This window comes from Pteropus medius, unplaced genomic scaffold (genome assembly GCF_902729225.1).
Source record: "Pteropus medius unplaced genomic scaffold, Ma_sr-lr_union100, whole genome shotgun sequence".
Taxonomy (NCBI): Eukaryota; Metazoa; Chordata; class Mammalia; order Chiroptera; family Pteropodidae; genus Pteropus; species Pteropus medius.
In genome coordinates this window covers 1-138,132 of record NW_024352783.1, presented here as the reverse complement: position 1 = coordinate 138,132, position 138,132 = coordinate 1, and the positions used below count along the sequence as shown (strand labels likewise).

Genomic DNA, 138,132 nt, shown 5'->3' with positions numbered 1-138,132 from the left:
TGGCTGGTGGGCGACAGGGAGGGAGGGGCCTGCATCTGGGGGAACCCTGGATTCTCAGGGCCCAGGGTTTAGAGCAAATGTGTGTGAAGATGAGGGGCAAAGCTGAGGGAGAGTTATGAAGGTGCATGTGGGTGGATAGGGAGAGGGATGGCGGCAAAAACGGGGGACAGGATCCGGTGGACATAAACCCTGGGGTGTATGTGTAGCACATAAGGCATGCAACACCATGTGGTGTTACATCCGGTGAGAGGTTACCCCCTCAGCCTGTCCTGCCCCCCACTCTTTACCATCTGTTGCTCCCCCATCTGGCTGTCTAACTTCCAGCTTCAGACACCTCCTTCCACATTCAGGGGCCCTGGGCTGGGCAGAGTTAGGTTCACGCACATGTGCGCGTGTGCGTGTGTGCGTGTGCGCGCGTGTGTGTAATACAGGTTGAGGCTGGGTTCTTGAGGGACTCTTAAGGGTAGCAGAGCAGGCTTGGTTAAGAGGTCGAAGGTAGCCAGCCTGGTGAGACTCTTGGTTACCGACTCCTTCTTGAGCCAAGGCTCAGGAAGCTTTTCATCTCTTTTTTTCCTCTCACAGGCCAATTCTCCCCCTGTGATTGTCAACACAGACACCCTAGAAGCCCCGGGATATGTGAGTTGTTTATATTTTGGAGGCATTGCAGAAAGAGGGAGAGAGGGAGAACCTGAGTCCCAGCAGTAGGGGAGGGGTAGGTTCTCAGGTGGGAATGTCTATCTCACTGTTTCTGTTTCTGGTCTGTGCTGGAGTTGCAGGTGAATGGGACCGAGGGGGAAATGGAATACGAGGAGATCACATTGGAAAGGGTGAGCAAGCTCCTCCAACTGAGGTCCCCTTTGTTCCCTGTCTGTGCTTTTCTCTTTGCCCCTGTTTTCCAGGTGGCCATCCTATTAATCCTATCCCTTTCTTCTCTGGTCACAGATCCCCAATTCATTCTCCTCCCTACTCACCTTGCCAAGAGTGGGCAGTGAGAAGAGCTGACCCTTTTCCCCTCCTTCTTCCCAGGGTAACTCGGGTCTGGGCTTCAGCATCGCAGGTGGCACCGATAACCCGCACATTGGTGACGACCCGTCCATTTTCATCACCAAGATCATTCCCGGAGGGGCTGCGGCCCAGGATGGCCGCCTCAGGTGGGAAGAGGAGACAGGGGTTAGGATGCCAGTTCCCTTGAATGGAAGGGCCAGGGCGGCAGGAAGCTCCTGGCTCAGGCCTGCCTTGCTGCCCTCAGGGTCAACGATAGCATCTTGTTTGTAAATGAAGTGGATGTTCGGGAGGTGACCCACTCAGCTGCGGTGGAGGCTCTCAAGGAGGCAGGCTCAATAGTCCGCCTCTATGTCATGCGCCGGAAACCCCCGGCTGAGAAACTCATGGAGATCAAGCTCATCAAGGGGCCTAAAGGTAGTGATGCATTATGTTGCCACCCTCATGTTAACTGTCCCCTGCCCAAGGCCTGTTTCTCAGGCACCTGGGCACCCACCTCTGCCCTTTGCTCTATCCAGGTCTTGGCTTCAGCATCGCAGGGGGTGTAGGGAACCAGCACATCCCTGGAGATAATAGCATCTATGTAACCAAGATTATTGAAGGGGGTGCCGCCCATAAGGATGGGAGGTTGCAGATTGGAGACAAGATTCTGGCGGTGAGGACCCTTATCACTTTTCTAGCCTACACTTGGGTCTCACTTACTGGCCCTGAGCAGACCCAGGCTTCCTTATCAGCTCACCCCCAGTGCCTCTGTCTTGAGGCTGTTTCTGGCTCCGTCTGAGCTCTGCTTCCCTTGACCCCAGGTCAACAGTGTGGGGCTGGAGGACGTCATGCATGAGGATGCTGTGGCAGCCCTGAAGAACACGTATGATGTTGTCTACCTAAAGGTGGCCAAGCCCAGCAATGCCTACCTGAGTGACAGCTATGCTCCCCCAGACATCACAACCTGTGAGAGCCCTCCAAATCCCAAAGCTCCCCATGATCCATCCCAGTTACCTCCAAGACATCCCCAGTGACTGTTCCTCTTTAGATGCTCCTTGTGAAATAGCTACAACTTCTGCCACTTCCTGTGGTTGAAGAGTAGATGGATAATTGATTACTATAGAAAAACTAGAAATTATTATCCTCAGTCTCTCCCCCAGAAGGCACAAAGCTTGGTAGGTTTTATGGCTAATTTTATCAAATCCTGAAGGAATGGATTATTCTTATGCTCTCTCTGAGTATAGGAAAATATAAAAAGTTTTACATTTCATTTTATAAGGACAGTTCAAATGGTCACAAAGATAACATAAAAAAAAAGTATAGGCCAGTTTTGCTTCTGAATAGAAATGTAAATGCTCATAATAACATAGCAAATCAGACACAACAGCATATTAGGGGAGTAACATTTCACAAAGTAGGTTTTGTTTCAGAAAACTATAGGTAGTTCCATATTAGAAAACCTCTTCATTTGATTCATTGTAGGAGAAGGTTGAGGAAGAAAAACTGTAAGTTCATTTCAAATAGATGTGGGAAAGACATTTGATGAAATTCAACATCTATTTTCAGATATAAAAACTTCATAAACTAGGAACAGAGGCATTTTCCTTAATGTGATGAAGAGTAGTTATCAGAAACCAACAACGGACATTTTCTTTTCTTTTTTTTTTTTTTTCGGACATTTTCTAATGATAAAATCCTAGCAATGTGTCCATTCGGTTAGGAACTAGGCAAGGATGCCCCTCATTACTGCTGTTATTCTACATTGCTTTAGAGCAGGTTTTCTCAATGTTGATATTGTTGACATATTTGGACTCTATAGTTCTTTGTTGTGGGGGGTTGTTATGTGCTTTGTAGGATGTTTAATAGCATCTCTGGCCTCTATCTGACGACAGTGGTACTCCTCTCTACCAGTCAGAACAACCAGAAATGTAAATGTCTATAAATATTGCCAAATGTACTCTCAGAGGGGAAATTTCCCTGCTTAAGAATCACTGCTTTAGAGATTTCAGGTAGTTGTAGTGAGGCAGGGAGAATAAATAGATGTTACATTTGAAAAGGCAGAAACAAGCTTGTCTTTACTTATAAATACTATTGTCTATCATTTAGATTAAAATCTAAATGAATTAACTGAAAAACTTAGAAATAAATGGAAGGTTAACAATGTGGCCATATGTAAGAAAAATAATATTAGTAACTTCCCAGCAATAAAAAAATATAATAGGTAAAAAGATTCCTTTCACCATAGAAAAAAACTCTATAACATTCTTAGAAATATGAACTTGACAAGAAGTCCATAAGATTTATGTGAAGAAAATGAGGAAACCGAAGGACACAAAAAACTGGAAGAAATGGAGAATCACGCCATCTTTCCGGATGGAAAAACTTAGTATGCTAAAGATCTCAATCCTGTCCAAATGAATTTGTACATTTTATTCAATTCTAATCAGAGTTTAATGCTCCCACCCGCTAAGGTTTCCCTGGAAACTTAGCAGGTTGGTTCTAAAGTTCAATTGGAAAAATACATTTGGGAGAATATCTAAGAAATTTTTGGGAAAGGATAATGAAGCATGACTACCCCTATGAAATAGGAAATTGTACTATGAAGCTATATTAAAGTCACTTGATAGTATTTCTAAGTACTGTGACCTACCAGAAGGAACCTTAGCTCCTTGGAGAAAGGGCCGATTCCAAATTTTGGGCAAGAAATGTATAAGATGAGCTCATAACATCTTTTGTACTAGAAAGGAAGGAATATATCTAAGGCTGCTAGGGTCATGTCAAAGACACAGGAGCCAAATAAAAGGGGCTTCTCATGGCCATTCAACCAAAACTCATTAAATGTGTTCAAATCTATGAGATCATAATGGTACTTCAAAATAATAGGTACCTTTGGAGGATGCTAGGAAACTTGTTCATTGTGAAAACTGGCAAATAAAGGGAACGAGTCAAGCATTTATTCTCTTTTTCCTATACAAACTGCACTTTGAGTAACCAAATAATTGATGTGGGAAAGTTCTTTTTTATAGAATTCCTACTAATAAATATTCCTTTCTCTAAATAAATAAATAAACAAACAAACAAACAAACAAACAAATAAATAAGTAGAACATCACTATTTTGCTCCCCGCCCAGTGAAGTATCAGAACCAGGCAGTAATCACCAATAGCTGCTAAAACTTAGGTGAAAGAGTGACAATACCTGAGCCAACCAATTAGTCTTACTAACAGAAAGACAGCTACACATTGTTGTACCCTGTTGTGATGCAGTAGAAAGTACATAGCACCATCAATGTAGTATTCTTGCCAAAAAATCGAACTCGAATCTGACTAAGTCTCTAGTATGGATTATCAGTTCACAGGAGATACAGAGCAGGGGCCCATGTTAACACCACAGAGATGCAAGCAGTGATTTCCCTATTAGAATTTCTCTAATAGAAATGTGGAAAATTCTGTTAGACAAATGACCTCAGTTTTTCAAATGGATGGACAAAATAAAAAAAAAGATGAAGTGGAAATTTATAGATTGAGATTTGAGAGATGCTGCAACCAAATGAAAATGCTAAAAACCTGGTATTAATATTCCCCTTGACTTCATCATCTAGCATATCTAGGACATGAAATCTCATTCATTTTCCCCTAGGATCACCAACCCCTGATGTCACCTGGAACCCTGCCCCTCAAGATTGCTGTGAGATCTGAGGCCCCCCCTTTACCACCCACCCTAGTATCTCTGGCAAAATAATTTCCCTTCACCCAAGTTTGGCTTTTCTGGTTCCCTAGGGAGAAAGTGGGATAGTGAGTTCTAGTACCTTCCATGCATTTCCATGTCATACTTTCTCTCATATCTTCCCTCAGCGTATTCCCAGCACCTGGACAACGAGATCAGTCACAGCAGCTACCTGGGCACTGACTACCCCACAGCCATGACCCCCACTTCCCCTCGGCGCTACTCCCCAGTAGCCAAGGACCTGCTGGGGGAGGAAGACATTCCCCGAGAACCAAGGAGGATTGTCATCCATCGAGGATCCACGGGCCTGGGCTTCAACATCGTAGGGGGCGAGGATGGTGAAGGCATCTTCATCTCCTTTATCCTGGCTGGGGGCCCTGCAGACCTCAGTGGGGAGCTGCGGAAGGGGGACCAGATCCTCTCGGTGAGAGAAGGCCAGCCTGTGCCCACACCACCCCCACCCCTCTGGGCAAGGCCCAGGGCTCTTGGGCAGGAACTTGGGTAGGCTGGAGCCTGGTCCTTTTCTCCCAGCGACTCAGCCTTTCATCTTTCTTGTAGGTCAATGGTGTTGACCTCCGCAATGCCAGCCATGAGCAGGCTGCCATTGCCCTGAAGAATGCAGGTCAGACAGTCACGATTATCGCTCAGTATAAACCAGAAGGTACCAGGCCTGAAGCTCCCCCTCTCATGGGCTAAGATATCCTCAGAACTCTGTATCCTCAGTTCTGAGTTCAGTGGGGACAGAGGGAGGGTGGTAGTAAGATGGATCCAGAGCTCAGGAACTTTGTCCTTCCTCAGAATATAGCCGATTCGAGGCCAAGATCCATGACCTTCGGGAACAGCTCATGAACAGCAGCCTGGGCTCAGGGACTGCCTCCCTGCGGAGCAACCCCAAAAGGGGTTTTTACATCAGGTCAGATGCTTCCTGTGTTGGGGACCTCTTCGTTCTGTGACTTCCACCCTCAGCCCCCAGCCACCACTTCCCCCTAAACCCTGCCTGGCTCCCACTCCCCATCCAGGCCTGACACTCAGCTGGTATTCAGAGGCTCAGCTGCACAGGTTAGCATTTTGAAATACTCCATATCAGTTGGAAAATAGCCTTAGCCTCAAGTATCCTTACTACCTTCCAGCCCCTGGTCACCCTGATACTTCCTCTAGGACCTCCCAGCTGCCCCACAATTTGTTAATTCAAAAGTTAATGCCTGGCAGAGCAGGGGGCCCCTAAGTTATTCAGAATATTGCCCCAGCCTGCACATTCCTCTGGGATGGTGTAGCCCAAGAAAGGTAGACCACAGCTCTCTCACGTCATCCTTTTTTCCTCTAGTGGCATTTTGATTCCTTCTCAGGGCTCCTCCCATTGGCTTCTCTTTCTCGTACTTCCCAGGTGTAGGCACTGTGTCTTATACTTCTCTTCCTCTGGGCTCCTGTCCTCTCAAATGGCCCAGTCTGCCGCTCCACTCTGCACCTGTCTCTCAGAGCTGTCAGCTCTGGCCTGGCCTCTTCCCAGAGGTCGATACATGCAGTTCTGGCCATCTGCTTTCTGGACATGTCCACTGAGATGTCCCACAGGCACCTCACATTCAACACATCCCAAACTGAGCTCATCTTTCTCCTGTGTGCTTGTGCTCTCTGTCTTGCTGAATCAGTGTTTTCTCTCTTGCTGAATGGCATTACTATCCATCTGCCCAGACACCTGGCTCAAAGCCCTTTCCTCTCTGCTGGGGTCTACTTGGCTCCCAGGGTTGGTCAGTTCTGACTCCCAGATGATGCTAGATGACCCTGACATTTCTTCCTGTCTCACTCCTCTGCTCTTCATCTTTGCTGCCAGTGGTCATTCCTCCCCTTGTCCTGACCCCAGGGGTAAGGGCTTATTGACAGGGATTTGATACTGATAAGGGTAACCAGAGGTAACCAGAGTCCGCAAAAAGTGATCTCTTTTTTTATGAATTTGAGCAGATTCCAGGTTACCCCTGTGACCGTGATGAGCATGCATGTTGCAGACTGCTTTCTTGGGAAGATGGTGTTCTAGATCTTATCTTAGAAATTGTACTGAATCAATAGCTGGTCTGATCACTTACACAGCGTAGACTGGATGACAATTAATAGTGGTGGCAATTATGTGTAATAGTAGAGCTTTTGGTTCCCAGACAGTTCTTGGGTTCCTCGGAATCCATGGCACCTGTGGGAGTGCCATCAGCAGCTGTGCTTTGCTATAGACCCCTGGCCCCGAACCTCTGGGCTGGGTCTCAGGGTGGCTGGAGTCCTCAGCCAGGCTCTGACTTATGGTCACCTGCCTTCCAGGGCCTTGTTTGACTACGACAAGACCAAGGACTGTGGCTTCCTGAGCCAGGCCCTGAGCTTCCGCTTTGGGGATGTGCTGCATGTAATCGATGCCAGTGATGAGGAGTGGTGGCAGGCGCGGCGGGTCCACTCTGACAGTGAGACCGATGACATTGGCTTTATTCCCAGCAAACGGCGGTGAGGCTCCCAGGGCTTTCAGCCTTCTTGTCACAGGCACTAAAGCCCCCCAGATCCTCATGCGGGGCAGCCAATAGGGGGTGGGTCTGCCCTCTGACTTCTTGGGAGTCTGTCTGCTGGTCATCCTGAGCACTATGATTCCCATGAGCCTTTGGGGCAGACATGTCATTTAAGAGCACAGGGGCCCAGGGATTGCTGGGAGGTGGGGGTATCAGTTGGTCTAGCAGGTAGGGGCTGTGAGACCCCTCCCTAGGCATTTCTCTATGCCCTCCCCCTCTATATTTCTTACAGGGTTGAGCGAAGGGAGTGGTCAAGGTTAAAGGCCAAGGTAAGTAGAAGAGGGGATGAGCTTGGGCAAAAGGGTGGAGGACTCACTTAACCAATCACATGGCCCACACTTTTTTCCTAGGATTGGGGCTCCAGCTCTGGATCACAGGGTAAGTAGGGTCAGTTTGGGAAGACCTGAGGTGAGAGGAGCCCTGAGCTTCTCTTGATATCTTCAGGAAGGCTACGTGGGGCCTTAAGTCCCCTGTCTCAGAGCCCCTTGCAGACGCACTACCTCTTACTAGGTCGGGAAGACTCGGTTCTGAGTTATGAGACGGTGACTCAGATGGAAGGTGAGCCCTGCCCCCTGCCTTGGCTCAGCCCTTCCTGCTCCTTAGCTCTCTTCTCTGCTTGAGCTGGCTCTCTTTCCTCAGTGCACTATGCTCGCCCCATCATCATCCTCGGGCCCACCAAGGACCGTGCCAATGATGATCTTCTCTCTGAGTTCCCCGACAAGTTTGGATCCTGTGTTCCCCGTGAGTGCTAGGGCCTAGGATGGAGAAGGGAGGTGGGGACAGGGCCCATGGGGGCCATAAGCAGAGCCACTTTTGGGCATTGGGGTGCAGGAGGACATTGGGATTCTTGGAAAAGGGGTGCTTCTCAGCTGTTCTCATGTTCCATAGTTGTCATTCGAGGCCAGAGACTTGGAGGACCTAGAGGGTGCTGGGAGGGTGGTTCTGTCCCTCTCAGTCTTGGTCTCCCCAGCAGTCCCTTCCGCTGTAGAACCAGCTGAGCACTCTGGGGAGGGGGCTGACATAGGCAGCTTTTGTGCTAGAGGGATGGTGGTTAGATCTTTAGGGGGTGGGGTGACTTCCTGGCAGATACAACACGGCCCAAGAGAGAGTATGAGATAGATGGCCGGGATTACCACTTTGTGTCGTCCCGGGAGAAAATGGAGAAGGACATTCAGGCGCACAAGTTCATTGAGGCTGGCCAGTACAACAGCCACCTATATGGAACCAGCGTCCAGTCTGTGCGAGAGGTGGCAGAGCAGGTAGGACCCAGCGGGCACCCTGTCCTCTTCCTCCTCCCCTCTCCCCACCCCATGGCCTTCCTCCAGCTCTCTCTAACTCTCTTTCTCTCTGTCTCTTTCCCCACTGGGTCTCGACTCCGTTCCTCCACCTACTTCTCCTCTTGGGTAACTCTGTCTGACTGCCTGCTCTCTTGTGCCCTGCTCCCCCTGCCTGCCTCCCTCCCTTGCTTCCTGACCCCAAACTCCGCATGGCCATCTGGCCCTTCTCTACTCTCCTTCCCCCCTCCTTACCCCATTTCTCCTCTCTTCCTGTGGCCTTGCCCTTGGTGGCTTGGCCTCCACCACCGCGGGCTCTCTCGTCTGCCTGACTCCCCTCACTTGTTCCTGGGGTCTCTACTCCCCTCTCCCACTCCTCTACTACCTCCTTTTCCATGCTGTCCCCTCCACCCTGCCCTCTTTCCCTCCATGGCTCCTTTCTCCATCTGCCTCTCTTCCCTCCCATCTGTCTCTCCTTGTTCCTTCCATCTGTCTGTCCTCTGTCCGTCCTCCCCTCCCTCCTCCCTCTATCCTACTTCCTTTCTCCTTTCCTTTGCTTTTTTACCCCGTCTGTCTGGACCCTCCTTCTATACCCCCACCCTCCTTTGCCCTTCTTGCCTTGCTCTGCCCCTTCTTTTGCGCCCCTCCTTGCCTGTTCCTCACCCCGCTCCATCCCTCCAACCCTCTACTCCTGTGCTGGCACCTTCCTTTGCTGTGTGCCCATTCCCTTTTTCTCTCTGTCTTTCACTCTGTGTGTCCCTCCCCCCTTTCCACTTTGACTCTCTCTACCCATGTGTCTTTTGACATCCATGTCACTTCCCTTTTGGCCAACCTCCTGTACCCTGCCTTTCCTTGTACTGTGTCCTGCCCTGGCACCTCTGTCTGTCCTTTCCTGCCACCTGCTTGTCCCCCTCCGCCCACCCTGCCTACCCTCAGGGGAAGCACTGCATCCTCGATGTCTCAGCCAATGCCGTGCGGCGGCTGCAGGCGGCCCACCTGCACCCTATCGCCATCTTCATCCGCCCACGCTCCCTGGAGAATGTGCTGTGAGTATGGTCTCAGGAAACCTCCCCTCCATTCCCCCACACCTCTGGCCCTGGGCCGCAGAAGCCTTCTGTATTGAGCTCTCCCCTCAGAACCCTGGACAGTGGCTCCAGCAGCACTTGAGGGGGATCTGCACAGAGAGCTGGAACCCAGAGGATGCAGGGAATCTAAGGCTTCTCCCCTCTTCTTCTTCCTTGGGCTAGGCAGGACTACAACTCCCAGCAGCCCCTGGGGGTACACACTTGCTGGGATGAGCCAGGGTCTCCAGGGCTGTTGGGAGTTAGAGTCTGAATCCTTTCACTGGGGCTTGACGTCTGGGAGGATGAAGTTCTGGAGAGGTTCCTGGAGTGGCCATACCTGGCTGGGGTGGGTTGCATGTGGCGGGGGTCATCTGTGGCCCCAGATGATATTGGGAATTGTATTTTTTGCTTCGTGCTACAAATGAGAAAATACTGGTTGTAATGTAACATCCCTGGATGGAGTTGGTAAAAGGCAGGATGTAGCTCCTCACCCTCAGGTCTGTATCTCTCTCATTCTCTACAGAGAAATTAACAAGCGGATCACAGAAGAGCAAGCCCGCAAAGCCTTTGACAGAGCCACCAAACTGGAGCAGGAATTCACAGAATGCTTCTCAGGTGAGGCTACAGAACATGATGCACCTTTGCTCAGATTTAAAAAAGGAAAAGGATGGTAGCAGAGGAATGGGAGAGGGGAGTGGAGACTGCTGGGTTGATGGTTTAGAAAGAGATGCCCCTTTTGGGTGAGTGCAGCCCATGGCTTATGGCTTGGAAAATTAGAAAAAGGTGCTCCTTTCTCTGGGCTGGTGCCAGCCTCCTGGCTGGGCATCTGGCCTCACTCCCTACTCCACCCACTCCCAGCCATCGTGGAGGGTGACAGCTTTGAGGAGATCTACCACAAGGTGAAGCGTGTCATCGAGGACCTCTCAGGCCCCTACATCTGGGTCCCAGCCCGAGAGAGACTCTGATTCCTGCCCTGGCTTGGCCTGGACTCGCCCTGCCTCCATCACCCGGGCCCTTGGTCTGGACTGAATTGCCCAAGCCCTTCACACCCTCAGCCTCCCTCCTACCCCTTATTTATTTCCTTTCTAACTGGATCCAGCCCATTGGAGGGGGGACACTCCTCTGCATGTATCCCCATACCCCAGAACTGGGCTCCTGAACCCCAGGAACCTGGGGTCTGGGGGGAGCCGGGCTCCTGGTCCCTGGCCCTTGCTCCATAGGACCCCTTGCCCCTGCCCGCCCCCAACGCACACACGAACCCACTGGGGGCCAACCCTTCACCCATCTCCCACACACATTCCCAGAAGTCAGGGCCCACCTCAAGGAGCACCCTACTGCAGGGATGCAGGGCCACAGGCCTCCTCTTTCCTGAGGCAGGGTCTGGGGTCACCCCTGCCCACATCATAATTCCCCATGTCCCTTGATTTCTCATTTATTTATTTTTAATTTTTTTTCTTCTCAAAGGTGGTTTTTGGGGGGATAAGTAGGGGACTCCACTGTGAGCCCCCTGCCTTCCACATGCCCCCTACCTTTTTTCTTTGCTGGTTTGCATGAGTGGAAGGTCTAACTGTGGCTTTTTTTTTTCCTGGGATTTTTTTTGGGGGACAGGGGAGGGATGGGTGTAAGTGAAGGAATGGAGGGAGGTGGAGTGGGCGAGGTTGGAGTTGGAGTGTCAGGGAAGACTAAATGCCTTGCAATTTATTTATTTTTTTCTTTTGAGAGAGTGAAAGGAAGAGACAGATACTTGAAACCTGGTGTGTGGCCTGGTTATTTGGGACCCGGGTGAGGAGGGAGACAGGGTGGGAGCATGGGGATGGGTCTGGCAAAGTCAGATCCTTCTTCACCACTCCCCCCAAAAGATAGAGGGGCCTGAAGGGGCCTTGGAGGGAACTTGCAAACCAAGGATGCAAGGTCAGTAGTGAGGAATGGGCTTGGAGAGGCTGGAGCTCTGTCTAAGGTCACAGACAGACCCAGAAAGAGGGCAGAGTTGGCATAGGTCTCTGCAAACTTAGCTCAGCCCTGATCACTCCCCTGAGCTGTCTCGCTCCTGTTGGGCAGCATGATGGTCTCCAAAGGAAAATACAGAGGAAACTTTCTTTGTTCATGGAGTTGTGGACAGAGCTGGACTCTGGCAATGACCTTTACAGAAGTTTGCTGATAAGAAATGCTGTGTAAATATTTATTCATTGGATTTCTTTATGCCCCATCTCTATAGGAAAGATTTGAAGCAGTTTTGCAAATAATAAGTATAGGAAAGTAGAACTCAATACCGAAGATGAAAATAGGAGAAACAGTTGCTATAGCTATGAGAGTAAATATCTCTGAGTTTCCTCGTAGATAAGGCAAAAAAGGAAATGGTTCATTACATACATGTATGTGTATACACACACATATATATTTATATGTTGTTGTTATACATAAAAAATTCTAGTCTTATTAAAGAGCCAGATTTTCCTGGCCCTAAGTCCTGACTGAATCCATAGCAGGATTCTTCAGATCCTGCTACGTAGAGTATTGGTTCTCAGCTTTCTTTCTCCTGCTGTTCGTGTGTTTGACAGGCTCCCACCTTGAAGGCCTCAGCTTAGCACAGATGAACTTTTGCTGGTACCAGCTGTGATACCATCCTTTCTTCCTCTGATTTAGGGAAAAGCTGCTGGTGGAGGTTACTGAGTTGTGAGTTATGGTTAAGTCCCAAACAGTGCAAAAGGGAAGTTTTTACAGCCACCCATGACAGAAGTTGAGAGTTGGATGCAAAAGACCACCCCCCTAGGGGCAGCAGTTCTGGGGAAGGCATGGCTGCTTCAGCCTAAACTGATCCAATGATAGAGGCAGAGATCCCTGGAGGTGTGCACCTAAACCAGTGGTCCCCTATGGGCTCCCCTGAATGGTTTTCTGTGCAGTACTCTATCCAACAGAACCCAATCCAGGGGGTGGCACACAGGGGTCTGCATTTCAGGAAACCTACCAGGTGATTCTGATGTCTTGCTGGGTGGAGAAGCACTGCTTCCCAGGATGTTTTTCAAATAATCTTCTTAGCTTGGTTTTGTGTAGGAGCAGGTGGTTTGAGGATGTGCGGATGTTTTCTACCATCAGCTGAAGGGAGAAATCTGAGCTGAGGAAAATTTGTTCAGGTAACGTGTCTGGCCCTAAGGGGTTAAGGAGAGTTCACTGAGAAGAGGTAAAATCACCTAGTTCTGCATGCATTATTTTTTAGATTACAAAAGTAATACATGTACAAAAATTCAAATAAATGTAGAAACATATATGGCTAAAACAGAAATTCCCTCCCCATTTCATTCCACGTAGACCTCAGAGTGAAGCACATTAGCTGTTTGGGATGTGTTCTTCCAAATCTATAAAGCTCGTCCCTGGCCATTTTAAGAGACTGTGCTTGAGTGGATAGGTAGACTGGGGTTCAAATCCTGACTCCTCCTTCCCTCTCTGTTTCAACAAATACTTATTTGGATCTTCCTTGGTGTCAGGTAGTGTTTGAAATGCAGGGAATGCAACATTCCTGCCCTCAGGGAACTTGGAGTCAGTCCAGTGGGGACAACAGACTGTAGGAAGCAAAGGCATGCTGATAATTGAAGATAATGATGGTGCTATAAAACGAAAGTGACCGCTGGTTATGTGTCTCTACTAGTTTAGAAGGGGTGATCAGGGAGGCCTCTTCTTGGAACAACATTTGAGACTTGAACAATGAAGAAACATAGGTGGGGGCGTGTGCCAGGTAGAGAGAGGAATAGCAAGGTAGGAAGAAGTTTGGAATGTCAGAGGACGGAAGAAGGACATGGGTGCAGCAGGGTTGGGGCAGGGAGATAAATAGGAGCTGGGTCAGAGAAGTAAGCAAGGCCTGAGGACTTCATGTGGATTTTTCAAAAAAGTACCACAAAAAGCCCTGTTCGAGGCTGTAAGAAGGGAACGACTGGGTTCCTCCCCACCCCCTGTTGTGCTGGTGGAGAAGGTACTGCAGGGAGGTGCTTTTGAGGCTAGGATGAGAGATGTGACATCGCTGTAACTGGGCAAAGAACTTAACTCCTCTGACCCTCAGTTTCCCTAGCTATAAAATGAGAATGATAATTGCTCACTTTGCTGGATTCCTGTGAGGAATAAAGGGGATAATCCATATAAAGGCTTTGGCACCCTGCCTGGCACACTTAGAAAATGGTAATGATTCGTGCCACTGGCCTCGTGGTCTCGTCTCGGTTACTGGGTAAACTTGAAAATTAAATAAAACTTGGAAACGTTTGGAGTTTTGAATTTTTCTAAAAATTTTACTCTCTAAATAAAAGTAGGAAAGAGGAGCAGAGAGGGTCCTGGGTCATAGAATCCTGGTTGTCTCAAAACTGAAAAGTAGGGGTGTGCCTGGGGTGACAGTGGAGTTGGGGAGGAGAGAGCCAGGAAGAAGGGCCCTACCAGAGACAGGGCGCTCAGACCCTGCCGGCTGCAGGGAGCAGATATTGAAGCTTTCGGGTGAGTTTGGGTTCCCATTTGGAACCTGTGTGCAGCAGTCATCCCCTCCTGCCAGCCGTGGGGAGCCCCCCTTCCCTTGCCACCACCGGCGCTGAGCCCTCCAGCCCTAGCGCACCTCCTTTAGCCTCCCCTGCTTCATTGCCACCCAAGCCCTGCTCATCCTCTCCTAGGTTAGGGCAGTTACAGGTCACCCTCAGCGCTGAGCCTTCTCTTTTCCCTTCTGCCCTTTTGTTTGGTCACCTCTTCCTGAGGTCTGCTGGGTGCCCTGGAGGAACGAGGTATAGACCCAATCTCGGGATCTGGGGCAAGAGTGAGGCAGGCCCATTCCAAACATAGTTGAAAGTGCTCTGAGAGGGTAGCCAAGGGCTGAGGGAGCTCAGAACTTAGGTCGTTATCTCTATAACTCAGACAATAGCCCAAGGCCCCAGTTCTGTCCCAGAGAGGTTGCTAACCACCCTCTGGGATGTGGGGAGAGACATCCACTGCTCTCCTGACCCCAACCTTCCACTTTCCCCCCACTCTACGTTCAGTGGCTCTCGAAGTCTAACTCAACTCTTGGTCATGCTGCCAGTGATGATAAGAATGAAAATAGGTAGCATGTGCTGAGCGTTTAGTATGTGCCAGGCACTACACTAACTGCTTTTCACTTGTTTTCTCACTTAACCTTGACAATAATTTGAGACAATGCTTGAGACAAGCATTAAGTCCACTTTCCAGATATGGGCAAGGTGAACTCAGATCTGTTTGATAGCAGCCTTCAGGCTCTTTCTGCTGTACTAGTTTTCGCTTTTTAACATCCTTCCTGGGGACCTCCAGCATCCTTCTCAGCATTCACACACACATACTCTCTTCACCAGCCTCCTCAATGTTCACCAAATGCTCAGGCTTCTCCCTGCCTGAAAAGCACTTTCTTCTTCCTGACTCATCCTTGTAGGAGGCCTATCCCCCTCTCCTTGGCAGTCTTTAACCTGGTACTTGGGTCCCCAGAACCGACCCTGAAGGTCACCCCCACTTCTCAGCTTGTGTGATTGGTAGTACTGGGGCTTTTTCTTCTGCTTCTCCCAGTGGCAGGGGCTCTTCCTGGGCTGCTTTCTTCCCACTGCGCCCTCTCACTGGGTGGAGCTCATCATGGGCACTTTGCCACACCGGGGCCACACCCAAGACTGTACTTTCAGTGTCTCCAGCCCAGAAATCTCTGTGGACTCTAGACCACTCTCCAGCAGCCTTCTGGACTCTGAGCAGGTGCACTGCTGTCTCCCTCCTGCCCGGTCCCCTTCCCCCTCACTTCACATTCAGCAGCCACCAGGTCTACTTCATTCCTCTGCCAAGTTCTGTCCATATGACCTTCCCTCTTGGCCTCAAGTCTCACAGTTTCTCACTGACACCAACCCAGTAGCCTCCTGACCTAGCTCCCTGCCTCCCCGCAACCCACCTTTGACCCATTACCTACCCCAAGGCCAGACCATCGATCAGCTTACAGATCCGACCTCACTACTACCCTGCCTGCAACTCTTCCTGAGCCCTGTAGTCTGTAAGTGAGTCTTTAACTTTGCTGTTCAAGGGCTCATCAGTGAAACGTTTTTGGGAGTGTATTCCCCAGAATATATTCACTTACCTAATAATTTTATACGTGTCGTAGCCAGCATAATGACCCCTGACTACTCTCACCCCCTGTTATTCATACCCTCGTGTAGTTCCCTTCCATGCTGAGTAGCCCGACTGTGTAACCACTAGGCTATTGTGGAGATGGAGCATTACTTCTGAGGGTAGGTTGTAAAAGAAATTGCAGCTTCCATCTTGTGCTCTCAAATCACTTGCTCTGGGGGAAGCCAGCTGTCATGATGTGAGAACACTCAAGCAGCCCTGTAGAGAGGCCCATGGGATGAGAAGCTGAGGTTTCTTGCCGATAATGGCCAGCACTAACTTGCCAGCCATGTGAGTGTTGCCTTGGAAGCTGATCCTCCAGCATTGGTCAAGTCTTCAAATGAAGTAGCACTGACTGATAGCCTGACTACAAGCTGATAGACTCTGAGCCAGAACCAACTGATTAAGCTGTACTCAGATTCCTGACCCTTAGAAACTGAGTGAGATGATAAATAGTCGTTTTAAGATGCTAAGTTTTGGAGTGATCATTTTCCAGCAATAGATCACTAATACACATGGACCACTGTACACATCTATTATGTACCTTATAAAATATATTCCCAAGAAAAGGGATAAAAATAATGTATATAAATGAAGATCTAATGTTTTCTTGCCACATTAATGGATGATCTTGTGACCCCCTGGGGTGCATGTCCCCCACTTTGGAGACCTCTGCGCTTTTGAATGCCATTCAAAACACCTCACCTGGAGATTCAAGGCCCGTCTCAGGGTGGCCCAAGCTACCTCTCTGGCCGTTTCTCTTCTGCTACTGTTTCCTCTCCCTAAGGTCATTCGCTTATTCCCACTGATAAAATCCTACCTGTTCTCCCAGGCCAACATTACAGACCTCTTCTAGGAAGCCTTTCTCGATTGCCGTGGAGGTGGGGTTACCAGGTTTGGAGCCCAGCCTCTTGGTGTGCATTGCTCTCCACACTCAGAGTGCACTCAGAGGGGATGAGTTTGCTGTGTATGAAATGTGGCAGGCAGAGTTCTCAAAGTGGCCCCCAAGATTCCAGTGTCATCTCTGGAACAGGTGAATATGATGAGATATCACTCTCACAATTATATTATATATAGTTAATCATATATGATTATATATACAGCAGGTCCTTGAATAATGTTTCATTCAATGTCATTTTGTTATAATGTTGATGAGATGCTACAAGAACTTAACTCTTGTTTATATCAATTAGCTTACGGTAAAATTGGTTTCTTTACACATTGTTTAAAGTTGCAGAACCTATTGACATTAAATGGGAACTTAATGTGCATATATATATATATATATATATATATATATGACACACAGACAGAGACACATACATATACAGTTGACTTTAAGACAGAAAGATTATCCTGGTGGGTCTAATTTAATCACAGGAGCCCCTTTAAAGGTACAGAGGAAGTCAAATTTGAAGCATGAGAAACATTCCAGTCACTGTTGCTGACTTTGCAGATGGAGGTGCCATGTGATGAAGAGTGCAGACACCTCTAGGGGCTCTGGGTGGCCCCTGGTTAACATTCAGCAAGGCCATAAAGACCTTAATCCCACAGCTGCAAGGACCTGGATTTTATTAACAACCTGAATGGGCTTGGAAGCAGATTCTTCTCTTTTGCCTCCAGAAATGAATCCAGCTCTGTCAGCACCTTGACCTCAGTTTTGCCGCTTTGCGAGGCCATGAGCAGAAAATCTAGTTGGATTTCTGCCCTATAGAACTGTGAGGTAATAAATAAGTATTGTTCTGAGCCACTGAGTTTTTGTGGTACCTTGTAACTCAGCCATAGAAAGTGCATATGTTAGGCTTTGTCCCTGAAGACCTTGCATAATTCAAGGTCTATATTCTTAAAGAGATAAATGTAAAGGGTGGACAAATTCTCAGAGTGCATAGATCTAACACCATTGTGGTACCGTTTTATTTTTAGCTACTTTTTAGTTTCTGAGGATTATCTCTAGTATTTTAAAGAGGGCTTCCCCGTAAATTAGTGACCCGATGTTCCATGTTGTTTATCTGGCTTTCTTTACAGAATTTTATCACCTCTGACTCCCATTCTAAAGTTATTGGCTTTGGGGGCTGTTTTACAGCACTGATCCAAGCACTGTTCGCTAATCGATGGGTTTGGGGAACGTGGTTATACACACTGCTTTCTGTGTATGTGTCCAGCTTTCTGCAGTTTTACAAAGTGAACACACCTGTACAACCAGTGTCCAGATCAAGAAGTTGAACATTTCCATTACCCCAGAAGCTCCCCTGTGCTCTTGCAGGGATAACCACTGTTCTGACCGAAACAGTGTAGGTTTATTTCCCTGAATAAACCAGATTGTAAGGGATAATACCAGAGAATGCTAAAATAACAGCCCAATAGTCACCAAAATTACTGGCCACAGTCCCAGTGCGTGCAAACAACATGGGCTTTTCAAGACACGGACAAGTGACGGTACAGCCAGGGCTTTCACACTTCATGCAAGAGACATGTGTTCCTGAATGTCTCACATAACGTAAAACTCTCATAAGTCAAGTTTTCTCACAAAATAACTAACATAGAATTTGCATGACTTCACATTTTGGGCCTAAAGTGAGACTTAGGAACATCTTTAATATTGCCCAATTTTTAATTTAGTATACTTTCAATTCACACACTCCTCACTCCTGTCTGAACACAACCCTCTCCGAATCCCCCATGGAGTTGTGAGGTACCACATTTTAGCATCTCTGTGCTCCCAGGGCCCAGCCATGATGACAGCATAAGGTCCTGGACTCAGGCTGCTCCAATTCTAGTCCTCCCTCTGCTGTTTCCTTGCTGCGTGACCTTGGGTAAACACTTGCCTCCTGGGCCTCAGTTTCCTCATCTGCAGATGTGCTCTGGGGATAATAAGAGGAGCTAATGAATGAAAAGACTCAGGCACAGAGCACAAGTCAATGGAGAAGGTTCGTTGGCACTAATCCCACCCGAAGTGGGGAAAGCCTGCTCTAATGCCTCTCCCCTCATTTCCCAATCCCCCATCCTTCCCCTCTTGCTGCTGGGAACTTTACTCTCCAGGAGAGCAAAGCTAGTCAGCCTGAGTTGGGGAGTCTGGTGGCTGAGCCCCAAGAAAGCTGGAGCTTAGGGTAAGATGTCAGGGTCACAGGCCTGGGTTGGGCAAGAGTGAAGAACGGTTCCCTCTGATCTTGGTCAGGGGTATTTGGAGACACCAACAATTCTGGGAATTCAGAGACAGTAAGTGATGGGGGGAAGGGACAGAGAGTAAACAGCTAACTTCACCCCAGCCCTTGTGGCCTGGCTCCCCTCTCATACCATGCAATGAGTGAGGTGACCAGCATGTGGGGGTATAGGGGGCAGACCAGGAGAATCCCCCTCTTTGGGGAAGAAAGCAGAAGCAACCCATCCCCCGCTCCCGCCCCCACACATCCCTGTGTTCCAAATTCATTTCCACTTCTGTTTACGTCCAAAGTCCCTGGCACTTTAGATGCCAGGTTTGGTGCTCTAGGACACACAGACACACAGACGCGCAGATGCACAGGGCTCAGGGCCCTCATGTGGACCCTGTCCCTTGCTCTTCTACTGTCTAAGGCTGTCTGCGCACCCCAATTCTCCAGGCTTCAACCCCCTTCTTAGCCTGGAAACTGCAGAGCATTGCGGGACTCAGGAATCACCCTCAGAGACCTTCAGCAAGTAAAAGGGGAAGAAAGAGAGGGGGACTGACCAGGGCGGGGTGGGGGAGGGGTAGTGGGGACCTGCTGTCAGGAGGGCAGGGGCTGGGCGGGAAAACTTCAGAGGATAGATTTTGGGTGTCAGGCCTGGGAGGAAATGGGGGAAAGAAGAAAGGTCTCCATGTAGCCACCGATTACTTAGAAAGGGACTAGACCCCACATTGCAACTCTGTTCAGTTCCAATCTCAACCCTGACCCCAGAGACCTAGTCCCAGGTCCAGCCAGCCCTACCATGACAAAGGAGTATCAAGATCTCCAGCATCTGGACAACGAGGAGAATGACCATCAGTTCAGACAAGGTGAGAGGACACCTCCCCCCATTTCTGAAAGGCGAGCATTAGGTGGCTCAGGCTCCCTTCCCTTGGCTCCTGCTTTTTTCTGTGACCCCTGACTCTATCTCTGGGTCTTCCTCCTTCACAAGAACACAGTGTCTGAACCACCCCTCTTAGGAGAGGTGCAGGGTGTGGGGGCTTCTGCATGCCTCCTGACCCTTGCCATGTTACCAACTTCTCGGGACCCTGGGGGAGGGGGTGAGCCCAGGGGGGTGTGGGTGTAACTGGAAGAAGTTAGGTCTCTTCCTCCTTCTCCTCTTCCAACATCAGATAAACCTTGGCTGTGTGTGTGTGTGTGTATGTGTGTGTGTGTGTGTGAGAGAGAGAGAGAGAGAGAGAGAGAGAGAGAGAGAGAGAGAGAGAGAGAGAAAGGGTTGTCTGGGATCAGTCCGGTCAAGGGGTAAGATTTCTGTGCGATTTTTGATCTGAGAGAGGATGAGACCCTCTTACCTCAAAAAACAGCTCCTTCCCCCCACCCCTTTCAGATCAGAGAGGGATTTTGTTTGAGCTGAATGAGAATGCAGTTCTTGGGGATGAGAGTTGGCACTGCCTTTTGATGGGAGAAAGGGCTGCAGAGGAGGAGAGAATGAAGGGAAGGCCCTACATTCTAGCTCACAGAAACAGGGCTCCCTGGGTGGAAGCAACTTGAGGGACCTGAAGTGTGGCTACTTTGCCTTCTCTTCCTGCACCCAGCCAAAGAGCAGTGGGATTCGTGGGAGAGAAAGAAACCCCCTTCTCTTGCCCCACCTTCAGAGGGGAGCGGTGATTCCCCAGGTGGCCACGCACTCCACTAGTCTCCTCCAGCTCGCAAACTCCATTCTCAAGGCTCTGGTGAGGTTCATCAGCTGCACGGACACAGTTAGGCCACTAGGTGTCAGCAAAGGCCTAGAGCCTGGGTAGGGCTAGGGAGGTCAAAGCTTTGCATCCATCTGGAACCCTCTTCCCTTCCCCACCTCCAGTTGTCTCTGGCTCCTCCAAGTCACCTACTGCCCATATTTCTTAATCTATATATTTCCTCCTACACTGCTAGAGGAGCCTTAGCTTGCTCTCCTCCTAGGACCAAACAGCTACCACAGGCTCCTCTTTGTCCCTGAGACCTTGATGCCCTCTCCTCTTGCAGGATTGCCTCCTCCCCAGCCACTCTTTCAGCGTCTCTGCTCCGGACCCCGCCTCCTCCTGCTCTCCCTTGGCCTCAGCATCCTGCTGCTGGTGGTTGTCTGTGTGATCGGATCCCAGAGTGGGTGTCCCCAGGGGTGGGCTGGGAAGGGAGCCATGTTGAGGGGTTGGTGGAAGCAGTGGTGAGGGGAGTGCTGGTTGTTGTGATGGTGGATGCAGCCCTCTCACTTTGTCCCATCCACACCCTCTCCTCTCCAGACTCCAAGCTGCAAGAGGAGCTGCAGGCCTTGAAAGAGACATTCCGCAACTTCACAATGAACACGGAGGCAGAGGTCAAGGACCTTCGCGCCCAGGGTGAGGGGGGCCTGGGCTGAGGCTGGGGGGCTGTGGAACACTAGGGATGTTTGGACACTAAGCAAGTCTCTTCTTCAGGAGGAGGTGTGGGCAGAAAGATGAAGTCCCTGGAGTCGCAGCTGGAAAAACAGCAGCAGGACCTGAGTGAAGGTCAGAGAGGGAGCATGTGTGTGAGCATATGTGCGTAGGATACAGGGGCCCTCTCAGGCCAAACCAAAGGGTCTTGTGGCAGGGGCATCTGTGATTGACCTTTGGTCGTGCATACAGATGCAGAACCTTCCCAACCCCCTTTCCTCCTTTCCCTCCCTACTCTTATCCTTCTGTCCCTCTCTGTCCTCTGTCTCCCCAGATCACTCCAGCCTGCTGCTCCACGTGAAGACCTATGTGTCTGACATGCGAAGCCTGAGCTGTCAGCTGGCCATCCTCCAGGGCAATGGTGAGGAGGCAGGGATACTCAACTCTTCTTTCCTGTCCACTTCCCCTCCTGGCAGCACCTCAGCCCCTCCACCCTCTCTCTGCTCCACTCCCCATCCCCACTTCAGGCTCTGAAAAGACTTGCTGCCCTGTTAACTGGGTGGAGCATGAAGGCAGCTGCTACTGGTTCTCTCACACTGGGAAGCCCTGGCCCGAGGCTGAGAAGTACTGCCAGCTAGAGAACGGGCACCTGGTGGTGGTCGGCTCTTGGGAGGAACAGGTGAGGGCTCTAGATGGCTTGTCTGGGAAGCTGGCTGGTCTACGGAGAGGTCACTACCCTCCTCTCTCCTCAGAAATTTGTCCAGCACCATATAGGCCCTGTGAACACGTGGATGGGCCTCACTGACCAAAATGGGCCCTGGAAATGGGTGGACGGAACAGACTATGAGACGGGCTTCAAGTGAGTATGTGCACTCTGCACTCTGTCCCTCTGGCCTGGGTCCTGCTGTTCCAGTTGGGTGGGTCCCAGGGCAAGAGGGGCTGCTTGGTTTGGCTTGAGGATTTGGCCTCTTAGAGCCCATATCTGTGTGGTCTCCTTAGGAACTGGAGACCAGAGCAGCCAGATGACTGGTATGGGCACGGGCTCGGGGGAGGCGAGGACTGTGCCCACTTCACAGATGATGGCCGCTGGAATGATGACGTCTGCCGAAGGCCCTACCGCTGGGTCTGTGAGACAGAACTAGACAGAGCCAGCTAGGAGGCTCTCTCACCTAATTTATTTCCTCAATGCCTTCACCTGACAAAGGGGCCTGGTTTGGGGATCTTCCTATCTGGGAGCCTCCTGCACCTTCTCAGGGATTTTCATCTGGAATTTTAAGGAAAGGTGAAGGATGATGTCTGAGGAATGTAGAATGATGTTCAGAGGGGTGGGGATATTGAAACCCATGCTACTTTCTGCAGTTTGCAGGTTATTATTGTCAACTTTTTTTTTTTTTAGAGTAAAAAGAAGAGAAATATACTAAACATTCTGAGTTGTTTGGTTATTGGGGATCAAGAATGGAGAGTGGGCTTGTTGGCACTAGGAAGCTTGGGCAGGCTGTGGGGCATTGGGGGAACTGTATCAGCCAGATGGTGAGATTCGTTATTTACAGGCATGGGATTTAGGGCAAGTTACTCTGCTCTTTGAGTCTCAGCTGGAAAATAGTGTTATTACTGGGACCATCCTACTTCCATCAACCTCTCCAGGAACAGAACCACCCCAATGTCTCGAGTGCTTTGAAAGCTTTGAATGAAACTCCTTGATGTCTGTTGTGTACATTACAGTGAACAGAAGCAAAATCCACAGGTAACAAATGCAATGAATAAAAGCTGAGCCTCAACCAAGAGTGACCAAACACAGGAGGAAAACCAGTTCCATGGAAGGGAAGACCCCAGGTAAATAGAATCCACCACTCAGGATGGGAGTTAACAGGACAAACAGATCAAGACTTTATAGACATTTATGGGATTATTAACAAAAACCGACAAAGTATTAGCCACAAAGAAGACCCTAACTAATTCTAAAAAGGAGCAATGCTCTGAACAAAATGAATAAAACACAGTTAGACATGAAAATGGAAGTAGAACCAAAAAAAATCTAATATATATATATATATATATATATATATATATATATATATATATATATATATATATATATATGTTTCTCACCATCTTTCCAGATAACTTTAAGAGAAAATCAAAGTCAAGTGAATTAGAAATGAACAAAGAAAGTATACACACTGAGGTTGTGGATGGTCTAAAGTGGTTCCCAGGAGGAAATGTATAAGACTTTAGCAAATTCATTAAAAGACAGGATTGAAATAAGCTAAGTTTTAACTCAAGAAACTTGAAAAACAATAACAAAATAAACCCCCTAAAATGAGTAAAGGAATTTATTTTTTAAAAATCAAAAATAAATAAACTGGAATATAAAAATGTAGGTACAACCAATAAAAGAAAATTCTGATTCTTGTAAATGGTGAATAAAATAAACAAATATGAAAGAGAAGAAAGAAACACAGATATATGACTTTAAAGAAGTACAGATATAGAGGATATAATTATGTAATACTTCCATATTTGTAACAGTAAAGACAGTGTTTCCCCCAACATTGTTGTAATTTTTGGGTTAATCCCTTAGAAACAGAGCTTGTAATTTCCAAACTTATTAAGGGGAAAAATGAAGAAAAAAAGTTAATCTAAAGGAAGATGGGAAAAGAGAGAGGAAAAAAAAAACCAGAACAGGTAGATAAGAAAAAGCACAAAATAAAGGGTTAGTTATGAATCCAAATATGTTGCTGGTTATATTAAATGCAAAAGACTAAATTATCTTGTTAAAAGACAAGAACTTCCAGACAGAATAAAAAATAAAGTCCTACCATATGCCTAAGAGATACATCTAAAACAGAGAGGTCGAAAGCCAAAGCATGAAAAAGATATATTAGGCAAATTTTAACCAAAATAATTATCATAAAATTACAATTTATAATAAAAAGCATTATCAGAGATAAAGAGGGTCGCTCCTAATGATAAAAAGTTTAATTCGACCGGATACACCAGTATTAAATATATATGCACCAAATAACATAGCCATGAAATATATGAAAATGAAAAATTTGGAAGAACAAGAAAAAATAGACAAATCTATATTCATAGTAGGAGATTGTAATACATCTCTCTCAGTGATAGATCAAGCAGACCAAAAAAGACTAAGGAAACTGATGTTTTGAACCCCAGGTTGTACTATTGTGATCCAACAGACATATTTAGTACACTTCACTCATTAACTACAGAATACTCATTGTTTCCAAGTACATTGAGACATTTTCAAAAAATTAAACAAATACTTGGCCATAAAAGCAAATTTTAACTCAAACATAATTTTCACTACAATGACTAGAAATGTAAAATTCCTATAGAAAATATTAGCCAATCAAATGGTATATTAAAAGAGGTGTGTTCAAGTAGCATATATGCTAGGAATTCAAAGATGGTTTAACATCACAAAACATCTATTAATTAAATAGACTTAGAGAGTACAGAAGACTAAATTAATGGTGTATAAGAGAAAAAAATCACCCAATGAAGAAAAACACTTGGCAAAAGTTCAACTCCTATTTATGATAAAATCTTTTTGGACTTCGGCTGCTTCTATTTTGTTGCCCTACTATTTTCAATGTTTGCATTCTATCATATGTTCCAAGATGTCTGCCCATCCATGACACATTTCAGGCAAGAGAAAGAAGAGAAAAAAAAAGAGGAGAATGGCACATTTCCCCCGTCTCCCTTCTCTCGATATTTCTGGAAGTTGTATGCACTTTGCTTACATCTCTGATCAGAACTAGTCCCAGGGCCACATTTAGCTGTAAATGTGGCTGAATAGTGTACTCTTTACTGTAGATGGCCAATTTCAGCTAACTACCAGGGTATTCTACTAATGTAGAGCAGGAGTCAGCAAACTATAGCGCTCACTTTTTTTGTAAATAAAGTTTTATTGGAAGAGAGCCATACTCATTTGTTTACATATTACTTTGTGACCGCTTTCATGATATAAACAGCATTCAGTAGTTGCAACAAAGCTGGCAAATATTTGCTATCTGAGCCTTTACAGAAAGTGTCCGTGAATCCTGGTGTAGAGAAGAGGGGAGAATGGATATTGAGGTCAATTAGAGGTGTATGCCACACTGTTTTTATTGCTGCTGTTTAATATTATCCTGGGCAACCTGGTGAAACTGCACCAGACAGGAAAAGGCCTCAGAGTTGTAAGGCTTGGAAAGGAAGGGATAAAGCGATATAGTCATCTACACAGAAAATCAACACCATCAACAATTAGACTTAATAAGAGGCTTCTGCAGGTATGTCAGGCAGCTATCAACACTTTAATGTATAAAGAATACGTAAGAAAAAAGTTAAAATTCTTTCCAAATTAATACATAAAGTCAATGCAATAAAATACAAATTTCAGTTGAATTTTTAAAAGTAACTTCATCTTTTTAAAAAATGTAAATAGAAAAATAAAAGTCAATTTGCAAAAAAAGCAAAAATCGAGAGAAAAGGAAAAAAGACATTAACACATATTGCAAAGCCATATTCATAAAAATGGTATGGGGTTATACAATAACAGAAAAATGGACCAATGGTATGAAATAGGGAGATCAGAGACAGAACTATGCATACACGAGAACTTCATATCTAATAAAGGGGCACCTCAAATTGGTAGAGGACAGGCATTATTGGGAAAACTGGCTCTTCATATGAAAAAAATCCATGCCTAACATGACATACAAAGGTGGATACTAGATAGAGTGAAGACCTAAATATCAAGGTAAAATTACAAAAGTAATAGGAAAAAAAAGAAGGAAAGAGAATATTTTCACTTACATGCAAGGTATCCAAAGCACATTACAACAACAACAACAAAACTGGTAAAATCAACTGCATGAAAATGAAAATTTCAGCTCAATAACAATGTATCAGTTAAGCTCCCAGCAAGAAACAGATGGCATACATGAAATGGGTAATTGGAAGATGTTTTAATAAAGGGATGATTTACAAAGGTGTGAGTAGGATTAGGGAAGCCACAAGAAATAGGGCAGGGACCCAGGTAGTCCCATAGCAGAGAGCCATTAGCACCTCCAGGAACCCAGGAAGAGAGAAAGCTCTGTGGAGAGGGCCTCCTGACAGGAGCTGTGACTTTATCAGTCTGTTGTGATTGATAGGAAGCGAGTTGCCCACAACTAGCTACTCTACAGGGTGGGAGTTGGGGGAGTCAGTGTTCTCCCTTTGCTCTTTCTCCCTCTTATTTCCTGCTAGCTCCGGAAGCCAGATGGCAAAGGCAGCAACTGATGCAATCAAACACCTCTGCCTCCAAAACCACCGGATGTGAAAGGGACAAATGGAAGACATCCAGCGAAGGAGGCTCCTAGAGACAAAGAAACACATGGAAAACCTATTCGATAGATAGCAAAGGATATAAACAGGCAGTTCACAAAAGAATCCCTGGGGTCTAATGTGCATATGAAGACATGTTTATAATCGCTAGTAATGAAAGAAACCCAATTTAAAACATCTCTTTACACCCATCTGATTGAAAAAAATTAGAGTGTAAGTCAAGTGCTGGCAAGGATGTGGGGAAAATGAGAACCATATGCACTGCTGAGGGGAGTATAAGTGGAATAGCCATTTTGCAAGGTACTTAGTGGACTTAATAATGCATATATGCCAGGGTCCCTGAAATCCTACTTCTGAGTATACATACCAGAGAAATTCTCTCACTGGTCCTTTACAGGACACTGTGAAGATATTCATGGCAGTGCTGTTTGGGAAGCAGGAACAAGGCTACTACCTAGGTGCCTGCTGATAGCAGAATATGATGTCTGATAACACATTTAGAACTACTGACGGCGGCACAGCCACTATGGAAAATAGCATGGAGGGTCTTCAAAAATAAAAACTAGACCTACCATATGACCCAGCAATCCCACTTTTGAATATATATCCAAAGAAAATGAAATCAGTATCTTGAAGATATTGGTATCCCATGTTCATTGTAGCATTATTCACAATAGCCAAGATACTGAAACAACTTAAATGACTGTCAATGGAAAAATGGATAAAGAAAATGTGAATATATACATACACACACAATAAAACATCATTCAGCCATAAAAAGAAGGAAATCCTACCATCTGCAACAACATGGACTAACCTGGAGGGCATTATGCTGAGTGAAATAAGTCAGACAGAGAAAGAAAAATACAAAATCATTTATATGTGGAATCTAAAAGAGTCAGACTCTTAGAACCAGAGAGTAGAATGGTAGTTGCCAGAGGCTTGGGGGTGGGGGAAATGGGGAGTAATTGATCAAAGGGTACAAATTTTCAGTTATACAAGATGGGTAAGTTCTGGGTATCTAATGTACAGAATGGTGATTATAGTTAATAATACTGTATTGTATACCTGAAATTTGCTAAGAGAGTAGATCTTAAGTGTTCTCACCACACATAAAAAATGATAACTATGTGAGCTGATAGATGTGTTAATGAACTTGTTTGTGGTGATCATTTCATAATGTATATGTATAGTAAATCATCACAGTTGTACCCCTTAAAAAATCACATTGGACAACCTAAATATATACAATTTTTATTTTTCAATCATACCTCAATAAAGCTGGGGAAAAAAAAAACAATTAAAGCATATTGCACAGAAAAAACCCCAGTGACTACATATACACAAAGCAATATAGAGAGACCTAAAATCAACACTGAATGAAAAATGTAAAAAAACAGAATGCAGTTCAGGTTCAGAACACAATCACATTGATAAAAATCATTAGCCTATACACACATAGCATCACATAATTTTCAAGGACATGTCAAATCCATTCAAATGGTTGTTTAAAGAAGGGAGGAGAATATGAGGTACAACCAGCATGAAGGGTAAACATCAAAATGAGAAAAGAGACTGAAGCTGAGAGTGGTGTCTTGAACTGAGGAGTGGGAGAAAGTCAAACTTCGCCTCTGGTACAGGAGGGAAAATGCCTGTGTGCCTCGCAGCCTCCACATTGCCAGGATCCTTAATAGGGAGCACTGAGAAACAGTCCACCAGGGGGACAGGCCCAGATAGGGAGGTGAATCATCACCTTGACTACTTCCGGAGGTCGACCTAGAGTGAGAAATAAGAATGAAAATATTAGAAAGGAGAAGGGCAATTAAAAAAGATTTGCAGAGATTGGATATCTCCATCATGATGCAGTGGTGGCTACAGTGTCATCTGTGAAAGGTTTTTGTCAGAGAACCTTAAACCTGAATCCGATTAAATTTCTAGCACCAATTACCAGTTTATAGGAAATTCAGTGGGGAGGACGGCGCACACACAGGCGTGCATTCCTTCAAATCCAGAAGATGGAAGATGTTACAGAGCCAATTTCTGGTTTATTCAACAACAACAACAAAAAAATGACAAGAAAAAAAAGGGAGGGGAAATTTTTCTAGATAAAAGAGGCTTAAGAGACATACATACCCCGTACATACAACATGGAGACTTTGCATGCTGATTTGAACAAACCACTTGTAAAAAGACCTTATGAAAAAATTAGGTAAATTTGAATACTAATTGGATAAGGCATTATGGTATATTATTTTTGATATGGTAATAGCATTGTGGTTAAGTTAAAAACAAAAGATTCTCCACTTTAGAGATACATGCTGAAATGTTTACAGGTGAAATTGGTATGTCTGGGATTTGCTCTGGAATAATTCAGCAGGGTGGGGTGGGGGAGGTGGGATGGGTGTAGAAGAAACAAACATGTTAGTGACTGTTGAAGAGAGTGATGGGTATGTGGGTGTTCATACTATTCTTTCATATTTTTGTACATATTTTTTCATTAGAGCTGAATCACAAACTGCAGGGCTTAAAGATGTGACTTAACTGAAATATGGGATGTGCGTGGCTCATGCTTGAGGTGGGATGCTGTCAGCAGGAGTTTGCATAGAACTGTCCACTTCTGTTGTGGCTGAAATCAGGTAGGTCAAGGGATATAATGTGGTCACCAGAGGTGTCTACTCCAAGCTCCATACCCAGACTCCTGAAAGAAGGATGAGGACACACAAAAGCAACCAGTACATAAAACACCTAAGATGAACTTAGGAGATATACAAGATGTGTATGGAAACAACTGTAAAACTCTAATGAAGGTCCTAAAAAGATCTAAATAGTGCCAAGTTATTCTTAGCTAGGGAGCCCCAGTAGTGTAATAATGTCAACTTCCCCTAGATTAATGTATAAATTCAAGGTTATCCAAACCAAAATTCCTATGCGATGATTTTTTGGAATTTAACGACATGATTCTAAATTAATCTGGAAGAATAACTGTGTGAGAATGACCAGCAGAAAAATTTAGAAGAACAATAATCAGGGGACTTGTCCTATCAGATATTAAAATATATTATAAAGTAAGTAATTAAAATATACTTGGTCCTGGCACAGGAATGGGCAGATAAAACATTGATATGGAATAGACTCCAGAAGTGGATCCAGTGAATTAATTGGGGCTGTTTTGTTTGTAAGTGACAGAAATCCAATGGGAACCAGCTGAAGCAATGAGGGGAGATTATCAGGATTGGGAGAATCTTGTAGAATCTCTGGGCAGGGATGTAGGTGGGCCTCTGAATCAAAATGGGGACTGGTGCTCTGTTGGGGACTTTTTCTCTGTGTATCAGCTCTACTTCTTTCAGAGCATCTGCCTCGTTATTTTATCTCATTGCATACTGGCTTCTCTGCTCTTTGGTTCAGATTCTTACAACACTATTGAGTTTCATAGCTGACATATTCTGTCTGCCTGTCTGTCTATCTCTCCGAACTCCCATGGAAGATGCTGATTGGCTCTCTTTGGGTCAGCTGACTAACACTGTGCCAATAAACTGGAGCCAAGGTCAGGGTCCTGGCATGGTGGCTGCTGCAGTGACCACATGGAAAGGAGGGCAAGAGTTCATGGAAGTATGGTGACTTGGGAGTTGGAGGTGGGAGTGGGCAAACCAAACAATAGGTCTCTATTACATCTAAGTACCTACAGAAATCCAGTAAATGGTTCTGACATAATAAGAAATATTTATCTTGTCTCTGTCCCCAGTTCCTGACATTGATCTCCTAACTCTCTTGGAATTTCCTGGGTGATAGGAGCTTCTGTTTTTCTAATGAGGTGACTGTTGGTGGGCTCCTGAATAGGGGCTGGTCACCAGAAAGACCAAGCCATGATTAGAAGCTTGGAACTTTCAGCCCAGCACCCCATTCTCCGTGGAGGGCCTGGAGATTGAGTAAATAATCATATCTACATGATGAAGCCTCTATAAAAATCCTTAAACTACAGATTTTGGAGCTTCTGGGTTGGTAAACACATCCATATGCCAGGAGAGTAGCACCCTCTAAACTCTTGAGCTCGGAACTCTTCTGGATTTTGCCTTATGTATCTCTTCATCTGGTTGTTCATCTATATCCTTAATCATACCCTTTATAATAAATCAGTATATGTAAGTAAATGTGTTCACAAGTTTTGTGAGCCCTTGTAGCAAATTATTGAACCTGAAGAGGGGATTGTGGGAACACCGGATTTATAGCTGGTTGGTCAGAAGTCCCAGGTGACAACCTGGGACTGTGATTGGCATGTGAAATGGGGGAGCAGTCTTGTTGGACTGAGCCCCTAACCTGTGGGGTCTGTACTAACTCTAGGTAGTTAGTATCAGAATTGAATTGTAGGACACTTAGTTGGTATCTGCATTGTTGAAGAATTGGTTGATGTGGGAATTCCCAACCCCATATTTGGTATCAGAAGTGCTGTGAATAGAGGAAACAAGAGTTTTTCTTTAATAATCAAGGAGTCATTTTAAATCAGAGGAGAAAAGATGCAGTGAATGGTGGCAGGGAAGTTGTTATCCAATTCATTGACCTCATCATTTTTAAAGAAATATTTGTGATGGAAATGAATTATCTCTTATGTGCCATATTTCTCAATTCTGAATGCCTGGAATGCTACTTCTCAAAAACTGAGGTTCAAATGTTATTTTCATACTAATGGATTAAGAAATAGTAGAATTGGTACAGAGGAGCTATGGCTACTCCTAATGTTTTATGAGGTGAAAAATACTTTAAATTTCAAAGCTTAAAATGTTTTCTGTGAAAAGAAAACTGAGAGCTTCCTCTCTCCCCTGAAGTTACATGTTTTACTATAAATAAACTCTTTTGAAATAGCCAGAAAGTGCATTCCACCTGTGTAGGGGAAAACATCTCGTGGATTATATCCAAATGCCCCTAAAAGATTCACAGAGTCTGACTGTCCAATGGCGTGTTGCTATCAGTTGGTTTCCCTCAAGACCTTCTACCAAATACGATACCTTCAGCCCAGCATTTACCTGTAGCATAAGTTCATTCTATATTCAAATTTTCAATTATAGTGCTTAGGTTGCCATTTTTGTTTGGATTATAATAACAGGTACAAATAGCTCTCTTTCTGTAATCTAAAACCAACTAAAGAGGAAAGTAGACTCCAAGATACCAAAATATTTCAAAAAGGCAAATGCATTCAATTCCTTTCCATGCAGCACATAACAAAATGGTATCTATGCATTTGCTATTTCTTGTCCAGATCAACAGTTTGGGATGACTTTTGAGGATCCACTCAACCCATGGTGAGACATCTTGCAAAAGTTCTGAAAGTAACCTCATGTAGGGAGAGAAGAAATGTTCTTGCTGCTCTAAAGATTAGCCAGGTGAGGAGTGTGCTGAGAGAAGAACTGAATATCTATGGTCTCTTTCATCATTATCGAGCTCATGCTAGGACTGTATTAGTTAACCTCTACCAACAGATGCTTATAGAGAGTCGTTCAGATTTGCCATCAGAGAGAAGAGGAGGAGGAGACACTCAATATCTCACAACAGAAGGTAGAGGCTGCTGGTTGGAAAAACAACTGACACGTTCTAATGAAAGATGGAAGGAAAAAACCTACCCAAGAACAATAGAAGTGAAATTGTCCTTCTAAGGATGCCGCACCAAGCAGAAAGCCTCTGAGAACTCCCCCAGCCACTGGAACATTCTTCCTCACAGATGATGCCACCTTCTCAGTTTTGCATTTGACTTCATTAGGTAACTGGTTGCTCTTGGAGATTTTTAGTGGTTTCTTGGCTTTCTTCATATTCTTCTCTACTCACTGCTAATAACCTTTGAAGTACTCAGTACAGCTTGCAAACTGAAGGAGAAAAAGTCTACCTCCCACAGCTGTTGCAACCAACTTTCTAACATCCTAGAAAATGAAAGCCACATGCCAGCCAGGGGCACCTCTCATCAATGGTGAGGTCACCATGCTAAACTCTTCTGCAGAAGGCCCAGGTGCCTGCTTGGGTATGACTGCTTTTTAGCAAATTTGGCGAGGTCTAGTAGCTCAAAATTTTTCTCAAAATTTCCTTGACTAGATGTGGCCATTTGGTGAGCATCTCTTTCAAGAACATTGCAGGGGTTCTGCATGGCCCTTTTGCATTGTCCTTCCCTTGTCATGTCACTGCCCTTCCCAGCAGGTTTGAAGTAATCGTAATTATAATTATCATTCTTTCATACCCTGAATTCCCCTGCTCCTCTTTCCCTCTCTCACCAGGCAAAATCCCAATCCTAGTTAAATTCTTCTTTCCTCTCACTCTGTTCCTGCGCCTGAGCTGCTGGATATGTTATGAATACAACCCCAATAACAACAAACACACCACCACATGACAGCCTCTCTAACTTTAAAACTGTGGTCAATTTCAAGCGAATCTTCAGCACTGTCCCATGTTCCCGCAGATTCTATTAATCAATCTACTCTCTGTCTCTCCAAAATCATTGTTTCCTACTTTCTTTTCTCTTAATTAGCTGATAACCTTGCTTCTTATTTCGCTGAGAAAATGGCAGCAATCCAATGGGAGCTCCCTCTTAGGCTCTGTGTAGAAGACTGCTTGGATATTCACTAATCCCATCTCTGGAGATGTGGGAGGGATTTCAGCTCCCACTCTCCCTGCAGGTAGGTTGGGGCAGTGTGACTGGGTCCTGGCCTGTAATACTACTTCTGAAGTAGTATGCAACCAGGCCTGGCCATGACATATCATAGCTGGTCCTTGTCATTCTTTCTCTTTGCTCCTCAGCTGACCAGATGGAAGGGATCCCAAGAAAGCCTCTAGGGAGGCTCTAATGAACGGCAGAGCCTGGATTCCCGAGTCACTCCAGTGAGGAAGCTTGACCTGCACTGGACTGTGATGTGAGTGAGAAACACACTTTGCGGTGTTACACCACCGAGATTTGGTGCTACAACAGCAACTAAGTAGACTCATTCACTTTCCCACCTTCAAGTATACCGCACTACCAGGCTTGCATCTATACCCACACATCTCACCTTCCCATCTGCTAAGGGGTCTCTGCTTCTATTAAAGGCTGTGGAGCCACACCTACTCGCTTATGCTGGAGCTTAACTTTTCTGTATATCCACAAGTTTTCTCTCCTTCCTGAGTCATTCCCACAAGCTACAAACGAGCTCTCCTCCCTCCCATCTTAGACACCTGCTCTGATGAACATGAACCACTTCAGTGATTTCCCAGCTTCTTGGCTTCCCTTCAGAGCAAAATTCTTTAAAGAGCTACCTTTTTTGTTGTCTTCACTTCCTCACCTCCTATTCTTGTTCTTTGCAGCCACGCATTTTTTAATTTTCTCAATAGTTTTTCTTTTTCCAAAATATCATATAGTGGGAATTGTATGCTATGTAGCCTTTTTAAACTGGCTTCTTTCACTTAGCAATATGTATTTAAGTTTCTGCCATATCTTTTTGTGGCTTGATAGCTCATTTCTTTTTATTACCGAATAATATTTCATTACATGGAAGTACCACAGTTTGCTTATTCATTCACCTATTGAAGGACATTATGTTATGGTTGCTTCTAATTTTTGGCAACTGTGAATAAAGCTGCTATAGACATTCATGTGCAGATTTTTGTGTGGACATAAATATTCACTCATTTGGGTAAATACCATGGAGGATGATTGCTGGATTGTATGAGCCTATGTTTAGCTTTGTAAAAACTGACAAATTGTCTTCCAAAGTGGGTGTACCATTTTGCATTCTCATCCGCAGTGAACGAGAATTCCTATTGCTTCACATTCTTGCCAGCATTTGTTGTCAGTGTTTTGGATTTTTGCTATCTAATAATTGTGTAGTGACATCCTATTGTTTTAATTTTAAATTCCCTAATGACATATGATATTGAGTATCTTTTCATATACTTATTTGCTATCTGTATGTCTTGTGAAGTGTCTGCTCAGATATTTTGCCCATTTTTTAACTGGGTTGTTTGTTTTTATTATTGAGTTTTAAGAGTTCTTTGTAAATTTTAGATACAAGTCCTTTATCAGATATGTGTTTTACAAATATTTTTTCCTAGTCTGTGGCTTGTCTTTTCCTTCTCTAAATATAGACAATTCTGAATATGCATAATCTGAAGAAATATTGTTATCATGAGCTCTTCTTGAGGAAATTACTAGAGGATGAACTTGATTTCAAACAAGGGATAACAATAAATTTTAGCATAAGAAAGGTAGTGGATGTTGAATACATTTAACATAGAACTAAGACCAAAACAAAAGTTTGGTGATAGAATTAAGAGAAGGAAGGAGGGAAGATGAAGATATAAGCTAATTTATTCATCATTCATAAAAAAAATAAATTTGAAAAGTTGGATCATTTTCTAGGAAAATATTATTTACCAAAAAGATCAAAAAAGGGAAAATACAAACATATTTAGATACTGTTCCAGGGCACGGAAAAAGAGGAGAAAAAGTTTAAATTATTTTAATGAAACCAGTACATCATTAATTCCAAAGCTTAATAAAAATTACACAACTATTACTTACCTATTTTAGTTATAAATATTGATATAGAAGTCTTAAATAATATATAAGTAAATGTAATCCAGGAATTCATTAAAAGATTTAGGACTATTATGACCAAAGAGACTACATTTAATTTCTATACAATAATAACAAAATCACACTTCTACTCAACGTGGTACAAATATTTTTATTCCATGAAGATGCCCCAAAATGAGAGACAGAAAGTCCTATTATTCCTCTTATCCATTGCTGGGAGATGTTAATTTCTCTTCTAGCTCAGTCACAACTGCTGGATATTATGTGACCTGAAAAATAAAATTTAAAGTTAACCACCACAAACACTCTTTATATGAAAAGGAGAAAGGGGAAAAAAGAAATAATTGATTAATGTACAAATCTGTAACAAGCAAGGAAGAAGATATGCATATCTACTACAGTCCTTATTTCTGTCATGGCTACAGAGCTGTAGTTGATCTTTAAAACTCCTTTTTTCCTCTACCCATTCCATATTCCTTCTGCCCTCAGTTGGCACCTTAGCAGGCAGGGGCCCTTTTTCTGGTAAGAAACACAAACCTTTGTTCCTGAAGGGTCTGAGTCCTTGGCTTTTTGCTTTTATTAGGTTGTCGTAGTTTTTTATTAAATTTTATTATAAGGCATGCTCGCACCCACGGGTGCCCATGAATCCCCTGAGTAATAGATATACTCCTCCTACCCTCATTGTGTCACAGCAATCTTATTTCACCTTGATAACCACCATCAAGCATTCCAGATTCTCTTGACTGTGGTTTAGTGGCAGAAGGGACCCAAAATAGCCATAGGGAAGTCACAATTTCCAGTTTAGTGGAACTAATTATGTTTCTTCATGGGAATTAAGACCTTTAAAGTTGGTAGAACAGAAGCCAAATACAAGTTGAGTCATTAAATGTAATAGGGAGAGGAACCCTTTGATTTCTGGACCTGTGAATTCTGGCTATGGCGGGGAACAATTCGAAGTCTATAGAGCATCCTGTAGGATAGCACCCCAGTCTTACATGGTGTTGTCTCTCAGCTAGCACAGTTATGGAGTGTTGAATAAGTCATTCCACCATTATATCAGGCAAGCTGCTTATGGGCGGTGAGGTACATGGAAAAATCACTGAACTCCTTGGGCTTGAGCCCAATTCAATGCTGTACTTCCTTTGCTGTACAATGACTTGCTTTCTCTGGACTATGATGTATATACCATGACAGTGAATAAGGCTCTTTGGATATCCACACATAGATGGTGGTGCTGGCAGAAGCATTGCAGGCAGTGAAGGCAAATTTATATGCTGAATGACTAGATATATAAGCTGCCCCCTCCTTGATGTCGAGTGCCATTAGCCTGATAAACTGCTACTTTATAAGTGCGTGACTTGCTGGCCTTTTCCTACACCTACCTTCCCAGATCCAGCCTTTGTAGTCTTTCCTCTAATTATACTAGGGAAGTTTTGGAATTATCTCAATCTCAACAAGTACAGACCACCATTGAGTCCAGATTCTAACCAACCAACTAAGCAAATTTAGAGCTGCTCTTAGCTACTTTGATTAACTCAGTGAATCCAGAATCTCTAGGAAGTACACCTAAATCATTAAAATAACTGGGTGGCACGTAGTCCTATCTCTCTAACCCAGTGGCTCAAAATGGGCAATGATTAAAGTATCATGTGCCTTGTCAAGGACAGCCTAGCCAGATCATGAGCACGGAATCTTGACTTTGATCAAACCAAGGGCAGCATCATAGTTACAGCTGCTTTGGCCGTGGGTCATCCCAGAGTGCCCAGGGAAGAGAGAAGCCACAGGCTGACCTCCAGAGTGAGAAGAGAGGCATAATGCCAAAGAGAGGCCTGAGAAGGTAGAGGGTAGCCAGGTATATATCTTCAGGGAGAGTAGGGAGGACTGTTGTAAATTGCAGAGTTCTCCTGTCTCATTCTGGACACTTATGACCAGGACATTGGGACTGGCCACCACGGACCCAAGAAACCAAATGTCAATATTACAACAATCAGTAAGAGTGCAATGACTTTTTTTTTGGAGGGAGGGGAAGGTGGTTCTTAAGGTGTAAAAGTATAGAAAGGACAATTTATTCATAGAGGCCATCCTATATTTGTATACAAATATAGAAGCAGACCCCTAATAATAGGCTTTGCAAGTCCAAAAAGCAAATCTTTATGTTGGCCATTACAGCCTATGCTCATAAACTTTGTAGAATACTCTTGTTAAGGGCTGAATTGTGTGCCCCTCCTCACTTCAAAATTCATATGTTGAAGTCTTAACCCCTAGTACTTCAGAATGTGACCATGAAACCAAAGGGCAACTGAGTCCTGGGCTCATGCTGCCTGCGCTGCTCAGCTGGTAGACCCACACAGGAGTTGGGCTGTTTAGAATAAGCATTTATTAGAGAACTGTAAGTTTCAGAGACACAGGCAAGCTATTGCACAAAGGCCTGGCTCCCCAAGTATCTCGGAAGCATAGATTATATAGCAAAAAATTAGTTGTCATGGAAACTAAGGGAGTTGGTGTTGTGGGTGCTACTGATTTCACAATTAAAAGGGGATGAGGTAATTGATCATTGTGTCTGGTTCTGAAATCAGCCATGGCGCCATCTCCTCTGGTCCCAGAGACCTGGTTTCTTGGCTGGTGGGGTTGTAGTTTTGCCTTGATGGGCCTGAGGCTGAAACACGTCTAAAGCCAAGACTTTATCCTTAGTCTAAAGTCCAACTGAAACCTATTGTCCTCATGATTACAGACCTGAGACTCAGTTAATCTTGTGTCCTCAGGCTTAATGATTAAAGGAGCAGACATACAGAGGATAAGGTAGGGGAGGCAAATGAGTGACAATGCCATTATCCTGCCCAAACCAGCTTGAATCAGAGAAAAAAACTATATTAAAGAAATTAAGCTTGTGTGTGGCTACAAGCTATAGGATAAGAAGAGATGAGGCCTGGGATACTGTGAGGCCCATAATATGGGGGTTCTTGCATCAGTCCTTTCTCAACCATATTTGGAGATAAGGTCTTTAAACAGATTATTAAGTTAAAGTGAGGCAAGTAGAGTGGGCCCTAATCCCACATGACTAGGAAGGAGAAATTTGGGTGCAGACACACAGTGAAGACAATGTGAAGACACAGGGAGAAGACAGCTATCTGCAAGGCAGGAAGAGGCCTGAAACAAATTCTTTTCTCTCAGGTCCTCCAAAGGAACTGACCTTGCCAATAACACCTAGATCTTAGAGTTCTAGCCTCTAGGACTGTTGAGAAAATAAATTTGTTTTTTGAATCCCCAGGCTGTGGTACTTTGTTGTGGCAGCCCCTAGCAAATGATGATTGCTCCTTTCCTGCGTGGGTGCACCTAAATACTACGGGGTCAGTACTCTGAGAATCTGTAATGCCACAGAATACCAAATCTACCAATAAAAATTTCTCTCTATACAAATTAGAATTTTTAAGTAATAAAATCCCACATGTGAGGAATGCATCCAGCAAGATGTGTACAAATGAAATCTTGTTTTGGAATCCCAATTTTATTGATTAAATTTAATTAAATGTCATTCAATTCATCATCAGCAAAGGCCAGTATAAAGTGATATCACTACTCTAAACAGTGACACCTCTTCAGAGTGTTAACAATGAAGTCTGCCCCTGTCTCCTTTCAGGACACCCTCTGGCCCACCTCTGCTGTCTCTTAGCTGGACAGCAGGAGAAATTCCTTCTTTCCTTCAATCGAAGCTCCCATCATCAGAGTGATCCGCAATACATCATCCAGAAGGCAGAGGAGGCCATCAAACAAGCTTGCCTCCAATTTTTGTGTTTTGTTTTGGTGTAGAGAAATTCCTGGGGTAAAAGGAGTGTGGATGGAAAAGGGGTTATATGGAAAGTAACCTCATCTCTGCTTTTATGAAAGAGAACAATTCACAAACCTAAAATACAAAACTAGTAGATTAAAATTCAATAACATTTTCAATTTAACAACTTTTTTTTTTGATACTGTTTAGAAACATAAAGATATTCCAGAGTCCCTCAACAAAGAGATGTTTCTCAATTGAAAGATATGATTTGTTGCTCAAGGGAGGCACTAAATCCTTAACCAGGTCATTTAGGTAAACTGATTAATTGTATTTTTATTGCAAACATTTAAGGACCTCAGAATAAAGGGTCATGGTCCCACTGGTGAAATTAAAACTTAGGTATGTTTTAGGAGCCACTTTCTAGGTTTGGGGGCGTGAGGAGCATGTTTAAAAACAAATCAAACTGTTATAAACACTTGAAACATAAATTTCACACCAGAGGTACAACCTACACAGATAGACATGAAAAACAAATTTACTGTGGTTTCCAATGTGGAAATTTGTATTTTTTTGTTAAATAATTTAGCTGTATGTTTAAGAAAAAAGTAATTTCCTCAAATCAAGACATTTGTGACAACATAGATGGATCCTGAGGGCATTATGATAGGTAAAATAAGTCAGATGGAGAAAGACTAATATCCTATGATCTCCCTTGCATGTGGGATCTAAACAAACAAGCAAACTGAACTCATAGATACAGAGAACAGATTGGTGGATTGCCAGATGTGGAGGTTTGGAGGTAGGTGAAAATGTGCGAAGGTGGTCAAAAGGTACAAACTTCCGGTTATAAAATAAATAAGTCCTGGACATGTAATGTACAACATGGTGACTATAGTTAGCAATACTGTGTTGTATACTTGAAAGTTGCTGAGATCTTAAAAGTTCTCATCACAAGAAAAAGAAATTTTTGTAACTATGTATGGTGATGGATATTAACTAGACTTATGGCGATCATTTTGCAAGATGTACAAATAACGAATCATTATGCTGCCCATCTGAAACTAATATATATCGATTGTACCTAAAAAAAAAAAAAAAGTTAAACGCACAAATAACTAACCCAAGGCAGAATGTGATAAACTTCATAGGAGAGATAGAAAATATCATGGAGCTTTATAGAAGGAATTCAAATACAGTCACGTATCTTTAAAAACTTATTTTGAAGCTTTAAACAAAAAAGACTTTTGAAAGACTCTGGACCCTTCAGCTGGTGGTGAAGAGAACCAGGCCAAGGACAGCAAACAGATCCCCAAGAAGAACCCGAGGGTGGAGCAGGATGCCATGGGGTCGGTGTAGGATGCTGGGACTAAGGGGGCACACATCCCCACCTGGCACAGGTGTTAATGAGAAGCAGCAAGGAGCAACAGAGCAGCCCTGCTGGCAGCTGCAGAGCTAAAATTGGGCAGGAAAAGTGGAAAGATGCGTCGTCCAGGGCAGTGAATTGTGGTGTGGCCTCCAGGCCAAGGAAAGGGCAAGGTCAAGAGAAGACACCTACTACTCTGTCAATGCTCAACAACCTCTGGGCTCAAAAATATCCCAAGTCTGCGGGATGTGGTTCCACCCTGAGGGTGAGTTAATATGGGGTAATGTAGAGAGCGGGTTGCAAGCTGACCAGGTCCTTGCAATCTGTGAGGCCAGCCAAGGGTTGCCTCACCTCCGCAAATCCTCCTAAGAATGGGGAAGTAAGAACTGATCAAAGAACAATGCAGTGTTGAAATGCAAATGATTATAGCAGGCTGTGTAGGGTGGGGATAATCTACAGAAATGCAAATGATTATAGTAGGATGTGGAGGTTGGGTGGGAATAATCTCATTTTAGTCTGCAAATGTATGCTCTTGTATAAAAGCAACTTGCAAAAATAAAATCGCTCTCTACTCCATCATCAGTGGACATTGGGCCTCCTTATCTCAGCTTTCTGTCTTCTTTCTTTTCTCAATCTCCCACTGTTCCCACTCAGGATTATATCCCAGGGCTGCACTGGATGTGGCAGGATTCACCACTTGCTGGACGGGGCAGGGGAAACCCGGTATCAAACAAATAAACCTTTCCTGAGGACTAACTTTTGGCTAGATTATATGCTGGGTCCAGTTGAGGATCTAAAACGTGTGGTGTCTGTCTTGAAGGGAAGAGGAAACTCATTTACTGAGGATCTATTAGATGCCTGGTATTTTATATACCCTATCTCAATCCTTACAATGGCCTTACTGGGCAGATAGGTGACATGATTGTGATTTTGTAGATTTCAAACTGAGTCTCAAAGAGGTTACGTGACTTGATCAAGGTCAGTCAGCTGTAGCCCGTTGGAGACACAGTAGAAGCCTGGTTCTTCTCTCCACTGCAATGCTTATGGTGCTTCTCTGCCTTGAGGAGGGGACACAAAATGCATTTAATGCTGCCTTATGATTGATTTTACCATCCTGGAGTACAACTAAAGTTTCCTCTCTATTTCATATTTAAAGCTATTGTTTAAGATCTCATCAGGCCAGAGAAGTGGGAAGTCCTTTGTTCAAGTTCTTGGAGAACCCATGGAGACTTCGACAGTTTAAAAGGGCCATCCTGTCTCCAGATGCCTTGCAGAGAGAGACCTGGAGAATCCTGAATCCCATCAGCCCACCAGCAGGTTCCATTTTCTACTGCCTTGTTGCTTCTGCCATTGCTGCCAGATGTTGCTGCTGAAAACAGGTACTATGCAGCTTGATGCTGTCCCTGCTCATGGCTGTGCTATCCACCCATTTCGCGCTCAGCTCTGGCCCTCCTTAAGCCACCAGATGTCTGGGCTGTCAGAATTCTAATTCTTTAACTGCCAATGCATGGCTTACTCAGGGCGACCCTACTCCCTCAATAGTGCTATTGACCAAGACTGCCATGTCCTTGGGCCCTGAAGGTGCAAAACCTCCCGATCAGCTATAGTTTCCAAAGCACAACTTCTAGGCATCTATCGGGTCAGGGGGCACCTTCAACCTGTGCCAGACTTGTCCTCCCCCGTGAACCACTCTAGGTCTTAGTGTTACCGACTGAATGTTTGTGCCCCGCCTCCGATATTTGTATGTTGAAGCCCTAACCCCAGTGTGATGGTATTTGGAGGTGGGGCCTTTGGGAGGTGATTAGGTCATGAGCATGCAGCCCCTTATAAGAGGTGGGAAAAACCAGAGCTCTCTCTCTGTCCGCCATGTGAGGGCACACTGAGAAGGTGGGCCATCTGCAAGACAGGAGGAGAGCTCTTACCAGACACTAAATATATGAGAACCTTGATATTGGACTTCCCAGACTCCAAAACTATGAGAAATAAATGTCTTTTGTTTAAGCCACCCAGTGTGTGATATTTTGTTATAATAGCCAGAGCTGACTTAGACACAGGGTCACTAGTTCTGTCTCTTCCTTTGCTCATGACATTCCCCTTGGGCCTTTGGCACCCTCTCCTGTCAGCAGACCTTATCTAGAGCCACCTCTGTCCATTAGGGAGGTTCTAATGTTAAACCTCCAAAGAAAAGGGATTAGGGTTCTCAAAAAATTTAAGTTTAAATTAATTAAAAAAAAATTTTTTTTAGCTTTATCGAGGTATAATTGACAAATCAATCTCTTTATTCCAAAGAGGTTCTTTGGCCCCTGTGAAAAGTGCTCATATCTTCTCAGCAGCCAGATTTACACCAAAGCTATGGAAAGGAACAGTCTTGGCTAAGCTAGTGGACAGGCCCTGAACCCCCTCCTCTGGGCCAGCAGCTTCAGCTCCCCACTAAAACGGCTGAGGGGAGGCCCACAGGGCTTCTAGCAGAGCAAGGATCTCTTGCAAGGTCACTTTCAGACAGAATTTGTTAGCAACTTTTATATGTCATCTTGGGGAAACAAAACAAGTTTCTGTTCCTTTAATCAGGCATTGTGTTTCATCATTTAAAGTTAATTAGAAGAAAAGCTATTTCCAGGATGGGTCACGGGCAGCCATCCAAGGGGCCCTGAGAGAGGCCCAAGGCAGGGGAGTTGGGGCTAGAAGTCAGGGGATGGAGACCAGAGGTGTAAATGTGAGAGGTGGGGGACAACCAGGGAGATTAATCTTAAGAGGACTCACTTAATATCAACTACAAACCAAACAGTTTAAGACCTAGAGAGTGGATGACAGGTAGAAGGCACTCAGGAGGAAAGCTCGGGCCTGACCTGAGGCTCTGAGATGGGGGTCCCTGTGCCTAGGGCTGAGCCTGAGTCTGGAGAGGGTGGGGCTTACCTGAGGGGTCAGAGGGTTCCCAAGAGGAGTTCTGTGAGGGCAGGTGTGTGGATGGCAGGCTCCTGGAGGCCTGGTAGTTGCTGCCCAGGCTTTGCCACACTTTCTGGCCAGAGCAGGAAGAAAGGTATCTCCTGCCTCCAAGCAATATACTCTGGAAAAGTGCAGGGGAGCTGGATGTGGGTGGAAGCCATTCTGTCTTCCTCCCCTCCCAGTGCTAGAGCCTTCTCAGCCTCCGGCCCTGTCACCTCAGTTCCAGGCAATTTGTATACCATCAAGCCTGTTGGAGTTTTCTTTGCAAAAACATGTTAAGGGAGGTTCTAAAATTCTGATGGGTGAAGACATGCTTGCATCCAGCCTTGAAGGTGTGTGTGCCTCCGTGGCAAGTGGGTTGTTTTCAGCTAAAAGAAACTTTAGCTCCAGTTTAAGAGAAACTTCTGCTTCTTAATTTCCTAAAAGAACTTGAGTTAGGGGCCTGGCCCATCATAAGAGATTATCAGAGATACCCTCTTTTGACCTATCTATAGGGCAGGGCAAACTTGTACTTATTAACGTCTACTCTTCTTTCAAATACCTTCTGAAGGCCCAAGGTGCCTTCCCTTATCCCTAGCTCAGAATGTCATATACACCCATGCTCCCTTTCTGCCTGGGGGACTCTGACTCTGACTCTCTCATGTATGCGGTGTTTCCACACATATGTATGTATTAAATTTAGTTATTTTTTCTTGTTAATCTCTCATGTCTATTTGATTATTAGATAAGCCATAAGTACCTTGCGGGTGGAGGAAATTTTCCTCCTCTCCCACTATGGAAACAGTTCTGTGGGTTCACTGAGGAAGTCGAGTGGCAGGCTTCAGAAATAGATACCTGCAGGGTGATGTTGGGAGAAGCCTGAACACCAGGCAGCCTCGATGGGCGGTCCTGCTTGGTGGGCCAGGCTGTCTGCCCTGAGCAGGAGCCAAGGGAATGCTCTCTCCTTCTGGCTGCATGGAGAACCACGTAGGGTAACAGTGGAGTTGTTCTGTGTAGGTCCTCCACACCCCAGTTTCCTAATTTGACTAAGAGAGGGAAGGGAAGCAAAGGGCTGGTAGAAGCCGTAAAGTACATTAAGTACTAGCAGGGAAAGCAAGACTTTTTAAAAGATCCCTTTTACTGAGCTCATAAACCTGGAGCTTATAAACTCAATGCACCTGGTTTCTAAACTTGGGTTCCATAGGTCTGGGGATTAAACAGAGATACTACCACCTTCTGATGCCAAGCTCCTGTGACACCTTCAGGGTCTTTGCAAGCCTTTATTGATTTTAAGATAAAAGTCAGAGTATAGCAGTCCCCTTATGGGGGGGATCCATTCCAAGATCCCCAGCCTGAAACCTGGGATGGTATCAAAACCTATATATACTGATTTTTCCTATATATCAATTAGGCACAATAAAAGATTGACAAAATAACTAATAATAAAATAGAACAATTATAACAATATACCATAATAAAAATTATGTGAAAGTGGTCTCTCAAAATATCTTATTGTCCTGTACTCTTATGATGACGTGAGATGATAAAATGCCTATATGATGAAATGAAGTGAGGTGAGTGACATAGGCATTGTGACCTATTGTTAGGCTACATGGATGATCTTGGATCATCAAGTGATGATGTCAATGGTTGAGAAAATGTAATGTTTTTGGACTGCAGTTGACCGTGGTTAACTGAAACCATGGAAAGTGAAATCTTGGATAAGGGGAGACTGCTGTAATCACAAAGGGTATAGGATTTGAGCTAGACTAAGTTAATAAAAGTTAATAAAAGAAAAATGGTCAAAGGAAAAAGTTGATTTGTTTAAAACTTTTAGCTATAAGAATGATCTCTTTACTATTTAATGTTTCACTTCAGCTATTTAGAGAGAGGCATGATAGTAAAATAGTTTGGTTCTCACAGACTGGAGCGTCATGTAGGTGTGACCACAAGGTGGCGCTGCCATCCTGAATGTCGGGAATAAGAGGAAAAATAAAAAGCAACTTCTTGAATGGTGAAAGAGAAACCCCAAAACACAAAGTAATTTTTAATGCCTAGTATAGTAATTTAAAGAAGTTTTATGGAAACATGAAAAAACAGGAAAGCTCAGTTTTTTCCTTCTTATGTAGGGAAAAATCTAGTTCTTCCCTACTGTGTTTCTTTCCTGTGTGTGTCTCCTTTATTTTTTTACATAGAACACTTCACTTCTGACACTTCTGGTCACCAAAAGCGTGGAGTTTTTTTTCCCCACAACAAGCAATTTTCTGTGACACCAGCTGGATGTCCTACAATTTAATTCAATTCTAACGCTATCTACCGAGAAATAGCATTAGATCCCACAGATTAAGGGCTCAGTTCCATAAGACTGCCCCCCACCCATGCCAGTAGCAAGCCCAGGTTATCACCTGCGCTTCTGATTGACCAGCTATAGATCAGAGGTTCCCATGACCCCCTCCTTGAGTTTGATTAATTTGATAGAGCAGCTCACAGAATTTAAGAGGAATACTTACTTACTTTATCAGTTTATTAAAGGATATGATGAAGGATACAGATGAACAGTCAGAAGAGGAGACAGATAGGGCGAGGTGGTCTGGGAGGATCCCAAGTACAGGAACTTCTGTCTCTGCGGATGTATTCTCCGACCAGGAAGCTCTCCGAACCCCATCCCACTGGGATTTTATGGCAGCTTCATCACATAGGCATGATCAATTATTAAGTCCATTTCTAGCCTCTCTCCCCTCTCTGGAGGATGGGGGCTGGGATTGAAAATTCCAAGCTTCTAATCATGGTGTGGTCTTTCTGGTGACCAATCCCCATCCAGTAGCCCACTCCAAGTCGCCTCATTAGAACAAGAGATGCTCCTAGTTCTCTTATCATTTAGGAATTTACAAGGGTTTTAGGACCTCTGTGCCAGGAACTGAAGGCAGAGACTTATATATTTTTTTATTACCTCACACATGCAGATGTCAGATTTCACAAACTGAACACATGTGTGCAACCAGAAAGTCAATCATGAAAGAACATTATCAGCCCAGAGCCCGATTGTGCTCCCTTCCTGTCTAGGCTCCCATTCTAACTTCTAACAGCACAGTTTAGTTTTGCCTGTTTTTGTACATAAGTGAATGGAACCATGCTATATATGCTCTTTTGAGTCTGGCTTTTTTCACTCACCGTTGACTGTGAGATTCATATGAATTGTTGCATGTGGTTTTAGGTGGTTCACACTCATGACTGTGCAGTGTGCCATCGTGTGACTAAACCCCAATTTGTTCACCCACTCTACTGCTGATGGGCATCTGGGTAGTTTTTCATCTTTGGCTATTATAAAGAGTGCTGCTATGAACATCATCTATATAATTTGGTAAAAATATGAATGGATTTCTGTTGCATATACTTCTAGGATTGGAATTCCTGGGTCATGTGTCCAGATTTAGTAGACACTGACAGGCAGGTGTCCGAAGTGTCTGCACCATTTACATTTCCATTGGCAGTGGAGGAGAGTTTCAGTTGGTCCATATTCTCACCAACATTTTTTAGCACAATAATTAAAAACATTACTTCTTCAAACAAAAGTCATTAAGTCAACTAATATTTCTTAAGAGCCTACTATGTGCCAAGTGCTCTTCTAGGTGGTGGGGACACGGCACTGAGTAAGACAAAGGTCCTACTTCTACACAGCTTGGAACCCCAAGGATGCTACGGGTTCATCTTATAAATGGGCCATGTTCGACTGGTGCTGAGACAAGAGGGAAGCAGGGGAAATGAGGCTCAGGAGATTTTGGGGGGAATCTCTGGCTGAAATTCTGCCCCCCCCGCTCCACCAGCAGCTTCTACTTAGTCCTAGCAGGACTGAGTGAGTTAAAAGATACAAAGAATCTTACAGCTGGTAAAAGAATCTCAATGTTGAACGCTTTTTGGTAAATTGTTTCTTCAGACTTTTCCGATGTTTTACCAAAATGCTAGCTGTCCTCTATCCAGACTCTAAAAGAAAAACGGTGGAGGGGAATCTAGGCAAGTTGTGTGCCAGGTTCTGTGCAAGGTGTTAGGGACACAGAGGTGAAGAAGCCATGGTTCCTGACTGGAGGGTGTCATGGTGCAGCAGCAGAGACAGACAGTGCCCCAAAGTAATGACAGGGGAATATGCCCGGCATATGCCCAGCTTTCCTCTGGTGCAGAGAAGGGATGGTGAGCTCCACTTGGTGAGTCAGAGAAGGCTTCCTGGAGGAGGAAACTCAATTACAGATGGACGCTTAGTCTGGGATTCCAGGAAAGTGAGAAGCTTGTGTGAAAGAACAAAGGAAGGAAACAGCTTGTTATATTCTGGTGGCTCCAAGTAATTTCAGGAGGAGTCAGCATGTGAGGAGGCAGAGATGACCACTTGTGGAGCTTGGAGGCAAGAGCAAGGAGTTTTGACCTTTCTTGTGCTTCTCAGACACAAGTCTGTGATGCAAGGGATGTACCCCAAGGGTGCATAATAGCAAGAGCATTGGCTCTGGAGTCAGACAGGCCTAGGTCTGCATCCTGGTTCAACCACTGATTTGTGAGTGACTTTAGAGAAGTTATTTAACTTCTCTAAGCCCTGGTTTGCTCATCTGTAAAATGGGGATAACAGCAGTACTTTTTCCACAGGCTATTATTAGGCTTAACTGAGATAGTGGAGGTAGAGAATGTTGTCCAAAGCCTGGCACACAATAAGCTCTCAGTAAGTGTTAAACTGGTATCATTATACTATTACCTGGTAACGTATCAGTGTCTTTTTCCCCTGGAGAGTTCATTTTGACCCAGTAATATTTAATTTAAAATTATTTTTTTATCTTAAACCAAACATAAATATATTAAAATAAATACTTTGTCATATGGCAAGTGAATCTCCCAGAGATGACTCTCCTCTGACACTAGGAGAGTGTAGGTAGAAAAGTTTGGAGGGTGAGGCTCTAGGCTGAGGCTCCTTCAAGGGTGGCAGAGCCGCTACTTTCTCCAGAAAGCCCTCCCTGAACACCCTCCTCATCCCGAGCTTGTGATATTTATGAGTTCATGTTTCCCTCTCATTTGTAGTCTTCTTGAGGACAGGGTCCCTGTTCATTCCTGTACCCCTGGCACAAGCCCTGAACTGCACGCAGTGTGCATCTGATACCATCACCAGGACCCTCTGCTAGTATTTGGCCTCATAGACTCTTGTGATCATGTTGAGGAGGTAGAAAGCAATGTGACTCAAAGAATCTGAGGAAGGTTCCTGATCATTGCCTTTGTCACGTCCTCTTTGACATTTTACGTCTCTAATACCCCCAATGTGGTTGACAATTCAAACCATTCCAGCCTCCTAGTGCCCTTGTGAGATTTTAAGAGAATATCTGTCCTCTCAACACAGTATATTCACCCCACAGAAAGTCCTGGGTGACATCATTTGTAAACAAAGCTGGGAGAACAAGGCCTCCATCAACAGGGCTGCATACAAGGCAGATGTAGATAGATGTGGACTCCATAATTAAGGGAGGCAGGATATCAATAGGAGCTTTCAAGGGGAGAGAGAACAATGCTTCACAGAAAAAGAAGAAAAAGCACAAAGTTTAAAAATCTGCTAGCCCCTCAGCATAGTTCTCTCAAATGGAGGTGGTGGGTCAAGTAGGGATGTCATTACTTTCTGGGAACATCAGTCCAAAAAGCTGGTGTTTGAGCTGCTGTTGTGGAGGTTTTAATGGAGCTTTCTGCCCCCATACTCCCTTTCCCAGTGCTTCCACTGGAGATACAGGGACATGGGCTTCCTCACACACAGCTACCCCCCTATTTCACTCGCCCACCCCTTACCCCATTCCCAACCCCAGTGATCATGGCTTGGCGGGGAGACACAGACGAGACCAGCATAGCCAGTAATTAGGGACTAGCCTGACAGGAGCAGGGGTATCTCTCCTGAATGATGGGGCTCAAGGGATTAGGGTAAAAGTGCATGTGTTACCCTGCCCAGACGGGGCCATTTTGGCTCTTCTCTTCCTCCCGGGCGAGTTTTCTCTCCTTGTCTCTTCCTGTTGGCTTTCCTGATTCCTCGTTTTGTAACTCAGGAGTGTGTGGACTGCCTAAAAGGGGCCAGAGGTGAAGGTTGCTGTTTCCTCTTTTCCCCATGCCTCCTTTTGCTTCCTGTCCTTAAGTTCCCCGAGTTATTGATGTCTCCAGATCCCCAGCCAGAGACCCATTCTTCTGCTCCCATCCCCTGCCTGAGCTGTAGGAAGCTGGGGCTTTCCTCTGGGGCTCAGATGCTGCCAGGCTTCTCAGTTCCTGTTGTGGCATCTACCCCAGGGGAATAGATGCAAATGGAGCACCTGAAGATCGGGGAAGAGGAGAGCTTTCTCTGTGGCAATTGGAGGAGGCGAAAAGGAGTAAGGGAGCGGATTTTTATTGAGCACCTACTGTGAGATAGGTTTTGTGTAAAGGCTTAGTATTAGACACCTTTTCTCCCACTAAGTCAACTTAACAACTAGAGATAGGTATTATTATATCAGTTTCCAGCTGAAGAAACTAGGTTTAGAGATCTTAAGCAACTTGTCCACGGTTCACTGAGAGCTAGTAAGTGGCGGAACCAAAATTCCAACTTCTGTTTGATTCCAAAGGCCATTGTCTTCTCTATACTGTTGTTACATAAGAGTCACTCTTATATAGATTGGGTTCTCACTTTTTTGGGGGGCACAGTGCTGGGTATGGAGATTGAGCAGCGAGTAAGGTGGTTCCCGAGCTCAAAGAGCTGGAGTCCAGACAGGGGGAGAGACATGTAAACAGACAGTGAGGATCAGGGGCCATCCATTCCCTCACACAATACATACTTATCGGGAGCAGACATGTGCAAGTACCATTCTAGGCCTGTGGAGTTAGGACTGAATGAGACAAAGTCCCTGCTCTCATAGTGCCTGCATTCTAGTATGTGCAGAAAGATAATAACCTAAATAACCAAAAGCATAATGTATTAAATGATGACGAGTGCTATGGAGAAAAAGAGGGTAGAGAAGATGGGAGGGACAGTTTGGTGGTGATGGAAACAGAGCCTCCTCATGTGAGAATGTGGTGGCCAAGGTAGGACACCAGCCTTCTCAGACTTTCAGGCTGGCACTGGTGGAGCTGTGATATTCTGCCCAGTGTATTTGCTTGGCAAGAGTGGAGTGCAAGGTGGGTTCTACTGCAGTGTTCTTGGCATGGGTGGTACATTCTTCTAGACGGCTTGCCCTGGACCCAGGACCCTTGGCATGTACACCCTAATATCAAGGTGAATTTTTGATATTCGTGGTGGCATTTGTCTACAGAAAAGACTGTTTTCTGTTACCTTGTGTAAAAAAAAATTAGTGGTCAATTTGTTAAAATACATTTTAAAACTCGTTTTCTTTAAGCTTCTTATAAGTTCAATTTATATTTATATAAATTTATATAAGTGTGATTTACATTTATATTTATATATTTATGTGTGATTATTCTTTTTTAAATTGAGCAAAATAAGAGCCACCAACTTCACTTTCTCATTAATTATTGCATAATACCATGAGTTGGAGAAACAAAACCCTCTTAAGTAATCCATCCCATTCACAACGCAGTCAAATGCCTGGAAATATTTTAAACTGAATTTATATATTCAAAGTATTTTAAAATGCCTGACCTAACAATCAAAAACTAAGCAAATAAGTTAAATTAATATTCACAACGAAACTGAAGTTCTCGTAAACAATCCAATACTGTTTACAAACATCATCAAATCATTTTATACCTTTTAAATGAAACCACAGGTTAAGGACCAAAATTAAGAACTTGCTTTTATATTGAACTTGATATCCCAAGGCTAATTTCAAATTTTTTAGCACACCAAATTTCCTTAGGTATTACAATGTGAAATATAGACTGCTGTTAAATGTCATGCAAAAATATTAATACCATGTGTTGGACTTATTTTGCCATTTATGTATTTAGTTTGAAATCTCCTGAGTTTTGAATGCGCTTCCCTGAAGGAAGAGCACTGCCGTTTCATGTTAAATGGGGTGAGTCTCCTGCTGGTTGGAGTCCTGAGACTGGGATATGGGGCTCGGGCTGCTTAGGAGGAGGATAGTTCTTCTGGGGCCCCAGGAAGAAGTTCTGAGCCCTTTCCTAGTTGCTAAGATGGGAGTGAACCCACAGCTCACATTCCCTGGGGTCCTTTTAATCTATTCCATAATTTATTGGAGTCAGATTCGAATAGATGGAATTATGCACAACCACTAAGGTTGCAACTACTTTCACTTACTTTACTGCTCAGATGAATACAGAATTGCCATTTATTCAATCTGAGCAGGATCCAATTCTACCAGGCATTTATGTGATGTCTGATTGACTTGCCATGAGGTTGACCCCATGAGGGGACACTGCATCTCTTCTTAGCCCCCACAGTGATCTACACTCTGTCCCCGTCTGAGTGAATTCTATTTTGCTCAGCCAGATGATTTCTGTCAGCTCACTGACTTGTTTCCCTGATCACCCGTGCTTTGCCTTCACACTGTGGGGTTACAGGAACTTTTGAAGGTCTTGTCCAGTCTTCCAAGAGCTGTGAGGTTGCTAAGAGGGAACTCCCCTCACCTTAAATAGGAATGCTTCTTTCAGACTTTGAGCAAAGCAAGTCTGTTGTCCCTGGCCCTTAGGAGCAGCATCCCTATTATCCTATTTGTGAAATTGTCCCTAAACTTCTGAGAGAGTTCTCCTGGAAGCCCCTCACATCATGGGGAGCCATGTGGGCTCCTCCTTCCCCTAGGAAGGGGGAGGGTAAGGTACCTCTCATCTGCAGAAACTCTCTCCTCCAAATGTCTTCTCCTCTTTCTTTCAGCTCACTTTTTTTGTTTTTTTTGTTTTGGTTTTTTTTTAAAAATCCATCCTCTATGATAAAGAACATCCATCTCTGGTTCACAAAGTCCACTTGTTTCCATTTATACTTGGTCTTCATTGAACCTGGCGGTTTGTATCTAGTCCTTTGTTCTTAAGTGTGTGTGGTGGGGTGGATGGGTGGTAGGTAGTGCAAAGGGAAAGTGAATAAAGTTATTTTTCCATGTCTCCAGTTGTTGCTAAAAGTTAACACTACATCCCTATCTTGTTCTAATAAAATTTCTGCCACAAAGCAGAAAGGAGGCTTGAGATGCTATTTAAATTCTGTTATGGGGAAATAGTGACAATTTTGGACCTTGAGCTGTGACAACTGTAGTGAGGGTTGCAGAGATATTTAGGAGGTTGAATGGGTGTGATGTGCAATTCACTGTTGAGGCAGAAGAGAGAGGTGTCAAGGCTGGTCCTGGGGCTTCCCATGGAGAGCACATGGGAGGGACAGGTAGGCTGCTGGGGATGGTAGGGTACATTTCAGAAGTAGTTGAAAGATTTACAATAAAAATACATAACAAATATAGTAAAATACATCTGAAAATAGAGACTATGGATCAGGGGGAACAGAAATAAAAGTAGGAGGTCAAGATAGGAGGAAAAAGATAAACAGGAGAAATGCGGTTAATGTTGAGTCTCTTGGTTCCCTCTGAGATTCCCTCTGAGGTGAAAGTGAGACACAGTTACACAATGCTTATTATCAGAGAGAAAGAAATGTACTGGCTTTGTTTGGGGCACTAACATAATATAAAGTGCATGTGTTCTGAGTTGTTGGTAATGCTGGAAGCATAGTAAGCTCCTAATATTTGTTGATCGAATACATGAGAAAAGGAATAAACAAACGGGGTTACATTTGCTTAAGAAATTAGGACCAAATTTCTAGATGAATCCATTGGAACAGGAGACTAGGCTTTATACAGCTTGGGGAAATATTTTCTATTTTTTTCTTAAGTTATTTTTTCTCCATTATTTTAGACTCTTTTTCTATAATTCTAATATGTATTTCGGGTGTAGTGGTTCTAACTTACATGCCTTTTATCATTTTTATTATCCTGTATTTTCTTTTTTCTTATCTTTATTATTTTTAAACCATTATTTATTTTTTATTTTTAAATTACAGCTGACATTCAGTATTATCTTATTTATCCCATATTTCCATTATTTCTATGACATACATTTTTATATGTTAACATCTCTGAAATTAGGGTGTCTTAAAATTGGTGGTGTCTCACAATTGCTTCCATAGAGGTGATAGTTGTGCCAGAGATGTCATTGCCCGTGCACGCCCAAACTGGTTGCTGTTCTTGAAGGCTTGATTGATCTTCACAATGCTTTGATATTTCAGGCAACTAACTATTTAAGGATTATTTATGAAAAGAATGCAAATCCGGAATCTTGTCTGAGAACCTTTTGCTGTCATCTTCTGGAAAGATAAAGGAAGCTTGCAGAATGGATGTCAACTGCCTGGAAGAAAATCCTGGAAATCACAACGGAATATTCTTTTAAGAAGTGCTGCATCCACAACAGCGTGTGGGAAAACGTGGACATTGATGATACTGAGTCGAAAATGATTCTGAAGAGTAGGATTCTGTAGATAAAGACATTTTAGGAATATTTTTAATCAACTAATTTTACTAATATTTATGTATACATATGAAAGATATAGGATAAAATAAATCTAAGTAAGTCTAAAAAAGCTCTTTTAGTAAGTATATAATAGAAATTCTATGTGATCAATAATTTTGTCATTGTTTTTATTTAGTGGCACATAAATAATGGCTTACAATCGATGACATCTTATATTTGATGAGATACAGTAATTTAAATATCTTTTCTTTTCTCCATTTCCTCCTCTCTTTTGTTGCGGTAAAATATATATAATATTAAGTTTACCATTTTAACCATTTTTAAGTGTACAGTTTGATAGCATTAAGTACATATTGTGCAGTCATCACCACCATCCATCTCCAGAACTTTTCATATTGCTAACCTGAAACTTTATATCCATTAAATAATAACTCCCCATACCCACCTCCCTCCAGCTCCTGGCAACCACCATTCTACTTTCTAGTCTCTATGATTGTGACTACTCTAGGTACTTCATTTAAATGGAATCATACATTATTTGTCTTTTTGTGGCTGGCTTAGTTCACTTAGCATACTGTCCTCAAGGTTAATCCACATTATAGCATGTGTCAGAATTTCTTTCTTTTTAAGGAATTGTATACACACACAGGCTTTGTTTTATATAAGGCTTGATTGATGTTCACAATGCCTTGATATTTCAGGCAACTAACTAACTATATATATATATATGCATATATATATAAAACATATGATATATATGTTATATATATTATATATTTTTTATATAATATGAGATATGTAGATACATATCTACATATAATATAAAAAATATATAATATATATCTATCACATTTTGCCTATTCATTTATCACTGGACGTTTGGGTAGTTCCCATCTTTTGGCTATTGTGAATAATGCTGCTAAGAATATGGGTACATAGATCTCTTTTTGGGAAATTTTGGGAAGTTTTGGGAAATTGTACTATTTCTGTCTTATAAATTCCTGATGTAGTTTCTTGCTATTACCAGTTGGCTCTTCACATCCTCTATTGTGTTTCGAAGTCATCCATCATCATGTTACACCCCCCAGATTGTTTTTTGTTATCAATTGTTCCTTTTAGTGACTTCCTGCTCTTGTTTTGTAAAAGCAAAGTTAATTTGTTTAGCAAATAAACTCTACAATGTATTTTAAAAACTTTACCCTGTTTATTGCTGGTAAGTCTATTTCAAGAGGATCATTTCTCTGATTTATTTCCATCTTTTGACTTGCTGAATCTTTTCATACGTCCAATTTTTAATTTTGTCTTTCTGCCCAGTGTTAGTCCATTTGGGTTGCTATATAGAATACCACAGACTAGGTGGCTTGAACAACAGAGTTTCTTTTCTTATAGTTAAGGAGGATGGAAGTCCATGATCAAGACACTGGCGGGGCTGGTTTCTGGTGAGATTCATCTTTCTGGCTTGTGAACAGCCATCTTCTCTTTGTGTCCTTATACCACCTTTTCTCTGTGTGTGTGCAACCCTAGTGTCTTTTCCTCTTCTTATAAGGACATCAATCCTATTGGATTAGGGCTTCACCCTTATGATGTTATTTGACCTTAATTACCTCCTTCAAGGCCTTATCTCCAAACACAGTCACACTAGGAGTTAGGACTTCAACATATGGATTTTGGGGGTAATGAAATACAGTTCAGTCCATAACACCCATCCCTGAAGAGGAATCTCTATTGTTATTCAGTGTTGGAGCTGAGATGGATTTTGTTAGAGAAAGTGGCTGTTTCTTCCAAATATAGACCCAGATGGAAAGAGAAAGTAAAAGTTTATGTGTATGTGTGTGTGTGTGTGTGTGTGTGTGTGTGTGTGTGTTAATATATCTTAGAGAGCTCATAAAGGGTGGGGCAGACCTTCTGACAGTCACTGATGTTTTGGAAGTTTCTTCATGTTTCAAAGAGTTTGATCTCTGGATTTGTGTGATAATATAGAAGGAACTGGGCAGTGACTTGTTCTCTAAGAGGTGCTGTTAGCATGGTTAGCAGCCAAGCTTGACATGACTTCTGCCTTCTTTAGGGCCAGAGTGCACTGCTGAGCAAAAGCCACAAGTGCTGAGGAGGGCATTGGCTCGCGAGGGATTCAGGTACCCGTGGCACTTCTTGCAGACCTCAGTATGATTGAATCCGGCACTCCAGACTGCCCTTATCCTCAGCGGCCACCACCTGAACAGGGCAGGGATATCTGTGGCATTCCCTGGATGTCCTTGTATTTATTCCTCAGATGGGAGTCTCTCCACCATCCTCCCTATCTGAGTCCTGGGCTGCTCTGGCCTTTGCTCACCCTTATCTATACCACATCTTGCTGTGGAACTAGGAAGTGGTATAGAGTGACATACACAAGCTCAGATATTTATCTTAGACTGGCTGTCTCGCTTCTTGAACTTCTTCACTTGGCTTCCCTTCCCATTTTCCTTTCACCTCCTTGGCTACACCTTTTCAGTCTCCTTTCCAGGACCTCTTTCTCTGTCCATCTATTCAGTGTGAGTGTTTTTAGGGCTCTGTCCTAGACCTTCTTCTCCACTTTCATGGCTTCAGTTACTTGGCCTCCAGTCCAGACTTCTCCTCTGAGCTTTGGATCCATCTGTATCCAACTGCCTCCTAAATAGCTCCATCTGAATGAACCACCATTATGCTAAACCCATGTTCAACTTTCTTGCCCCTGCTGCTAAACCAGATCTCCTCCTGGCCTCCTCGGTTGATGAGTGGCACCACCAGCCACCTGCTTGTCTCAGCCAGAAACCTGGCTTTCCTGAGTTCTTTTCATCTGCTCCCTATTTCCAGTTACGATGGTTACAATGAACTCCATGGTCTCCTATGGTTGTGATTCCTAGAATTCTAGCTAACATACTTTAGAATACAGGATGTAGAGACTTGAGTTCACAAAGTGTTAGGATATTGTGTACTTCAAATGGCTTTCTACCAGTGCAAAAGTCATGCCAAGTCCCAGGGCCAACTTTTTCATTAAGCAAAAGAACAATTATTTTTCAGAATTCCTCCAACTAGTTCTATTGTTCCCACCCCATTCAATGTGACCACTGGACAGAGTGGAGGAGGGGATTTATAAATGTTATACTATCTTGTTGTGAGAAATGAGGATTACCTCTCTTATGCCACCGCCATCTTCCAAATGTAGTTGTAGCACTATCTTCAGTTAAAAAAATGAAGCATTCACATTATGTCTATGTAATATTATGTCCTACAGAACCTACTATTCTAATATGACAATACTTCCTTTCTTATATAGTGTCTTTTGCTTTTACTGGAAATATACTGAAATATTCTTTTCATCTTGCAATGTTGTCTTTCTAACAATTTTCTATTTCTTAAAATTAAAACTTTGTCAAATCCTTGATGGTGTTCTTAGCCACTATCTGAGTATCTTGAGTGTTAACTTAATTTAAATTACTTGCTAAGCATTAATTCAGCAGAGTCATAACCCTTAGTTGTTCCATCATGCCCATGAGAAGAGGAAAGGGCCAGTGAGCCATATCTGATTTGAAACAAGAATTATGTCCTTGCTTAGAGATTCAAAGTGCAATAAATTCTCAGGGAAGACATTTTTTGGTGTGTATATTTCCTACTAGAGAAACTCTCTGAGCCTCTCTCCAGACAGCCTCCCAATTCACTCACTCCTCCCCATGGGAGGAAGCTTGACTTACTACTGAGCACACCTGGCTCAGCCCCATGGGGCTTTCTCTGGTGTCTTCTTGCCCACCTTTTTTTTTTTTTTTTTAATTTTTACCAGTGATGACAACAATTTCTTTTAAAGTCTTGGAAGTCTTTAGCCTTCCAAAGAGAGAAATAATGCTGCAGAGAACAGAATACATCCACAAGAATTATAAAGGTCCACCTAGGTCTTCATAGTTCATAGGAGAACAAGATGGTTAGGCTTGTGAACATTCTTACTTTAACAGCCTATCAAATGAGAGTCTCCATCTCTTCCTTAGATTTCTTATGTTCATCATGATGACTTGTGTTTTTAAAGCCAGGCTCTCAAATTTCACTAGTTAACATTATAAGGAAAAAAAGCCAACCTGTAGGCAGAAATACAGCAAGAGCTGAATAAGATTTTTACTTAATAATACTGAAAAAAGCTCATATTCAAATGTTCTTCTACATGTCTTGTTTTTGGATTATCTTCTCACTTTCTATGGTACTTCTTAACATTGTAGAAGTAGGACATAACTATTCTGAGCACTGGTATGTCTGAAAGCTCTTTATTCTACTCCCTCATGACAATGATCATTTGACCGTACAATTCTAGGCTGAAAAAAGTTTCCCTGGGTGGTTTGAAAGTATCATCCTGTCATCTCCCAGTGTTGAATTTAACAGTTGAGAAGTGGAATTCACTCTCATTCTTTTCATTGTAGGTGATTTTTTTCCCCACTCCAGTAGCTTTTAGAATTTTCTCTTTATCTCTGGTATTCTAAAATTTCATGATGGTATGCTTTGGGTCATCTTTCATTGAAAAACTGGGCAATTAGTATAGATTATCTAAATTTGGAGACTCATCCTTTTAATTCTAAATAATATTCTCATTTTATTTCTTTGATAACTTTCTCCCTTTTACTTCCATTTTATCTTATAGAATTTATATTAATTGGATGTTGGTTCTCCAGAATGACCTTTTATGTTACTCGTGGAGGTTTCGCAGGCGTAGTAAAAAACAACTCTTCCTTCTTCTCTGAAGTTCGAAACCAACATGAAAACTAAGATGTAGTATACACATGAATGAATAAGATGTTAGCTTTATTGCTGATAATCGGTGAAGGTGGATTTAGTTTAAAACCTTAAATCATAAGGACTTGTTATTATTTCATCCTAGAATTAGGCAGACATATCTACTGAGTCTCATGCAGAGCTTGGCAAAGCAGTGACTCCTGGAAGAAAGTAGATTAAAAGGTGGGCAAAGAGACACCAGAGAAAGCCCCATGGGGCTGAGCCAGGTGTGCTTCTTCCTATAGGGAGGAGTGAGTGGATTGAGAGGCAGTCTGAAGAGAGGCTCAGAGAGTTTCTCTAGTGGGAAATATACACAAAAACATGAGACAAGGGAAAAAACCCACCCAATTTAGCTGTTTTCTCATTAAAAAAACTTAAAATCTCTGTCCTTTTTTTTGATTCCTGATTTTCTAAATTTTATCTTCCAAGCTTCTGTTATTTTTTTGGCTTTAATGATAATATTTGTATTTTCAAAAGACCATTGTTTTCTGAACAAGTATCTAGAATATACAAGAAATTCTAGCTACTCAACAAAGTGAATTCAATAGAAAAATGGATAAAATAATATGAAAAGTCAGCTCATATAAGGGGAAACCAAATTATTAGGAAGTAGATGAAGAAATGATCAAACCCACCCTTAACTGGAAACACAAAAGAGTGAGATGTCATTAGCTTGTTGACAGCAATTGGGAAGTTGAATAATATCAAATATTGGGAAGGATGAATCAGAAGAGGGAGCCTTCATATGCTGGGGGTGGGACTGTCAGCTGGCACAGCCATTCTGGAAAATGTACAGTCTAGCAAAACTCAGTGAAATTAAGCATGATAATACTTGCAACCTCACAATTTCACTCCTGAATATATTTCGAAGGGAAATTTCATCTAGGTCCACATGGGAACATGATGGGAACATTAATCACAGTGTTAATTGTGGTAGTTGGGTGTTGGCGATAACTTAGGGTTCATTATTAGGGGACTGGGTAGATAAACTAGAATGGATACACACCATTGAATAGGTTTGTAGCAACAAATCAGATGTACAAATAGCAACATGGCAGATCTTAAACATTTATTATTGGTTTAAAAAGGTCAGAAACAAATGAGATTTATAAAAGTTCCATTTATATATAGAAAAAACAGATAGACACACAAACTAAATCACTACAAATTTTATAAGGACACATTATATTCAAGAATGTATATTATTTCAGTTACTTACTGATACATAACATGGCAACTCAAAATTTCAGTGACTTAAAACAAACAACTATGTATTATTTCTCAAGATTCTCTCCTTCAGAAATTTGGGCAGGGCTAGGCCAGGTGGACCATGTGGTATTGGCTAAGGTTTTACATTTGGAATGTAGTCAACTGTTGTCTGGGCTGTTCTGGAAGCTCCCAGAAGGCTTTGTTCACAGATCAGGGGCCTCACGCTCCTCTGTGTGGCCTCTTTTCCTCTTTCTCTCTTTCCACCACATAACTCTCCCCACCCCCTCCCGCCACTCCCCTCTCTAACACTCCCTCCCCTGCGGGGCCTCTGCAGGAGGTCTCTCTCTCTAACAAGATAGCTGGACTTTCTTACAGCATGGTGGCAGGCTTCCAAGAGTGAAAACTGAAGCTCCCAGATCTCTTAAAGGCTAGACCAGAAACTGGCAATGCCATTTCTAACACTTTCTATTAGTCAAGGAAAGTCACGTGGTCAGCCCAGATTCAAGAGGAGGGGAAATAGACTCTACTTCTGGATGGGTGGTGTGACTTGCACATACAGTGAAGGGAGAAGTTGATGTCTGCCATCTTTGGAGACTATCACATGTAGCAAACACAATCTGGGCTGCTGATGGAGAGCAGAGGAATTGACGTGGGGAAACAGGGCGGATGAGAGAAAGTAATAAAACAGGAGAAAGGTCTTGCTCAGACCCCTGAGGAAGACTGGGTGTCATGAACTCAGAAATCGGCTAACCTAACTTTCTGTGCCTGAGGTAAAAACAAAAACAAAAACAAAAACAAAAATCAACCAAATAACCAAAATCAGAAAAACCCAAACAAAAAAGTAATGAGACAATGTGGAAACTTCAGAAATAGTTCAAGTATATGTCAACGTTTGGTAAATTAGAATGCTGACTTTCAAATAAGGAGAAGAAGTAGGATGCAGAGGATGTCTCTTGTTTTCTGTCCTATCTTGCCAGTGCCAGCTGTGGGGCCTTATACCTTGAAACTAAGAATCAGTTCAGTGGAGGTGGTGGCCAGTGAGAATCTCTCTGTCTCTGATAGCAGTTGGTGAACCTTGACATGAAGTCGATAATCCCTTTGCTAAACTCTTGACTATATCTCAGAACTAAAACCACTTCCCTGCCAATATTGGGGTATCATGACAGTGTCTTCAGACTTTGATTCGTGATCCATTAACGGATCGAAAACTCACTTTAGTTGGTCATGAAGTAGAATACAAGTAGTAAGTTAAGCATTGTTTTATGGAACTTTCATGTCAATCATACATCTACAAATTCATTAATTTATTCAATCAATCACTCATTCATTCAATAAATATTTGATGAACACTTAGTATGTACTAGGCACTGGGAATTCAGAAGGAAGTAAAACATACAAATATGCACATGTGTGCAAACGCTTGCATGTGTGTTCTGTATCACGCTCTAGAACATATTTCTCAAATTGTAGAATGTACCTCTTACTGCGGGTTACAGTCAGATAGCAAAGCAGCCACCACTGCCTTAGTGGCTTCATAGGAATGTCAGGATATTGAAATGTGTGGCTACTCCCCACGTGTGTCACAAAGTTACCACAAGAAAAGCACAGTCTGTACGCCTGAAACTAATATAATGTTATATGTCAATTATATGTCATTTAAAAAAAGAAGAAGAAAAGCACAGGCTTTTGTTTTAAAACAAGGGGAAACACAGGCTATTTTGTAAGCAGTCCAAGTTTGATGAAGCTTTGAAAATCAGAGATGAGAACTGTGTCTTCATCCCCAGGCTATTGTTAGAGCGAGTATAGACAGTTATATTCCTTTGTTTTTGGAACCCCATCTTCCTTGTAGGACTGTACAGACCCCTCTCTTATGGTATGACTTTTTTCCTCTTTATCCTGTTTTGCCTCCCAATTTCCCTGCCCTCTGACCCCTCCACCCAGGGCAAGTCACTTAATCTCCCCGAGGCTCCGTTTTCTTCCCTGTGGAATGCAACAACCTTCTGGGGTGTGGTGAGAGTTAGGAGAGGAACTGGCTAGGATTGAGGACAACCATTCAGGGCCACACAAGGGGCTACCTGAGGCTGAACTTCTCCTGCCCACGTTTGGCTGCCTTCCGCCACACACGTCCCTCCTACCCCTGCACTTCAGGTTCTCCAAGGGCTTTACCCCCCAGGAGAGTGAAGATGGTCAGCCCAGAGCTGGAGGCCTGGGACTGAGCCTGCAGGAAGCGAGGGCTGAGGTTCAGATGCCAGATTGGGCAAGAGCAGAGAACCTGCCCCTCTGACTCTGGTCAGGGTCAACAATTCTGAGAAATCAGAAGCAGGAAGTGAAAGGGGGGAGAGGCAGAAGGAAAACCAGAAACTGCATCCTCACCCTCCTGGCTTGGCCCCCTCCCAAACTGTGCAATGAGGACTGAGATGACCAGCTTATGGGGGTTAAAGGGACAGACCCAGAGATCCCTTCTTCAGGAAGAACAGAGACAGTCCTGCTCCCGCCCCCACAACGCTTTGCCTGAGTTCCAACTCCATTTCCACTTCTGTTTACTGTCCAAAGTTCTGGGGTCAGGAGATGTCAGATTAGAAATACTTGGACACTTGGACACTCGGACAAAGGGATTTCAGGGTTCTCTCCTGGACCAGCCCCCTCTCCTCCTCTTCTCTCTTATCTAGCACTACTTGCCTCACTTTCCTGGCTCCAGCCCCCTCGTTAACCTTGGGACCTGGGCTGCCTGAGGGACCCGAAAGTCAGCCCTTCACACCTTTAACAGGTAACCAAGGTTAGGGACTGGGGATGTTTGGGATTAAGGAGACCCTAGTTCAGGGGCAGTGGAGACCAGATGGCAAGATGTGGGATGGTTTGGTCTGTGAGAGTGTGGAGGGAAAGCTCCTTCCTGGCCATGTCGCAGCCTAAGCAATCACCTGAGAAGGGACAGAACCTGGCTATATTTCAGCCCCAAATTTACCTCCAGACCTAAACCAAGCTGTAGGCTCGATCTGCTCTGACCCTACTGCAACCCCATCATCAGCCTCCACCTGAATTAGCATCTTAGAACAAGCATCAGCCCTGAACTCAGCCCCAGCCCTAAAAGCAGCCTCGACCCAACCCCAGGTGTAGCTCCAGCCCTGGACCCAGCATGGCAAAGGACTTTCAAGATATCCAGCAGCTAGACTCCGAGGAAAACGACCACCAGCTCGGTAGGGATGAGGAGCCAGGTGCTCATGGGCACAATCACAGGAGAGAAGATGCATTTTGGAAAGGCAAGTGTCCAGTTTCTGCGGCTTCACTTAACCTCTGTGTCACTCCTGATTACTCTGACTCTCTGAGGTCTCTGTCCTGTTCATTTCATGAGCAGAGACTGGGCCCCTCTAGGTGTGAGGTGTCAACACTTCTGCTTGCCCCTGATCTCACCTTCCTCTCCACCTCCTGGACCCCAGGAAAGGGTATGTGCCCAGAGGTGAAGGAGTAAGTGGAACCTGGAGATGACTTCCTCCCCTCTTCCTTCCAACCTTCGTTCCAACAATGTGTGTTGTGTGCGTGTATGTGTGCATGCACATTTGTGTGCAAGGAAAGCACATTCATTCAAGAGAGTGTGTATGTGTGTAGGGAGAGCATGGGAATGGGTGGGGGAATGGACACAGATATATCCTGGAAAATTCCCACTCCCCTCAAGCCTCCTACAAGGCAAAAGAGATTTGAGCTGTTCTAGGCTGAAGGGCAGTAGCCAGGGGTGGGGAAGGGGTTTTCAGGTGTGTAGGTGCTAGTGATGGAGTGAGGATCTGTGGAGACAGGAGGAGTGAGGGCTAGGAGCTCAGGGAGAGCGATTGGTTAGCCTGGGCTAGGAAGAAAGACCGCTCTTCCTGAGGCTGGCAGACCACGGGAGCTAGCGCTGTTGCAGGTGAGAGTGGGAGATGGGCAGGAGGGACAGGCATTCCTACCAATGGCTTCTTTTCCCTGGGTAAGGTAGTAGGCCAGCAGGCCTTTCCACCAGGCAGTAGGCTGCACGAGGCAGAGGCCACATCTGTCTCACTCCCCTCTGCGTCCTCAGTGCCCACATGATGCAGGCATGGTATGTAGTGAACACTCAAAAATGATTTTAGATATTGTTGAATCTTCTGAGGGTTCAGAGTTTAAGCAGGAGGCCTGAAGAGAGTTCAGAGATTTTGTGTTTCATGGGAGCAAGAGCTCACCCAAAAGGCCTGATGGATGACATGGCCGGGCAACTGAGGGGGTACAACCGTCAGTACATTTCTCTCCAGCAGCCTCTGCTGCCTTCATGTGAGCTGGCATCAATCACCTGCACATTCCTATGACCATCTGTTACTCTTCTAAGCGTCTTATCTGCCCATGGTTTTTTGGCAAATTTGGAAATATTTTGGCCACTGTTTGCTCAAAAAATTTTGTCTGTCTCCACCTTCTCCCCTTTCCCTTAGGACTCCGATTATGCGTCTATTAGTGATTCCACAGTTCACTGATTCTCATCCTATTAAAAAATTTTTTTTCTCTTGGTTTCTTTTTATGTAGTTATTATTGCTATGTCTTTAAGTTCACCAGTTTTTCCTTATGCATAACTAACTTTCCCTTAATTTTACCCAGTGTCATTTTTCATTTCAGACATTGTAGTTTCATGTCTAGAAGTTCAGCTTGGGAATTTTAAATATCTTCCTTGATATTCTACTTAATTTTTTGGACATGTGAAATACAGTTACAATATCTATTTTAATGTGCTGTCCACCATTGCTAATGTGTGTCAGTTCTGGATCAGTTTTGATAGATTTATTAACCTCCTCATTATGAAATGTATTTTCCTGCTTATTAGTATGTCCGCTAATCTTTAATTAGATGCCAGATATTGTGAATTTTACTTTATTATGCACTGGATATATTTGTATTCCTCTAAATATTCTTGAGCTTTGTTCTGGGATGTAGTTATATCACTTGGAGTCAATTTAGATCTTTTGGATGTTGCTTTTATGATTTGTTAGGTGGGTATGGAGCATTACTGGGGCAAGGGCTTCTTGGGTCCTCTACCAAATGCCCTTTAGGCTTTGAGTTTTCCAGTCTGGCTGGTGGGAATGGGCACTATTCTTGGCCCTGAGTGCTAGGCACTGTTCCCTAATCCTTTCAGATTGTTTTTCTCCTGGTCTTGGGTAGTTTTCTTTACATGCATGTGCTGATTAGTACTCAGCTGATTCCTTGAGAGGAACCCTCCACAGACCTCCAGGATTGTCAGTGCAGCTCTCTCCTCCGATGCTCTGTCCTGTGAAGTCTAACCCCCCTTGGTCTCCTTGGTCTTTCAGCCCATCTCGTCTGGGAGAATCTGCAAGTCTCTGCTTGGATTGCCCCTCCCTGCCCTGTGGACTGAAAAGTTTCTCCTGTTCAGCTGGGGCAATTATAGGGCTCATCTCATCTGCGTCCTATCTCTCAGGAATCATTGCCCTGTGTTGCCTGAAGCCCAGTGTCTTGAAAATGGTAGTTTCTTATAGTTGTCTACTTTTTGTTTTGGTTGTCTCAGGGAGGAGAGTAAATATAGTCCCTATTATTCTATGTTGGGCAGACCCTTTGTTTTACTTTCAAACTTGCCTAAGCAGCACTTCACACGTTTTAACTCATTTCTTTCTCAGAACAATCTAATCAGGTAGCTGCTATTCTTACCCACATTTATTTTATTGTGATAAGAACACTTAACCTGGGATCTACCCTTTAAGATATTTTAAAGTGCACAATCCTGCTTTGTTAACCGTAGGCACAGTGCTGTGCAAGCAGATCTTTAGAACTTTCACCTCTCCCCTAACTGAAACTTGACACTCATTGAACAGCAACTCTGCATTTCCCTTCCCCCAGCCCCTGGCAACCACCATTCTACTTTCTGTTTCTGTGAGTTTGACTATTTTAGACTGTATAAGCAACACAAGAAAACTGAGTCACCAAGAGGGTGAATAACTTGTCTGTGATCTCAGAGCTAGGTAGTGGCACAGCTGGACTCAGCCATGGGTGGTCTGGTTTTAGGATAGAGATGCAGAGACATTGCTGAGCTGACCCAGGATTGAGGGTTTATAAGTCATAGGTCAGGTTGGGAAGCAGGACAAGGGCCCAGTGAGTGGACAATACTGGAGGGAGCAGTCAGAGACTCAGCCATGGAGTCCCAACTGGGTGGGGAAGACTGTGGTAGCTTCTAGATGAACAGAAACACAGGGCATCAGGGAAGACAAAGGGGAGGCAGTGATCAGAGCAGGGAGGAGGCAGTGGAGGTGTCAGAGACATGGCCTTTCTGGGTCAAGATGAAGTCCTGAGTGTGGCTGAAGTGGAGCAAGGTGATAGCCATTGGTGTGAGGAGGTCAAGAGTTCTGGGTGGTCACTCACAGGGAAGGTGTCTAACTCAGGATGGTGGCAACTGATGACCTGGGGAGGAAGATTCTGGGACACTGACTGAGTCTCCCCAGGATGTGAGAGTACCTGCGTGTGATGGCAATGAGAAGAAAGGGAAGATGGCAATGAGGCAAAGAAGAGAAAACATTTTGTTAGAAGTAGATGGTACAAAAGCAGAAGCTCAGGGCTAGGAGAACAGCCACTACTTCAGGCCTAGAGAGTTGTGAGGAGGGGTGAAGCCAGTTCTATGCATGTGAAGATGTGGGTGCATGTGTGTCAGTATGTGAGAATGTGTGTCTCAGTGTGTATATGTTTGAGAAGGTATATAAATTGTGCTATAGTATGTGAAAGAGTGCGTATGAGAGAATGTGCATGTTAATGTGTGTGAGTATGAGAATGTGTGTTAATGGAAGTGCCCGATTTTCCTGGACCTCAAGGCCCTGCTGCTGGCAGCCATCTGTGTGATTAGGGCCCAAAGTGAGAATCACAGAAGCCAGCAAGGATGGAGCCATGATGGGAAGGAGATGTGGGCAGTGCTTGGGGCAATGAGCGTGTATTCAGTAGTGAGTGTAAGAGTGCAGTGAGACATGCACGCGCGTGTGCATGCGTGTGTTGTGTTTTCAGGGTTCAACTTGACTGAGGGAAGGGAGAGGTTTCTACAAGATGACTGAGGGCCAAGGGAAGAGAGTTTATAGTGGAACAAGGGTTTCTGAGGCGGAAGGACAGGGAAGTGAGGGAAGAGGCTCTGAGGAGTGGGAGATGAGAAAGGATGGGGCTTGGAGGGGAACCCTTGGGGAGTGGTCTGTGGTAGAATGACCTGGACTTAAGAATCCCAGTGGAATTGGGGAGGTCTAGTTTTGGGCTTGTCTGAGGGCCCCAGGCATGGATTTTAAGAACACAAGGCCCAGTCTCTAGGTCCCCTAGGTCTAAGATTGGGGCTTTACACACAGCTGATGTGAATATCAGTGTCATGCGCAAGTGTGTTGCATATACCTGTGTAGATGTGCATATGTGCATGTGTTCATGTGGGTGCAAGTGTACAAATGTGCATGTGTGCAATGTGCAATGCTTGAAAGCTGAGATCAAAGCCCATCGACTCTCCCAACCACCCTCCTCTCTACTTTCCTCCCACCCACCTGGGCTGTACTTCCTTAGACTTCTGTCCCCCTGGATACTTCCAATACATCAGATCTCAACATCCCTCCTTCTGATACCCCTTCTCTCCCAGGGACGCCTCCTCCCCAGCCCCTTCTGCTGCAGCATCTCTGCTCCAGGTTCCGGCTCAGTCTGCTCATCCTGGGCTTCAACCTCCTGCTGCTGGTGGTCGTCTGTGTGATTGGGTCCCAAAGTGAGGGTCTCAGAGGCCAGTAGGGATGGGGCCACGATGGGGGAGGAGATATGGGCAGTGCTGTGGGCAATGAGAGCTATGACAGGGGAAGAGGTGGAGGTCGTGCTGGGCAAGTATGGGGGCACTGAGGGGAACAGTGTCACAGACAGTGGTGGGGGCTGTTACGTAGGACACAGCCCCCTTCCCTTTGTCCTGTGCCCTCTGTCTCCTGACAAGGAACACAGCTGCAAGTGGAGTTTTGGACCCTAAAAGAAGCTTTCAGCAACTTCTCTTCTAGCACCCTGATGGAGATCTGGACTCTCAGCTCCCACGGTGAGTGGGCGGCCCTCCCCCCTCCCCCCAAGGTCAGGGCCAGGGGTGGTCGGGTCATCGAGGCGCTGGTTTACCAGCACAGATTTGCTGGACTCTGAGGTGGGTGCCCAGTTCAGGGTCTGCAAAGGGGTGCGTTTGGGGTGCTGTGGGCAGATAACCCAGACTGAGAAGCTGGGTAAGGCTTCTAGGGACACTGATTCCTAGGCTGAGGGACGCTGATGGGGGTTAGTGCGAGGTAGAGAGAACAGAATTCGCAATGGCCAGGAGGTGAGGAAGACCACTACACATTTTGGGACTGTAGACACTTCTGGAGTGGCAGGAGCTAAGTGGTGAGGGGTAGGCTGGGGAGGTGGGTAGGGGTCAGGTCATGCAGGCAAGAAGTGAGGCTTTATTTTGAGAAAATAGAAACCTATTGAAGGGATTTAGGCCGAGGAGTGGCCTAGCAGGTTTGTTCCCCAGCCAGTGTGGCAACACAGGGAGACTGGGCGAAGTCGGAGCAGAGTCTGCTACCTCCCAGGTGAAGGTGGTGGTGACTCAGACCGGTGGGTGAAAATGGAGGGATGTTAAGGAGGCAGAATGGAGGGTAAACAGTTTAGCTTTTCTCTTTTTAGGAGGCAGCGCAGGCGACAAAGTGGCGACTCTAGAAGCCAAGCTGGAGAAACAGGAACAGGACCTGAAAGCAGGTCAGAGACCCTCCCTTGAGTGTGTGTGGTACGTGAGTGTATGTGAGGTGTGTGAGTATAGGTGTGATGTGTGTTGTAATGTGTGTTGTGTATGTATATGTGAGTATGTGTTGTATGTGTCATCTGTGTGCTTGAGTGTATGTGTTGTGTTTGTGTGTGTTGTGAGTGGTTTGTGTGCTATGTGTATGGTGTTTGATGTGTGTGTTGTGTTTTCCCAGCCACAGGCTGGAGTCCTGTGCAGGGTCCTGGCAGATGGGGCATCCACACTGCCCACATCATTGTCCATCATTCTGTCCCCCTAGATCATGCTACCTTGCTCTTTCACCTAAAGCATTTCCCAGTTGATCTGCGCATCCTGGCTTGTCAGATGGCATTCCTGCGGAGCAACGGTACGGTCAGGGAAGTCTCCAGACCCAGTGTGCTTGTCCCCCCAAGCTGGATCTCATCTCCCTGTGTCCACTCCCATCCTCTCAGGCACAGAATGCTGCCCCATTAACTGGCTGGAGCATGACGGCAGCTGTTACTGGTTCTCTCGTTCTGGATTGACCTGGCCTGAGGCTGAAAAGTACTGCCAGCTGGAAAATGCGCACCTGGTTGTCATCAACTCCAGAGAGGAACAGGTGAAACCGTACCTTTCTCAAAGTCAGGAAGAAATCTGGGGAATGTAAACTCTGAGAGGCTGGATCAGGCTTGCTTTATTATTTTTTTAGTCTAGGGAAGAGCCCAGCAGCAGAACTCTGGGAGGTCCATGGTGGAGCAGCCACTGATTTGGAGGTGGGAGATTATAGCCAGAAATTCAGGCAAAGAAGTAGGAGACAAGTGAGCAGGTAATGAGGAGCAGGTCAGGAGACAGAATGTGAGACAGGGTGAACGAAAGCCATGACTTATGGAGGTGCTGAGAGTCCTTTCTTGCTGTGTGCTGGTCTTGGGATATTGTGGTCAGTTGGGTGAAAGGAACAGAGTGGGCGGCATTCCCAGTGACATGCCTACCTAGGGTTACTGGGTCCCTCCAAGATGCTCCAGGTCTCCCTTGCCTAGTGCTGCCACCAGACCACACTCCAAACACCTGAGTTTACAGGGAAGAACCAACCTGTTAGAATAGGTGGGGCAGTTTTGTTTTTTTTGTCTGGTTTTTGAAAAGGAGGATATTAATGGTAACATTTACTGAGTCTTTACTATGTAACAGGCACTTTCATATATATTTACTTCTTTAATCCTCACAACTCTACTGGGTAGGCACTCTTTTTATCCCCACTTTGAGGGGGGGAGAAATGAGGGAACTAAGGAAAAGGAAAGTTAAGGAACTTGCCACACAGCTAGTAAGTCAGTATGTAGTCAGAATTTAGAGACACTCTGCCTCCTTAACCAGTGTTTTTAGCTACTATGTGTTGCCAGAACAAATTTACTGAATTTGAATATATATATTTTACTGAATTTGAATATATATATTTTACTTGGTAGAATAATTACAAACATATTTTGCTTTACCAATCAGGTTACAATTGCCAATATTTAATCAATTTTGACCTCTAAGACTTCAGTACTCTGTGAGTTGGTTCACAAGTTTTTTTTTTGTTTGTTTTTTTGTAGTTCATCTAACTTTATTAATAGGTCCACAGTTCTTGGTGGCGACAACTTCATGGTGGAACGGGCTGCTCTTTCATCACTGTGAAGTGAATGTCAATGTCTGGTTGAATGCTTTTTGCCTTGAATTAATCTCTACGTAATATAAATTGAATGGACCTTGATATCTTTTCACTAGCATTTGCTGAATGTAGCTCTGTCCATTCATTCATTTCCAACATTTTTGAGTTTCTGTTTCACATTAATGCTTCTCAGCCCTGGCTCTATACTATAAGCCTTTAAACTTGAAGAGTTTAAAGATTCTGATTTAATTATATTCATCTGGGGCATTGAGATTTTTAATAGAGTTCCCCCAACTGATGCAGCCATGCTTAAGACTGTGCATAAGTTTTGTTTTTGATTTTAAAAAATCAAATGAGTCTTTTAATAGGCATGTATCTCATTTATTTTTAATAGTTACTTTCAGTCTTAATCTATCTTTTTCTGTTTCTATTCTTCTGTTTTCTCACCTTTGCTATGTGAGATATATTCTTTTTGTTTTCTCTCCTATGGTATTTTGAACTAGATGTGGCTTATTTTTTCATTATACTAGTGATTCCTTTCATAACTTTAAATGATAAGCTGAAACTTATTGGCTTCAAAAAGTCAAGGAGTTTATATTATATAATTTTCCATATGAAAGCTGAGAAAATCAGCACAGTTCTTCACATGCCTTTCTTTTCTTTTTAAACGGAGATGTAACTGACAGAACATTGTTGGTTTGCTACATTTACATATTGTGATATGATTACTACAGTAGGGTTAGCTATCACCTATTTCATGTCACATAATTATCATTTTAGTGTTGAGAACAATGAAGATCTAGTCTCTCGGCAACTTGGCAGTTTATAACGCCTCATTCTTTTCTTTTCCAGATTCCTTAAGTATTTTGCCTGAAGAGTTGGAGTCTTTTTCATCTTTAAATTTCATTAACCTCATCCAGATATATCTCGGTGTTGCTCATTCTGTATTTTTGCTCTGAAGCTAGGAGAGTTCTTTTAATATGTAAAGTTAGGTTTTCTAAGATTTTAGAAGGTTTTCTTAAGTCATATATTAGAGTATTTTTTCTTGTCCATTTGTTCTCTTTTCCTCTGGAGCACATGATCCCAAAGTAGCTCCATTGTCTGCCTCCTCAGCCATCATCTTGTTGCCATGACTTCCACCTTTCTCTCTTTTCCTCTGTGTTCTGGGTCCTTTCCTCAGTCCCATCTTTCATAACTCACTCTTGTTTTTCTGCTGAGTTCCTAGGTTGTTTTCATATAGCTCAAATTTTTCTCTTCAGTTTCTTCTCTTATCGTTGTGTTTATCTTTCTTCTTTGATATTGTATGTCATTTATCTCCTCTTTAATTTTTTGAGGCTGTGAAGTTGTTCTCCAACATCCCCTTCAGTTCTAAAGTATGCTTTTTATTCAAAATGTATTTTCAGCTCTCTTTTTGATATCACGGTTCTTCTGTCCTCCTTCTCTCCTTCCTCTTCTTTATTTTTGCATAAGTTCCACTATAATTTCTCTTCTCTTCCACTTTTATGAATGAGTACAATTCTTTCTTGCCTGTTATTTACCCATGAATAGGGTGAAATGAATTCTTCTGGACTATCTTCTCTGATGATCTTGTTCTATTCGACTCCTCTCATTGGTCTTTGACACAGAGGGCTGGGTTTTGATGATTTGTATTCTTCGTTCAGTTATTCAGCTTCTTGTGATGGAAAAAAGGGGACCAGGGCAGCAGGCAGCAGCAAATAGAATATCTTGTCTCTAGGCACTTTCCCTCCATCTCTGTTGACTTTTTTGAATTTTGGCAGTAGCCCAATCAACCTCTGAGGGCTGCCCCTTTATGCACAGAACATTGTCCTACCTGCAGGATTCTAGAATTCAAGGATGTTACCGCATCTGCCCTCCAATGAGGTGACTAACTGCAACCTTAGCTGTGTCTACAGGAAGTGAGAATAGAATTAGGAAATTTTCCTCCAAATGTAGTTGGAGACCCTTCGTGTGCCATCAAAGAGAACTAACTGCTAGGTATGCAGGTTGGTCAAAATATCCCTCTGCTTTCTTTACACTCTTCCCCTGCTACCTTCCCGTACCATGGGGCTTAAGTCCCCAGGAAGAGCCATATCTGTAAGAAAAGCCCACTTGGGGGAATCTGTTGCCTGCTTGAGTCCTGGTGAGTTGTCTCACTCAATCCCCTGCAAGCTGGCTGACTGAACTACTCTCACACCCAGCGCAGCCTCCTATTTTCAGGACAGACTGCCAGACCCCTTGTAGCTAAATCATAATGGGGCTCTGGGCAGTGGGTCTAACTGGAAGCTCCAGGGCCTGGTGAACCTCCAGAAGTGACAGCTACACATAGAAGCAGGAGCAGGGCAGATGCACCTGAGAGGAGAGTGAAACCAAGGGGTCCACAGTGGTGGCAGGGGTCAGAGTCAAGATTCTGACCAAGTTTGAAGCTATAAGCAGAAGACGTGGAGACAACTAGAGTCAGGGTAGCTGTTGTGAGTTGAGGATGAGTAATGTGGAGGGGCAGCGGTCACAAATTCAGGAACTGGATTGGCTTTCTGGGCTCTTTAACCACCTTTGAGTTCTTAACCTTACTTGTAAATTAAGGCAACCAATTTAGAGGGCTTGTGAAATATTTAGCATGTGCTTTAGCTCAGCAAATGTTCCCTAAACAATAGCTAAGGTTACAGAAGAAAAAGCAAGGAACTAGTTTCCTTGGGAGCTGATGCTTCAGCTTGGGGGCAGATTAGGGTGGGGAAGGCTGAGGGAACCACTTAATGGTTACATGGAGGTACAAGGGACTAGAAACTTCCCTCCCATCTGTTTTTCAGAAATTCATTGTACAACACATGAGTCCCTTTCATACCTGGATAGGTCTCACTGAAAGTGATGGTTCCTGGAAATGGGTTGATGGCACAGACTACAGTTCTAACTACAAGTAAGTGCCACTACCCCTAGTTTGGCCTGGGTATGGCCACCTGGCCTTTTGTCCCAATACACCCCCACCCATCCCTTATGGATCAAATTCCCTAACCCTCTCCCCTCCAGACTCTTAACCTCCAAGGCTGCAGCTTCTGCTCCCTGAACTCTCTAATGCTGTGCTTTTCTGAGGTAGGGGTGAGAGTTTCTGAGATGAGAGTATTCAGAGTTTGAGCTCTGTCCTGCCTTCCTAGGAACTGGGCTGCCACTAAGCCAGATAACTGGCATGGGCACGAGGAGGGTGGAAGTGAAGACTGTGCTGAAGTCAAGATGGATGGCCACTGGAATGACAATTTCTGCCAGCAGGTGCAACGTTGGGCATGTGAGATGAGACGAAACATTACCAGCTAGGAGACCTGACTTCCAGCAGCTCTCTACCCATACCCCACCCTACCCTACCCCTAGCTTCTCTACCAGAGATTTTGAAGAAAGCAAGAATAGTCAGAGGCATGGTGGGGGTTGGGCGGGGAGGGCACATTAAGGAAAGCTAGAGGGGGTGGTTTGAGAATCTCAGACCCCGAGGAGGCTGAGATCCCGCCTCTTTTTGCCACTCACTGTAATTATTACAATTTTCAGCCTCCTTAATAGAGTAGGACAAGAAAAAACAAATACTTGAAACTCTGTGTGGACTGGTAATTTGGAACAGAGAAATGTAAGGTGCAAACAAGAGTTAGTAGAGAGGGTCTGGAAGAAAGTTTAAGTCCTTGTCAGCTGCTCCTTGACACCTAACCCTGAGGGACACTGGTCAAGAGAGGTGTAGAAGCACCCCTTGGAACAGAAGTGTTCAGTGGAAAGCCCTGGAGTTGGGGGAGGGGGGATGGTATGGAAAGAGCCAGGTGGGCTGGGCTGGGGGTCTCCCCACATCCTGAGAGGTTCCCAAAGGAAACAGCTTTCCCTGCAGCTGGGATCTCCTCCAGAAGAGGTTACAGGGAGCACCCTGTTCTGTCCTATCTGGGAACTGTGGAGTGGGCTGGCAAGGCCAGCGAAAAATGTTTGCTAAGAGAAAGAGAATGGGTAAGACACTTTCCCAGTATTTTCAGCATGGCTGCCCCAAGCAGATCTAGACATATCCCCAGCACAGAGTGTCACCCACAATTTCCACAGTGGGTAAACTTCATATTCCAAGGTGATTTTGAAACTGGTCTTAGAAGGGTCTTTAAGCAAGTAGATTTTTGTTTTATTTTTATTATAAAAATAATATATACTATTAGTAAACAATGTTTCAAATACACACACAGGCACGCGCGCGCGCGTGCACACACACACACACACACACACACACACACACAAGGAATGTCCTTTCCTCACCCTTCCTGCTTCTCCCCACAGTTAACTATTTCATAGATATTCTATTAGTTAGAGTTCTCCAAAGCAACAGAACCAATAGGAGATTATATATATGTGTATATATAATTTTAAATATATGCATATATTTTATATACATCATATATGTACATATATATTTATATATATATTATACGCACACACACACACACCACATATATGTGAAGAGTTTTACTATAAGGAATTGGCTCATGTGATTATGGAAGATGACAAGTCCCAAGTTCTGCAGGTGAGTAGGCGAGCTGGAGATCCAGGAGAGCCGATGATGTCATTGCATATGAAGGCAGCAGGCTCAAGACCCAGGAAGAGCCAATGTTGCCTTTCGAGTCTGAAGGCAGGAGAAAAGCCAGCGTCCCAGGTTGAAGGGGCTCAGGCAGGAAGAACTCTCATATTCACAGAAGGTCAGCCTTCTTGTTCTATTTAGGGCTTCAACTGATTGGATGAGACCCACCCACATTAGGGAGAGCAATCTGCTTTACCAATTCAAGTATTCCTCACGTCTAAAACTACCCTCATGGACACACCCAGAATAATGTTAGACCAAATACCTGGGCACCCTGTGGCCCAGTTGAGTTGACACAGAATTAACCATCACAGGTTTCCCATCAGGATGTTTCCTGCATATGTATATATATGCAATACTGGATTTCATTATGTGGCTTGATTATTTTCAATTTCCAGTGTCTAGTGGAAATTGATTCCAATATATTCTCTGACAGGTCTTACCTCGTGAAACATAGCAGGGGTGGAGAATTCCAAAATATGGATGTGCCATATGTTATTTAATCTTTCTCTGTGCTGGAAAGCTAGTTGCCATTTTTATATGTTTTCAATATAATATTTTGAGCAACTTTTGCTTCTAACCTTGTACTAGGTCAAGATTTTCAGTTGCAAAAATTTCTAGGACTTCTTCAAGATGTAAAAATGGCATTAAATTAAAAAATTATGGAGTCTGGGAGGGAAGATGGCAAACGAGGTAAAAGCAGGGTTCGCCTCTTCCCAGGTCCGCATCGAAATTACAATCAAATTATAAAATAATCAATGTGAAGAATCATCTGAAGTCCAGCTGATCATAACACGTATGTCTGATAATATAAAGAAGGAGCCACTTTGAAGCCGGTAGGCGGGGCAAAGTCACGAATCGGGCTGGACCTGCACCCGCAGATGATGGAGGGACACCAGGAGAGTGAAGCTCCCCTGAAGTGTGTGTGTGGGGGTCTCAGCCTCATTCTGGGGCTCCCCAGCCCAGGGAAGAGGAGTTTCCAAAAACTCTGTAAAAACTAGAGGGAATTCTGGCTGTCTGGGTGAGACAGAAAGGCCCAAGCACAGGCTCTCTGACCTGCAGACACTCACCAGGGACACTGGTGGTGGATTAGAGGCTCCCGTGGGGTCTGGACAGGCAGCTACCATTGTGCCTTAGTGAGGGAGGGAGCCTACGGGGCAATCTACAGACCAAGCTAGCATGTCTGTGCAGACCCCTCCCACAGGGCCATTTGGAAGTGCTGGCCTGAGGAGATCAGCCTGCTCCACCCAACCTGCAGATTGCCTGGGGCTTTTGTTGCTGGGTGGCTGCCACACCCTGCACCTGTTCAGAGCCAAACATTTGCTACTGGCAGTATGTGCTGTGTGTGTGCATTTTGGGGACAGTTTCAGGCACATCACTGCTGCCAACATGAACTTGGGTGGATCTTGGGGATCTCTGGGCCAGTCCCAGACAGCAGCTGGTCTTGCTATGATCTGCGACTTTTGTGGGAACACACAAATGGTTACCAAAATTGCAGCAAGACTGAGGCTGTATTGATCTGACGGCCACTGTCTCCCACCCCACCCAACCCATAGATTGCCCCAGGTGGCCCATTGACAGTCAACCCACCACCCTGCTACTCCCCTCCTCCCAATCCACACAGGAAACAAACTCTGGTTAGCACAGGGTGGGCACTGCCAGGAAATCAGTTGCTGGCAGACTTCTGCTGCCTGCAACAGCTGCAATATGGTGTGGGGAGATCACAGGGGTCTGTGGGACCTCCCCAGATGGCAGCTGGTCTCACTGTAATCTGTGACTACTGCAGGAACGCACGGGCACAGAAATTTCAGCAAAACTGAGGCTGTATTGGCCTGACAGCCCTTGTCTCCCTGAGATCCTGCTTCACCCAAGCCATAAAGTGCCTGCAGCCCTTTGACAGGTAGCCTCCCCTGCCCTGCTTTTTTCTGGCGTTGTGCATTCTGTTAAGGCAACAGACCTTGCCTAGTGCAGTGAGCGCAATTTGGGGAAAATAGTTGTAGATAGACCACTGCAGCCTGTACGAGCTGCAATATCTCTTGGGAGGATCTCAGGGGTCTGTTGGACCACCCCAGAGAACAGCTTGTCACCCTGTGATCTATGACTACTGCAGGAATGTGCAGACACAGAAATTGCAGAAAACTGAGACTATTGGCCTGACGGCCCTTGACTCCATGAGATCCTGCCTCATCCAATACACAAAGTGCCCACCGCCCGTTGACAGGCTGCCCCTGCCCTGGGGTGGCACATTCTGTGCAGTCAACAAATTTCAGCCAGCAAAGTGAGCAAAGTTCAGGGAATACAGTGATGGGAAGATCTCTGCTGCCAGCACGAGAAACAGTATCGCTTGGGCAGATCTGAGTTTTGTGGGCCCATCACAGACGACAGTAGGTCACGCAGTGATATCTGACTTTGGTGGAAGCCTGCACTCACAGAGCTGGTAGCAAATCTGGTGCTGTGTAGCTCTGATGGCCCTGTATCTCAATGAGATGACGCCCCACCTAACCCACAAATTACCTGTGGCAAGTCTGCTCCCAGGCAACCTAGTCCCATACTGTGCTTTCCTTGAGTCACAAATTCAATAGCAAACAACAGCACTCAGTTTATGTGGCCCAGGCAAAGCCCATTCACCCAGGAGAAGGATTTGGTGGTGGGCCACAAACACATGCCCACGAGCTTCAGTAATTCTTAAACAGAGCTTGAGCGTTTGCAGGCCCGAGGTAGGCAGAAGCTGACCTTGCCATGATTGGAAACTTGTACAGAGAGCCACAGAGACAGCACTAGCATATAAACTGCCACTGCAGTGGCAGGAGGAAATTTACTTAATAAATTCAGGAAACTCCTGGGGTCCCTGCACCACCCAACATGCATATCACCCAGAGGCTCTTCAAGTTTCAGAGACTTACGGGCAACTGATAGGTAGTGTCAGGCCTTGAGAAGCACTGGTCCTTCTGCTAAACAGCCCTAGGCCAGGTATGGGGGATAACTTGACCGTGGCCTATAGCGTTGTCTCTTCCACTTATCTGTAGATTCAGTATAGACAACAACCATCTGTGGATAGCTTTGTAGCTCCAACCAGGTAGACCTGAGCAATCAAAGGCAACAGTTGACCTTGGCCTACTGGGAAGCCCCTCCCAAGGGGCCACACAACTAACGTACCCGGATGCTGGCACTAGACCACAATAGAGCAACTCCTGACTAGTCCCATAAACGGTACACACAAAGGGTGGTTTTAACAAGTACACAAGCCTGGTAGGGCAAACCCCTCTCTGTGGGGTCAGCCCCCACACAGCAACTCTTAGCCAGTTCCCACAATTAATCAGCCTGAATGTTAATCCACTGATGTACTAACACAAATAAAGGCTTAGCTACAACAGAAGATCACACACAACCCACACAAAGATCATGTCCAGAGCCCCTGGCACAGGGGATCAGGAATAGTGCACCACTGGACCACACAGGACACCTTCCACATAAGACCATCTGGCCACAGCTGAGAGATGAAACAAATATTCCTAACATGAATAAATGAACAGAGAGAGGCTAATAAAATGAGAAAACAAAGAAACATGCCACAAATGAAACAACAGGAGAAAATGCCAGAAAATAAGCTAAATGAAATGGAGGCAAGAAACCTACCATAGACAGAGTTCAAAATAATAGTTATAAGGATGCTCATCAAACTTAGGGAGCAAATGGATGAGCACAATGGGAACCTCAACAGAGAGATAGTAAGCATAAAAAAGGACATAGAAACCATAAAAAAGAACCAGACAGAAATGAAGAATACAAAAACTGAATTGAAGAATACATTAGAAGGATTCAACAATGGATTGGATGAATCAGAAGATCGAATCAGCGAACTAGTAGACAAGGTAGTAGAATACACCCAATCAGAAGAACAAAAAGAAAAAAGAATTTAAAAAAATGAAGATAGTTTAAGAAACCTCTGGGACAACATGAAGCATAATGATATCCAGATCATAGGAGTACCTAAAGGAGAAGAGAGAGAGCATGGGATTGAGAATCTATTTGAAGAAATAATTACAGAAAACTTTCCTAACCTGGCAAAGGAATCAGACATACAAGTTCAGGAAGCACAAAGAGTCCCAAACAAGAGGAATACAAACAGACCCACACCAAAATGCATCATAATTAAAATACCAAAGGTCAAAAACAAAATGAGAATCTTAAAAGCAGCAAGAGAAAGGCAGCTAGTTACTTATAAGGGTAACCCCACAAGAATATCTGCTGATTTTTCAATGGAAAATTTGCAGACCAGAAGGGACTGGCAAGAAATATTTAAAGTTATTAACAACAAGAATCTACAACCAGGAATATGCTACCCAGAAAGGCTTTTGATTAAAATGGAAGGTGAGATAAAGAGCCTCCCATAGGGAAAAGCTTAAGGAATTCATCACCAACAAGCCAGTATTACAAGAAATGTTAAAGGAACTTCTGTACAAAAAGAAAGGATAAAAAAACCCAAAAAACCAAATATGAATAATAAAATGACAGTAACAATGTATCTATCAGTAATCACTTTAAATGTAAATGGATTAAATGTTCCAATGAAAAGACATAGGGTAGCCAAATGGACAAGAAAAAAAGATCCATACATATGCTGTCTATAAGAGACCCACTTCAGATCAAATAACACTCACAGACTGGAAGTAAAGGGATGGAAAAAGATATTTTATGCAAATGGAAATGAAAAAAAGCCAGGGTAGAGATACTTATATCAGATAAAATAGACTTTAAAACAAAGACTATAATAAGAGACAAAGAAGGGCATTATATAATGATAAAGAGATCAATAAAGCAAGAGGACATAACCTTAGTAAACATATATGCACTCAACATAGGAGCACCTGCATACATAAAACAATTATTGAATGACATAAAAGGAGAGATCAACAGTAATACACTCATAGTAGGAGACTTTAACACTCTATTGACATCAATGGACAGATCTCCCAGACAAAAAATGAACGAGGGGACAAGGAGCTTAAAAGACACACTAGACCAGATGGATTTAATAAATATTTTCTATTTTACCCCAAAGCAGCAAAATATACATTCTTCTCAAATGCACATGGAATATTTTCCAGGATAGACTACATGTTAGGACATGAAACAAGTCTCAATAAATTTAAGAAGACTGAAATCATATTAAATGTCTTCTCTGATCACAATGGTATGAAACTAGAAATCAACTACAAGGAAAAAAACTGGAAAATACACAAACACATAGAGGCTAAATAATATGCTATTAAACAATGAATAGGTTATCTATGAGATCAAGGAAAAAAAATCAAAAGATACCTAGAGACAAATGAAAATGAAAGCATGACTCAAAATCTATGGGACACAGTGAAAGCAGTCCTAAGAGGAAAATTCATAGCAATACAGGCCTAACTCAAAAAATAAGAAAAAGCTCAAATAAACAATCTAACCTTACACTTAGAAGAACTAGAAAAGAACAGCAAACAAAGCCCAAAGTGAATAGAAGGAAGGAAATAATAAAGATCAGAGCAGAAATAAATGAAATAGAGTCTAGAAAAACAATACAAAAGATTAATGAAACCAAGAGCTGGTTCTTTGAAAGGATAAACAAAATTGACAGACCCTTAGCCAGACTAGACTCATCAAGGAAAAAAGAGAGAGGACTCAAATAAATAAAATCAAAAAAGAAAGAGGAGAAATAGCTACAGACTCCACAGAAATACAAAGGATCATAAGAAAATACTATGAGCAATTATATACCAACAAATTGTACAATCTGGAAGAAATAGATACATTCCTAGAAACACACAGTCTCCCAAGACTGAGTCAAGAAGAAATAGAAAATCTGAACCAACGGCTATCACCAATGAAAATCGAATCAGTAATCAAAAACCTCCCCAAAAACGAAAGTCCTGGACCAGATGGCTTCATAGGTGAATTTTACCATTCAAAGAAGGATTAACACCTATTCTTCTCAAGCTATTCCAAAAATTTCAAGAAGAGGGAAGGCTCCCTAACTCTTTTTATGAGGCCACCATTATCTTGATTCTCAAACCAGACAAGACAATAGAACCCCCCCAAAACAAACAAACAAACAAACAAAACTATAGACTGATATCTCTTATGAACATTGATGCAAAAATTCTCAACAAAATATTAGCAAACCGAATTCAGCAATACATTAAAAATATCATACACCATGAAGTTGGATTTATTCCTGGGATGCAAGATTGATACAGTGTCCAGAAATCAGTTAATGTGATATATCACATCAACAAATCGAAAGTTAAAAACCATGTGATCATATCGATAGATGCAGAAAAAGCCTTTGACCAAATCTAGCATCTATGTTATAAAACTTCTCAGCAAAGTGGAAATAGAGAGAACATACCTCAACAGAATAAAGGCCATATATGACAAATTTACAGCTATCATACTCATGGAGAAAGGCTAAAAGTTTTTTCCTTATGATCAGAAACAAGACAAGGATGCAGTTTCACCAGTCTTCTTCAACATTGTATTGGAAGTCTTAGCCATAGCAATAAGACTAGAAAGAGAAATAAAAGGTATCTGAATTGGAAAAGAAGAAGTAAAACTCTTGTTATTTGCTGATGACATGATACTATATATAGAGAACCCTATAGGTTCCATCAAAAATCTGTTAGAACTGATCAGTGAATTCAGTGAAGTAGCAGTATACAAAATTAATATTCAGAAATGAGTGATATTTTTATATACCAGTGATGAACTTTCAGAAAGAGAAATTAAGAAAACAATCCCATTTACAATTGCACTGAAAACAATAAAATACCTGGAAATCAAATTAACCAAGGAGGTAAAAGACTTGTTCTCAGAAAATTGTAAGTCATTGAAAAAGAAATTGAAGAAGATACAAATAAATGGTAGCATATACCATGCTCATGGATAGGAAGAATCAATATCATTAAAATGGCCATACTACTCAAAGCAATCTATAGATTCAATGTAATCCCTATTGAAATACCAATGGCATTTTTCAGAGAGACAGAACAAATAATCCTAAAATTTATATGGAACCATAAAAGGCCCCGAATAGCCATGGCAATTTTGAGAGAGAAGAGTAAAGTTGGAGGAATCACACTATCTGATATCAAACTGTACTACAAGGCTACGGTAATTAAAATAGCAAAGTACTGGCTTAAAAACAGATACTTGATCAATAGAACAGAATAGAGAGCCCAGAAATAAATCCATGCCTATACCCTCAGTTAATATATGACAAAGGAGGCAAAAATATTAAATGGGGTAAAGACAGCCTCTTCAATAAATGCTGCTGGGAAAATTGGGCAGATACATGCAAAAAGAAAGAAAGAAAGAAAGAAAGAAAGAAAGAAAGAAAGGAAGGAAGGAAGGAAGGAAGGAAGGAAGGAAGGAAGGAAGGAAGGAAGGAAGGAAGGAAAAAAGGAAGGAAGGAAGGAAGGAAGGAAGGAAGGAAGGAAGGAAGAAAGAAAGAAAGAAAGAAAGAAAGAAAGAAAGAAAGAAAGAAAGAAAGAAAGAAACAGAAAAAGAAACTGGACCACTTTTTTACACTGTATACAAGAATAGACTCGAAATGGATTAAAGACTTAAATATAAGACCTGAAACCATAAAACTTCTAGAAGAAAACATAGACAGTAAACTCTCTGATATTGCTAATAGTAATTCCTTTTTGGATATATCTCCTCAGGCAAGGGAAACAAAAGGAAAAATAAACAAATGGGACTACATTAAACTAAAAAGTTTTTGTATAACAAAGGAAACCATCGACAAAATAAAAAGACAACTGACTGAATGGGAGAAGATTTTTCACTTATGATACATCTGATAAGAGGTTAATATCCAAAATATATAAAGAACTCATGCAACTCAACAACAACAAAAACAATCCAATTAAAAAATGGGCAGAAGACCTGAACAGATATTTCTCCAAAGAGGAAATACAGATGTCCAAAAGACATATGAAAAGGTGCTCAAGGTCACTAATCACCAGAGAAATTAAAATAAAACCACAATGAGATATCACCTCACACCTGTCAGAATGGCTATCATCCATAAATCAAAGAACGACAAGTGTTGGTGAGGATGTAGAGAAAAGGGAACTCTCATACACTGTTGGTAGGATTACATATTGGTACAGCCACTATGGAAAACAGTCTGGAGGTTTCTCAAAAAATTGGAAATGGATATACTTTTTGACCCAGCAATTGCACTTCTGCATATTTATCCAAAGAAAACCAAAACAATAATTTATAAAGATCTATGCACCCCAGTATTCATGGCAGCACAATTTGCAATAGCCAAGATATGGAAGCAACCTAAATGCCCATCAACAGACGATTGGATAAAGAAATTATGGTTCGTATACAATGGAATATTACTCAACCATTAGAAAAATAAATCCTACCATTTGCAACGACATGGATGGACCTAGAGGTTATTATGCTGAGTGAAATAAGTTAGACTTATATGCGGAATCTAAGGAAGAAAAGAACAAATTAATCAAAAACAGACTCACAAATATAGAGGACAATCTGGTGTCTGACAGAGGGGAAGGGGGCTGGAAGAATGGGGTGAAGGGTTAAAGAAGTACAAATTAGTAGTTGATAGATGGTCATGGGGATGGGGAGCACGGCATAGGGAATGCAGTTAGCATTAATGTAATGGCTAGGTGGAGGGCCAGGGGAGCCAGGGAGAAAGAGCAATTAGGGGGATCATTTTGAAAACTATATAAATATCTAACCAATGTACTATATACTTGAATCTAATAATAAAATAAAATTTTAAAAAATTACGAAAGTAATAAAACATGCAATTTAAAGTCTTGTGGGACTAGAAGCGTCTACTTCTGCTGTTAGAGAAACCACTGTTGTAGCTGTTTCTTCCAGTATTGACACTGAATTTCTATAATGCACATAAACAGATATATCTTTATCAGTTGTTTACATTATTTAGTCACTATAATGTAGATGAGATACAATCTTCCAATTGAGTCTACAATTTCTATTTAAATTCTAATTCAGAATTTCTATCAATTATGGCTGCATCAATATTGTTAACTGCTGAGCCAAGTAATATAATTTGATTACGTTTCCTTTCTTGCACTTTTGTTTCTTCTGATGTTCATAATTGTTTCATTTAAAAATTTGCTGCATATTCTTTGAAGCTGTTGCAGTCTTCTCCCTTTTTTTGGGGGGGTGGGGTGAGTGCTGAGTAAATATATACATTTATTCTGTAACTTTTCATAGAGGAAAAAGGTTTCAATTGCTCTATTATTAATGTAGTAACAGACTTCAATTCTTTAAGTAGTTGAGAAAGTTTTGCTGAAGTTCCAAACTTTAAATAAACAAATTGGTAAAACCAAGGAGCAGACAGACTTTCATGGCCCCTCTTGTAATTTTCAAATATTGAGCTTATCTTATTCTTCCTTGTAGCATTGTATTGTAACTGTTGACTTAGCCCTATTACCCAATAAACTGGATGTTGCTGCTCTAAATAGCCCTTTATGTCTGTACCTCTCAAATTGGGCTGTTCCTGCAGTTAAACATTATCCCAGGATAAACATGGCCCATCCTCCTCAAGCGCTTTGAAGGGGAACAAAAACATATCATTGAAAGAAATCCTGATACATTTCTGATTAGAATAAAACATCTACCATAATTTTAAGATAAACTTGCAAGACAAGTGGTGTGTATTCACTCTCCTCCACTATGAGGGCTATTTGGGAGGAAAAGATGAGGAAGCCTGCTTTATGCCAGGCCTGTATCTATGGAAAAGGTCTTCCAGCTGTGAGAAGTGATCTCCTGTGGGTCTCTGAGTCACACCAGCATGGCTTTGACTTGGTCCTTCAGACAGCATCTTTCTAAACTCCAGATTCTTTGGAGCAACTCCAGTCTTGAGGTGGCTTTTTCTGTATATCCTTAGTTATAGGACTTCTGTTCAGCTACACTTCAGGTTGTTCTCAATGGTAGTTGTTCTGTAGTTTAGTTGTAATTTTGATGTTGCAAAGCCTTCTTTAACCATAAAAAGTCTGATACTATAATTGTCTACACATGGTCATATAACCAGTATTTCAGCTGGACTTTTTTCCCTAGAGTCACAGAGATGAATCAGTTTTATGAAGCCTGACACATACACAATTTTGGGGGGCTATCCCAATGAAAGAATATAAAAATGGGAATACAAAATTAAGCATAAAATTAATATTTACTTAAGTTAGAAAAAACTCACAAATTTAAAAAGCTGAAGCTACCATAAACATCACAACATCCAGAAAAATAATATAATATTTTAAGTAATCTTCCAACACACCTCTAAACTCCATTTTCCCTATACTTCTTTGCTGCACACTCATTGGTAACTGTCCATAGAGAGAAAAAAAGATAGTTGAGTGTTTTCTCTAGCATGTTTCTGCTTTATTACTGGTGTAAAGTCCTTTATGGCATGCTCATGTGTCACCTTCGTGTAATGAGTTTGCATAGTGGATGACAGAAGTATCCCTACCCTAAAATACTGGTGTGACTGCAAACCACATATCGATGCCCCTCTCAATCCAGCCAACTTCTTAGTAGGATAAACACAAGCCACCGACCCAAAGAAGGTGGGGGAGTTGGAGTGGAAAGTGACAGTGGTCATCTTAAGTGATTATAGTCAAAATAACTTTTGTTTTCATAATTTACAAAAACTTATGACCATGTTGCTAGGGCACACGAGGGGCCCTTGACCTCAAGCTCCCTTAGACTCATTGTCCGTCTACTTCTGTACCTCCCCGCAACTCCCCCTGCCACATAGCCAGTCTTGTGTCCTCAGCTCCCTCCAGAGAGATTGTCTCTAAGCCTGTGGCAGAGCAGTTATCTTGGGACTTCTCACTCATCCTGAGAAATTTCTGGACCTTTCTCATTCACCTGAGTTGAATCCTCTCTTGCCTGGATTCATGTCTTCTCTGGTTTATTCCCTTGTTTTGTTGAAGCATCCCTCTGCCCCCCCTCCCCTGGCCCCTCCAGTAGCTTTCAGGAAAATTGTGTAAGGAAGGGACATTCTTTGATAGATTGATTGATCATCTGTGGGACTATAGAATTCTAAGTTGAGAATAATCTCCCTTCAACGTTTTGTGGTCCTCACTCCATGCTCTCTAGCTTTCAGTGCACTGTTGAGAGATCTGACCCTAGTCTAGGGTCAGATGTGTCACGAAGGTGACACACGAGCATGCCATAAAGGACTTTACACCAGTAATAAAGCAGAAACATGCTAGAGAAAACACTCAACTATCTTTTGTATGTGAACTCTCCTCTCTCTTTAAGATGTTCCCTTAATCCTGGTGTCTGAAAATCACCACCGATGAGTTTTGGTAGGAGCCTTTCAGTCATTAGACCAGGCTCTCCAAGCTTTCTTAATCTGGGAGAATAGAAGATGATGTAAGAGAAATGGTTGAGAACCAGATGATTGATTTTTTGGGTTAAGTTGAGGATTCTGCTGTTACTTGCTCGAAATCTGTTGTCTATGTCAGGCACTGCCTTCCTCCCCTGCTCAGTGACCCCAGGGTTATCATGTAAAAACCTCAAGAGACTCATGTTGACATGTAACATTAACATCATATTATTGTTCAGTATTTACCTTTTAATCTTAGATTTTGGGTTTTTATGTCGCACTTACTCTTTTCAACGATTGACCCATATTCTGAATCAAAAATATAACTTTTTAAATTATTACATTAAAAGTAAGTGCTAAGTGTTGATAAGTGAAAGAAGCAAATCTGAAAAGGTTACATTATATATGATTCCAACTATATGACATAGAAAAAGCAAAACTATGGATAGAGACAGTAAAAAGATCAGTGGTTGGCAGGGTTCCAGAGGGAGATAGAGAAGGGATGAATAGATGGAACATGGGATTTTTAGGACAGTGAAACTATTCTGTATGATACTGTAGAAGTGGATACATGATATTATACATTTGTCAAAACCCATAGAATGTACAACACTAAGAGTAAACTCTAATGTAAACTATGAACGTTAGTTAATAATAATGTATCAATATTGGCTTATCAATTGTATAATTGTACAAGATGAAATAAGAAAGTAAAGGAAGAATAAAATAAAAATTACAATGAAAATAATTTTCTGTACTTTTGAGTTATTGGGATGACTCACAGGAAGAACAAGTAAATTTAAGCATGGCCTATGGTTGTAAACAGAACATCTGATAAAGTAACACTGACTCTAAAAGATGAACAAATAATGGGAGGCAATAGTTTCCAATAATAATGATAATAATAAATTAAAACAAGTTATTATATGGTGCTTTTAGAAATAATTTCGCCACATAAATCTGTCAAAAAAAGACCTTACGAAATGCTCCCCAAGAGACATTTTTAGGTTGCATTTTCTTATTATAATATAATTAAATTAAAATAGAGCTATCATATGATCCAGAAATCCCACTTCTGGGTATATACCTAAAGGAAATGAAAACAGAATATTGAAGAAATATCTGCACTCTATGTTTATTGCAGCATTATTCACAGTTGCCAAGATATAGAAACCACCTAAGTGTTCATCAGTAGATGAATGAATAAAGAAAATGTGGTATATATGTACAATGGAATATTATTCAATAATGGAAGGAAATCCTACCATTTGCAACAACATGGATGGACCCTGAGGGTGCTATGCCAAGTGTAATAAGCCAGATAGAGAAAGACAAATACTGCATGGTATCACTTACATGTGGAATTTTAAAAAGCATCAGATTCATAGAAACAGAGAGTAGAAAGTGGTTGCCAGGGGCTGGAGATGGGGGAAATTGGGAGAAGTTGATAAAATGGCACAAACTTTCAGTTATAAGATGAGTAAGTTCTGAGGATCTATTGTAAAATATGGTGACTATAGTTGATAACACTGTATAGTATAATTGAAATTTGCTAAGAGAGTAAACTTAAGTGTCTACACTAAAAAAAAAGAAAGAAAGAAAGAAAGAAAAATATGTGAGGTTATAGATATGTTAACTAGATGGGGAATCTTTTTACAATGTATTCATATATGAAATCATCACAATGTACACTTTAAATATCTTACAATTTTATATGTCGATTATACCTCAAGCTGAAATTTAATTAAAAAGAAACACCTTAGGAACTCTGTACAGTCTTTTGAAAGTTAAAGAGAAACACCTTAGGAACTCTGTACAGTCTTTTGAAAGTTAAAGAGAAAAAAATTCAAAATAATAGCAGTTTTCCAGTCTCCCAGGGCTTATTCCTCTCCCACAGAGGTCTTGTTAGGAGTCTCTGGGGAATGTTCCCCCTCCCCCATCCCTGCTCTTTCTGTGGCTGAGTGATCTACAGAAAGCAGCTCCAAGACTCTCCTAGCTGGCCTTGTGCAGGCTGGCCTCACAGATCCAGTTGTAGGGCCTCTGGCAGACATCATCATTCCACTTGCCATCAGGGCGGAAGTGGGCACAGTCCTCGCCGCCACCCAGCCCATGCCCATGCCAATCGTCTGGCTGGCCTGGACTCCAGTTTCTGAAGAGAGAAGGCAACAGCAAGCTAGGAAGGTCAGATGGAACAGAATCCAGGTCTGGGAAGAAGGAGCAGTGGGCCAGATTCTTGAGGAGCAGAGCTAAGGGAGGAAGATGGGCACAGAAAGCCAGGATGTACTTACTTGAAACTGGTCTCATAGTCTGTCCCATCCACCCATTTCCAGACTCCTTCAGGATCAGTGAGGCCTATCCAGGTATATGAGTATCCTATATGTTCCTGGAGAAAATTCTGGGACGACAGAAGGACAATGGTGACTTCTCTCCATCCCAGCCAACTCCTTGGACCAAGAGTCTAAACTTTACATGTCAAATCAGTTGAGGAGATTTGGGATAATTATCCGAGTGCCCAGCCAATTACTGTCATGCACCACTTAACAACAGGGTTGGGTGATTTCGTCATTGTACAAACATCATAGAATATAATGACACAAACCTAGATGGGATAGCCTAGTCTATACCTTGGCTATATGTTATAGCCTGTTGCTCCTAGGCTATAAACCTACACAGCACGTTACTGTAGAAAATAACACAAAATTAAATCAAGCACGGAGAAAATGATGCACTCAAGAGAAGCAGTAAACACAAGATGTATGAGGCTGCTGCTGGCATAACATGGCATACCGTTTAAAAGTAAACTTTTTTTATAAGCAGAAAGAATATGCTCTAAAATAATAATAAAAACTGTAGTACTATAAATACATTACCCAGTAACATAGTTATTTATTATCATTATCAAGTATTATGTATATAAATGTCCAACCACTACACTGTGCACCTGAAACTAATATAAAATAATATTGAATGTCAACTCTAATTGAAAAATAAAAATTAAAAAAAGTATTATGTACTATAATTATATGTGCTGTATTTTTATATGTATACAACTGGTAGCAGTGCAGTAGGTTTGTTTATACCAGCATCACTACAAACACGTGAGTAATGTTGCCATGTTATGATGTTACAGTGACTATGGCTCACTAGGAGTAAGGAATTTTTCGGGTCCATTATAATCTTATAGGACCACTATCATATATGTGGTCTGTTGTTGACTGAAACATCATTATATGACACATGACTATAAATCTCTGGCTTAGATGGCAGTGTTTTTAAAACTCTCCAGGTGATGCTAATGTGCAGCCACAGCTGAGAACCACTTCCTTAAATGGGACATATCTTGGGACCTAAGCACCAGAGCCCTCACCTGCTCCTCTCTGGAGTTGATGACCACCAGGTGCCCGTTCTCCAGCTGGCAGTACTTCTCAGCCTCAGGCCAGGACTTCCCAGTACGAGAGAACCAGTAGCAGCTGCCTTCATACTCCAGCCAGTTAACAGCACAGCAGGTATTTTGAGTGTCTGAGGGGAGGGGGTTGGGGACGGTCTGAGGGGAGGGGGTCGGAGATGCTGCCCAGTGGGACCTGAGCAGAAAATGGAGCCAGATACTCCCCTGCACACCCCTCACCATTGTTCTTGAGAGCATCCATCTGGCAATTCAGGGAGTTCAAGTCTTTGGTCAACTGCCGGACTCGCAGGAGCATTTCAGAATAACCTGGGACATACACAGATGTGCAGTGGAGAGAGTACAAGGGGCCCAGCCTGGTATCCTCCATACCCTCCCACCACATTATGCCTAGGTGGAGGGAAGAAGAGGCCTGACCTGCTTTGAGTTCTTGCTGCTCTTTCTCCAGCTTGCTCTCCAGAGAAAACACCTTGTCGTTCAAGCTGCGGGCTGGAGGGGAGGGCACTCAGCACCCCAGGCCGCTCCCACCCCCAACTCTGTGCTGAGAGCCTGACCTTCACCCTCGCACACACACTCCTGAAGGGTGTCTCACCTGCTTGCAGTTCCTGTTCATGATTTTTCACCGTGGCTTTCAGAGATGTTATCATTTCTTGCAAACTGTCATCTGGAGGACATGGGACTCAGTGCTGAGGAGTCAGCTCCCACTCCCTCCTCCACCACACCTCACTCCAATCCAGAGCCCTTTCCCGTGGGGCTCACCCTGAGAGTGCAGTGCCTGGACCTCAGCCACAGTATTTGAAGTGATATTGCTGAAAGTTGTTCTCAGGGTCACCAGGTCCCTCTGAAATTTGGAATCTGATCAGGTAGATGGGACAATCAGTGCTGAGATTTATCCAGCTCTCTCTGGACCAGTACTGAGCGGGGCACTAGACGTGCATTGTCTCATTGGGTCCTCACAGTGACCCAAACCAAAGGGACAGGTGCTATTGTTATCCAAGATCTCAGATGAGGAAACTAAGACTTAGAGAGGTTAGGTAATTTGGCTATATGACCCATGAATAAGTGGCAGAGCCAGCAGCCATTTTTATTCATCATGATTGCCATTGGTGCCCCCCTCACTGTACCCCACTATTGCCCCCATCCCTGCCCAACCTGTGACCCTCACTTTGGGATCCAATCACACAGATGCCGACCAGCAAGAGGAGGCTGAGGCCCATGGAGAGCAGATGGGGACGGGGTCCAGAGCAGAGATGCTGCAGGAAGGGCTGGGAAAGAGACACCCCTGTGAGAGAAGGAGGCATCAGGACAAAGAAGTGCAGGACATGAGAGAGACAAGGGAGGAGAATAGGGCCACAGGGACCTGTCAGGGATGAAGGCTGTTTTAGGTAAAGCTGGGAGGAGGCTGGACATAGAGGATTGTGGGGCAAGAGATGCCCAGGCCTCTGCCCCATGGACCAGCACAAATTCTCAGTTACATAAGACCCTCACACACAAGGACACACTGATGAGGGACAATGGCGATATGCAAGGTCCTATCATCAGGTCTGGGGGAGGGGGCAGGAGAACACAGAACAAACTGGGGAAACCAGACCTTCAGCAGGCACATGCTCATCTGTGTTGTCAGGTTAGCAAATGTTCCCCTTCCAAACTCAATTATTCATTTCCCTCAGTGCAAACGCTTATGCCTCCCCCAGGGTAGCCAGGCCCACTATGGTCCTCCCTGTCCCTGTTTTCCTGAGGACCTTGATTCCTCTTCATAATGGAGCCCCCAGGGGCTGAGGCCTGACCCCCCTCAGAGTAGGGTCCCCACCAGTGCACATAGCAGAGGTACAGACATGACATGACAGCAGAAATCATTAAGAGGGTATTTTGGGAGACACCATTCTCCTTTCCTCTTACCATTTCTAAACCTCTGGCTCTTCTTCTCACTCTCCAAGGTCTGGAGGTCTTCATACTTCATTGACATTCTTGGATCAACACTGAGGCTCTGAAAGATGAAATGAAGGCAGGGCCAGAGCCAGACTGGAGCTGGAGTTGGGGCACAAGGGAGGCTGGGACTAGGTTGGAGCTAAGGTCAGGGCCAGAGTTGAGGTAAGAATTGAAGTTCTGGCTGAGAATGATCTGGGGGTTAGGGCTATAAATAATGGGCCTGTGTTTGCACCTGAGGTTGGAAGTGGGGTCAGGATTGAGCTTTGTGCTGGGGTTCGGTTGAGTATGGGATTGGAGGTAGAAGTTAAGTTGGAGCTAAATGTATCGCTAGGACTGGGTCTAACATTGGGCCTGGAATGGAGGGTGTGTCTCTTGCTAGGATTGGGATCATTACACTCAGTTATTAAATCTCCAAGCTGCCTTTTTATATCTCTTCCCATTCAATTCCACCTGAGACCCACAGTCCCCTCTCCATGCTTTTTCTTGCTCCCTGTCCCCTTGGTCTCACCTGTATCCCCAGCCCCATTACCTGTGGAAAGTCTGGAGGCTGTGATTCTTGGGTTTGCTGTGCAGCAATGAGCAGAGTTGGAAAAAACTAAATCTTGGAGTTTGGGTAGATGTGAATGAGGAAGGAATCAAATAACAGAATTCTGTTGGTCTTCCTGTTTGAAAGCCCAGGAGTCTTTAATCTGGAATCTCCCGTTTCCTCAACTTTGGGCAGTCAATAATTGGAACACAGACAGAAATTGCGTGACTGGGGGAGTTAAATATGGGGCCAGCTTTGCTCTCCTCTTCCAGAGTGTGCCTCCTCCCCTTCCGCTTCTTTTGAGCTTTCCTGACTTCCTCATTTTTACCATTTGGTAGAAGGGAGCTGGACCAGCAGGGACAAGAAGTGCAGTCTATTTCTTCTTCTCTGCCCCACACCCTCTTTCACTTCTTGCATCTGAATTTTCCAGATGTTGGTATCTCCACCATTGCATACCTGGGTCTAGAGGAGCCCCTTTCTCTGCTCTAGCTCAATTATGACCCATGTTCCAATTATGAGCTTCTTTTGGGGCCTCAGCCATCAATTTCCCACATTTCTGGGCTAGCTCTCTCCACTCTACTCACAAGGAGGGAAGAGGGTGAAGGAGAGTATTCCTGGCTGAAATGGGATGGGAGGAGCAGGATATAGGAGCAAACTTTTACTGAGCATTAAATCTGTGATGGGGATTGTGTCAGACACTTGCTGTACATTAACCATCCAGTTCTTACAAGAACCATGGGAAGCATTTTGAATGATTAGTATTATTGTGAAGATAATTTTGACCTTGTGGACCCCTGACAAGGTCTCAGGGATCTTAAGGAGTTCATGGTCCCTACATTGAGAACCTTAGTGTAAAATAATTAATATTTTTATAATGATCTCGTATCCAGCCATATCGACAAATTCTTCTGTTCTAGAAGTTTTTAAAAAATGCTAGCTTCTTGCATGTTAAGCTGTCAATTACAACATCAATTATTAGAGAAAATTATGTCAAAACATTTTATTTTATATTTTCCTGCATGTGTTACATTTTCAAACTTATACATTATATATTTAAAGTCAGTTAAAATTTATTTAATTCATTAATGAGGGAGTCAATAGGATGGTAAAGCTAATAAAGAGGAATATAAGATAGAAAGAAATATTGATAGGAGTAGAAAAAAAGATTGCTAGAATAAAATTCCTAGCAATACTAGATGCAATGCTTACTTGCCCTACCAGACAATAAACCTGTAATCTTTGAGTAATCTTTCCTACCAGACAGAATTCATTTGTATTGCTATTGGACAAGAATCATTTACCTTATATATAAGCTTTTCTATAGAGTCTTAACATACACTAATCAGTTTTACATATAATTCAAACAAATGCATATTTCCCTAAAGAGTTAAATAATTCTCGTGTGAGTCTCTTAGACAATATTCGAGTATGGCAATTATAGACATGCATTCATTGTTTTGCCTATCTCTAAGTTTTGGATATTTTTTCTAAAAAGTCCCCCTTGTGATAACAATCTCAAAACATTTTTCTTTATTACCAAAAAAGGCTGGCATTTGTCCTGATTTGTTTATACAGGTGTAGCATGAAGTACTAATGAACATAAATAAGCCTCCTGTACTGTGGTTTGCAAATCTAGAGCCATATAGTATTAGTCTACCAAAGTTTAGGAAAGTTTTGTCTATTGAGCATTGTAAGACTGAATTAAGTTGTGATACAATTGTAAATAATAAGGTTCAAGATGAATTATCTTTACTGAAACAATTCAGCATATTCACTGGCACCTAATATTCAGTATTCACTTATCAAATACTTTCTTTTAAATTTCTACCCACAAAGATAATGAGAAACAATTTACCTTCATGGGGCAAGCACAGTAGTGCATATTCACTGTCATACTTATGTCAATGCTACTGTTCTCTATCATAATGTCCACTCCACTGTCAGCTCTATGCCTACTCACTGTTCTCTATCACAATCTAGTCCAGAGGGCATCTAGGACTTTTATTACCTTGCTGTTGCACAAAATATCATGGTAATATATTATATTGATAACGTTATACTAATTTGACTAGATGAGGAGGAAGGAGCAAGCACTCTTGATGTGTTTGTAAGACACATGCACCTTAGGGGAGGCAAATAAACTCTGCTAACATTCCTGTGGTCTTGGGTATATCAGGTTGCCCTTCAAAAGTTAGGGCCAAGTTGCCACACCTGCACTGCCCATCAGGAGGAAAGAGGCAAGATGCTTCGAACGTCCTTGAATTTTTGAGAAAATATATAGCATATGTGGATTTGTTGCTCTGAACTACTAACGGAATGACCTATAAGGCTACCAATGTTACAATAGGCCTAGAACAAGAAAAGGCTTTGTATCAGATTCAGACTGAAGTATAAGACTTTCTACTATTTAGGCCTTACAACTGAGCAGACCCAATATTATTGGAAATATCTATGGCAAGTAAGGGGACTATACTGAGCCTCTGGCAAATGCCAGTATGGAAATCACAGGGTAGACCCCTAGGACTTTGAAATAAAATAGTGCCCTCTTTTGTTTACCACTTTTTTCTATTTGAAAAGCAGCTCCTGGGCCTGCTCCTAGGGCTTAGTAGAGATTCAAAACCTAACTACTAAACTTTAAATGACTATGTGACCTAAAATCTCCATCATGATCTAGGTTTTATGTGATGATCAAAATCATAGAATTAAACACAGGTTGCAATAAATTGTAAAATACAAATGTGCCATACATACAAGATGAGTCCAGGGGGGCACTATTGCCTTGGTAGGTGGCTCACACTTCCATTGGACCTGTTCCTAATGCTTTGCTGCAGTTTCTTCAGTTCACATCTAGGACCTCATAGGGAGTTCCATATAGTTAGTTAAGGGGAGAGTAAAAACCATATTCTTGATTCGAAGATGGCTTTTCAAGTTGTGCTAACAACTATGCACAAGTATATGGCTGCTGCTGTATAGCCTTACTTAAGGGATGCCCCTAAAGGCAATGATGAAGGGAATTCTTTCAATAGGCAGATGTTTGGTCAATACATTTGGTTATTCATTTTAGGTGGGAGGGGATAGTGGTTTAATGAATTCACTAGCTGGTCAAAGTCTTGGGAAAAATAAGATTGGAAAATTGTTGACAAGTTTTTTTGGGGAAGAGATATATGGCTGAACATCTCAGAAAGAGCATATAGGATGAAGATATTTGTATCCCATGTAAAAAGGACAGCCACAGATGAAGAAGCTCTCAATAACCAGGTAGATCATATGATCTGCTTTGTGAATGCCAGTCAACTTTCCCTGGTGCTTACTCAATTGACTCATGTAGAAAGTTACCATGGCAGCAGAGATGGAAGGGATATATTAGCTCAACAACATAGATTTTCTTTCCCAAGGATGACTTGGCTATTGCTATTGCTGAGAACTCAACTTGCCCAAAGCAGAGACCAACACTGAGCCTTGATTTGGAGTCATTTACCTTGGCAGGTTAATTACATTGGACTCCTTGCATCATGAAGGGAGCAGCAATATACCCTCAGAAAAATAAGCACGTATTCTGAATATGGATATGACTTCCTTTCCCATTATGCTTCTGCCAGCATCTCCATTCATGGATGTATATATACCATGTTATCTTTCATGCTATCACCTCCAACTAAGGAACTCAGTTCATAATAAAGGAACAATGGACTGATATCTGTGGCATTGCCATATGAATAACACTCAGATAGATAGCTGGACTGAGTGGTAGGAGAGTTTTTTGAAGGTGCTATTACAGCACTAGGTGGGAGACAATACCCTACAAGTTTGGGGGTGCTGTTCTACAGGATATGGCATATTCATTATACAATATATCATGCCATATCCCTCATGGAGATAGTGCACAAGTCTGGGAACCAAAGTATGAAGGTGAGAGTGTGTCCTCTTACTAATTTACTTAATATTTCACTTACAGATTTTTATTTCCTGTCTCACAATCGTGGGCTCAGTGGGTTTGAAGATCTTAGTGCCAAGGAATGAATGTTCTCACATGGAAAACAATCATTGTTCTCTTAAACTCCCACCTAAGAATCATTCCTGTTCATTTTCAGTTCCTTGTGCTGCTGAACCAACAACAGGCAGAGAAAAGAGTTCTTATTCTGGTGGAAGAGGTTGATCTCAGTGACCAAGGGGAAATGGAAGGCCGTTACATCATGGGGGCAAAGAGGACTATATTGGAAATCCAGAGGAGTTGCTGCAGTGGCTTTAGTACTTCTATGACTAGTAATAATGGTCAGTAGCAAATAGTGGCAACCGAGACAAGACAGGAACTCTAAGGGCTTATGTTATGTGAGAATGAAAGTTTGTTTAGCCCACCAAATGAAAAACAACCTTATAAACTGAGGTTCTAGCAGAGGATAAAGGGATCATGGAAAAGTGAGTGGAAGAAAGAAGCTATGTATACCATTTTATGCCTCATGACCAGCTACTGAAAAAGAGTAGAATTGTATTTCATGTTAATTTATTCTCCCTCTTCCCCTGCTCACTTATAGGAAATGTCTTTGTCAAGCCTAATATTACATTTAGGTTCTAGCTGAAAGGATGACCGAATATCATTATCACTTGATGAGACATAAACCATTTGTGTTTACTCCTGTTGTTGGGGACATGGATTTCTTCAGCCAAGTGAAGACCAACAATGAATGCTGAGTGGCAAAAGTAAGGGACAGTGCTGGTTATTTTTTGAGTCTTCTTCCAGACACATTCTCCATTCTTTTCTGCCCTGCTGTGCTCTAGGAAGCTGAGTGCTATGGACTGCATCATCACAACATCCTTGCCATATGACATCTTTTGAGTCCTTCCAATTGAAGGCACTGGTAAGTAGCTCCGAAGACAGGAAAAGAGATATATATTGCTTTTCCTGCTCTCCTCTAGTTGTTATGGCTCTGGTGGAACTGCCTTCTAATGCTCCTGGCCAATGGCCCTCTTCCATGCTCCAAAACCTCTCAAGGCTCCACTATCATGTTCCTGCCTCTGCTTTCCCCCTAGGTGTGGGCTCATTGCTGCTCCCAGTTACAGGGGGCTTCATTCACCTTTGTTGTTCTCATTTCTGCTCATGCTCTGAAAATATCCCTTCATTAAACTCTTTTCAGTTAAATCCTTTTGTGTTGCCATCTGTATCTTGCTGGGACTGACAAAACCTTTTTGAAGAAATTATAAATGTTTACCAAAGGACATAGGAAAAAAAAATCTATTAGGAAGTCAACGGGCTTTTCAAACTCAGCATGTCCAAAACAAAGCTTATCTCCCCATCCCACCCATAGAACCAGCTTCTCTCATAATCTTCCCCATCTCAATTAACTGAGACTCCATCCTTTTAGTTTCTCAAGCCCAAAACCTGTAATTATCTTGGACTCTGTCATTCTCTCAAACCCCTCATCCAAATCATGACAAGTCTACCTTTAAAATACATCCAGAATGTAAATGCTTTTCTCACTCCACTTCTATTACCCTGGCCAAGTTATTATTGCATCTCACCTCAAGGTCTTCATGCTCTCCTCCTTGCTGCCTTTCTACAAGTCACAATCCAGCAGGCAGAATGATCCTGTTATAAGGTGAGCCTCATCTTGTGATTCCTATGTCAAAACTTTCCAAAAATCTTCCTATTGGACTAACAGTAAAGGCAAATCCTTTCTAGTGGCCTTCAAGACCCAGTCATTCCACACCCCTTGACTCTCCAAACTTATCTGCTACTCCTTTCCTCCTGCTCAGTCCACTCCAGCCACATCAGCATTCTTGCTGTCCCCTGAACACAACAGTCATTTCCCTGCCTAAGAGAGAATGAATAAGACACTAAACAGTTTCTAAAATGAGTGGAATATATCTTTCTCTCTGATATAGAAAGAAGTTTATGCTATATTATTAATTTTAAAAAGGTAAGGTACAGAAGATGACTCCATTTATATATAAGATAAAAGCTATAATATATTGGCTTTCCTTCTCCACCTTTCAAGGCACTCAAGTTCCCTCATCATGTGTGCATGGACTCAATGAAGCCGTCTTAGTAGGATTTACAAGGGTTATTGGTGGGAACTAAACTCCTTTTGTGAAAAGAATGCATGTGCAGAGGGTGTGGGCCAGGGTGTTGGGCACTACTGAGTTTGAATCCTGGCTCTCTCTTATGAGATTTTGAGCATATCATTTAATGAGTCTCAGTTCATCATCCAAAATGCCTCCTGAGGTTCTTATAGGAATCGAATGGTTAATGTATGGCAAGTTTTTCGCACAATCCCCATCACAGATTTGATGTTCAGTAAAAATTTGCTCCTATCCCTGGTTCCTCCCCTCCTAGTCCAGGCAAGAAATCTTCTTCATCACCCTCTCTCTTCCTTCCCATGGTCTCGAGTCCTTGTTTGACTTTTGCTTCTGAGCGGAGGGAAGGCTAGAGCTGAGCCAACCTGATGAAGCTGGATCAGGGGTTCAGATTCTAGGAGCCCAGGTCTGCATTGGATAAGAGAAGAGAAATGGGTTCCTCTGGACCCAAGTCAAAAATATCTGGAGACCAACAATTCTGGGGAAATTCAGAGGCAGGAAGTGAAAAAAGATGTGATAGAACAACAAACTTCACCCTTAGACCTTTCTGGTCCTGCTCCCTCTGACACAAGCTCAGGGTGTTTGGGGCAGGTGATCTGGGCTCCCAGGTGTCCAAAGGGTGATCCAGAAGGGCAGGTATGGCTCAGGGTGAGCATGTAGATTCCTCTTTCCATGGGAAAGGATAGAGCTGGAGGATGGCCCCCTGAAGTGTGAAGCCCAGAGGTTCAGATTGCCAGAGTTTGAGGACAACCCTGCTCTAAAATATGGTGTTTCTCTTTATATACCTGAAGGGTTTCTGGTGTCATGTCTCCACTGGGCTGTGTCTCTGGGGTCCTGGTTTTGCTCCTTCCTATGATTTTGGCTGTTGATATTGAAAGTCAAACTTTTGTAATTTGAAAAGTCTTTTCTCTCCTCCACCAAATGACTCTTACAAATTTTGAATCACCTTGGCTTTGAGAAAGTTGCTTCTGTTATGGATTTTGAAAATCTATTCAGATATCCAGTTGAATCTTTTTTCATGGCTTATGTGCATATCTGCTCCCAACTCAGGGCAGAGAGTATGGAGAGCAGTCGCTGTGCCTGAGTGGTGGGCAGGAAGTGGTTACACCGAGGTTTGATTCTGAGGACCTTATCTGCTGTAAATATTATTATTGTATACTTTTCATGTAATATCATTCTGTACTCAGATTTTCTAAATTGTATAAAGTGTATTTTTAATTAAAAACAAATGAAAGATGACATTACAAATATCTAATTAGAAATTTTTACCAACTTGTACAAGCTCTCCAAGTTTGGAATGAGTGAGTCAAGGTCACACTGTAACTGTCACTCCTACAACAAAGACAAAATCAAGCAATCCCAGCTTGGTTGGGTGTGGCAGTGTCACAGGTACCACAAAAGGGAGGCTGTCACAGCTCTGAATGCTAGGGGTGGTTGGGTTAGATGAGGATATGCAATTGATAACAGGTTTTGAATATTAAAACATCAATATCCAGGAAGGGGGGAAGGACTAGGAGGAAGCATAACTAATCTGGCACATCAGGAGGTCTGCAAATTGAACAAAAAAGTGTTATTTAAAAGCCACATTTTCACTCATGGACATGGACTGTAGACTAGTGGTTACCAGAGGATAGAGGGTGGGGGAAGAGGGGGAACGTAGATGGGGTAAAGGGGGTCAAATATAGGGGCGTAGAGGGAGAATGAAGTGGGTAAGGGGGATCAAATATATGGTAGCTGAAGTAAACACACAAAACATACAAATGTCAATTTATAATGTACACCTGAAAATTATATAATTGTAGTAACCAATGTTACCCCAATAAACTTAATTTAAAAATAATAATAATGAAAAGAAAAAAATAAAACACACACACGCAAAATAAATAAAAGCTACATTTTCACAAATTAAAACGACCACCACTACTCTGAATTTTCTTCTGTCTGGCAAGAATACATTTTAAAAGAAAACAGTTTTTTAATTTTAGGAAACTTCTCATGCTGGCTCTCTAATTATGCAAACAAAAAATTATGCAAAAAAATTTATGCTCCCTTATTCAAAATTATACCAGGCCTTTTTCTGAAAAAATGACTTCGTTTCAAAGGAGATAAAATGGCTCTTGGGTGATCATATACCCCCAGCAGTACCTGTGAATGTGACCTTTTTTGGAAATAGAGTGGTTGCAAATGTAATTAGTTGAGGTCAAATTAAAGTAGGGTGGGCCTTTACTCCAATATTACTTGTGTCCACATAAGGAGAGAGGAGACAGAGACACACGGAGGACAAAGCCATGTGACCATGGAGGCAGAGACTAGAGTGCTGTAGCTGCAAACCAAGGAATATCAAGAATTGCCCACAAACCACAAGAAGCTAGAAAGATGCAAGGAAGGATTCTCTCCTACAGGTTTCAAATAGAGCATAACCTTTTGATTTCAGAGTTCTAGCTTCCAGAACTGTGAGACAATGCATTTCTGTTGTTTTTGTGGAATTCTGTTAAGGCAGCCCTAGGAAACCAATAGGTGATTCAAGGGCAAGCAAGTGGCTGAAGGCTTGAGATAGACTGGAAAGGGGAGCTGAAACCTTAAGAGTCTCTTTATTTACTTCACCATCAGCTTTACTCCTCTTTCTCGCTGCAGACCATCATTCTCTGCTCTTTGGCCAACACCCTCTGTGGTCATTTTCAACTCCTTCCTATGCAGGTCTGGGGCTCCTTAACCCCTTCACTACCAAGGGCTGAATTATGATTGATTCAAACCTATGAGAGAACACCAGCTCTCTTTTGTTGGTACGGATTTAGGGGTAGACATGTGACTCAGTATTGGCCAATGACACCTGCTGGAGCTTCTGCGACAGATTTTCATCCCTCATGAAAAATGAAAGATGTCTAAATGAGGAACCCTCCTGTTGTCTTCTTGCTGTGGATATTTCCTTGTTGAGAATATGATGTTTGGGGCAGTGGCAGCTGTCTCACGACTATGAAAGGAAAGCCAAGAGTATAGAGTCTATTAAACTGCTATAATGCACTGTGAATGTTCTATGACCACTTGGGGGAATGCAGAGAGGTGGGTGTTTAGTGGACCCAGTACTGGCTTAACGCTATGCACTGAGTACAGGGCTCTGCATCCTGCTTCTCATCTGGAATAAAAATATACACTTTAAAAAAAATAATTAATTTTTTATGGTGACATTGGTTAATGAAATCCAAAATACACTTCTTTTAGAGTTAATCTACTTGTAGTTTCGGGAGGAAAGGACAAGAATCTGAACAGAATCTGAAGAAAAATATATGAATCATTGGCTAGAAAGGAAGACAAATGCATCTAGTCATGCCCCTAGAATTATTAGAATTTGAAATGTCAAAGTGAGTCATAGCTGGTCATGTTTTATAAGTGAAAAAGCAATCCCATTGTGTATTATCACGTGGTGCACAATTACTTTGTGGGGGTGGATGGGAACAGTCTTATTGCCATTTGATAGAATGGATTCAGAATGAGAAAGAAAATCATTAAATAAAGCAAGATAAGCAGTGCACAACCCTCATGACACCATCAGTTTTCCACTGGTTGATTTGAGAATAAGGGGCAAAACACTATCCCTTCTACACACATAAGCATAGACACTACTATAAAAAATTAGCCAATTCAGAAGTTAGCACATAAACTCTCCAGTTTCATACCTTGACCATGGTGAACTGCAACTACAGATAAAATAATTTTGTCCTAAAAGATCATAAGGAACAGAATGCTTACATAAACTAGACTGCCTTAGACATCTGTAAGAAATTATATAGATGGCAGATGCAAAAAGCTAAAAAACAGTTTGTTCCCTTTTGTCAGCAAAACTGTTTGTTGAGCTATGTTCTGCTGAAGTCCTCATTGGGTTCTGTTGATCCAGCAGATAGACATGAGTGAATGAGAAGTAACCTTGTTTACATTACATTCCCCTGCCATCTGACCATGCACATTAATCCTGAGATCTTTATCAGTTCACTGAGCACCAATTGGAGCCAATCCTGAGATGATGGTAGGTCTATTCTCAACATAAGGGACTGGGACTAACTCCCTCTTGCCTTTGCTGTCCTCATTCCACCACTGCTCTTCAGGCTTTTCCTGGATTCTCGAGTGTCTTCTTTCTTAAAGGCAAGATCTACATCATACTCATTAAAGTCAAAGAGGGCTTGGGTCACACATCCTCTGGTTCTTTCTGCCTGAGAATTGCCCCAATTCCTTGCCTGGCCCGGGAAGCTTGTTCTATCAACATTGTAGCATCCAAATGGTACATTTTGTAGAATTCCAATAAAGTAGGTGATTAATCAAATTTCTGATTTTCTGTTTGTATTTCTGAAGGGACTCAACCTAGCTACTCTGCTCTTCCAAGTAGAAGTTGCCCACCATGTTAATCTCCACACCAGTGTTCTGAGACACTATTGTCATGTGCATCCCCACCAGCACCAACAGCCCCACCAACCCCAGCAGCCCAGCAGCCCCACCAACCTCACCAGCTCCAGCACTTAGTGAGCAGCAAACCAGCTCCGGTCTCAGCCTCACTATTGTGCCTGAAACAGTGGCAACAGCTATGGGCACACTTCACTGGAAACCTCTCTAGTTCTTTTGATAGTTTCTTTTTTTTATTTATTAGCTTTTTTCAAATTCCCTTCTACCTACTAGATATAATGATTTTGTATTTTCCCAATAATTCCAACATCTAAACTCCACACAGTTTTATTTTGCTCTTTGCTATTTCTGCTGACTCTCATTCCTAATATCTCATTTTCTTTTGTGTTTTGTGATTTTATTTTTATACTATAAGCTCTTAGTTTTTGGAACTTTGTCTCCCAAAATTCTTTCGGGTCTGGTCTGGTGGTATATTCTTCCAGAGAGGATTTGTATTTGCTTCTGCTAGGTGCCTGAGGTCCTTCCAAGCTGAAACTACTTTAAATATATCACTTAGCTGTACATTTCTTAGACCTCAAATGATATGTGTATTTGTGCCCTGATCCTGCTTTTAAAGGCAGGCTGTGGTTATAAATTTTTATGAGAATCCTCTTTTCTCTGGAAGACCAGTGTCTTTCTTGTCCTTTATGTGGTCCTTCTTGAGGCTGCCATTGCACTCTAACTCTCCACCTCATGTGGGCCCAAACCTTCATTGCTTGCTACAGAGGCATTCAGTTTGAAACAGTTTGAAACTCCAGTAGCTCTTCGGGTGGCTATCTGCTTTAGCCTTTGCTTACATCTCTGGATTCATGCTTTAGCTATAAGAATCTTCTTACTTTCTTTCTAGCTAAGCCACTAATTTAAAAAGAATTTTTTTTTAATCCAGCACTTTTAAGTATTTTATAGTGGGAGTTTAGCTTTCCTATTGCTAGGAAAAGAACTTAAAGCTACTGTTCTACATTTATATATCTTGTATCTAGCCACCTTGCCAAATTTTCTTATTAATTCTGATAATTTTTTATACTAGAGCCTCTTGTGTCTTCTAGGTATTCATTCCTATCAATATGTACTTCCTTTTTTATACTTGCTAGAACCTCTGGGCATTGTTGGGCAAAAATGGTGGTAATGGGTATCCTTGCTTTTTAATGAAATAGATTTAATGATTTTCTCTTTAGGATATTTGCCCTTTTTGAGAAACAGCCTTTATTAAATTTAAGAAGTTTCCTTATATTTCTATTTTAGATTTTTTAAAATTAGAAAATGACTGCTAAAGTGCATCCAGTCCCTCCTCAGATTTTACTGGTGTGATGTTTCACCCAGATTTTAGCCATGCCATGCCTATTCACGCTTCCGTCATTTACTTTTCAAGTGGGCTGAAGCTGAGGATACAAGAGAGAGAGCTCTAAAGATGTGGTTTTCAGGCTGGATTCAAATGATAAAGGGCCTTGTGCTCCTGGCTAAGGAGTCTGGAGTTTGTCTTAAGGACAGTGGAAAGCCTTTGTGGATAGATCAGATTTGAATTTTGAAAAAAAAAATTACTCTGCTGCAATGAAGAGAATGGATTTCTGGGACCAGCTGGAGGCAGGGAGATCAGTTAGGATGTGAGTATGCTCATCTAGATTGGGGAGGAGAGAAATGCATTTATTTATTTATTGCTGTTATATTGATGCCCACTTCATGCCAGACATTATGTCTGGTCCTTTGTACAGAGTGTAGGTGTTTCTTCATGCTCCTTGTATGTATATGTGGTGGAAGAAGAAGTTTGTAGTAAAAATCAGAGGGAACAAATCACATTAATAGTAACAAACAAGAAGAAGAAATTTGTAGTAAAAATCAGAGGGAACAAATCACATTAATAGTAACAAACAAGAAGTACCCACCAGAGTTCCAAGATTGGGCCCCTTCCAAGTAATCTTTGGTTTTCCAACCTCTCCAAGTCCTTTCAGGCACTAATGGTGAATTCACAGATGGCTTAACAAAAAACTCTTGGTGTCCTATGCAACACTGATTCTTTTTTCTCCTTCCTTACTAACATTAAATGGTGTTTAGGAGTCCATCCTACTCCATACAGTCATGTGCTTCAGGTGAGTCTGGCTCCAGCCCAGTCCCAGAGGTAGGACCTGTTGAGAGTATACCCTTTGTCAGTGGCTAGTTGTGGACACAGGATATAAATCTGACCATGGGTGAAGGGTTATCTCCTGGGGGCCATAGGCAAAGATTTCCTTACTGCTAAGGGGAACACACTGAAAGAGATGTGCTCATTTTCTTCTGCATTGTTATACCTGAATGACATATCTGAAACTGCTACAGCCATGTTGCAACCTTCAGAGGAAAAAAGCTAACACACTGAGGTGACGGATTGTAAGCATAGGAAGAAACCGATTCCTCAATGATGTTGTTGGGTCTTCCTACCTCTAGTCTTATTGATATGTGAGATAATATACTTTGTTATTGTTCAAGCCAAGTTGTTACTTGCAGCCAGCAGCATTACAACTAATAGACATGGTTTTTTATTTATAGCATACACTGCTTCTGCATTCCCAAAGGGCTTGTGATGTGCCACCAACATGATTTTTCTTTCTTTCTGGGACTGATATTACTATAAACTGCCATCCACTGACCTTTTAAGGCACTGCCACTTCTCATCGCCATTCTCAATACTGAATGGCATCGTGGGATGTTGGACCCATAACCCAAAGACAAAGATGAAAATGAGAGCGACCCTCAGATATTGGAGAGGTAACAGGTAGAGTCAAGGAGATGTATGTACGATGGTCAGCAGAGCCAGAGGCTATTCAAGAGTAGAGCAAGTCAGTGCCAAAATGGGTAATTAGATTTGGGAGGAGTTAGGAAGATAGCTTCCTTAATAAAACCAAACTGGATAGCTTGCTTAATAAAACCAAACTGGATAGCTTTCTTAATAAAACCAAACTAGAAACTCCATGAGTTAGCTCAGGCAGGAGAAGCCCAAAAACTAGACAGCAACTCTCTTGGAGCCCTTTTTGCTCTGCCTCCATCCTGAAGGCCCAAGTGTACACAGGTCCTCTCATGGCTAAACACTCTTCTTAGGTTCACCAGCCCAGGTGAACACTTAAACACGTAAGCAAACACTCAAGGATCAAAAGCTCTTCTGTTTGTTTATTTATTTAGACAAACAAACCCTTAAATAGTGCTTACTTCTTGACAGGAATTGTCCTAAACACTTAACAAATATTAACTCATTTAATCCTCATAACAACCCTAAGAAGTTGTGCTGATAGTAACAAAGTGCTATCATCATCATCATCATAACCTTTTTATCCTCAGAAGTAGGTGCTATTGTATCATCATCTGTTTTATGGATAAGGGAACTATTGCACAAATAGATTAAGTAATTTGTTTTAAGTCATAAAGCTGATAAGTGGCAAAGCCAGAATTCGAACCCAGGCAGCCTGGTTCCAGGGTCAGTGTTCCTACCACTATGCTATATTACTTTTAATATTGAGGGTATTAAAATACACTCATATTTCACACTAAATGTAATATTTTTGCTGTTAAGATTTTTGAAAAGATTTTCTGTTTCAGAACTATCAGCAAGGAACTCATCGAATCTATGATTGATTGGCTCTGATTTCTTGGCAATTATCATGAATATATAGGAAATTCTGGGAAGTGAGAAAAATTAACTTGCAAATTGTTTTGAATGTAATGAAATTTCGGGAACATGAAATTTAACAAAGAAGTTGATTGACTAAGATTATGTTTTGCAGACATTTATTTAAATGTTTAAACATTCATTAGTTTAGATTTTTATAGTTTCCTTTTTGTATTTTGGAGTCAATTAACTTTTTCAGGTCTGTAACATTTCTATAAGCACTCAGAAAGCTTTAACCCTAGGTGCTGTGTAATCAGGGAATAAATCAGCTCTCCTCAAGGACAACAGGAAAATGAATCCAGAAACACAAGCCACTTAAGAACAGTCAAGCTTTATGTACTATGGAGCTCGGGCTTTGATCTTACCCCAACTTGCTGCTCACTTCTCTCAGCTCTCACTGGCCACTGTCCTGGAACATCTCCCAGATCCCTGGGTCCAGGAGGGGTAAACTCATAACCCATAAATCAGGACGCCTATCCGAGGCAGCCAATTGACCAGATGCCCAAGGCCTTGCCCTTATCTCTCGTAGGTTTACTCAGTTGTGACTTCCCTCCAGGCCAGACTCTGCTCCCACACTCTTTAAACTCGGTTTTAAAACAAACATGGTTTAAACAAACATGTTTTAAACTAGGATCCGTCCCATTGCAAGAAATTCTTGGTTATGAATCAAGAAAAAGAGATATGACTAGAGCTTGAGACAGAGATGGTTAAAGCTGGGAAAAGCTGTTTGTCTGAATAAGATAGAGGGAAGGAACCCTTAGGAAGAGAGGCTATCCACTACTTAAAATGCTTTGAAGGTAGGGGAGAGGTAGGGAGAAATCTTTGCAAAGGAAATGACATTGAAATGTAAGCAGGGGCAAGACAATTCGAGGCAGACAAGAGGAGCTCTGTTCAGAAGGGCACTGAAAGGAAAAGGCCTACCTTGTACATAGACAAGACGAGATTTGTGTGGTATCAGTGGCAAAAGTCACAGCTTCTCAAGTTCACACACCCTCCCAGTGGTTTCAAGATCTTCCCAGGGCTCGGTCAGTCACCACCCCACTCCTCCCAGTGTCCACACAGGGATTTCTTCCTTGGGAAAAGATTACACATATTAGATCTCCAGAATGTCTAATTTACATTTCTACAGTTGCAAGAAAACCTGTTATCTGACTCGCTGTCTCCTTCCACCTTGGCTTCTGGTCCTGGTTGACACTATTCAGCTGGGAAGCAGATTCTGGCCATTCAGGGCCACTGCAACCCTAGGGCAGATCTGGGGGTTGTCAACAGAGTCCCCTAAGAGGCTGGGCCCTTTAAATCAGATGTGAGGTTTCAGGATGGGGCTGGGAAGGCAGACAATAGGCCCAGAAAATTCAGAGATAGCTGAAAGTTTGGGTACTGCAGAGGGGAAACAATAGATATTACCCCTTGCCTTTCCGGTGTGACTCTACCTCTCAAATCAAGACTTGAGGAGCGCAGGGAACTGGAATAGAGAGTGAATCGAAGTAGAGATGAAAGGGTGACAACATGTGGCCAGAAATTGAGTGGAAATGAAATGGAAGTGAACTCCATTTGTAGAGACCCTACCATGCGCCTAGAGTTGAGCTGGTCCTTTTTAAGCCTTATTTTACTGAAGTCTCACCAACAGTCTAGATGCCTAGAAAATGTTGTAGTTAAAAATCAAGAACTATGCTTTTAACAATTTACCACATGCAAGTTGCTTTTGTAGGATGCATGCACACTGCTACCTCAATTCAAATCCCATTTCCATCCTGACGACTTGCTTTTAGTGTATGTTTTAGGCTGCCTTGCACCTGAAAATTTTCCTTTGAGAAATTCCTATATTATTATTATTATTCCGCTTTATTGAGGTGTGATTGACATGTTCCACCCTATTATTTTTGACGAGAGGCAGAACCCATCTTCCTGTAGACATCGAAAACACCAGGTGCCCTCTTTCCTTCTTTCACTCTTCCAGATAGAATGAAAGAACATGACCAGGGTTCAGGTGGTCAGGAATACTGATCCTTAAATTGGATTTAGAGCTCGTGGTGAAGGAAGCAGAGAAGTTTCTGAGCTTCAGCAGTTTCCAGGCCCTGTGGGCACAGAGGGCCAGTAGTGACATCTAGTGTCCAATGGTGACAGCAGTGGCCTTAGTAACCCACTTAGAAGCCCAAGATCAGCTGGGCCAAACACCAGAAAGTCTCATATTTTTGCATACCTCAAATAGAGCCATATTTCTTGTGGGTAATGCCATCTATCCTTGTCTTTCCCCTTCCTTCCCATGCGCCTTCTACAGAGGGAGCCTCCAGTGGGTGTGCCCAAGGAATAGCTGGGCTCAGTTCAGGGCTTCCCAAAGGTTGCAGACCCCTGAGGCTCCCAAAACCTCCCACAGTGGTTCCCATGTGAAAACGCCAGAGCAGTTTCAGAGTTCACAAACAAACATACTTCCAGATCCTGTGGTCCCCAAAACAAATCATGTACAGACCTTGACCCTCTCTTTTGATGTCCCTAAAGACCTGACCTGGCTCAGTATCTACTTCTGGGGCTTTCTCCACGTGGGCAAGCATTACCAGTTTGGTCCATCAGCAACCCGTTCTTGTAATATTGCCACAACCTGTGGAGCACCAGTCTCTGAGTCCACTCATGCAATGAGTCCCTCGTTCAGTGTTTCTCTCATTCAATCATTCGTCATTTGCATTTGGCACCTTTGGATGTAAAAGATCCAGAAATCAATAATGTAAATTTCCACCTCCAGGAGCTATATGGGGGTGGGGGGAAGAAGACAAAAATGGATGATTTCACCAGTCTGAGAAGTGCTCTGATGAGGATTAATTAAGCAAAAGAGGAGGCATCTAATGCAAATTATGAGTTGGTGTGGTCAGGATGACTTCCTAGAGGAGACCCTGCTGCACCATCAGTGGAGAAGACTTGGGGAGAAAACCTAAATAATTTATCTGGTGATATAAAGCACTATTTTTCTATGAAAGTATGCATTAGAGATTATGAAGTAGAATGAAGTAGGATGCAAAATTCCACATGAATTTTCAATATAAAACAAGATATTTCAAAGAAATTTCCTGGACACAAAATGTGTATAACCTCAGACTCTCCAGATCCCTCTGACTGTGATATGAGTTTCTTTCCTCTGTGTTCAGCTTCCAACATTAGTCAATATTAGTGAATGTTAATTAGGGAATCAGTCTCTGGGAAAACATTTAAACTCCTTCAAGACTTTTCATAGTGGGACCCTCTGCCCCAGCAGCTTTGTCCTGCATTGTCCTACACTCTCTCTGTTCTCCACACAGTAGCTACTTACAGATCCTCGAACAATAAACGATATGCCAAGCTGGTTCATGCCTTTGTGATTTTTCCACAAGCTGCTCCCTTTGCCTGGAATGCCCTTGCCCACATATCCATCTGGCAAACTCCTACTCATCATTCAAGACCCAGCTCAAAGGGCTCCTTTTCTGTGAAGCCTTCCCAACAGGCCCGAGCAGAATGAGTCAGTTCCTCCCATACACCACTCTTTGGTGTCTGTGTCCTCCTCTTTGGTTGAGATTTCTCTATTTCACTTTTTCTCTAATTTGATTATGGGAGCTTGGAGAGGAGAGACTGTATTATTTATATCTGTATCCCTAGCCCTAAGCATAGCATCTGGCATGGTAGGTGTCTATATTTTGTGGAAAGGAGCAAATGACAAAACTTATTTTAACTCCTTTCTTCTCTTTTGTTTTTAGAGTCCAGATAGGGAGATCAACATTTTCTTATAAACTTTGGAAAATGGTAAGAAAAATACTCACCACATAGGGAAAAAAAAATCTCATTTAACCTTTTCGTAGACATTCATATCTTCTAACCCGTATAGTTCTACTGAGAACTCTGCAGATCAGTGTGGTTCTTTGACCTCGAGGCACTAGTAGACGTAGTCAGGTGGTGAAAGCACAGTGGTGCTAAAACCAGTGACACCACTTTCTAAGGGTGTACACGGCAGGACCTTAAACCTTCGTGGACTCCTGTACCCTACCCAGGACATTTCATGCAGAGGGTATGACATATGCAAAAATTCAGGAGTGAGAAAGACAGGCATGTCCATTGAGCAGGTGAGACACTGGCTGATGGTAGAGTGTATAAAAGAAGGAAGGGAAATGGAATGGAAAAATATTCTGAGTCTACTTTTGGTTGTAAAAGGCCTTATACCCAAAGTATAGAGAAATTTGATTTTTTTTTTCCTCCTATAGGCAGTAGAGAGCCATCAAAGGTCAGGCTGTGTTCATTAGGTTTACAGTTTCACTACTTAAGAAGCTGGGTTTTTTAGTTGCAGAAACTTCTCAACAATTAGGAAACACTGCCATCATGTGGCTTTTGGGTGATGCATGCTCCAAACTATACATTGTTGAATTTTCTATGATTTTGTTTAATAATTAAACCAAAGAACACATCTCTTGATTCAAATAGCTGAAGTAAAATAATGGTAATCTTAATCCTTAAGGATACCTTTTTATAAACACTTTCAAGAAATCAATACCTGGGTTCAATTCTCGGATTTCTTACTTTGTTTTTAAAATTTTAATCTCTAAGTCTTTAGTGATTCTGATCACAAGGATCCTTTCCATTCCCAGTAACCCCTATCTTAGAATTATAAACTGTCTTGGAAAAGGCTCTGCCGTTTCCAGGCCAGTTTGATATCAAACTGTCTCCAAGCCATCTCCCTCCACTGTGGCAGATTCTATTTCAGTCCTAGGTCTTCTTGTACGATCTTCTTGTTCTCCTTGTATGGTCCCGCAGTTGGACAGACCCAAATTCAAATATTTCCACCATTTTTTTAGCTGGGCGATTTGGGCAATTCACCTAACCTCTGGAAGCTTCAGTTACTTCATCTCTAAAATGAGGGCAACACCATCTTCACAGGGTTATTGTGAGGATGAAAAGATGCAATGTATAAAGAGCGCCTGGCACATCACGGCCCCGCATAATAAGGAAATCCTCTTCTTTCCCCTGAGTCCTTGCCAGCATATTATTGTTGAGCACGAAACGAGCACTCTGTGGAGGTCTGTGATTTGATATCCAAGATTTACCTGGTCTTCCAGCAACGTTTCCTGAAAACAAAACTACTCATCCCCTCAGGTCTTGGGGTACCACCCCTATTTCAGTGCGTTGCCTACGGACCTTGTGCTTGCTGAGGACTGCTATCCACACGGCTCCTCGGTGCGCTGCAGGCGGCAGGTGCGTAGGCCTGGGTGGGGCGGGTGGCATTCATTTCTCGCCCGCTCCCTTTTCCCGGGGTGTGTGTGTGTGTAATTTAATGCCTGTGGAACTCTGCTTCTGGCCTCAACCTCAGCTCGGTGGATTGGCTGTTTCAGCTCGCCCCCGCCCTCCGTACCACAGTGTCCCAGGTGGTTCAGGTCCCTGCGGAGACCTCTGTTTACAGAGAGAGCTGGTCCAACTTAGGCTCCATCTCTGCACTCGCTCCCCTCTGGGGCCCTGCCCTCCCGGGAAGAGGGGAGAAACCCGGCTGAGCCATTCCTCGCCCTTTCCCTCCTCACACCGCTGGGAGAGGTCGGGTAAGGGGTTAGGGTTATGTGGGGGAGGGGGGTCCCAGGTCAAGGGTATCAGCTGTCAGTCCTTTCGGGTACCTCATGTGGACACGGGAGTTTTATCCCTAGACCCAGCTCCTGCTCCCTCTGCCCCCACCCTATAGTGCTCAGGGTGATGTGCCCTTCCTGAGCAAGTAGCCAGATCTCAGTGATGCCAGGTTCCTAGAGGAGGCACAGACATGGAGACTTCATTCACAGGTGTTCCCCCTCCCTCAGACGGCGATGACTCCCAAGCCGGACGGACCCCCGGACGGGGGCTGGGGCTGGGTGGTGGCGGCTGCAGCCTTCGCGGTGAATGGGCTCTCCTACGGGCTGTTACGTTCTCTGGGCCTTGCCCTCCCTGACTTCGCGGAGCATTTTGATCGAACCGCTCAGGACACTGCGTGGGTCAGCGCTTTGGCCCTAGCCGTGCAGCAGGCAGCGAGTGAGGGAGGCCCCAAGGTGGGGGGGGGGGAAGGAACGGGGTGGAGGGACTGTGAGTTTAGTGATGGGGACCCACCTGATTAACAGATAACCTGAGAAAGGGCAATGGGTGGAACCAAGTTCTAGAAGAGTGGGTCATGAGGTTAAGGCAAGCAACTATTAGGCTGGGGGAGGAATTCTAGGCAAGGCAAACAGCCAAAGAGAAGTGCTGGGGTGAGTTTCGGGGCCCAGGGCCGCGTCTTCCGTTTATTCCGCTTCCTTTTAGGCCCAGTGGGCAGCGCCCTGAGCACCCGCTGGGGGGCGCGCCCCGTAGTGATGGTTGGAGGCATCCTCACCTCGCTCGGCTTCGTCTTCTCGGCTTTCGCCCGCAGTCTGCTGCACCTCTACCTTGGCCTTGGCGTCCTTGCTGGTGAGGGAAGAGGCTACCTGGGTTTTTAAGGGGTGATGGTGAAAATAGGAGCTTGTTGGGTACTGGAGTCCAACTGGGCAGGGGCCTCCTCCTGGAGAAGGGCTGGGGTTGCTGCGCAGGCATCCCCACTCCTCACCCGGTCTTATCCATTCACAGGCTCCGGCTGGGCCCTGGTCTTCGCGCCTGCGCTCGGGACTCTCTCGCGTTACTTCTCCCGCCGTCGAGTCTTGGCCGTGGGCCTGGCGCTCACCGGCAACGGGGCCTCCTCGCTGCTCCTGGCGCCCGCCTTGCAACTCCTCCTGGATACTTTCGGTTGGCGGGGGGCCCTGCTCCTCCTTGGCGCCATTACTCTCCACCTCACCCCTTGTGGTGCTCTGCTGCGACCTCTGACGCTTCCTGGCGACCCTCCGGTTCCACCCCGCGGACCCCTAGCTGCCCTTGGCCTGGGTCTCTTCACACGCCGGGCCTTTTTAGTTTTTGCTCTGGGCACTGCCCTTGTGGGGGGCGGGTACTTCGTCCCCTATGTTCACTTGGCCCCTCACGCCTTAGACCGGGGCCTGGGTGGGTACAGGGCAGCGCTGGTGGTGGCAGTGGCTGCGGTGGCGGATGCGGGCGCCCGGCTGGTCTGTGGGTGGCTGGCAGACCAGGGCTGGGTGCCCCTCCCGCGGCTGCTGGCAGTGTTTGGGGCTCTGACTGGGCTGGCGCTGCTGGCTGTGGGGTTGGTGCCAGTAGTGGGGGACAAGGAGGGCTGGGGGGGCTCCCTGCTGGCCACGGCTGGGGCCTACGGGCTGAGCGCCGGCAGTTACGCCCCTCTGGTTTTCGGTGTACTCCCCGGGCTAGTGGGCATTGGAGGTGTTGTACAGGCCACAGGGCTGGTGATGATGCTGATGAGCCTCGGAGGGCTTCTGGGCCCCCCGCTGTCAGGTAAGGGCCTGAGCCAGCAGGTCCCCTTGCCACCATCCTCTGCCCCTAGGGTCTGAGCTCTCTAAATTCCTTTCCCCTTCCTCCCAGGCTTCCTAAGGGATGAGACTGGAGACTTCACTGCCTCCTTCCTCGTGTGTGGCTCTTTGGTCTTCTCTGGCAGCTTCATCTACATGGGGTTGCCTGGGGCATTGCCCTCCTGTCATCCAACTTCAAGTCCAGCCACTCCTCCCCCTGAGAGGGGGGAGCTGCTCCAGGTTCCTCAGGTTGCCCAACTCTCTCCAGGGGGCCCTCAGTCCATTCTGGACACCACTTGTTGACCATTTTCTTTTGGTGTGAGCCCCTCCCCTAATAAAGAATTTCTGGTTTTCCTGCAAGCTCTAATTGTTAGCCAACCTAGAATGCTGAAAACATTCTACTTAAGGTATTCAAAAAGGCTGGTTAAAAGAAACAGGATCTCACTAAGCCCTGGGGGAGGGGAGGGGTATCTGTCCAGCCAGTCCATTTCTCTTCAGCCAAGTTGTTACCATTGTAACAGGGAATCTTTGAGAAGTTGTCTGCTTGTCAACTGTAGTTTGCATGAGGGGGAGGAGGACTCATGGGTGCTACTTGCCCCATCCTCATTTCCCTTACTTAAAACTCTTTCTTAAATCTCAATGTCCTTCTACTGGCCTGAGGTAAATACAAGAATCCTAGACCCAGACTTCAGCTCTCTCGGCTTTAGCTCTGTCTTTCAAACTATCCACCACACACACACACACATACACTGTATCCCCACCGTTCTCTTAATTTCTTTTCTAAGTTACAGGGGATAGAGGGAAAGAGGAAGATCAGTGGGCAAGTGGGAGCAACCGTGGTCCAGAGAGCAGAGTACAGGGTTAAAATGCACAAGGTCACCAGAGCTCTTGGAGACCTCCCCTCCACCTCCCAGCCACGACCCCATCCAGCCAACCCAAGCATACAGGCCCCAGCTCTTTCTGAGTTTCTAATTATTATCTAGTTTTCTTATTCAGTTTTATCTCAAAACGGGCATCCCTCTTTCCCAAACATCTGTCTTCAAAGAAACTTAGTGGGTAACACCAGGGATCACCTGTAAAACATAATAAGTCTCTTGGCCTTTGATTTTCACAGTTGATTCACAGCTCAGTGGAGCAGGCTGAACTCCTGGATCCTGCAGAAAAGGTTGGGGAGCAAAGAAGAGATAGAAGTCCTCAACAAAATACAAAGGGTTGGTATACACATCGCAGGAGCCCTGGGCCTGCTGTGGCAGAAGATAGATCAAGAATAGATTTAAGGCACTGTGGTTCTATGGGCATCAAGATGGGGCAGGAGGAAAAGACCTGGAGCTGCCAACCTCTGGCTTTCTGGGTCTGACAGCCCCTTATTGAACTCAGTCCTCTCCTGGCCCTTCCTTGGGCAGGGGGACTTTGATATCCAGTGCCTCTGTTACAAAGTCCTGGGGCTTGGAGGTAGGAGCTGGGAAGCAGACGTGGGGCAGATTGATGAGGACTCCACTCCCTGCAAGAAGGAAGGCTCCAGCCACCACAAAAGAAGCTGTGTAGTTGCCTGTCACATCCCGGAGGTAGCCTATGTCCAAGAGAGAAAAAGAATACACATGAGTGATCTGTTTCCTGGGACTGATGACTCAGACACATTTTTGGGTGGAAGGAAGAAAATAATCCTTAATCCATCAGCTTGGAAGAGTTAGAACTGCCAAGGTAAGACTGAATGAGCTTAAGAACTCTCATTTCCCAAGGGGCTTCAAAAGGTAATTTCAGTCACCTTCCCACCTTCAGAAAAGACTTCCAAACCAGCCAGTGAGGATTTGAGGAATCCAGATCAAGTCAGGTAACCTCTGCCTTTTTTTCTGGCAACTGTGGCCTTCCCTTCTATACCTTTGGTTAATGGTTAAGAGGCAAATGTTAAGGCCTGAAGGTTCTGGCATCTGGAGGCTGGAGAACTTTGGCCAGATAGCTCAGATACTTGGGCTATCTTTCCTAGTGGGCCAAGGGAAAGGGCAGACAGTGACATCCTATGTCCGGCCAAGTCCAGCTAGGTCCTCTGAAAAACCCAAGCTGCAGGCACCCTGCCAAGGGTTTCAAATAGTTCCTTTTAGTCTTTCCACAGCCCCATGGACCCACTTCAGGCTTCCTATGATTGGCTATACAAGCTGTATAGTATACAGTACCAGAGCACAACATTTATATTCACTATAATGTGAATAGTCCCCTGCCTGAATGGTATGACATGGCAGCCCCGGCCACCCAGAAACCCCATTCCCCTTACCTGACAGAGGAGCCCCCAGCAGTCCCCCGATGCTCTCTACCATCTGCATCAGTCCCAGGCCACAGTATATCCTTCCAGTCCCCACCAGTTCAGGCAGCACGGAGAAGGCCACTGGGGTCAGGGCTCCTGATGTGAAGCCATAGGCCACGGCCAGAGTCACCAGGGCTGTGGGAGCCCGAGCCACGGGGAACAGGGCCAGTGACACCCCAGTCACGGTAGTCCAGAGTATCAAGAGTCGTGCCACAGGCCCTGGGACTGTGTCCCCTAGCCACCCAGAAACCACACGCCCCACAAGGTCAGAAATAGCAGCTACTGAGAGTACAAAGGCAGCAGGCAATGGATCCCAATTCAGGTCTTGGAGATGGGCCACGAGGTGCACGTAGGGAATGAAGTAGCCAGTGTTGATCAGGGTAAGGGCAACAGTATAACAGAGGAAGGGTCCATGATGGAGGAGGGAGATGAGTTGGGCCCCAGGGCCACCCATGGCAGGGTCCTCAGTCAGAGAAAGTGGACGGAGGAGAGCACCGCAGGCCACCAGGTGGAGGGAGAGAGCAGACACCAGCAGTAGGGCCCCCCGCCAGGCATAGCGGTTGAGCAGCCATTGGAAGAATGGGGCAAAGGCAACGGAGAGGCTCACGCCCGTCAGCGCCAGGCCTGTGGCCAGAGACCGCCGGCGAGAGAAGTAACGGGACAGGCAGGCCAGAGTTGGAGTGAAGGTCAAGGCCCAGCCACAGCCTGTCAAAAAGGAAGAAATGGGGGTTGGGGGACTCTTAGGAAGTCAGGGGATCCAGTAATCCCAACGCTGTCCAACAGCAGAAGGTAGCACAGACCTGGGTTACAATCCTAGCTTTGATACTTTCTAGCTGTATGACCTTGTGTATTTTACCTAATATCCCAGCCTCAATCTCCTCATGTGCAAAATGGGGGTAATATACTTTATGGGACTATGGAGGTTTGGAGAAAATGTTTGTAAAGTAACTAGCACAGAATTTTGAGTCAGACCTGGGCTCTACCATTTCTGGCTATGTGATCTTCATTTGCCAAGTTGCATATGCTTCTAAAGACTTGCTTCATCTGTAAACAGGATAATATCTATTTCACAGCCATGGTTGCTGACACAGCTTTATAGTATGGAATTCTTCCTTTTACCCTCCAGTCCCACTAGCCCTGGGCTTGCATATTCTGGACTTATCATCTCTGGATTTCCTAATTGCCCCACATGTTTAGATTGTCGAGAGGGCAAAGACTTATTAGGCATTTGACTTTTCTGCCTGTGCCCAGGGTCTCACCTGAGAGCAGCCCAATACTCAGGTATAGGTGGGTCAAGGAGGTAGCAAAGGAGGCGAGCAGCATTCCCAGAGCAGCCAGGAAGCCACCAGCCATGACCACGGGCCTGGGCCCGAACTTCGTGCTCAGGGCACTGCCCACTGGGCCTGCGGAAGAGGAAGAGGTACTGTGAGGGGATTTCAGGCGTCCTTTTCCAGCACCCTCCCATCCCTACCCTTCCCCTTTTCTGTCCCCACATCCCCTCCTCCTGCCGAGAGTTGCAGGACACCGAACTCAGGCGCAGCACTCACTTCCAAACTGCTGCACCGCGATTCCTATGGAGGCGATCCAGGACACGCGCGCTGCTTGCTCCTCAAACGCCGCCACAAACTCCACGAAGAAGACGCCGAAGGACCGGAGCACCCCGAACACCAGCGCCGACTGGAAGAACGCTGAGAGCACCACCATCCATCCCCAGCCCCCGTCGGGGGGCTCGGCCCTAAGCGCCATCTGGGAGGAACAGAGCTGTCGCCACCAAGAACCCCCCTGGTAGCTGGGCTCAGAAATCACTACCTCTGTCCAGCCAGCCAGGCAGCCAGCCAGCCAGCCGGACGGCTTGGGGCTGCTCAGGGGAGGAAAGGGTGGTAGAGAAGGTACTGACGAGTGCTTCAAAGCTGCAGAGAGGCTGCGTGAGGCGCCTGCGCCTTTCTCCTAGCGGGGCGATATTGGTGGAGAGAACAGGTGGGTGGGTGCTTGCCCCGGCGATTAGCGCCCAGGGGCGTGGCTCTGCTGGCCGCCGGCTGAGAATCTAGGTTGGGGTGGGACAGATGGTAGCGTGGGTTCACATTGCGTAGAGGATCCAGGGGGAGGCACTGGGTTTGGGCCACACCCTTGAGGCACGCCGTTCTCCGTATGGATTTTTTTTTTATCGTTGCAAGTGTCAGCACCTGGCGTGCTGGGCGAACATCCCCCCAGCTCGCCAATGAGGACGCGGGACTACTGAACAGGGGCGGAGCCAGAAGAGCACGGCGGGGTTTAGAGTATTGTTCTGGACCCGAGCCTTGAGTGGGGAGCATGCGTAAAGAGGGAACTTTAGGAGGCGGATTAGGTGGACACCACGTGACGCAGGGACCTACGAAGAGGCTGCTTCCGCCTACTGTTCACCTAGCCCGCCAGTTCGTCCAGATTTCAGTACCAAGACCCGCACATAAGAAGTACATGGGGGTTGGTGGCGGGTAAACTGGTTCAAGAGAGGAAAACATTCATTTGCTTAAATAGGAGCCGAGGAGTTGCAAGGTCAGGTGTGTGGGTGCTGAGGGGTTTTGAGATGAGATTAGACAAAATACCTGACCAAGCTCCTGAGTCCACTAGAATCTAGATGCCTGGAAGACTGAGGGGTTCAAAGGCCAAGGGAAGAGACAAGGGGAATGGGATGTTGGATTCCTGGTGTTCATTTGTGTGATGTTGCTTGTTCCCACTAACAGGAAACCTACAAGTCAGAGACCAAAAATAACTGGGGAGAGGAAGGGCGGGCCTTACCAGCATCAACTACCCCTTCTTCAGTGGTGCTGGAACCTTTTTCTTAGTAATAACCACTTTCTAACCAGTTTTTGATCTCATGACTAACTAAAGAGACAGGCCATGACTATTGGAGCAATTGGACCCTCCTACTTAACCAGTATCCTCCACCTTATGTAGTACTAATGGCTTTGCTACCTGTTTCTTCCTGATAAAGCTCCCAGGACCTTGAAGCTTGGACTCAAGGGTTAACACCCAGACAAGTGTGTGCAGGAGGGATAGGGAGAGGGAAGCAGTGTGATTTTAAGGAGCATATTAAGTCTTATAATTTTACATGTGAAATAAAAATCATATTCAAAAAACCTTTTTTTAAGAAAAAAGAATAAAAACTTTGGGTGGTGAGAAATATGCCAGTGATGTAGAAAATGGTGTGGTGGTATAACATAGTAGTTACGAGCAGTCTTTAGAATTGTCCTTTCAATCATGGTTTCCCTTATTAACGTAGCTAAGATGTTGAACCTCTTAGTTGGCTTCTCTATCTGTAAATTGGGGATAATCATAGCACCTACTTTTTAGAGCTGTCAGGGGAGTTGAATTAAATAACCTATGCATCAAAATGCTTAGTTGAGGGCCTGACATGTCACAGGAAGTAAGTAATATTAGCTAGTCTCATTTTCATCAGGGGATATGCTGTAGTGGGAGAAGAAAGGTTTTAGTTTAGTGTCTTTGTTTCATTTTTTTTTTATTTGCTTTTTAAAAATCTAATTCAGGTCATGCATTTTAAAAGCCTGAGAAACACAATCTCAAACTGTAAATGTTGGAAGGAACTGCAGAGACCATGTTAATGAACTTATTTCACAGAGTCCAAAAGGAAGGTAACTGATCGGAATTAGTGACCCTTTACCCTCTGCCCAGAGGGAAGAACAGAGCTGTGCACTCAAGACACATACAGGACAGGGGAAAGGATGGGAGAGAAGTATGCACTGGGCAATGGATAGATTTCAAGATACCATTGCTGGAGGAGGGGTGGAGTTGGCATGTTGGCTCTAACCACATAATCTTCTCACTGCCACCTCCAGCCTCTATTGTTCTCATAGGATCCAAGTCCTATCAATTTTCCTTGATGGTGGTGGTAGGGGGTGTCCAGCACAGATTCATCCCCCAGCCTCTTGGTATTATTGGTGGCTTCCTGGTTTCTCCCTGCCTCTTCCACACTTCAGGCAGGAAGTGACTTCAGAGCAGCAGGATGCAGGTGGCTCCGGAGAAGCTTCATGAAGTCACTGGTTCCTACACAATGAGCCGGAAGGCAAGGGCAGGGAAGGGGAGAACAAGGGCCATTTAAAATGTCTGGTGGGATGGGACAGTAGAATGGGCACAAAATCCAAGATGGTATCCAGGAGGGAAAAACCCTCTTTTCCCAGCTTTACCCAGTTCCCATGTCCCCACAGGCAAGAACCCAGGACACAGCAGGCAGCATAGAGAGGCTTCTTTATTTCATGGTTCTGATCTTGCAAGATCTAACATCCCCATCCCTAGGCTCTCTTCACCTGCACATCCAGTTTGCTTAAAAAAAAAAAAAAAAATCATTGTTCCTTCTCACATCTCTCTTCTGCTTTCCCTCTCTCCTTCAACTCTGCAGTGGGGAGTAAGAGGGAGAAGAGTAGCTTTCTCATCAGTCATCAAGTGACAGCCACTAGTACTGCCCTGTCTTGAGGAAGCTCCATCTCACAAATTCAAAGTGCTTTTTACCCTCCATCCCTCCATTCTATGCCCCATAATAAAACAGGCTCCAGGGCAAAAGGGGCAGGACTGTAAATCAAAGTTTCAAAGTATCATCTTACATTCCAGACATTCCACTCAGTTAAGAGCCAGCCTTACTCTTAACTTTCTACCTACTTGTCCTACATCAGAGACTGTGCCTCTTAACCAACATTTTAATTCTACCTGGTTACTTGGTCCACTAGAAGGTCCATCAGTCAGTCAATCTTTTAAATCTTGTAAATCTCTATTCTCAATAGTAATCTCAATCATAATCTCAAACTAGCAAATTCACAAAGGAACTCAGCCCCTTTACTTTCCCTGTAGAGGGAACTAGTGCATTCACTGGTTCCAGAAAGGAATGTAGAGATGGGAAGACCAGGTCATAGACCCAGCTTTTCTAAGCTAAGAAAATTACCAAGCACCTGTGACTTCCAAAGGCAAAGAAGTTTCTGGAACCTGCACATTTGCCAGAAGATGTCCAAAAACCCACTGAACGAAAAGGGTTTGTCTCAGGTAGAGAGAACCCCAAGGTACATTCAAGCCTAGATGCCTCTGCAGTAAAGGACTGGTCACAACATGACTCTTTACTGTTTAGTCAAGATAAAGAGTTTCATAATTCTCCCCTAAGTCATAACATTCTTAGAGACTGGGCAGAATCAGAAAAGGTTGCATCATCTCTGATAAGGAATTTCAGATCTCTCTCCATGGAGAGATTAACTCAGTGCTAAGAACAGGCCTAGTGGGAGGGTGTGGGCTTTATTATGGCAGAAACAGCAGAGTCAAATCTAGGTGACCAAACTAATAGGATAGTTAGGGGCATAAAGACAAAGCTTCTCCAATCACCCCCCACCCCCACCCCCTAGCTCAGGAAACAAGTCAGTCAGTTCCAAGACTGACAAAGCCCCCGCACCCACAGCCCTCAGGAGACATTTATTATTTCCATTTCAGGATTATAAAGGTTCCCATAACCATTGAAGAACAGAGAAAACTCTACCGAGTTCTAGCCTGCTAGAGAACCTAACAGGGACAGAATACCAGAATACCAGAGAAAGTTCCTGACCCAATTCCACAAACTCACATGTTCCCAGAGCTGCCCTAAAACAAATAAAGGTTCCAGACCTAGAATTGGAGAGGCAGAATATAGAGAACCCCTTTCTCCATTTTAAACAAACAAGCAAACACATAGGAGAAAGAATAAAGATAAAAGTGATGGCAGCAATAATATAAAATACTCAAGCCAAAGGAGACAGCCAAGTACTAATCTCTGCCAGCAGAGCTCTGACCTCATATTTTGTGTTTCAGGTCACTTTTGATCACACTTGTAGAAGAGGGAAGTGGAAAATGCAATACAATGAAGGCCTTGGTGCAACCCAAAGGCCTCAATAAATTATATTTACAGATAAACCGAATGAGATGGGGGCTACAGGTGGAGAACTGTTCCTTTCCTTAAGGCCTCCGGTCTCTCCCTCCTCCAGCTCCTAGCTTTCTCCCTCCTCAGAAACAATTTTGATTGTGGGGAAGAGGTTTTGACCAGCAAAACAGAGGCAGATCAAGCCGGGATCTGCCACCCCTGCTCTCCCCAGTGAAATATATTGACATGGAGGCAGTTTCTGATACTGGAGGGCCTTGCACACCTCCATGCCCAAGTCTGACAGAGAAGCAGGGATAAGCCGGAAGCTTTCCCGGCTTCCAGAAAGTGAGCGGTGACTGGGCTGTCGCTCAGCTAGGGCCCCCCCAAAATGTGGTAGTGCACTTTGGTGTTGGTAGCAGCTCCGTGTTTCTGGCGCAGATGCAGCCGCAGTTGACTCTTGTGCCGGAAATGCAGGCCGCAGGGGTCGCACTGTGGGAGGACATCCGAGTCAGGTCCCCCACCCACAACCACCTTTTAGGTGTTGAGAGAGGGAGAACTGTCCAGCTCTCTGCCGAAGAGATCATCTTTAGTCCTCATGTCCTCCTAAATTCTCAGGGGGAGGCCAAGAAGATTGGCGTCCCTCTCTTCAGCAAAGGTTTTTCCATCGTTTGGTTCCTCTTCAGGAGTATAGCGTCCAGTCCAGGACTCTACCTTCTATACCTGGCTATCCCTCTCCGGATCCCCGCCCCTTATTCACAATCCTACCTACGGCTCCGCCCCTTGCGCACACGGACTCTTTCAGGACACCACCCATTTCGTAGAGCTCTAGTGACTGCTAGGCCCGCTCCTCCCTCTCGGAGCCCCGCCCCTAGGTAAACCGGAGGTAATTCTAAGGCTTTGGGGCCAGGCCAGGTTGGGTACTCACATGGTAAGGCTTCTCTCCTGTGTGGATGCGAACGTGGCTCTTGAGGGTCTGTAGGTGGCGGAAGCGAGTCCCGCAGGTGGGGCAAGGATAGGGCTTCTCCCCAGTGTGGATCAGCACGTGCGCGCGCAGATGCGCTACCTGGGATGGGAGGGGACCTCAGATCGCGCCCCTGGGAGGGACAGAACCCTCCCCGTATGCCCCGCCCTCCCCTCTTGCAAATTTGCCTTTGAGGGGGTTCTGAGACTGGATCTGTACCTGCACGAAGCGCGAACCACACGTCTCACACTTATAGGGCTTTTCTCCTGAATGGATGCGGCTATGCGTTTTCAGGTTAGCTGGCCGGTTAAAGCGGGCTCCGCAGATGGAGCAGTGGTAGGGCTTTTCCCCTGGAGGCGGGGAGGAAGAGAGGTCAGGGACTCGTCCCTAGGATACCTGTGGGCATGAAAGCCAAGGCCCTCTCCTCCCTGCTCCTCTTCTACCTGTGTGCACCGTGCGGTGACTGGCCAGGTTGCCCTTGTAGCGGAAGGCAGACCGGCAGAGCTGACACTTGTAGGGCTTGTCTTCATCCTCAGGAGCCAAAGGGTCCAGCCCAGATGAGCACCCAGCCACAGCCTCGCAGTTCTGGCAGCTGAAAAATTCACTTCCTGGCGGGGGGTGGGCGGGGGGGGCGTGGGTAATGACGACAATACCAGGGAATCCTCAAACCACACAGTAGTAGGTTGTCCTTTTCCTCAATATACTGTTAAGGCTTCTGGGGCTCGTTTGACTTGCTGGAAGTCACATGGTTAGTAACGGGAAGCCAAGATCTGACTCCATGTTTGTCTGACTCCAGAGTACTCTACTAATCTCTTCAATGGTGGTGGTAGTAGATGGAGGCCCCTGCTAGTGGATGGAGGTTTCTGTTTCTCTCTTCTCTTGCACCACTCTGGATGACAGCATACCAGAGAGGTCCTGCCAAGCCCTGGGCTGACCACTCAGTCCTGGATGAGAACAGGCTAGAAGTTCCCAAACACTGCTGCTCATTGGAAGCTTTAAAAAATACTAATAACTGGCTCCCACTTCCAGACGTTCTGATCTATGGGGTGTAACCTGGGCAATGAGATTTTTAAAAGCTCTCTAGGTGATTCTAATTTGCAGGACATAATTGGAATAGGCCTTTCCCGAGGCATTTTTTGGCCAAAACTGGCCTTGAGCAGCCACAAGAGGAAAGCCCAGAAGGAAGTAAAAAGAAGGGCTTTTACCTGGTGGTGGATAAGCCCGCCCAGAGGGTGATGTAATGGCCTCTTGAGCCTGGGGTATGATATGGGGTGTATTGACTGAAGCCCCACATTTGAACTGTACAGTCACAGCAGCTGGAGAGAGTCTAGGCAGAGTAAAAGGTTAAGAGAGATTATGTAGAGGGGTTTCTCTGCAAGAGAATTTGAAGCCAAAGGCCTACCCTCCAGAAGTGAGCTAGTATTGACCAATGAGCCATATCCAATTGTGCTGCCAAAGACCCACCCCACTAAGTCTGGCCTCTGGCCAACTTCCTAAAGTGGGCTAGTATCCCTGGAACCCACCCCCTCACTCCCAACTCCTGACCACCCAGGCCCAATAGCTCTGCCTCCTAGCTGAGGCTAGCCACTACAAATTCTTGGGGTTCCAGTTTCTGTACCTGCTCTGGGGACCAGGAATGGGTCCTTCTTCACTGCCACTGCTGCTGCTGCTGCTGCTAGAAGCCTCATCTCCACTGGGGAGCCCAGCTTGGGGGCAAAGTTGAACAGAACTCCTCTCCCCCGCCAGGCTCCCTGCTTGGGAGGCCTGAGAGTTTAGCACGATGAACTTGTACTTTTTCCAGTTGCAGGCCTTGGTGTCTGGGCTGCCTGGACTGCGGGGGGCTTGACTGCAGCTGCGAGACTCAGTAGGTGGGTCTGGGTGCCCTTCGGAGCGCCTGGGACTGCCTGGTGGAGGGGCCGTTGGGGCCGTGGGAGGTTCTGCCTCCAAGGGCCGCAGGGAGATGCCCAGAGGTTCATAGCTGGGAAAAGTGCGATGCACATTAGTGCTATTTCCTAATCTTGGCCTCTGCCCTTGACACCTGGGATACCACCTCACCCACTGAGAACACCGAGTTGCGGCTCCCCCACCTGGCCTGGATGAAGCGGTGGCATGCCTGGACGACATGTTCCATCTGCAGGTAAGTGGCAGCCGCAAGAACGGCTGGTGCAGTGGCCAGAGAAAGACGGAGGCGCGAAGTGTACATGAAGTCCAGAAGAGGGGCGAAACCTCCGGCTTCGGGACCCCCAGGCAGGGAGAGCACATCCACTCCCACTCCTGCGCGGCCTCGGAAAATTGAATAGAAGAAGCCACTGGAGAAAAGGCAGATAGGTCAAATTAGGGGCTGGGGAACTAAGGGAGACCCAGGTCACCATATAAAGCCACGCCCCATAAAGAGCCCCGCCTCCTCACCATCACCCCGCCCCAATTCCGGGATGCTCCGCCTCCTGCTTCTGGAAGGTTTTGCTTCGGGTTCCCTCCCAAAGACCTTATATCTCTGCCCCTTTCCCATTTGGTCCCACCCCATCCCATGAGGCTCCCCTCGAACCTGCAGGCGATAAGGACTGCCTTGTGCGCTCGAAGGGGTTGCCCGCCAACCAGTAGCGTGACGTCAGTGAGGATCCCGCGCAGGCGCAACTCATTCAGGTTGCCGAGCACGTCGGAGGAGTGGCGAGTGAACTCGCGGACGTAGTCCAGCGCTCCCGCCGAAGTAGCGGTGGAATCCATCGCGACGCAGGCCTGCAGGTGCCAAGGAGAGGGCTCAGGGATCCAGGCAGTCCTAAGACGCCTTCCTTTCCGCAGTTTGCCTCTTCCTCCTGAGGCTTCGGCTCACGCAGTCTCATTTAATTCATTTTGTTTTTTCTGCCCACCACCGCGCCATCGCTGGCTTTTTTCCTCTAGATTTGAAGGTTCCCACACCGCGGCGTCGATGGCGAGCGTGAGGAATCCGGCGTGCAGCGCTCTTACTTCGATTCCTAGTGCTCTTCCAGCAGCACCCCCCCCGCCCCCACGCCCCTCTGCTTCAGTGCACGCCTGAGTCTTGGGTGTTCGACCCTGCCTGGAGACTTCGGATGACTTGCGGTCCACACACCTTCAAATCCCAGTTGAAGCTCCCTCCCCAAACCACGAATTCTACTCCTATCTAGTTCCGGATCCCTAGCTTAACCCAATTTTGGGGCCTCAGTCTTCCTACCACCGTCAAGCCCCAACTCTCTTTGGGGACCCAGGAGTCTGGTTCCCTCAGTCTCCCGTTCTTACCCCCGTCCTGCAGGGGCTGCGGCTTCTCTTCTCGTGGGGGGCGGGGTCTCTCTCCCCTGTTGGTCCCGGCTCCTTTATCTGGCCGGGATGTCGGGGGCGGAGGTGGAGGTGGGGTGAACGCCTGGGTCTGTATCCTTCCTTCCTCGCTCTCCAGATGGCGAGCCCGGGGCGGGGTCTCCGGCTCTAGGGCGGGACCTCAGAAATGTTGGGTGGTCGTAACCTAAGGGGTCTTAAGTCACCGAAAGTAGAACCGAGATGGAACATTGGAATTGGGGAGAAGTTTGGGGATATAGAGATTGGAAATATAGGTGACTGGGTCATCGGTGTGGTGGGGCGGCTGAGATTTCGAAAATTAGTGTGTTGGCTTTTAGAAGGTAGTGTCAGGAGCCTGTTACAGGAGAATGAATAGAGCAAAATTCCCTTTCCAATGTACGCTATTACGGGACCTAAAGGGTAGCCCAACGAGGCACCAGGTTTGGGAAGGCGATAGTGGGCTCCTGTGGGGTCTCAGACAGCCGGAGGGGTGCTTTGAATGACAGGTTCCCCTAGCAGGGCATACAAAAAGTGGGGCTCTGACTGGGAGGGGTAGGGAAAGGGCGGATATGATTTCTAGTTCGTTTCCTTCCATTGTCCTGAGACCGGACGGCTCCGCCAGCTGCTTCCCCTGGAGGAGGTGGGGAAAGCCCCGGGTGGGGGCCGAGAGACGCTCAGGAGACCTAGGCGTCTAGACTCTTGCTCCCGACTCCCTTCTGAATCCTTTTAGGGATCCAAAGAGACAGACTCCCGCCCAAAGCCCGCTCGCCCTCCCCCAATCCCATCTCACCAGGGCCTCGGACACCCGCCCGTCGGCTACGCTTGGAGGCTGGCGGGACGCCGGGGTCCAGCGCGGCAAGTAGGCAAAGCTCGGCAATGTTTGACTCCTTCCACGAGGGGGCGGACGAGCACTAGCTTCGTCTCACCCCGTCTTCTCCACCCGGCGCGGGGTTCACTCAAATTGGGGCGCAGGATCGATTTGGTCTGGGCAGCTGAAACCTTCGTTCTCTTCCCCTTTGCGCTGATTTATTTTGCCCCTTTGTCTCCTAGGAGGGGTCTAGTGTTGGGCAGTGAGAGGGAGAGCTAGACGACAGAGGGGACTTTCCTCTGAGGCTGGGGTTCCTACCTGGAGTGAGAAATCTGCTGGCTTTAGGAGCAAGGGAACTGGGTGGAACAAGGAGTAGAGTCTGAGCCCTGAGAGCACAAGGTTTTCCTTTCTAATTAGGATAGATACTATTATCTGTCTTTAGAGGTGGATTTTTAGTGAACATTAATATGAAAGTTGGATAGGGTGAACAAAGAGAAGGGAAAACAGGGAGGGTCTCAGGGTAAAAACAGGGAGAGAAGGCAGGAGGGGCCTGTTAACTCTAATTTTAAGTCTCTGATCTGGGATATAGGCAATGGTCGCACCCTTATATTTTGAGGAGACGTTGGATGGGGAGGAACAAGGTTCATTTGGAGAAGGGAGGTCAGAGCTGAGTCCAGCTGCAAAGTAGGACTTGGATTTTGGGCTCAGGAGAGTCTCCTGTTGCCCAGGAATGATTGACTATTTTGATCCATGGAGCTGCATATCCAAGTCTAGGGCCCTCCCCTTCATATTCGAGGGGTCTTTATTTGAGTGCACAAAAGAATTGCTGAGGAACTAGGAATTGGGGACCACTAGGGATTTAGGATAATGAAGTGGCTTTTGCTTGTGAGTGTTACTTTGGTCTCTGCCCAGTTTGGAGGTGGGGATTTGACTAGAGGTTCCCTGTGGTATCAGGATGAAGTTAATTTTGTGTTATTTGGTCAATTGTGGAATGCATGTTTATTATGGGACGTTGAGTTATTTTGATTGTTCTGGGCACTGGGGGCTGCATTCAGGCTTGAGGGCAAATGGTAAATTTGAGGCATGGAACTGATTTTGAAGCTATAGTAGTTCTGGGGATTCTGACACACAATTTGGAGATTATTATCTTGGAATATCAGGAGAACCTTGCTAAGTGCTATTCGAAAGGTGGATAAAGGTTTTGTTTTAGTGATTCATAGTCATTTGGTGTATATGGACAATCTGATTTCAAATAGTCATGCTGATTTGGGAGTACATTCTGTTTTGGGGTGCCATATAAGTTTTAAGGCTCAGATTAGATTTGGGGGGGCGTGACATTGAATTTGGAGTTTCTTATTAGCTTACGGTGGAACATCATAGAAACCTGGGAGCAAATTTGAAGGCCTATGATTATAGGTCCATGATGGGGAGCAAAGCGTTATATTTGAATGTTGTGGAAACTTACTTTGAGGAGGGGATATTCCTGTGCTTGCATAGATAGCCAAGATGCTTTTTTTTTTTCTTGGCAGAGAAACAATGTGAGGGCCTAGGGTAGGAGACTAAAGTTTTGGGGTATCCTTATTTTGGGGCGTTTTGTCACTCTTTGAGTCCATTTGGTCAAGTTGAGGGATGGGTCATAAAGTGAGATTGGCTTGGGGGGTCACTTAATTTGGAGCACAATGCTGGTTTGGGATGTCCCTTGCTTATATCTCCCTTTCACCCCAGATTCTAGGAATCTCTTTCTTTAGTGAACCCCAAAATATGACCGGGATTTTAAGGGAGAAACTTGGAAAGGGAATGTATTTCCTCATTCCTGGATAGATCCGAGGTAGAAAAAGTGGTTTTAGACTCTGAACCCTAAATTCTTAAGGAGCATGCCTTGTTTTGGGAAAATGTGGGGGGAAATGGGGTGTCTTATGGCTAAGTGGACACCCTGACTAGAGCAGTGCTGTTGGAACTGTGGAGAGGAGAGGTGATGGTCAGTCAGGTACAAGGATGTGATTCTAGTACCCTGATTTTCTAGGATAAGAGCCCCAAACAGAAAGCAGACAGAGGATTGGGAGTGTGGGTGAGATGGGGGGAGGGGTTCCCCACGGCAGCAGGGGCTAGGGGGTAAGCCAGGACAGCTCTGCATGCCTGGGTCCCTGCTCTCTTCAGCTCTCCTCCCCTCTCTCCCTCCCACCGCCCACCCCCCCAACCCAAGGAAAAAAACTGCCTGTGCAACAGCAATGGCAGATTCCAATCCTCCAGGCTTTCCTGAACCACCACGGAGACCAGCCAGGGGGGAGGGGAAGGGAGGATCGGGCTTTCCTGCTTCCCTAAGACTGGGGCTATGAGCTTGACCTCCTGGCCCCTAGCTCTTTGAGGAGTGCCTCCCCTCCCTGTCTGGAAGCCAGGTGTCCTGGACCCTAGCCCCCGAGCGGTGTGGGGGGGGTCTGGAGAGACGGGGAGGAGGAAGGAGGGAGTGACTTCCAAAATTGGCATCGGGACAGAGCAGGGCTGGCGGGAGGCAGGCGAAAGACAGAATTTTCCTGAAAAAACGGGGGTATCTGAGGACCCCAAATTTGGGGAGCTAGTCCAGGACTGTTCTGCCAACATCCTAGATTTTTTGGGGATTTTTTGGGGGCCCCGGGACCCCTCTAGATGGGGTGAGGAATGTAGTGTTGGGGGAATCTGACTGGGGCATTGCAGCTGCCTCTCCCGCCGAGTTGGAGACGGATGGGCTGGGACGGGTTTGGGGGGGTGTCCCCAATTCTGACTAGGAGTGGAGGAACCCCCTCCTGAGCTCTCTTGTGGGGGTCCCCCCTCCCTAGGGCACTCCCCACTCCCTGAGCCAGCCGAGAGGAAGGAGGCCAGCGATGCGACTGGGGTGGCTCCTTTCTCCTGCACCCCAAATGTGAGGGATGCACCCCAAATTTTGCTCCCTTCAAAATAGGGGACCAGGATCTCAGGGGAGAGTAGCTGAGGTAAGTGGGGAGGAAAGTGTCCCCTGTTTTCAGGAGAGACGTGGCGGTTGGGGGGGAGGTTTGGAGGTGGAGTGCTTGGGTGGGGTTGGGCTTTGTCAGTCTTGGAACTGGGGGGATGATTGGAGAGGCTTTCTCTTATGCCCCTAAACTGCAGTCCCCCAGGTAGAAACCAAAGGCTGAGATCAGAGGGCCCCCCAGCATCCCCAGCTGTTAGTATAGTGTTTGATTTCTGATTCACCCCCACAAAGGCTCTGCCGAGGATGGGAGCTGGGGGCAGTTATTCAGTTTGGGGGCTGTGGAGGGTGGAGTGAGGAGCAGGAGGCCTTGGCAGGATATGCTGTAGGACAGATAGGGGTTTCAAGGGAGGGGGTCCGGCATCCCCTGGGCCTAAAAAGACTGCTTACACCTACCATCTTAGATCTTTTTGATTGCTAAGAGTTTTGGGGGGTGTGTCGGAAGGAGGGTGGTAAAGGGAGGAATAGGAGATGGGAGGATACCTTTTGGGTTTTAGAGGATATTATTTTGATTTGCGGAAGGTATTTTGGCCCTTGGATTTTGCTTTCTGGGGGGTGCGTTTAAAAAATCAAGCCCTGGACAGGAGAAAAAGGCTGAAGGAAGGCCTACTGTGGGGGTGGGGAGAGGCATGTTTGTCTCAGCTTAAACGTGGCTTTCTGGGGTGGGCACGCCTTCCTGGACCTGGTGGATGGGCTGATGGGGATTGTTGCAGGGGGTGGGACTTTGGTCCTGGGGGCCATGGGAAATGGGAACAGCACTGGGAGTTGACTACCTGGCCCCCAGGTCCAAATGGCTCTTTTCCTGGGCCCTGCTGCTCCCCTTTTCCCCTAGCCTCCATTTCCTGCCTTTGGCCTCCATCTTGTGGCAGGCCCAGGGCCCAGGGCGACTTCCGGCCCCCCTCTCCCAACCATGTTCCGGCCCCACCACCTCTAGATTGCCAACTTCCAACCCTGCTGTCCTTGGCCTTGTCTCTCCTGGCTTTCTCTTGGGTTCTGACCCAGAGAGGGGAAGAACGGACACAGGAAGCCTTAGGTCCCTGCCCTTGCTGAGTCAGGAGGCAGTTTGTTGGTTCCCCATAGGCATTCCCTATTTCCTTTGCCTCTGACCCCACCCTAGGGATCCCCTGAGCAGAGTTTCTAGAAAGGGAAGATGGTTCCAGTCTTATTATATTGCAAACTCTTTATGTCCCTTTCCTTCCAGTTGCCTACTCAGCTATTAGCCCTGGTTTCTTGTTTTCCCCAACCAGTCTTGGGGCCATGTTTGCCTTTTATGCCTTCTCTATTTCCCTGCTCTTGGTGGTGGGGGTCTTCCTAGCACTGTCTTGTACTCCCTCTCAACCCACCCCAGTCCTGCTCCCGCCCCAGCAGCACACTGTGGTTTGTACGGCACTGTGGCCACGTCCAAACCACACTGTGGTGTTAGAGCGAGGGTGGGGGAGGCACCGCTGAGGCTTGGCCCCGGGAGGCCACCCTGGAGAAGTGACACAAAAAACATCTGGAGCCTTCTTTTGAGGTTGGGGATGGGGGCGGAGTAGGGAAGAGGGAGGTATGAAAGCACTAGGAATAGTCCCCCTAAAATCCCCAGGGCAGGCTCAGGAATAATGACTGCTGAGACCCTAGGAGTAAGTTCTGCCTCCAGAGAGCAGAGTGGAGTCTTTGTTGCCCATACCCAGCTCCCCTGGCTTTAGCAGCACAGAAATATTGGCACTGGGAAGAGAGTCTGCCAATATTGGCTGAGCTGCTCCAGGCAGGGTGGTGAGAGCTGCCCAGGAGGGGCTGAGCCCTTGCGGGGTAAGGAGAGAGAGAATGGCCCCTTGCACTCCAATGTTAAATGAAGGCACCAAGCTGAGAGGGAAATCTTTATTGTTTTCTGTATAAAAATGTCCATCAGATGGAGATCAAAGGGGTTGAAGGCAGATGCTTATACAGAAACAGCAAGGTGGGCAGCCCCAGCAGCCTTTCAACCCTCTCTCACGCAGGCTTTGCTCAGAGTCCCAGGCGATCCACAGGTCCAGGGTAAACAGCAAGTGGGGTCAGAGGTGGAAGGCTCAGCGAGAGAGTAGAGGAAGATCAGCAGAGGTCATGAGAAGGCCAGAATCCAGGGTCAGGCTGTCTGGAACAGGAAGTAAAATGGGCCGAGATGGAGAGAGCCCCAACTATGCTTCCAAGACAATTCTTGCCTCCCCAAAGCCCTGGCTCATTACTCACCCAACCCCCTGCCTACACTGTGAATGAGAGAACCTTTTCTTCCAAAGCCCCAGTACAAAGGAGGAGGCTCCTGCTGAGACCCTCCTCTACCATCAAAGCACTTCCTCCCCAACCCCATTTGCTGGTGTGGGAGGAAGAGGACTCCTACCCTGGTCGAAGTTGAGTTTCTTGGCTGGAGGAGTTTCTCCTAGCCCTTCAATATCCACCAGGTCACTGTTGGCGTCGGAGTCGTTCAGAGCACTCAGTGTCACATCTGGGAGGGAGGCATAAGCTAGGTTCTAGGTTCCCTGACTGCCGCCCTGGCTTCCCAAAGCTTCAAGCTCTTCCTCCCTCCCCTACCCCAGCCACTCTGGGAACCTTCACTGGGAGTGGAAGAGAGATTTGTCCTTCTTTAACCCAAGCCCAATTCAATGAACCTCAGATGAGACCTTTAACCACTAGGCAGCAACTCCACAGCCCTCACCAGCTTTCTGTTTCTTTATGGGGGGACCGGCATCAGGGACACTGGAGCTGCTTGGTGGAGGGGCAGTAGGAGGAGGCGACAAGACACCAGATGCCACCTTCTTGGGACCCTTCTTGGGTGACTCAGCTGGAAGAGGGATACCAGAGTCTTCATATACCTTGCGCTTCACGGTGGCCTTTATCTGAGCCCTGAAGAGATAAGAGGGCAGGTCAGGAAGGGAATCATCAGAGAGGCTGAGGGAAAAAGGGAGGGGAGGGATAGGGGTAAGGGGCTACTCTGAAGGAATACTGGGGAGCCCCTTCAGAACCTGGATAAGAATCTAAGTTAGAGCCCCCACCCTGTGGTAGGGTTCTTATTTTCCTGAAGCTTTCACTCACTTAGGGCAGATGGAGTGTGAAGAGTGGACTTCCTGAACTGAGTAGTGGGAAGGGCCCATGTCCTGATTTTTTCTGGGAGAGATGTCTGGATGTCGAAGGCTACCAGGTAAGCCTTGGTGATCTATAGGTACCTTCTGATCAACTACTTCAGAATCACAATATCCCTGCAAACACTGCAGTAGTCTTAAAAGATCTGTATAAATAACCAGGCAACTCTCATCAAATTAAATTACTGGATATCTCAGGCAACCTAAAAAATTCTTGGAAGGTCCTGATTACCTCAGCATTTTTTGTAACTTCTGACCAACTGTGACAACTCTTTTATCCTCAGTCCTTAAGGGGATGGTAACAAAACTAGCAACAAAGTAGGAAAGATGTTGAGCTGGGAGTTCTGAGAAAGATGTAACAAGGGGTATTAAAGAAGAAAGCTGCCCACCTCCCCCTCTTTCTCTACCAGCCAACCCTCCCTCACACTGTCCGTTCCTTGATGACACAGCTGATGTGATTAAGATCGTCCCCAAATCGCTTCACAGCAGCCCTCAGCATCTCTATCTCGGTCTCCGTCCACTTGGCACTGTCAGAAGGGGAGAGGGAATAGCGAAAGTGGAAAGAGAGGGGTGTGGAGCCAGCCCCCAGGCGATGCATTCCACGACAACCAGCCTCCTCCCCCCAATCCCTGGGGTCCCTCCCATGGATCCATAAAAAAGTTCTCCTTTAAAAAAAAAAAAAAAAAAAGCTTTTAAGACCCCGTGGACCCCCAATCACATATTGCGACAACTGCCACCTTATAATAAAAACCTTCCCCATCAACTTGAAACAACGGCTCACTGAAACTAATTCAACAAGTAGGGGGTCTGATAAACAGAAACCTTGAACACAAGTCTGCAGCAGTCTGCGAGAATTCCACAATTTTGTAGGTGGGGAGTGATGGTGGTCTATGGTCTGCGGGTTCGCAGTAAGGTAGAGCTGTGAAATGAGTCCGGGTTATGAGCATCAGTCTGATTTTATCTGTCATTTATTCAACTATCATTTATTAACTCTTACTCTACGCTATGCCAGGCACAAAGGCAAACTAAAACTAACATCTGTCCCTGCACTAGAGAGTGTCCGTGTCAGTGATCGAGTCTAAGCGTCCGCGCTCAGCGTCCACGTCTCAGTCCGGGCTCACGTACCCCGCGGGGGAAGAGTCGGCCACCGGATGCAGCTGCATCGTCAGCTCCCCGAGCTTCGTAAAGGCGGCACCCGCGGCGGAGAAGATCTCTCCAACCTGGGGGCGGGACAGCATTATGGGGGGCCGAAGCATACCCCTGCGCCATCCGGCCGGGACGCCCTAGCTCCACCCCAGGTTCGCCTCCCTCCCGGGGCGGAAGAGCCGGGAGCCAACGGGGGGACCCCACCCTCCCGTGGCCGCCAGGGAGCGCTGTCCGCGTGGGAGGTCGAACCTTTGTGGACGCTGACGTCATGGCCTCGCGCGCCTCCGCACAGAGACGCCGCCGCCGCCGCCGCCGCCGCCGCTACCACGGAGCCGGGACCACGGAGAGCAAGCCGATCGAACAGCTCCAAAACGCGCAGGAAGTCCCGCCCCTCTTCATAGCTGATTGGCTCAAACTTGGCCGCTCAGCGCCTCACCGGCCGCAGTTATTTAGGCTGCCCCAGCGCACTGACGGGAGAGTGGAAGACATCGCCTCACTTCCGGCTCGGCTTCGCTCCACTTCCGTCGAGGTCGAGGGGTCGGGACTTTGGAATCTGATCTCCAGGCACTATGCCCGCCCCCCAGCCCAAGCACAGACACAAAGATTGAGAGCAGTTTCTCTTTATTGTGGTACGGGACAAGGTGAGGGGGCCGGAGGAACAGGTGACAGCCTGCCCCAGCCTCCCTCCACGGGGGCCGGGCGCCAGAGATTAGAGAAGAAGGGTTTCAATCTTCAGGGAAACCACGTCTCGCAGAGGGTGCCATAATGGAGGGTCAAGAGAGGGAGTGGGGAGTCTTTAAATAGAGGAGGGGGTCGAAGAGGGTAAACGCGATCGTGCTTTAACGCACCATATATTCCTTGCGCTTATTGAGCCGAACTTGACAGAAAGAGAAGCCTCCGAGGAGGAGGTAAAGGCCTGCAGCGATGAAACAGTTGTAGCTGACTTGCTCGTAAAGGTTGTATATGTTCTGCGGGCCATTCCTAGGGGTGAGGATTAGGCAGAGATGTCAGAAACATTAATAGTCAACATTTACCGAGCACTTCCTACGTGCCAGGTACCAAGTGCTTTTACGTGTATTACCTTATTCAATCTCCGCCCATAGGGTGAGTTCCATTATAAGCACCCACTTTGCAGAGGTGGACGGAGGCACAAAAAAGTAAAATACGTAAAGAAGCCACACCTGCAGTGGTGAGTTTAGGATGGCCGCTGAGGTCTGACTTCCAAGACCAATCCTAATTAAAGAGCAGTTCTCTGCACCTAGTTCCCTAGCCTTTGGACCCCACGCATCCAGCCTCTTGCAATTACCCGCCCATAATTCTGACCACAGGCTGAGCCACCTCCCGCCTGCCCCCGCCTCACCTCTCCCACCTGACAACTTACTCAAAATCTTTCTCCGTGAAGGGAACGTCCTCAATTAGCACAGCAGAATGGACGTTGAAAAAGATTCCAAGCATAATCTGAAAAATGGGAATGGAATGGGTAGGTTTTGACCTCAAGCACTTGACTAGTTCACTCCCTAAACGTCCACTTCTAGTGCTGTCACATCTGGGTTTGAGAATTACCAGAATGAGCTAGGATTAGAGGTGGCTGTCGCTGGATTCGGACTGAGTCACCTGGAACAGCGTGAGGTGGTGACATAGAGACGACTGGGTCAAGGGCAGGAACAGTGAGCAGCCCAGGAACCCAGTCCATCCTCCTCCCCAGAGGCGTCATTATCACGGGACAGGGTAAAGGGGTGAGGGGAAATCGGCACTTCATATTATTTCTTCTTGGAGTGCGGCGGATAGAGCTCTGGGGAAACAAGGCCCTAGCTACTCATTTCAGGAACTAGCACTCCCTTTCCTCACAGCCGTCCATTCAGTTCAAGCATCTCTCAAGAATCCAGCTCTTCCTCTTACCTTGAGGGGGTCTCCAAATTTACCAGCTCCCATTCCAAGCTCCAGATCCCTCCTCCACTACCCGCCCCACTCCAATTTCCTATTTCTAATCTCAGTTCTGCCTCGTTCTCCAGCGGTTAATCAACGACTCTCTGCTTGTTGCTTTCTAAGGCCTGGGGTCTCCTAGTCTTCCAGCCCTCCAACACCGAGGCCCTTCAGGCCCTCTCCGGTTCTCGCCGGTCAGTACCCTCACCAACATGATCACTCCCCAAGCGCTGAGGACGATACCGCAGGCGGCCAGCTTGGGCCCACAACACAGAAGCGACGCCATGAAGAAGGGAGTCGGGGATCGCCTAGATAAGGGCCGAGTGGAAAGGCGTTGAGAGGAAGCCCAAAAGGGCCAGAAGGGGAAAGAGAGATGGACTCGGGGGCTCGCGCCGCAGAGGACCGAAAGACTAGAGGGCAGCCAGAGGGCGTGGCCTCCGGCCCCAACCATCGCGTAGGGGAGCGCCAGGAGAACGCTGGATCCGCGTCCTCGCGAGGCCTCGTGGGAAAAGGCGGTGTCTAAACCAAAGCAGCCCCTCGGAGTCCCGTAGTGACCAATGTAGCGAGTATTGCAGGAGCAAAGGCCTCCTGTTTCTTGGACCCTCGCCCCCTCCAGGTTGGAATGGAAAGAGCCGGCATATCATGTGACCAATTTCCGCAAGTCATATGACGAGGAACAGGCTCTAGCCGGTGGTTGGGAAAGATTCTAAGTCTTGGCGGAAGGCCTGGGAATCTGGGGTCCCCAAACCCTGGCCATAGACTAGTACTGGTCCCTGACCAGTTAAGAACCCAGCTGCACAGCAGGAGGTGAGTGGGGAGCAGTTGAAGCGCTAGCATCACTGCCTTAGGTCATCAGGCATTAGATTCTCATAGCACCCATCTCTGGTGCCAAAGGGGTTGGGGACTCCTGCTGATAACCTTGGCGATGAGCTCTTAGCAGCAGAGGATTGAAACTACCTGATTTTTTCCCCCGCACTATAGTTTCAGGTGGTATCCTGTGACGGTAAGTGATACATAGAGATTTACACAGAGAGGAAGGCCTCTCCTCTCCCCTCATCTCTACCTTTTAAAATAGATATTCTGACAGTAAAAGGAAATAGGAGACCCTTCCCTAGGGGCCAAGCATACTGTTGTGGCTAGAATGCTTTAAGATTTTGGAGGGTTCTTGGCACTGGAAATACTTAAGTAACGTTTTGTTATCTGAATAGTTTTTGATGCCAAGTTCAGGAAAAATACGGACGTAAGGAAAAGTCCAGGGAAAGCAGATTCTGAGCAGTTATGAGAGTGGTCTTGCTAAATGTACTAGAGAAAGGAATAATACACAAAAACGTCATTTTGCTTCCCTACGGTAAACTAAAGAAAGGGAGTATAGGTCCTTTGAGTAAGGCGTGGTACAAGATTTTAAAAATATGCATAGATCATCCTCTCCAGAGAAAACGTTCATATACTTCACTGATGACAGATTTGTAATAATTATTCAGGGAAATAGGGGTGTGTAAAAAACACAATTTTGCGCTGAGCTTGTTGTGTTTAGTCTGGTGAGGACAGTGATGATAGCATAATTGAGAGGGGTTATTTTGATTTCAGAATGAGATAAACACTGTTGTTAATGGTTAGCATAACTTTGTGGTATTTTAACATTTATTTTGTGCACATTGTTCTGAAAGTGTTGTGAAAGAATTTGGAACCTGGGAAACACGTAGAGACTCCAGCATACTAAAGGGGCTTGAGAGATGAATTTCATGTGTCTTTTTGAGACTGTTTGGGGAAGAAAGCCATTTGGGGGTGAAGGTTTTTTTTATTCTGCTCCGGGAGCACCATTCTTATTCTTGGAATTTTGGGGGTAGATGTGTGAAGAGGAGGAATGGGGATGGAGGGAAAGTTTCCAGAGAGTCAGGAATTTTTAAGTTTGCCATTAAGCATGAACTCTAGTTCTTGGGAAAGGAGAATTAGTTGAAGTAGTTCATTTGTTTAAGAAATCTTTCTTGCCTATTGCTGAGAGCATTCTTTGGATGTTTGCAAGTAGGGTCAGGCTAGAGCAGGGTACCTTGTGCAGGTACTGCCACTGGGGGCCAAATTCAGCCTGCAGTCTGTGCACATCCCTCTGGCAAAGCACAGGTTTTTTGTTTGTTTGTGTGTGTTTTGCATTTTTAATTAGTTGACTAAACCAAAAGAATATTTCATGACACCTGAAGTTCACATTTCATTGTCCATGAATAAAGTTTTATTGGAACACAGTCACACTCATTCATATTCATATTGTCTGCGGCTGCTTTTCTCTATAATGAGAGAGTTGAGTAGTTATGACGAAGATGGTGTGCCCTACAAAGCCTAAAACTTTATCATCTGGCTTTTTATAGAAAAGGTTTGTAGCCTCCCTGAACTAGTGGGATACTGACATAGGGGATTTAGTTGGGGGAAGAAATAGAGCCCTAGCAGCAGAGACTTAGGAATCTAGGAAATTCAAAATGGAAATGTCAGTCCTAGAGCTGATCTGAAGTTTTCCAGGCCATGG

General features: G+C 44.8%; 9 protein-coding genes across 29 annotated transcripts in view; 4 read left to right on the top strand and 5 right to left on the bottom strand.

Moving 5' to 3' along the window:
• The window catches only part of DLG4 (discs large MAGUK scaffold protein 4), a 25,926-nt gene extending 12,093 nt beyond the window's left edge, over window positions 1-13,833 (top strand). For 2 of the 9 annotated variants that reach the window (XM_039847151.1, XM_039847148.1), the window contains 18 exons: window positions 583-636; window positions 777-827; window positions 1,027-1,151; window positions 1,250-1,419; window positions 1,521-1,657; window positions 1,806-1,950; window positions 4,839-5,134; window positions 5,269-5,371; window positions 5,509-5,623; window positions 7,012-7,188; window positions 7,480-7,516; window positions 7,598-7,625; window positions 7,758-7,805; window positions 7,887-7,988; window positions 8,334-8,506; window positions 9,458-9,567; window positions 10,109-10,200; window positions 10,444-13,833. In XM_039847151.1, coding sequence (XP_039703085.1) covers window positions 798-827; window positions 1,027-1,151; window positions 1,250-1,419; window positions 1,521-1,657; window positions 1,806-1,950; window positions 4,839-5,134; window positions 5,269-5,371; window positions 5,509-5,623; window positions 7,012-7,188; window positions 7,480-7,516; window positions 7,598-7,625; window positions 7,758-7,805; window positions 7,887-7,988; window positions 8,334-8,506; window positions 9,458-9,567; window positions 10,109-10,200; window positions 10,444-10,550 — 1,995 coding nt within the window. In that variant the 5' untranslated portion in view covers window positions 583-636; window positions 777-797 and the 3' untranslated portion in view covers window positions 10,551-13,833. Of the gene's footprint in view, window positions 1-582; window positions 637-767; window positions 828-1,026; window positions 1,152-1,249; window positions 1,420-1,520; window positions 1,658-1,805; window positions 1,951-4,838; window positions 5,135-5,268; window positions 5,372-5,508; window positions 5,624-7,011; window positions 7,189-7,479; window positions 7,517-7,597; window positions 7,626-7,757; window positions 7,806-7,886; window positions 7,989-8,333; window positions 8,507-9,457; window positions 9,568-10,108; window positions 10,201-10,443 lie in introns of all 9 variants that reach the window. The other 7 variants (XM_039847150.1, XM_039847147.1, XM_039847149.1 and 4 more) reach the window with 5 other exon arrangements.
• Window positions 13,834-19,171: 5,338 nt separating this feature from the next.
• Window positions 19,172-22,644, top strand: ASGR1 (asialoglycoprotein receptor 1). Its single transcript, XM_039847146.1, has 9 exons — window positions 19,172-19,374; window positions 19,614-19,711; window positions 20,865-20,981; window positions 21,119-21,214; window positions 21,293-21,364; window positions 21,564-21,650; window positions 21,757-21,908; window positions 21,982-22,088; window positions 22,229-22,644. Exons 2-9 carry the CDS (start codon window positions 19,645-19,647, stop codon window positions 22,383-22,385), a joined length of 855 nt encoding a protein of 284 aa, XP_039703080.1. The 5' UTR covers window positions 19,172-19,374; window positions 19,614-19,644; the 3' UTR covers window positions 22,386-22,644.
• A 39,514-nt stretch (window positions 22,645-62,158) lies between these two features.
• On the top strand, window positions 62,159-73,510 carry LOC120589623 (asialoglycoprotein receptor 2). Of its 2 annotated transcripts, XM_039847134.1 has the most exons (9): window positions 62,159-62,357; window positions 62,699-62,847; window positions 67,185-67,304; window positions 67,521-67,616; window positions 68,228-68,299; window positions 68,602-68,688; window positions 68,774-68,919; window positions 72,750-72,856; window positions 73,092-73,510. In XM_039847134.1, the coding sequence occupies exons 2-9, from the start codon at window positions 62,724-62,726 to the stop codon at window positions 73,246-73,248; spliced, it is 909 nt and encodes a 302-aa protein (XP_039703068.1). In that variant the 5' UTR covers window positions 62,159-62,357; window positions 62,699-62,723; the 3' UTR covers window positions 73,249-73,510. The 2 variants fall into 2 exon arrangements, with proteins under 2 accessions (XP_039703068.1, XP_039703069.1); XM_039847135.1 differs by lacking the exons at window positions 62,159-62,357; window positions 62,699-62,847 and adding an exon at window positions 62,909-63,030.
• Window positions 73,511-87,638: 14,128 nt separating this feature from the next.
• On the bottom strand, window positions 87,639-110,765 carry LOC120589622 (C-type lectin domain family 10 member A-like). The gene is made up of 11 exons (XM_039847133.1): window positions 106,827-110,765; window positions 91,213-91,300; window positions 90,479-90,595; window positions 90,073-90,168; window positions 89,906-89,977; window positions 89,731-89,802; window positions 89,536-89,622; window positions 89,278-89,429; window positions 88,199-88,305; window positions 87,712-88,059; window positions 87,639-87,668 (listed from the first exon to the last, which is right to left on the bottom strand). Exons 1-10 carry the CDS (start codon window positions 106,833-106,835, stop codon window positions 87,903-87,905), a joined length of 957 nt encoding a protein of 318 aa, XP_039703067.1. The 5' UTR covers window positions 106,836-110,765; the 3' UTR covers window positions 87,639-87,668; window positions 87,712-87,902.
• Window positions 110,766-110,781: 16 nt separating this feature from the next.
• On the top strand, window positions 110,782-113,967 carry SLC16A11 (solute carrier family 16 member 11). 2 transcript variants are annotated; one of them, XM_039847130.1, is made up of 5 exons: window positions 110,782-111,110; window positions 111,680-111,905; window positions 112,170-112,313; window positions 112,470-113,237; window positions 113,325-113,967. In XM_039847130.1, exons 2-5 carry the CDS (start codon window positions 111,704-111,706, stop codon window positions 113,552-113,554), a joined length of 1,344 nt encoding a protein of 447 aa, XP_039703064.1. In that variant the 5' UTR covers window positions 110,782-111,110; window positions 111,680-111,703; the 3' UTR covers window positions 113,555-113,967. The 2 variants fall into 2 exon arrangements, with proteins under 2 accessions (XP_039703064.1, XP_039703065.1); XM_039847131.1 differs by lacking the exon at window positions 111,680-111,905 and having other exon boundaries at window positions 110,783-111,110.
• A 245-nt stretch (window positions 113,968-114,212) lies between these two features.
• On the bottom strand, window positions 114,213-117,694 carry SLC16A13 (solute carrier family 16 member 13). The gene is made up of 4 exons (XM_039847132.1): window positions 117,098-117,694; window positions 116,810-116,953; window positions 115,521-116,255; window positions 114,213-114,821 (listed from the first exon to the last, which is right to left on the bottom strand). The coding sequence occupies exons 1-4, from the start codon at window positions 117,294-117,296 to the stop codon at window positions 114,625-114,627; spliced, it is 1,275 nt and encodes a 424-aa protein (XP_039703066.1). The 5' UTR covers window positions 117,297-117,694; the 3' UTR covers window positions 114,213-114,624.
• A 1,073-nt stretch (window positions 117,695-118,767) lies between these two features.
• Window positions 118,768-126,791, bottom strand: BCL6B (BCL6B transcription repressor). Of its 3 annotated transcripts, none has more exons than XM_039847129.1 (10): window positions 126,456-126,791; window positions 125,633-125,861; window positions 124,923-125,113; window positions 124,465-124,686; window positions 123,996-124,355; window positions 123,583-123,704; window positions 122,821-122,985; window positions 122,597-122,727; window positions 122,342-122,479; window positions 118,768-119,591 (listed from the first exon to the last, which is right to left on the bottom strand). In XM_039847129.1, exons 3-10 carry the CDS (start codon window positions 125,099-125,101, stop codon window positions 119,574-119,576), a joined length of 1,335 nt encoding a protein of 444 aa, XP_039703063.1. In that variant the 5' UTR covers window positions 125,102-125,113; window positions 125,633-125,861; window positions 126,456-126,791; the 3' UTR covers window positions 118,768-119,573. The 3 variants fall into 3 exon arrangements, with proteins under 3 accessions (XP_039703063.1, XP_039703061.1, XP_039703062.1); XM_039847127.1 differs by lacking the exon at window positions 118,768-119,591 and adding an exon at window positions 119,774-121,905 and having other exon boundaries at window positions 126,456-126,786; XM_039847128.1 differs by lacking the exon at window positions 118,768-119,591 and adding an exon at window positions 119,774-121,905 and having other exon boundaries at window positions 125,633-125,815; window positions 126,456-126,786.
• A 4,508-nt stretch (window positions 126,792-131,299) lies between these two features.
• On the bottom strand, window positions 131,300-134,153 carry BACC1 (BPTF associated chromatin complex component 1). 9 transcript variants are annotated; one of them, XM_039847137.1, is made up of 6 exons: window positions 133,944-134,140; window positions 133,674-133,768; window positions 132,974-133,075; window positions 132,125-132,312; window positions 131,810-131,914; window positions 131,300-131,566 (listed from the first exon to the last, which is right to left on the bottom strand). In XM_039847137.1, exons 1-6 carry the CDS (start codon window positions 133,962-133,964, stop codon window positions 131,502-131,504), a joined length of 576 nt encoding a protein of 191 aa, XP_039703071.1. In that variant the 5' UTR covers window positions 133,965-134,140; the 3' UTR covers window positions 131,300-131,501. The 9 variants fall into 9 exon arrangements, with proteins under 9 accessions (XP_039703071.1, XP_039703073.1, XP_039703077.1 ...); XM_039847139.1 differs by having other exon boundaries at window positions 131,300-131,562; window positions 133,944-134,130; XM_039847143.1 differs by lacking the exon at window positions 131,810-131,914 and having other exon boundaries at window positions 133,944-134,153.
• Window positions 134,154-134,298: 145 nt separating this feature from the next.
• On the bottom strand, window positions 134,299-136,083 carry RNASEK (ribonuclease K). The gene is made up of 3 exons (XM_039847145.1): window positions 135,826-136,083; window positions 135,076-135,152; window positions 134,299-134,675 (listed from the first exon to the last, which is right to left on the bottom strand). Exons 1-3 carry the CDS (start codon window positions 136,066-136,068, stop codon window positions 134,534-134,536), a joined length of 462 nt encoding a protein of 153 aa, XP_039703079.1. The 5' UTR covers window positions 136,069-136,083; the 3' UTR covers window positions 134,299-134,533.
• Window positions 136,084-138,132: the final 2,049 nt, after the last annotated feature.

What these genes read in the sequence shown, in the direction of transcription:
- SLC16A13 (XM_039847132.1), bottom strand. Translation starts at nt 117,296, where the DNA reads ATGGCGCTTAGGGCCGAGCCCCCCGACGGGGGCTGGGGATGGATGGTG. An exon ending in CGCGGTGCAGCAGTTTGGAA is followed by an intron (nt 116,954 to 117,097) that starts GTGAGTGCTGCG and finishes CCTCTTCCGCAG; the next exon opens with GCCCAGTGGGCAGTGCCCTG. An exon ending in GCTGGGGGCTCCTCTGTCAG is followed by an intron (nt 114,822 to 115,520) that starts GTAAGGGGAATG and finishes TCTTGGACATAG; the next exon opens with GCTACCTCCGGGATGTGACA.
- ASGR1 (XM_039847146.1), top strand. Translation starts at nt 19,645, where the DNA reads ATGACAAAGGAGTATCAAGATCTCCAGCATCTGGACAACGAGGAGAAT. An exon ending in GCAGCAGGACCTGAGTGAAG is followed by an intron (nt 21,365 to 21,563) that starts GTCAGAGAGGGA and finishes CTGTCTCCCCAG; the next exon opens with ATCACTCCAGCCTGCTGCTC. An exon ending in GGCCATCCTCCAGGGCAATG is followed by an intron (nt 21,651 to 21,756) that starts GTGAGGAGGCAG and finishes TCCCCACTTCAG; the next exon opens with GCTCTGAAAAGACTTGCTGC.
- BCL6B (XM_039847127.1), bottom strand. Translation starts at nt 125,101, where the DNA reads ATGGATTCCACCGCTACTTCGGCGGGAGCGCTGGACTACGTCCGCGAG. An exon ending in ATTCCTGGTCCCCAGAGCAG is followed by an intron (nt 123,705 to 123,995) that starts GTACAGAAACTG and finishes TACTCTGCCTAG; the next exon opens with ACTCTCTCCAGCTGCTGTGA. An exon ending in CAGGAGAGAAGCCTTACCAT is followed by an intron (nt 121,906 to 122,341) that starts GTGAGTACCCAA and finishes GTCCTCCCACAG; the next exon opens with TGCGACCCCTGCGGCCTGCA.
- LOC120589622 (XM_039847133.1), bottom strand. An exon ending in GCAGCAAGAACTCAAAGCAG is followed by an intron (nt 89,623 to 89,730) that starts GTCAGGCCTCTT and finishes TGTATGTCCCAG; the next exon opens with GTTATTCTGAAATGCTCCTG. An exon ending in TCAACTCCAGAGAGGAGCAG is followed by an intron (nt 88,306 to 89,277) that starts GTGAGGGCTCTG and finishes CTGTCGTCCCAG; the next exon opens with AATTTTCTCCAGGAACATAT.
- SLC16A11 (XM_039847130.1), top strand. Translation starts at nt 111,704, where the DNA reads ATGACTCCCAAGCCGGACGGACCCCCGGACGGGGGCTGGGGCTGGGTG. An exon ending in TGGCCTTGGCGTCCTTGCTG is followed by an intron (nt 112,314 to 112,469) that starts GTGAGGGAAGAG and finishes ATCCATTCACAG; the next exon opens with GCTCCGGCTGGGCCCTGGTC. An exon ending in TCTGGGCCCCCCGCTGTCAG is followed by an intron (nt 113,238 to 113,324) that starts GTAAGGGCCTGA and finishes CCTTCCTCCCAG; the next exon opens with GCTTCCTAAGGGATGAGACT.
- BACC1 (XM_039847136.1), bottom strand. Translation starts at nt 133,804, where the DNA reads ATGCTTCGGCCCCCCATAATGCTGTCCCGCCCCCAGGTTGGAGAGATC. An exon ending in GCCGACTCTTCCCCCGCGGG is followed by an intron (nt 133,076 to 133,673) that starts GTACGTGAGCCC and finishes CCCTTCTGACAG; the next exon opens with TGCCAAGTGGACGGAGACCG. An exon ending in CATAAAGAAACAGAAAGCTG is followed by an intron (nt 131,915 to 132,124) that starts GTGAGGGCTGTG and finishes CCTCCCTCCCAG; the next exon opens with ATGTGACACTGAGTGCTCTG.
- RNASEK (XM_039847145.1), bottom strand. Translation starts at nt 136,068, where the DNA reads ATGGTTGGGGCCGGAGGCCACGCCCTCTGGCTGCCCTCTAGTCTTTCG. An exon ending in CTTGGGGAGTGATCATGTTG is followed by an intron (nt 135,153 to 135,825) that starts GTGAGGGTACTG and finishes CCCATTTTTCAG; the next exon opens with ATTATGCTTGGAATCTTTTT. An exon ending in TTCACGGAGAAAGATTTTGA is followed by an intron (nt 134,676 to 135,075) that starts GTAAGTTGTCAG and finishes CCTCACCCCTAG; the next exon opens with GAATGGCCCGCAGAACATAT.
- LOC120589623 (XM_039847134.1), top strand. Translation starts at nt 62,724, where the DNA reads ATGGCAAAGGACTTTCAAGATATCCAGCAGCTAGACTCCGAGGAAAAC. An exon ending in AGAAGATGCATTTTGGAAAG is followed by an intron (nt 62,848 to 67,184) that starts GCAAGTGTCCAG and finishes CTTCTCTCCCAG; the next exon opens with GGACGCCTCCTCCCCAGCCC. An exon ending in CTGGACTCTCAGCTCCCACG is followed by an intron (nt 67,617 to 68,227) that starts GTGAGTGGGCGG and finishes TTCTCTTTTTAG; the next exon opens with GAGGCAGCGCAGGCGACAAA.